The 144,179-nt window shown below is 41.5% G+C and overlaps 1 protein-coding gene across 4 annotated transcripts; it reads right to left on the minus strand.

The window, feature by feature from the left end:
* Positions 1-17,662: 17,662 nt before the first annotated feature.
* On the minus strand, positions 17,663-101,131 carry UBE2E3 (ubiquitin conjugating enzyme E2 E3). Of its 4 annotated transcripts, none has more exons than XM_054044216.1 (6): positions 101,041-101,131; positions 99,247-99,449; positions 96,333-96,383; positions 21,709-21,841; positions 19,975-20,122; positions 17,663-18,303 (listed from the first exon to the last, which is right to left on the minus strand). In XM_054044216.1, exons 2-6 carry the CDS (start codon positions 99,438-99,440, stop codon positions 18,206-18,208), a joined length of 624 nt encoding a protein of 207 aa, XP_053900191.1. In that variant the 5' UTR covers positions 99,441-99,449; positions 101,041-101,131; the 3' UTR covers positions 17,663-18,205. The 4 variants fall into 4 exon arrangements, with proteins under 4 accessions (XP_053900191.1, XP_053900190.1, XP_053900192.1 ...); XM_054044215.1 differs by lacking the exon at positions 101,041-101,131 and adding an exon at positions 100,540-100,816; XM_054044217.1 differs by lacking the exon at positions 101,041-101,131 and adding an exon at positions 100,235-100,417.
* Between the last annotated feature and the right edge of the window lie 43,048 nt (positions 101,132-144,179).

Raw genomic sequence — 144,179 nt, forward strand, 5'->3', positions numbered from 1 at the left:
AGTGGTGTATGTCAAAGAATGAAAGGCACAGAGCTGTATGTCCTGGTGCAAATGGAAAAATGTGAATAAAACAGCAAACAAAAGGTAGCCAAGACACAGAATATACTGACCTCCATTCATTGGAATCTGCTTTCCAGTTTCTGAAAGAGACTTGGGAACTCAATATTGAAAATACTGTGTACCCAAAGGCCAGGAACAGCTGGAAATAACATCTGTGCATGTGTTTCAGCTACAAATCCAAATACACTTTTGAACTATAGAGACCCAAAGTTGACATAGACCAGAGACAATGTAGAATGACTTGCAGCAGACCACAGAACAGGTATAACACAAAAGTATACAATGCTGTGGATGAAAACACAATTCATACTCTAAAGAAAAGAAATAGTTATTTCCACATAAATCCACTACCGCGCTGGAGGAAAAACACACATGCTTTGTACATCTATCAATAAGTGCTGTTAGTCATTCTGTGTCTGGATAGGAATAAACATAACAGTACAAATACAGCAGCAATAAAGCATAACGAGATGTGCATTAATTGCGGGGGGGTACAGGGGAGAGAATATATAAATATGTACCTTGAGTGCATTTATGAGTTGCATAGTTTAAAAGTTGAGAGATTTCAGCCACCAAGGACCATAATAAATTTAGCTCCAGAAATGCACAATCTGGCATGTGTTACTCTAATAAAAAGCAGAAATGATATTTAACACAGGGGGGAAATGACCAACATGGTGCATTGAAAGGAGATAGTAGACATAAGAGGAGGAGAAATAATTTGAGATTCTTGACAGCCAGTCAGGAGGCTCTACCTGTGTCCAGGGTTCTAAAGATAACTTGTAATTTAATTGCATACTATAAGGAAGCAATACAAATAGATAAGATACCTAATATAACTTATAAGGAAACCATTATTTGCTATTTATATAGCATCAACTGTATGCTAGATGCAGAGCAACATGACGTATGAAGACATGGGCATAGATCCCGAGATTTCAATGGGAATTAGGGGCCTAAATATCTTTGAAGATCTGGGCCAAGGTTCCTGTCCCAAAGAACTTGCAGACCCCAAATGCAGGAAAGTACGTAAGAATGTTCTTAAACTTTAGCGAGTATATAAGTGCTTTACTTAAGAGGGATGCTTAACTTTACATGTGAGTAGTCCCATTGAATTGATTACCATTTTTTTTAAAGTACCACCTTTGAACTTATTGTAACAGTGCAGGAAAACTAGTATATACTTTTTTGATTATTAGCACACATACTACCCTGTTTCCCCGAAAATAAGACATCCTCCGAAAATAAGGCCTACTTACAGTTTTGCCTCTCGTTGTAATATAAGGCATCCCCCCAATAATAAGACCTCCCCGATAATAAGGCATCCACCGATAATAAGGCATTTTTCATTTCTGAAAAATAAGACATCCCCTGAAAATAAGACCTAGCGCATCTTTGGGAGCAAAAATTAATATAAGACACTGTCTTATTTTCGGGGAAACAGGGTATGTAGTACTTCACACTACTTTGTTTATACAAACTGTGCCTTGACTAGCAACATAAATCTGGGGCATTCATTGCTTCCGGAGGTTGGTAGTGGGCCTATGTCATGTCATTTCAAATTCAGCCCAGGTTGGTAATGTCTCTTTACCATGTGAAGATGAAAGGAACCTATCAGCTGGTGTAGTAGTAGTCTCAGCACCTTTGGTGGCACTCCTAGCGCAGTGGAAAGAGTCAATAGGCATGGAGACTGATTGATCTCTCACTGCTACAGGAGACCCTTTGGGTCAGAGCCGAAGCACACTTGTGACACTGTGCGGGAAAGGAAGCTTGTGCTGTGCTTGTTCTGAAGTGAGCAAGAGGAATTCAGCCTCCAGGGTGGTCAATCAGCAGCTGTCAGCAGCACTAAGTTCAATGACATATTTTAAAGTGCTAGCATCAATCTTTTTTAATGAGTGAATTTAGTGCTCACTGAAAGAGCTATCGGACAGGCTAGACAACTGCAATCCTTGCTTTGTCCATAAGAAAACCTACAGCATGAATGCTACAATGCAAGGTGTCCCACATTACCCCTGCCAAACACACTTCCATAGCTAGCCGTAATTCACTCTCTCTGTCCATTCGGTCCTCTACATCTCTGCTCAAACTGCCTACTCAACAAGGCTCCTTGTTACTAGAACTGTGATGATAATGATAATACTTTGCACTGTTATAAATATAGTAGTGAGTCAAAGTCTTCACCTTCTGGCTCTTTGGGAACTGAAGCAAAATGAGTTGGTGATATTCATTCAGCTCTTAGGGGACAAGTTTCCATCCTTACTTCAAGACTGTGGTGTGTGCTTAGCAGTGCAGATGAGCAGGGCTGAGCGTGGGGGAAATCCCTACCATTCGGTCTGGGTTTTTAAAATCATGTGGTCATGTACATCTGTCTTTTCTGGTTGGACACTGATTTTATATTACACGTTTTAAATGAAATGCTGAGGGCCCCCAATTCTCCACTCTGTTACCTCAGCCTAGTGCCATTGATTTCAATGGAGCTCTGCTGGTGTGACAGAGACAAAGTAGGCCCATAAAGCATAATAGCTCTCCCTGGCAGAGAAGAGCCTGGTAATTTGTTTATGGACATAGAGGGTGGAATCCTTTTGTCGTCTTTTTCACTTCCTGCTTTTTTTGCTGAAAAGACAACATTCACCCAAAACACTATGTTCATGTCTTATCACAGGAAACATTTAGAAAATGTGCAGCAAGCAAAGCAATTGACTATAAATATTTTATTAACTCTGATTTATCAATAGCAGATCTCTGTCCTTATCTCTGAAAGTTAAAGGGCCAAATTCTGTGGTGGTAATGACTTAATCAGAACTCCCACTGAAGCTGATGGAAGTTTTGCTTGAGTAAAGGCTGGGGAATTTTACAAGCTAATAAAATCATAATATTATGAACAGAACAACTACCTTTGCTAATTTTTTAATGTTCTAAAATGTATTATTTTTCTGTTTAAGTTTTGTACAATTAGATTCATAGTACTGAGGCTGCCTGGCTATAAAGAGTATGAAAGTGACAAATTTAAAAACACTATAATATTTCAAAAATAGTTGATTTAAAAAAAAAGATCCTGATGCTATGGTTGTAAAGGGTTTATTTGCACTATTTGGGAATGGACAAAGTCACCAAAACTCGGGTGTCTTTATAGCGTACCACATTGCACCATACCACCATTTATATTAAATATAGCCATATGTCATCCCATTCCTTAAAACAGGTTTCTTCACTTTTCAAAAGCTATTGATCCATCCTAAGTATTTTCAGGGCACCTATCAGCATAATAGCAATTAGTGCCCTCTATAGTAATAAGATTTGCTATGAAGATCTCCATTGTGCATTCATTAATGGGATCTACTCTGTGCCTGTTTAAGACTCAATAGTTTTGGCTAACTGTTGGTTTTGACTGTTATGATTCCCTGTCTTCTGTCATTGCAGGGAGTCTTGCAATGTGCTCTGAAAATAATCAGACATCCGCTTTAGTTTTATCCCTTCTGGTAGGTTATTGCACAGTCAAGTGCCCTTTCCTGGGCTTCACGCTGGGCATTGTCGGCAGCATTGCCCAGAGGAGCAGAGCTGTCACAGTGCGTCATGAATGAATAGCTGATCTCTGAAGTAATTTGGTCCCAAACCATGTAGGGCCTGAAAGATTAATACCAGAGCCATAATTTAGCACCCAGAATGAAGTTGGGGCTAGTGAAGGGTAGAGAACTTGCATGATGTGTGTTTGTCACTTTCTTTCCTGCTAATGAGGCAGGCTGCTGCATCCAGCACAAGCTGCAGTTTCCATTGTCTCCCACATCTTTATCTGTAGGTACACTGAGTTACAATAGTCCACCCTGGAGGGGATAAGTGAAGGGATTGGTGTGGCTAGGTTCTCAGCCAAGAGAAAGGAGTAGGGTTCCTAGCAGGATGGAGATGAAAGAAGGTATTTCCATTCTTGTTCAATATTTGGTTCTGAATCTAGTAAACCCTAAAAGTGCAGTGGTAGAGGAAGATCAGTGTTTGCTGGCTTACGTTATACGCCTTCCCACCAGCAACACTTTTGAGCCAGCTCTTAAGTCATCGTGGTGTTAATCTCTTTCAGGCATTGTAACACAGCTGAGCACAACTGCAGGGCAGAAAATATACAGCTGCATGTCATCAGAGCTGTGTTGACAATAGAGCCTGATGTGTCTCAAATCTTTGACACTGAATTATAAGCAGAAGATGAGAATAAACACCTGAATTAAACATGCACTGAGGTTTATATAACACCATTGATCCACATACAGAATGCCCAATGGAATCAATAGGAAAATATTTTGGCCAAAATTTCCAGACTTAGGTGCCAAAAGTTAAGCATGTAAATATGTGGTCTCTTTTTCGAAGGGTTCTGAGCACACACATCTCCCATTACTGTCATCTTGCAGACTAAGGGCCACATTTTGCTCTCAGATACGTTGGTGTAAATCTGAACTGAATGGACTCCTGTTCCCTCTTGTATCTCTGCCCTCCCTTCTGTAGGAACTCAGGTAGGACACCGAACCCACAACCCAAATATTTAGTCTAAGAAAGTGTGTGACATGAAACTTAGGCCATGATTGTGATCCCACAGTGATTTAACTCCATTGATTGCAGTGGGGTTACTAGTGATTTAACGTTTTGTAAGTAAGAAGAGAAACAGCCCCACAGGTCCAAAAAATCTAGTGTTACATTGTCATAAATCAGGCTTTATTCCATTGGTTTCAGCCTCACAGCAATGTAACTAGGAAAAAAATTTTGCCCATGAGGCTGCAAGCTAAGACTAAAGGTTATATGCTCTCATCACTGCTCATAAACAACTCCTACTGATGTGATGTGGGAGCACGGGTGGAGTAAAGGCAGTAAATGGCCCATAATACTTATATGCTATATATTTGCATGATTATGAAGGCCTGATCCTGATCTCATTTAGACTTTTTTAACATCAGTGTAACCCTGTTGGCTCCTGAATTAGTCAGGTAGCAAAGCAGCAGAATTGGGCCATGAACCATGAATTCAACTCAACTTTCAGACTATGGGCCAGATCCTTTGGCTCCACTTCTACCTGCTTGGCACTGCTCAGGGCAGGGGATGATTCCCCTGGAAGAGGGGAATCCTCAGTGGCTTTGATTTAAGTGTTTCAGTGCCATCCACTACTGGTGTAGTGTGTGTGGGTAAGGGCAAGACTGACAGCATGAGGCACAGATGACCCATGCCTGCCAATAGTGAGGGGGACAGAGTGAGGGCAGCAGGCTTCAGCAGTGTTACTGAGCATGCTTAGTCCACGTACGCATGCTCAGTACAATCCAAGCAGCAAATTGGGGGGTGGGGAGAGGGGCGATGTTGCCCCTTGCATGAGGATGATGGAGGAGAAGGGGGCCAGCAGGAGTGCACTGGGCTCCAGCTGATGCTTGCCAGTATAATGCCCCCAACATAGGCACTGACTCCGTGCTTCAGGACTGGAGAGGGTGCTCAGCACCCACTGGCAGCCAGCTCCTCCCTCTCCCCTCCAGCGCCTCCCACCCGCTGTGAATTAGCTGTTCAGTGGCATGCAGGAGGCGCTGGGGACAGGAAGAGGTCTGGGGAAGAGGCGGAGCGGGGCAGGAACGGGTGAGAGCTTGGGGGAAGTGGTGAAGTGGGAGCGGGGCCTGGGACAGAGTGGGGGTCCAGAACCCTCTGGGATCTGAGTAAGTCAGCGCCTATAACATAATGGTCCTCACCGGTGTTGTGGCCCCTAGAGTGCTATTCAAGCCAGCATAACTTAGAGCCATCTTTGCTTCCCCCACCAATCAGATGTCCTGAGAGTTGGCACTAAGCTCACATCAGCTGAATATTGAGCTCAAACTTTCACATTAGTCAATTTCTCATAAAATCAGTTGGGGAAATATCTTCCTCTTTCAATTTCTTAGAAAAAGGAAGAGGTAGAAAAGCAAAGGCACTACAAGATGAGTAACTTTTATTTGTTGCTGTCTTCTGAGTCTGATCCATGCCAGCATTTAATACTTGTGCTAAAGAAAGTTAAGTGTGCGATATATGACGTATCAAGGGTACTGTCATCTGATGTTTGCAGAGAGCTTGGCAGCTGTAGTAGTAACTTGAGCACCCTTTTGAAGCAGCAGCAGTTCCAATAGCTTGTGCCTCACCACAATCCTAATAGTGTTGGAGAAGTATGAAAACTTCTGCTAGATTTAAGACACACAAACAAAAAAGAGGCAAGGCTTTAACCTGTCTAGTGACATTTGACTCCTACCCACCTGCCCAATAATAATAATAAAAAACCCTCAAGAAATCCCAAGCAACAAATAAGGTCCTTACAGCCAAAGTTAGTGCCAGGGACAAAGTGAGCTGCTGATAGAGCATTTGCTATGATGGGCCCTGAACTTCTGAATTCCCTCTTCTTCAAGGTCAGAATACCCCCAGCCTCGTGAAACTCTGAAAAGGTCATCTCTTTCCCAGGGTAAGTGGAATTTTTGTGCCAAGAACTGGGTCTTGGGGTCTGCAGTGGTTTTGGTTTTCCTTTCTGGCTTTGAGGAAGTTTCTAGGTTTATTTTTCTTTGCATTATCATGTGGCAAAGGTTCCCAGGGCTGAGAGTAGGCATGTATTTAGCTGGTTAGATTATCCATTAATGTAATGGAGTTGTGTAAATCCAAATAAACAAACAGTGCTAACAAACCTAGCATAGCAGCTTCCAAGGTGAGCAACTACTTTGATCTGCACAGTTTTGGTTTAACCCAGACTGTTATCATGATGTGCATCATTTGAAGGACAAAGAAAAAGTATCAACAGTGCCTTCTCAGACTGTTATTCTAAACCCAACCACACAGAGGAAGGGGAGAAAGAGGGAGGGAGGATGGATGGATACATATCTATGCATTTGCTCAAGGCAATGGAATACCTTTTTAGGTCTTCCAAGCTTGCCCAAAAAAGTAAAGTATAATCCTATTTAACCATCACGCTGCAATGTTTGAAGGTGAGTATTACTTTACTAGGATCAATACATTCAACGCAAAAGGAGTTAAGATCAAGGAAAAAATTGAAGCCAAAAGAAACTAGCAACATAATCATAGCTGCACAACTCCGTTACCATGAGATGATCATTTTAAGCCTGCATTTAATCTCATGTTTTTTTTCAAAGTTGTGGAGTGCATGTTCCCACTAAGTGTCAGGACATAACCAAGCCTGAGCCACAAGTGCCTGCTATATAATTCTGGCATTCGATAGCTCTAGACCTAGTATGCCCTGAGGCATGCTCTGATTTAAAATAATTCATCTCCAAACAGAAATAAGGAACATGATCAAGTTGTAGATTACATGGCTCACAGCCCACTGGATTTCTCCACAAATCCCTTGGTACGCTCTGTCTCAAGCAGGAGACTATATATGCCATAAGCTAGAAAGTCCCGGATCCCTGCAGTGCAATTTGTGGGACTTGGCAGTGATTCTGAAGAGATTCCAGCATTTTTGTAGAGCTATGTTGGCTCTTGAGTGTAAATTTGAACAATGTGCATAAATGTATAACCCTTTGCAGTTTGACTCTGTAATTGGCTTCAATAAAGACCCTACCACAGGCAACACCTTAAGCCGTCTGCAGTTTAATAGCTTCACTCCAGGTTCCTAATGTAAATTAATAGGGCAAAGAAAGCCTATACGTGTGCTGTGGTGATTACATAGGCCTCACTTTGAAGACTGTCTAAATCTGATGGTGCAAGACTTCCTTTATGAAGTGTGTGATTTACACTTTGAGGCCTGAAACATCAATGACCACTTTAATCACTCAGTTAAAGCCTTTGCAAACCATTTGCAATTTGGTGTGTTTAAAATATTTAACCTTGCATCATAAGTCAATTTATTAAACTCTGGAATGGCTACTGGAGAATAAGAAAACCATATTAGTCCCTGATAGCTAAATAAGCAAGTACACCTCTACCCCGATATAACGCGATTCGGATATAACACGGTAAAGCAGCGCTCCAGGGGGAGGGGCGGAGAGGGGGAGGTTAGCGGGACTGCGCACTCCGGCAGATCAAAGCAAGTTCAATATAACGCGGTTTCACCTATAACGTGGTAAGATTTTTTGGTTTCCGAGGACAGTGTTATATTGGGGTAGAGGTGTATATAGTCAAAGTGAAAAGCCTTAGAAACCTACAAGTCACCTATGTCAGCTTTACCTGATTTATAATGTTTAGCTGAGGTCACTCTTCTAGTAACAAAATATAAGTTAAGTGCCAAGAAAAATCCCTGATCAATTGCACAGTAATAGTTCACCATGACTTTCACTGATTAGAATAAACACTTCCAAGATTTGAGCATTGGAATAGAACATGGAGAGTAAGGCATAAAACAACTCCAATGAAAGACAAATTGTTATTTAAAGCACCTTAACAGGACTTTCCAGATGGCGCATATGCATGAATGTGTATTTAATCCAAGCAGTCTAATAGTTAATCTAGTAAAAAATAAAGGACTGAACACTCTTTCACTTCATGTGGATGATAGCTATTTGCTGGGATTCCTTCCAAGACCTTTTCCATTTGGCTTATCTAGAACACCTTGTCCAGTTCAGGGAGAACACTTCATCCAGTTCTCTGGAATCCAAAACACTCAGTTTGACTCTGGATTTCATCAGGTTCCTTTATTTGTCAGATAGCAAAGCTACGCTGAGTTGATCAGATTCAAACATAGGGCATGGGTATCGAGCATATCACACATCCAAAATTACAGAGACAACCTCTTTCTTTATATACATTTACACATTACATTGTATTTTCTATACATTAAAGTACAAAGTTTTGGATTGGATGGAGGTCATCTAGTCCAACCCCCGGCTCAAAGCAGGACCAATCCCCAACTAAATCATTCCAGCCAAGACTTTGTCAAGTCTAACCTTAAAACCCTCTAAGGAAGGAGATTCCACCACCTCCCTAGGTAACCCGTTACAGTGCTTCACCACCCTCCTAGTGAAATTTTTTTTCCTAATATCCAACCTAAACCTCCCCCACTGCAACTTGAGACCATTACTCCTTGTTCTGTCACCTGCTACCACTAGTCTAGATCCATCCTATTTGGATCCCCCTTTCAGGTAGTTGAAAGCAGCTATCAAATCCCCCCTCATTCCTCTCTTTTGCAGACTAAACAATCCCAATTCCTTCAGCCTCTCCTCATAAGTCATGTGCTCCAGCCCCCTAATAATTTTTGTTGCCATCCACGGGACTCTTCAATTTTTCCACATCCTTCTTGTAGTGTGGGGCTCAAAACTGGACACAGTACTCCAGATGAGGCCTCACCAATGCCGAATAGAGGGGAATGATCACGTCCCTCAATCTGCTGGCAATGCCCCTACTTATTCAGCCCCAAATGCTGTTAGCCTTCTTGGCAACAAGGACACACTGTTGACTCATCCAGCTTCTCATCCACTGTAACCCCTAGGTCCTTTTCTGCAGAACTGCTGCCTAGCCACTCAGGCCCTAGTCTGTAGCAGTGCATGGGATTCTTCTGTCCTAAGTGCAGGACTCTGCACTTGTCCTTGTTGAACCTCATCAGATTTCTTTTGGCCCAATCCTCTAATTTGTCTAGGTCCCTCTGTGTCCTATCCCTACCCTCCAGTGTATCTACCATGCCTCCCAGTTTAGTGTCATCTGCAAACTTGCAGAGGGTGCAATCCATGCCATCCTCCAGATCATTAATGAAGATATTGAACAAAACCGGCCCCAGGACCAACCCTTGGGGCACTCCGCTTGATACTGGCTGCCAACAAGACATGGAACCACTGATCACTACCCGTTGAGCCCGATGATCTAGCCAGCTTTCTCTCTACCTTATAGTTTAGCTTTAAGTGAAAGCACTCTTGTATTGTCCTGTTTGTGCCAGCCATCTATCGGTCGGACAGCCGTGTCTCCCCTGATTTATTTCCTGACACCTCCTCGCACAGAGTAAAGTTACCAAGAGCTTTGGGTTGAAAGAACCCCGGGTAGCACTGGTTGCTGGGACTCCATTAGGGCCAGGCCCTGAAGTAAGGGTGAAGACAATGCAGGGAAGTGGCCCAGCGAATTAGAGCACCGGTATGACATAAAGGGACACAGTAGATGGCTGCTACCTACAGGGTCCCTGGGCTGGGACCCAGAGTAGTGGGTAGGCCTGGGTCCCTCCTTGCCCCACCCATTAGCCACTGGGGGAAGTGATCTGGACATTGAGGTACCCCAGAGGGGAAACTGAACTGTAGTGGCCCATCTGGAGAGCTGTGACTAGAAAGGCCCCAACAGGCTGAAAACTTTGTTCCCAGGGAGGGAGCCCTCGGGTACCACACTATCCTGGAGCAGGAGCAAACTGAGAGAGAGGGCAGGCATACGCATTTGGCCAAGGGGATGCATGTGACAGGTGAGTGCACCCCGTTACAATTCCAAATATATCTTCTCTCTTTTCTGGGATAAAGATATACCCAAAGCAGATAGGTACAGTGTTAGGTGGGATGGTCATAGACTAGTACCCAAAATGTTTTATGTTTTTCCCATCCTCTTAGGTTGATAAGAATATTTTTACTGTTGTAGGTTTTAAACCTGTTTTATGAGAGTGGGCGAGAAATGAGTATTGTGCTGAACACCTCTATTTAACAAGACTGTAGCAGGGTCTTCCCATTTTGAACAAATTAAATACTTTTTAACTGAATTTAGTGCTTATGGAGGATGACAGATTGGCAGCAGTGAAGAATAAAACTGTCTGCTTACTATGAGGCCAGGTAATGCAAAGGCAAGAGGAGTGCAAGCTTCATCATACCACCTCATCAATAGGCCTCAACCCTGCTTTGGAGAGAGTCCCCCAGGAGGCATTCAGTCTCCACACCCATGCAGGGTTACCAGATAGCAACTGTGAAAAAACAGGACAGGGGGAGGGGTTATAGGTGCCTATATAAGAAAAAGTCCCCAAAAATGGGACTGTCCCTTTAAAAACAGGGCATCTGGTCATGCCCATGCCTCCTTTGGCCTGTCTGCTGGCCCTGACGGCAATTGTGCTCCTATCCATGCCCACTAGGAACTCCACAGATCCTGGCTGTCACACAGCCAACATATGGAAACAATTTCCAGGCTTACTAGGTATCATTGAACTGGTGACCTGGAGGTGAACCTTGCACTATCCCATTACAAATTACCTGAATCCCCAGCCTTCTACAGGCAGCTTTTCGTTCCAAAGTTATATTTTATATCCTATTTACAAAAAGGCATTGGGAAGGAAAGGCATGTAAGCTCAAGTACCTTGGCTTCTATAAAGCTCATTTCCAGGAGAGCCAGTGTGTTACATAACTTCAGGTGCTGTCAAGTATATGGCTGTAAACTGTGTTACGCTGACATCTAGTGGAGATTTATTTCATCTAACATGATAAAACTGCCAATTATTCTAAAAGAAAAGCTCTTACAACTTGATTAATCCCAACAATGGGGAATCTCCAGGGAAAGCCTATTCTGAGCAGAGACAAAACCTTCTAACCCTTTCCCCACCTCTGATAAATAACTAGGTAGCCAGAGATCTCTCTCTTTCTTCCTGACTCACAGAAACCAAAAGCAAATGGGAGGATTATCCCCCTCTCCCTCCTCCCACCTCTCCCCCATATTATATGGGGAGTTTCTGGATCTTCCCTTTCTCCCTTCATGTGCAGTGGGGCTGCAGGGCCTTCTTTCTCAGCCCTGCACCCCTAGCATATTTGAGGGGGAGAAGTGGACTTGGCCATTCAAATACTCCCTAAAACTGGGAATGTACAGACAAGTACTCTACCTATGACTGAAACACCACTGTCTATGGAGCCAGTACATGAAGCTCTCAGTGCCCTTATTAACTAACCCCCGCCTACTAACTGATCAGGATGTACCTGACATGCCCCAGCGTGTAATGCTATTGTAACCCTCACCCACATGCTCAAAAACTTCCAACCTGGTCTTTTAAAACAAAATGCTGTTTCATTTTAGATGGTAATTTATTTTTTACAATCCCCAGATCACTTCCTGGTGAAAGCCAGGAGATGCTTTGAAAGCTGATATCTACCTGGTAAAACAGTGGACAAAGAGCTGATGGGACATTGCCAGAGTGCCTCACAATTCCTCCCTCAAGGAACCAGGTGAGGTGGAGGTAACAGAACTTCTCTTTCCTTTTCACAACCATGTGGAAATGAGGGGTGTTGGCGGGGCAGGCGGCCATTTCTAAAGCACTTTACTAAAAGCGACAAGGGAAGAGCCTTCTCCCAAATGTGCCAGGAACAAGGTTCTTTCCCAGCCAGTAACAAGAAGCCAGACCCTCCAAAGATGTTTAGGATACTCCCATCACAGCACTGAGGAAATAGGCCAGTTTGCAATTGCTACAGGAGTGTCCTAAGTCAGTTAGAAATCACCCTTTCAGCTGATTAAACAACTGTTGTTGAGGGGCTCTGATGAGAAGTCTCTTTCAGTCCTCCTCACCTAGGCTGAAGCAGTGAAATTGGACTAGGTTGGGTTAAAGGAGAGAGCTTCTCAGGAGTGTAGAGGGTCCTTGTCAGAAAATGAACTAAGCCTAATGCCATTCAGAAAATCCAGCTTCAAGGCCAAAATGTTGAAATTGGGATGTGTAAAATTCTGAATGGATAGCCTTATTTACACACACCTCCCAATGAAGTTAGGTTTGAAACTTTGATATAAAATTCATTAAGGAGAAACTTACAAAATATTTCATTTAGTTGTGCAACTTCTATGAAGTTCAAGGGATTGACAACTATGAAGACCAATGTTTGGGACTAAGTGTTTGATTTGTCCTAGCTTTACTTTTTAATGCAAAGTTCAGTATTTTTTTATCATCATCATTTTTCACATAATGGCCAGCTTCAATTTTTTTTTTTTTTGGTCTCATGTCAGTGAAAACCCATAGCAAAGCTAACAACCTTTGGATTTTGCTAGCTATCTAGTCAGTGTATTTGGCTGCCTCTGACACCTTTCATGTTCAGGACTTCAAAGCAAGTAGTCTCCATATCTAAGTCAATCATATAGCTCAAGAAATATAGAAATCTGCCTAGTTTTGATCCCTCCAGGATCACTTAATACTACTTCCCTTAACACAACAACAATCCATTTTCTGGTTTAATTTTCCTGAGCTATTTTAGAAATGCTTAGATCAAATATTATACTGCAGGCAATACAAAACTGTGGTTATGTTCAGTGAAGGTAAATTAGTTGCTTATGTTTTATACCAAACTAGATAAACATCGTTGCAAAAGGTAACAAATAGCATAATCATCAAGGAAAACCACTATGTAATTTTGATTTGTGCTCTCTAACATAAGGGAAATAATTCAAGTCATATTCCATTAAAATACCTACTAAAACTATTTGTGCAATTTAAAAGGTAGATTATATGAATGTGTTTCTTACTGCCATTAAATCCATAGTTATTAAAACAGTTTAATTGGAAATCAACAATGGTATAACTGAATTAGAATGAAAAATGTTGTTGCATATTTGTAACAAATAATTTTGATAATGAACAATTAGCATACTAGCTCCAGCAAAAAACTCAAAAAGAAACAATAGCAAGTTGCAGTCTGATCCAAATTTTCATAAATATAAAAAACAGCTAAAGTACTGGAATATATAAGCACAAAGACAGGCTGCTACAATCACTGGCTGAAAGTAATCCCACCACACACAACTGTACTTCAGCAGTTTCATTTAGCTTCCATTTATTGTCCCTATATATCCTTTCCTACTGCTGTTGAGTGGTTCCTCAGGTAAATGTTAGATCGCTGATGTCTAACTCAGCGGTTTGCTTCAGGGATATGTCCAGTTGGTGCATACTGGAAAATGGTCTCCCACAGGACTGAGGCTCACCCCTATTAGCTACCTATATCAGATCCCAAAAATCTCATCTATGACAGCTCATTCAGTGGAGCCTGGAATGTTTGCCATCTGGAGCTCCTCTTGAAATGATGGCCTGCCAGTTATTCTGTAGAGAGAGACAAAGCCCAGATTGATGACATGAGCTGGCTGCTATTTTCACCTGGGCCATGCAGAAGCAGGTTGATAACTTGCCATCAGGGACCCCTTCTGTGCAATGAGACCTTCCCAATGTATGTTGCTATTAGTTTGTAAAGAACATATTACCCCTACAAACAGCCAGTACCAGAAAAATACAAAATCTCCCTTCCAGGTTTACTGGTGTTCCTTGGAGAGCTAATGCCCATTTGATAGACAACTGCCACTCAATGGTGGATTAGCCACTGAGGCAACTGGGCCCAGGCCCCAATTGGAATGTCCTGGTGCCCTGGCCCAGTCCGCCTGCCCACCCGCCCAGCGCTCCTGCACCCGCTCCCTAGCTAGAGGCAGAAGTAGCTGCTTCTTCCCCACACAAGTTGAGCCCAAGGGACTTTGGGGCCACAGGATTAATGTAAAGTGTAACTTCAGTTGCCAGCTCCTTGGCCCTCTCCCTTGCAGCTCTCTGTGGTGGCCTATGCAGGATCAGCAGGAAGCCCTTTGGAGCTGCAAAGATATGCAGGTAAATATGTTTAGATAAATCATAAATCCCTTGAAACACAAGTATGTTAATGCATCATTATAAGATGACTGTGAAGGGCAGGATTGTGACTTGTTCTGTACCCACCTCACAGGTCACAACATGGGGGATGGGGGAGAACCCCCTAGGGCTGCAGCTCCCCCCCACATGGACAGGCCGGCAAAGGGCAGAGCCTTGACTCTACCCTGCATGATGCTCTCTCAACACAGCTGAGCCAGTGCAGAATGAGAACAAATCTGCACCTGCTAACAGGCTGGCACAGACCTCTTCCTAGAGGTAGAGCTAACTCAGTTTCAGGCCTGCTTGTGGGGCAGTGCAACTCCGGGCCGATTACATTCTCACAATCTAGCCTCAAGTGATACCCTCCTCTTCCAGTGATGTATTTCTGATAATCACAGGGCATTATGGCCTACACTGTATTTGATCACATTCCTTTTAGCTAGCTGATGTTTTACAAGGATAGATATCATAGACCAGGAAACTGCTGTCTTATGAATAATTCAGGAGCTTCTGTAAATATACAAATAAGAATATTTTAGTATATCAACTGCCTTCTGTTCCTTTAAATTTATCATTTTTCATGGGAAACTGAATACTACAGTATTTCTGAAAATGCCCTGGGCATAATTTAGAACAGCTCCAAAGCTGCTCTAAGTTACATTGCCTGCAGGCAGTGGCTGTAGTGGACAAGAAGTTGGCAGAGTGTAAATCTCCATTTGCCCCAGCATGCACCTTTCTTTCCCTCCCTGCCCTCCAACAAGCTTATGCTGAAAAGGGTGGCACAAAACTGCCTGTACTAGTTCCCTGTGTGAGGATTTTCTGTGATGGGGAATCCCTGGCTGCCCCGTTAGGGTAGTTTTCCAAATGGTGCAAAAGAGCTGGAACCAGAGCGCTAGTTGAGCTCATTGTGTTTGACTTGCAAATCATGTAGATTCTGGAGAGGAAAAAGAAGGTCCAGAAAAGGAGGAGGGGGAATTTTGAAATTTTAAATGTTTTTCGCCAAAATGTCATTTATGTTGACATTTTCCAGGCAGCACTAGTAGTTGGGGCTAGGAAATCACAGAACTGGATTTTTAATAAAATAAAAGCATACACACTGATTTGCCAGGACAGATTATTCGCAGTAGGAGAGCTAAGAAAATGGATTGTTATACACTTCAACTTCTCTTTTGATTTAGCATTTCAAATTGGCTGTAGGATGCAGTCAGGACTGGAGGAGATTTCTCCCCAACCCCAGGGAAACAGACACACGTGCTCATTTAACAACTAATTGATTTATTTAACAATACAAATTTTCTTTCTACTGCTTGGTTTAGCAGAGAGAAGTTGAGAAACAAAATTAGCTTTTTTTTTTTTTTTTAAGTTTAAATGTTTACACAAAAACAACCTTTACTTCAGTAAATATAAAATTTACACACACAAACTACATTAAAAAGAACAGAATCATGACAAACCAACAAACGGATGGGAATTCAGAGTAAAGGACCAAATGTCTAGGAATAGATATGGGGCAGTGTTAAGAAGGCATCCCACTTGTACACCTAGGTATTTGAAGTCTGATGTGTGATATGAAACCAAGTACATTAAAATAAGAATTACATCTCTCTTATAGCATATCTTTTGTGATTATAAATATCTGAATTCTGTAGGTCACATATTTAATATGTGAAATATATATTTTGCACCTTATTGGAAATTCATTGGAGTGTTGGGCATGCATTCTTCTACGTACGATGATCATCAAGGTCTTTGAAGTCTCTCTCCAGACTTTAGTTATCTTTTGTATGTAGCATAGTTCCTTGGTTTTTAGAAGCATGTTTTTTGCCAATATGTATTATTTCTCACTACGTACAACTCTGTAGTGAGAAACTGAGGTTGCGTTTAGCAGTGGTTCCCAGTACTTTGTTCACTTGCACTAGTTTATTACCACACTAAGATCTCCACTGTATTGGCCAGTTCCCTAACTCTTATTCCCTTCACAGCCCAAGCTCCAAATCCACCTCACAGCTCCTAAATAGATCTAGTTTGGGATATATAGTCCTGTGAGCCACCTTGAGGAAACAGTACAAATATTTAGAGTAGAGCAAATGACACATGCTAAAGGCCACCTGACCCAAGAACAGGGATTTAACAGTGATAATTAACTTTAGATAATCTTTAAATTCTTCCGCTGCTTTGATATTAAAACCTTGAAATTCTGCTTTCTATACATTTAATGTACAGAACATCTTAATAATGGAAGAGCTATGTCTCCAAAAATACAAGGTCACACAGGAGAGAATTCCTTTTAAAAAAGGAGCCAATTATTTGTAAATTAGTTTTAAAGGGATCAATGAACATTTTAGCTGTACTCAATTACTCAAGGGTCATCACTACAGTGATCAACGCCCTAAAGAGAAAATTAGTGACTGTACTTTTCAAACTGTACAGAATATACACTTGCATTTTTGTTGCACACAAGATTTCCTGGTGAGAAGCCTAAAAGTCTCTTCTGATTTTTAGTTTCACTTGCAATAATGCACTTCCCCACAAGTGTTTCCAATCTCTTATCATTATAATAATCCCTGCCTAAATCTCCTCTAGTCCTTTCTTTCCCAGAGAGCTGACAAAGCATCCAATCGGGCTTTGGAAGACTCTTTCAAATGGACAATTGCAGTTCTCTGACTGGGCAAGCCACATTCTTGCCATTAAAATTAAGAAATGAAGCCTCAAGCTATCAAGAGCCTGGCCCTGCTCCAGCTGAACAAATTAATGGAAAACTCAGATTGACTATTATGGGAGCAGGATTTGGCCCATATAATTTATCCACAGTAACTGCCATATCAACCTCTCACTAACTGCTCTCATTTTAACTTAAATAACCTTCTTAGTTAAAAAATACAGGAAAATATTTCCTGTTTAAAAAAAAAATCCAGTGGAAATTTTTTACTTTTAAACAATCCAGAGGTATACATTAAGCATTTAATAGCAAGCCTTTGCTTGTGTATATTAATTTACCAGATGATCCATCGGGACCTGTGATACAATAGCTTTGCATCACTATTATATTTAAATTCACTCAAATGCTAATTTAAAGTAGGAAAACAAAGAAACTGCTCCTTGGGGAACATGTTTATTGTGTTTGAGATGATACACTGGGTGCTCTCTGAGCTACAAAGGGGAAAAGGAAATCCTTTCATTACAAACTGACAAAGGTAAAAGTTAAAACAGTTTTCACAACAGCATGTACCACATATTGGAAATAGATCTGAGTTTAATACAAATGACATAATTCCTAGTAATCTACAGCTACCTTTAATAACTTCATACAGATAATGAATTAGGCTAAAATGCACTATAATATTTGGTTGACTTCAGGAACAGTATCCTTAGTACATCACAAAATACATTTTGATATCCCAAAGAAGCAAGACTTGCAAGTAGGCTTTTTAAACATAACTAATCTACAGCTACAAAGTTCTACTCCTGATAGCATTTACCTTTTTTAGGGGGCAGAATCCCGGTCTTCAAAAGGATAAAAGCAGAGAGTAGAATCAGTATAACATATACACAGAAGTCCGTATTGTAAAGGCTATAAAGATTTGTTGCACACTGTAAAGTTGCCTCCTGCACCCTCACAGAGCACAAGTAGTTTGTCATTTATGTTGCATATCTCTTGGTCCACTGTCTGGCTATCCTGTCATGTTCTGCTCTGTTGGTCAGGTACTGAGTGGCTATGCTTCCGACCAGAGGATCAGCTGTAATGGTTTGGGGTAAAAGGAGAGGAAGATAGGGAAGAAAAACATCATCAGAAGTCGTTCTATTAAAAAAAGGAAACATTAAAAAAATTACTTGCTTCCCAATATACTCTCTTTGTTAGGCCAGAAAATGCTAGGCTTTGTAGCAGAGGGCTTGACACATAAGACATTTTCAAGAACAAACACCCAAAGCAGAATTAATAGGAAGGATTTTAATCTGTTTTGATTATCTGCAGGCTCCAACATTTAGTTTATTTAAAAGAGAGACAGACATCTGTGTTAAAATGTTATAGCTTTTCATTTTAGCTGACAGCTAGGAGTTGTGTAAAACTAGAAGCAACCCATGAGCCATTTGTGTCTGGAACTGCTTGATATTATGCAATGTATATAGAATATTTTCACACTTTTAAAATGTTAAACTTAAAAAAAAAAAAAAAAAAAAACTTCACAGGCCACAGGAGGCCAAACTGCTCCTGTGCAGATTAACACACCACCAGTCAGAGGTGACAAAAGCATGGTCTGAAAGATTTCCTCATGACACCCTTAAAAGAGCAGCTGGTTACTTCCAAGCTTATTAAATACCACAGAGTCCTCTACATTTTCATACAGTCCCACCAGACTCTACCGCCTCAACTGGAAGCCCATTCTCCTGACTGGTCCCTCATAGAGTATGTCTACACTGCAAAAAACAAACACATGCAGCGAGGCGCAGGTATCCAGGCCCCAGCACCAGGGGAAGCGCTCTCCCCCAGTCTCATTCAATTTGAGCTCTGGCTCCCTGGTCAACTCACTCCCAACTCAACCCCTTTAACAACTTGAAATAAACGAGAAGGAAAAGCAGGGGAGCTGAAATGTTGTTTGTTTACAGGGATAGGATACAGCATTAACATTTTACCTTCTTTGCTTTCCCCCTTCCTTTATTTGAAAACATCAGAGTGTAGCTTCGAATGAACAAACATGAAAAATTGGATATTTCATAGAGTAACTGTATGTGCTAATTTACAACATTTTTATGAATGCAAAGTGCTGGATGCATAGTGTTGTGTATATTAACAAATTCAAGGCTCTTTCATGATGAAACCCTTGACCAAATCCTGCTCCCATTTAACCTAGTGTAAATCCAGAATAAATCCATTGATTTAAAAGTATTGGCCCCTATTCCTTCCAGTTTGTATTCTCTTCCCCTCCCCTCCCCAAAAATATATTTAAGGAGGCTGAACAGGAAGGTGTCTTTCATATAATGGTCAAGTGGTTAAGGCAATGGACAGGGAGTCAGGAGATCTGGGTTCTGTTTCTGGATTGTCCACTAACCTGCCGTGTACGCTTGGGCAAGTCATGTCAACTCTCTGTATCCCCATTTCGTCCTTCTGCAAAACGGGATAATGCTATTTACCCTCTTTAAAGATGGATGAGTGAAGAGAGACATATGAGAGCTAAGGACTGATGTGCAGATCTTGGCACTGGCTATGCAAAGGCTAGAACATATATTACAGGGAGCAATCTTGCCACAGTACACGTTTAGATGGATTTAAATAAAACAAGGGGTTTTAATCTCTAATCTCAAACATCTATTTTGAGAATGACAGAATTATTCTGTAGAGAATCATCTACTGAATCATTTTTGCAGCAAATGAGCAAGAGTTCATGCTTGGTAAATTAGAATTTGCTTACCAGGATTGCAGTCTGTCAAGAGAGAACAAATAGACAGCAAAACTTTTGAAATAGTCAAAGCAGGGCTCCAGTTGTCTTTCAGAATATCCAGACAGATGACTCCCTGACTGTTGATGTTGCAGTGATAGATTCTGGTACGGAAAGTAACCTAAAGTTACAGACAAAAATCATTAAATGCTATCTATGAATAGCCTGTCCCTAGCTTTTGGTAGCAGAAGTTTTGAAGGATGCACTCTGAATGGAGCAGAACTTCTGCAAAGACCTTTCTCGTTCACTGCATATTTTGTAAAATGCACTTTATTAAAAAAGTGCACATTTTGCTTCATTCATTGTAACTCTGCAGGAGTCTTGGCCTCATTCGCTGCATATTTGGTAGGTAAATCACTTTTATACAGACTCTTTGGCATGCACACAGAGTCATACATAGTACTACAAATGCAGCGTGTATTCAGTATAAATATTATATTGTGTTTGAGTAACAGTATGATCATGAGCAAGACTATATTACAATTTATTGCAATGCATCCATATGAAAAAATAGATAGGGTTTGGCTTGCATGTGTAATCTTAGCTTTATCTTTTCCTTTACTTTTCTGTACAACCCTAGCATCCATTTAAATATTGTTTTTTAGGGAATGTATAGCTATTGTCATCTTCAAAGCATTTTACATACTAAATCATCATCACATCCCTGTTAGGCAGGAATTACTATACTTATAACACATTTCTACTGCAGTAAGTGCCATCATCCTTCTGTTTTAATTGATTTCAGATTAATATTTGTACAGTATGAAAATGGTTTCTGTGCATAAACAAAATGAGTGAGAAATATTTCAATGCATTAGTTGCAGAAGGCACAGTTTATGGCAGAGATGAGTAAAACATCCATTTTCATTTTACTGTACTTTGGGAGACATCTGAATGTTTGATGAAACTCACCCAACTCACATAATAGTATAATCTTGATGTGGAATTAGAAATATTCTGCAAAAACTCTTCATCATTCCATGAAAACAAACTTACATCAAAGAACATTATGGTTTGTGTTTTGTGCTTTTCGGGAAGCATTATTCTTTATGTTGTAATGCCCCAATGAACCAACATACATAAATAAATAAAAAAGACACTTCAATGTGCAGTGGCAGTCAAAAAGGTAGATCTAATCAGTTTCAGTTACACTGACATTTTATAATAATGGATACTATCATAGGATTCTTAGCGAACCGGAAATACAATGTAACATTTTTTAGTTGAATTTATTTAGTTCTAATATCCTTTCTTTTTGTTACTGATTGTTATGAAACTTATGTGTAAAGAGAAGATATCTTTTATTTTACTAGGGCTACCAGATAGCAACTGTGAAAAAAGGGGACAGGGGATGGGGAGTAATAGGTGCCTATATAAGAAAAAGTCCCCCAAAACGGGATCGTCCCTTTAAAAATGGGACATCTGGTCACCCTACCTATTACTCCTGACCAATTACTTCAGAATTATCACTCAATTGATTACTAGGAAAGTTGGAAAAAAACAGTATGAATTGTGAAGCAGACATATTTCTGGAAATTGTTTGCCAAGATTTTCAAAGGTGGTTTTTGGGGCATCTTTTAGGACATCTTAAAGGGGCCTGATTTTCAGAAAATGCTGAGCACTCATCTGAAAATCAAGGCCTTTCTCCAAAAATCACTAGTCATTTTAAAAAATCTTGGTTACTATAAATAAAAACCTTAAGCTTACCTTTGGTGGCTTGAATGGATAATCAGATGAAAATGTGATATCCAGGAAAAAAACACCTCCTTCATATACAGAACCAGGGGGTCCAAGTATAGTTGATCTCCATTCATAAATGTTATCTCCTTTAGGGCCAGCACTATTTAAAAAGAGAGAGAGAGAATCAATTGTACCTTTGTGAATAACATCTGTAGTGATTACCTTTTTACCAGTTATTATGTTTAATATCAATCATTTACATGACTTCAGTAGGTGCCAAGCTTCTCATTGACTTCAGTGGGGGATTATTGCTTAAAACTAGGCATTGTACATAGGTACCTAGCTGAATCAGGACCCTACTTCTTTTGAATGTTCTGGCAATGGACTGGATTAACCATTCCATGTTCTGGCAATGTAGTGGATTCATTGGTCTATCACTGTATTAAACACAATTCCCATCTTTGTGTTTTGGGGTATTTAGCTGCAGTAAACTTTTGTGTTCTGTCCTTCCAGCTACATGGAACATACATATAAAAAAGAAATTATACCTCACACCCACTCACTGGCTCTGGGGCATTAGAAAAAAATGGTCACAATTTATATTAAGGGCACATTTATGAATAGTTTATAAAGGGGTAATATAATAAACAATTAATAGATGTTTTGATAAGTGGTTAATTGATTTAGAGCTTGTTAGGCTCCAACAGGTGAACAGATTGTTTGTAACCATGGCTTATAGCCATCTATAAAAAACCTTCTATGGATGTGCTTATACCCAACTGTAAAATATACTACTCCAGTCTGTAATATCTATTAACCATTTATAAAATGAAATTATAAAAGTACCTTAAAGTGTGATTAACGAGTGTAGTAGTGTTGAGCTGTTACATGTTTACTGTCACTTGTTTAGGATAAGATAGAGTAAAATTTTGTACTCCCTACCCTGGAAAGCTTAAGGTTCTCTTATGGGGAAAAAAATAAGGAATTGAATCTATTGTAACATAGCACCCCCAAATTAATAGGAACCCCCATATTTCTATATTTGTGTTACTACATGCTGTATATTTTAAAAATGGTAATATTACAGACATTTTCCTCAGAAAGGAAAGTGCATGTTATACAAATTTTCTAGCAACTGAATTGATGTCAATGTTACAAAACTGTTTATGAAATAATGAGCTAACACTTTCCCAACTGTTGGGATGTTATAAAATGTGAGAGTCTGTCTAGATCCCTTCACAAATATCCAAAACAAAACTATTTCTCCATAAAGCAGGCACTGATTTAAAAAAACATAAGTAGGCCTCTACAAAACCATAATTTAAGGTAATGTTTTGATTTTACATTTGCAGATTCCTCTCTTGATGAGATCCACGCTGATGGCTGTGCAGAGTAACATAGCTTGAGAAAGTGGCAATATGAGCACTCATATCTTACTATAAACCAGTTTCTTTCCTGCTTTAATACGCAGAAGAGGAACTTCATCATCATCATGCATCCACACATCCTGTGTCATAAACAGGGAAGCATTTTTTAGCCTTAAGATGACATTCAAGAGACAGACAAATTCTGATTTTAATTATGAATTCTCTTCCAGTTATAATTCATAGCTTATTCATGTTTGTTAATCAGTGACTGTTTTATGTATTAAATAATTAGTCTGTTTGAGGCCTTTTCTTTATATTGCAAAAATAATCAGGAATTCTAGCTAGCATTTTTAAATAAATTTTAAAAATAATCTCTGGTGGTATTGTAGCTATTGTCCTTTTACCAAAAATAAAAGTAGACAGCTTCCAGGTTATAATTATTTTAATTTTGTTGAAAAGAAATACTATGGATAACATTTGGGCCTGTAAACCTTGACCCATGTCCTTTTGATTTGTATTGCATGTACGAAGGAGTTAACAAAAACTGCAGATAAATTTTAGAAGAAAAAGTGAAAACTGTGTAAGAGGATGCCAAGCAATAGTTCTTAAGGTTGCAGTAAATTGTTTGTACCTCACATGACTACTGTAGATTATTCCATTCATGCTTTCTAAAAAGCAATTAACCTAAGAACTAAAAATACTGGAGCAATAATGATAATATTTAAAACCCACATCAGCCACTGAAAAGTTTTAATTAATTCTTGATATTCATCAGGCTTTTAGCTAATTAATATTATGCTTGGAAACTAAATTTCTATGAAGCGATTCAATTTCAGCATTAGTTGTCCTAATGGTTATTTTATAGTCTAATGCAGAGGCTAGTGTTCTTGCCTCATGTGTCAGCTACCTTTCTCTCATACAACTCTAATGGCTGGATGGCATTCAATCAGATTAATGAAATAGCTGAATTACAATAGCGACATATTTCAGCCAAATGAATCAGTCACAATTAAGTACTGCTATGGCGTCTAGCTTTGAGCCAAACTATCTGGTAATCATTCACCATCTTGGAACAAGGCACCTATCTGTTAACAGCCCAGTATCTAAGTGCAATAACTCTCCATTTATTATTTAGTGTTATCTTCTATGCTACTATTAGTCCTATGTAAAAGGATAAGGTTACATGTAGGGAGGAGAATGCTATTTTGAAGGTTAGAATATTCTCACCTTTATAAGAAGGGAAGAAAGTGCCCTATTGGTACAATATTCAACATCCCTCTCACAGCTGAGAAAACACTGTCACAACTTCAGAAATAAGATAACACTGTAACAGTGTATTTACTCAAAGGAGAAAATTGTTAAATCAAAAGGTTAGTCATTGTATTACTTTTAACTGAGGTTTGGGAAATGTGTTACAACAGTTGGAAACAGTACCCCATGCTCCAATGGTGTGAGAGATACTTTAGCTTCATTAGTAACTGAAAACTTCAGCAATTGCGACATTATTGGTATGTGGAGACCATACTAAAGAGTGTAATACACAGCTAAGACAACACACCAGGCTATTTCCAATCAGTTTTTTTCTACAGCACATTCAAGCATTAAATACTGAACAGTCGCTGGCTAAATTTACCAAGCTACATTTTATTCTTTTCTCTACCTGTCGAACAGAGCAACACTCCCTCTCTCACAGTGCTGATGGAGTATGACGGACACGAGAATCAGCAAACCAGAGACTAGAACCACTCACAATAGGATCAGGGCACCAAAGATCCAGTGATTAGAGAGCATTGGAACCCAAAGGCCTAATTCAGCAAAGAGTTTAATCATGTGTCTACATGTAAAAATGCAAGTAGCCCCATGGCCCTGATTCTCCACTAGTCAATATGCAGCTTAGAGATAGCGGAGCACGGTGGCTGCAGGGAGCCAGATGCAGCTCGCGGACTCAGGCCTGGCAAAAGCTAAGGGGCAGCCCTCACCTAAGCCAGCAGAAGATTGGGAGTAGTGGAGATTTGCTCTGGCACACATATACATCTAAGTATTCTAGCTATGTAGCATATCGGTGCAGTTAATTGCTACTGTCTTGCTGCCCTACCATATTAGTTGCTGGCACATCCAAAATTCAGTTAACACACTTTAATAATGCAATTTTTTTTTTTTTTTTGCAAATAGGCTAAACAAATCAGACAAAGGAACAAAGCAATCACATTTTTTCAGTGATGAGAAATCTATGCTTTAAAATTTACAGAAAATTTTACTTTATAGGTTAAAAAAATTGATTAGTGCAATTAGAGATATATTGCTAAAATAAAGTTAACCAAAAACAGCTGCTCCTTAAATACCTGCTGCTTCACTGATGGGAAGGACTATGACTCAGGGTATGTCTACATAGAAGCTGGAAGGTGTAATTCCCAGCATGGGTACACATACATGTGCTAGCTCTGCTCAAGCTGCCTAAGGGCAGGTCTACACTACTGCTTAATTTGATCTAACTTTCACTGGGGTGTTTCCACACCCATGCACAGTGTGACAAATCTCCCCACTGGCGCTATGTTGGCAGGAGACACTCTCCCACTGACAGAGCTTATGCTTCTCACCGAGGTGATGTAATCACACTGACTCCCATCAGCATGGCATGCCTTCACCACAGCGGTGCAGCTGCGCCGAAGTAGACTTGCCCTGAGTACAATCTTGCCCAATCTCCAGGTACAAAAAAGGGTGGCCAGCCCGAGCTGCCAAAGCCACTTTGCTATTTTAAGGTGCTATCATGTGCAGGTTTACCTGTGCTGGGAATTACACCTCCCTGTAGACCAGTGGTTACCAAACTGGGGTTCACGAAATGTTACAGGGGGTTCTCGGGAAAAAATTCCCTAATGGCGGACACAGCAGTTCCTAGGGACCCTGGGCAGCATGGGGCCAGCAGCCTGGAGCCCCTGGACTTCCAAGAGCTAAGCAGATCAAAGCAAGCATATCTATCACACTGAGGAAATTTAAACTTCAAGACTCCTTATAAGAAATGGAAAGGGAGGTGGATATTTTTTGCTGTTTTTAAAATTAAATAGGCAGCTAGTATTGTTTTTAAAATTATTATGAAGAACACGTTTAAGCTTTGTTGTAACGTGCGTTGTTTGCCTGGACTACACAAGACCTGAATGCTTATGTAGGAGGAACTCTTTGAGTTGGCTTCTTAAATACCTTCATACTGTTTCACATCTGATACTCCTTGATGAAACATAGGAACCTTGTCTCATAACAGGCTTATTCAAAGTGATACAAGCTACGGAAGTGAGATCTTGGAAGAGTGTTGCCATTTTCATAATGTAATTATAAATAATATTTAATATTAATTAGTGTGCAATAAGCATGTCATAAAAATAAATTTTATATTTCCAAGATCACTGCTTTTATAATTTATACTCCGGTAAAGGAGAAAATCCCTGGAAATATTCATTTTTAGGAGGGGGTTTGTGAGACTTGACATTTTAGTGAAAGAGGTTCACAGATTGTTAAAGTTTGGGAACCACTGCTGTAGACATATCCCAAGACAAGACAAGGGACATATACATATCTTATCTGAATGACAAGCGGAAGCAATATACTGTGTAATCCTATGACTGTAACCATTGCTCTCCCATACTCCTTTCCCTGGCCATCCTTTTCTTGCAGGGCATCTAAAATTAGGCCTTGTCTATACCAGTCTTTTCTCCCTAAAACTTCCTGCCATTACTAAAACCAGTGCAGCTCTAGTGTAGAAAAAGTGCCAGCAGTTGTATTCTCATGTCTTCTACATCTGCTCTGGATGAGTTAAGTGATGAACAAAACTGCAGGAGCCTGGAGACCTGTCTACACCAGGACTTCCATCAGTGCTATGCTTGTGAAGTTGCCACATTGGTTGCAAAGGTGGAAAACTTTGGGAGAAAAATGTTAGTGTAGATACATCCCTTGGCCCTGATCCTGCAATGAGCTTTGTGTGGGTGCAGGGGACTGTCTGCACAGAGATCAGGGTTTTAGTGCTTGGTCCTGTACCACTGATGTCAATGGAAGCAGGAGCAGGTTATTAGCTTGTAAGTTCTTTGGGACAAGGACTTTGTCTTTTTATACGATTCTGTAAAGTGCCTAGGATACTCTGGGGCAATTTGAAAATAAACACAAATATAATTTCTATTATGAATTTGATCTGAGATTTGTAGCACTACAAGACCAGTGAAACAAAAACATCTCTCGTCAGAATGCACCTGTCCTTCCTTATAAAGTGTGAGTTTGTACAAACACTTGTCCAGAAGGTGGACTGATCCTGAGATTTCAATGGGAGCTTCCCATGACTGTACCGGTTTTGGACAAAAAACTGAAAACAAACAAAACTTGTAATTTAATCCACTCTTTTTAGGATTCTCCCAGTACAAAAGAGAGAATCCTAGGAAGCTTTCTGCCATCAAAGCCCCAATTTATTTAGCCAAAGATTGGCCAAGGATTGTTCATCAATATTGAGGTGCGCTTTGTTTCATAGGTACCTTCAGTGCCATATTTTTATAGACACCACCATTTTGTCTTGACTAGTCATGATAATGGATGTATATTTTTTCATGAAATACAGTTTGTATGTACTGGTCTTATATTAATTTGGTGCAAGAGTAGTTGGTCAAATTTACCAGTCTATTATGCACATCAGTGCAATGTAGGGAAAATTATTTTTATTCATGTACTTTTTATTAAATGTTAGAATTACAACATGAATGATCTAATGTGCTACACTTCCTCTCTGAGCCTAATGATCAGGATTCCTTGTTACAGTTCATTAAATGCATTCAAATCGCCCACCTGGGGGCAGGAACCAGTTGCAGGAACCTGGCCTAAGACAATAATTTCTAACTTAACTGGTGCAAGTGACAGTAAAATACCATATATTAAGTATTCTTCCACTGACAATACTTCTCATTTTAAATAATTAGACCTAAAATTTAGGCACGATTCATAATTTCATAATGGTGGGGTTGGGTAAATAAAAAGGAAGGAGGAGAGAAAGGTAATTTACAGCCACTTGCGCAAAGTCAACTCTATGCTGACCTTAGTTATGGGAGGTAATGGAGGACTGTAATATGTAAAGGTAATAATGAGATGTAATAAAGGGAAAAAAGATTGGCTGAATACCAGGAAAACGTCCAAACAATGGGATCTGTCAGACTGTACAACAGCCTCCTAAGACAAGCTCTTACAACTGCAATGGACACGGGGTGACTGAAAAGACCTTTCTAGTCTCTGATTGGAATTCCTTCCCAACCAGGGCACTGAAAAGTTAAAAAATAAAATAAAACAAAAGATACTAGTCTATAGCCCCATTATGGCTGCCAGAGTGGGGCAACAGCCATAATGCTGATGTCAGTGGAGGCTTCCCCCAGCATGTGAGAATCACTGAATGGCATAAAGCTGCCATAGCCATTCCTATGCCACTCACCTTTTCAGGCATGACTCTGTATAAAGTGGCAGGGTTGGAACAGCTCTAATTCGGGGATCCCCACATGTCAGAATGGCCCCTTAGGATGCTGAGTGAATCTAAGACATTCTGATTTATGGTGGGGAGTGGCCTTGTCCCCAGGCAGCTTCAGGCATCCAATTAAGCCGCAAATAGGGCATATTTAGGCTAACCAGTGCAGAGTGGTATTGCTGGGGCAGTGAATGGGAAGACTGCCTGAGTCACTGTGGGAGTGATGTAGTTAGGACAGCAGGCGTGAGAACTGAATGATGCTGCTTGTGCAGAGACACTTTGAAAGAGTCCCCTAGAAGCAGGGCCGGCTCTGGCTTTCTGGCCGCCCCAAGCAAAAAAAAAAAAAAACCTGCGGCGTGGTCGGAGCCAGGGGGCAGGTTTTTTTTTTTCAGGGATAGGGGGACTCCCTGCCCTGCAGATGTGCCCCGGCTAGCAGGGGGAGGGGGAGGGAGCAGGGAGAGAGAGAGAAGGGGGGCGGCCAGGGCTTCAGCAGGGCGCTGCCATGTGGCCCCTCCCGCCGTGCCGGCTTCACACCGCTTCGGTCGGCTGGGAGGGAAAGACGCAGGCTGCCCTGCCGGGCTTGCTGCAGGGCGCTCCCGTCCTCCACGCCGCTGCCCCCTACAGGGCGACCGGAGCGGAACAAAAAAAAAAAAAAGCGGCCGTGCCGCCCTAGGATTGGGCGGAATGCCGCCTCCTACAAGCTGCCGCCCCAAGCACCAGCTTGCTCGGCTGGTGCCTGGAGCCGGCCCTGCCTAGAAGGTAGAACCAGGATGTGACCTGACCTGGCTGGAGGCTGAGTCATGAAGCAGCTGTACAGCGATTCCATAAGTGACAGGAGAGCGGCAATGGTGGAAGGGGCACTGACTAGGGCGGAGCTAATACCCAGAATTGCCAGAAGCCACTGAGCGGTGAGTAGAGTACCCGTTTTGCGGTGACAAAGCCCTTTTTGCAACCTTTGCTATGTTCCATAAGTGATGACATTGAAATGCGTCAGAGTAAAACTTTTGTGAATTTCAACCCTGAGACACTTAACAGGGACCCAGCAGGAATGGAAGTGAAGACAGTGTGAAATGCATTCGTTATTTACATTTATGGGGATTTCTAGAGTACTTAGCACCACAGTATCTGAGTGCATATGTGTAGAGCCCTGCATGGATATAAAACTTGTATCTGCATCCAATCTGCAAACACGGTCCACAGCTATAAAGGGGGTATCTGCAGATTTGTGGGGCTCTACTTATGTCCTCCATACACAGAATGCTATATGGCTTTTATTGGCAAGGCCCTCAGATGCCATTTTATCTCTACAGCAGCCTAATTTTGAACGACCGATATTTTTTTTGCTGACATAGGACACATTTTTAGAAAAGCAGGATATATACAGTAGAACCACAGAGTTACGAACTAACCAGTCAACCACACACCTCATTTGGAACCAGAAGTATGCAATCAGGTAGCAGCAGAGAGAGGGGGAAAAAAACAAGTACAGTACTGTGTTGAATGTAAACTACTAAAAAAAAAGGCAAGTTAAACAATTTGACAAAGTAAGGGAACTGTTTGTGTGCTTGTTTCATTTAAATTAAGATGGTTAAAAACAGCATTTCTGAGCTGCATAGTAAAGTTTCAAAGTTGTATTAAGTCAATGTTCAGTTGTAAATTTCTGAAAGAACCACCATAATGTTTTTGTTCAGAGTTATAAACAACCTCCACTCCCCCGGTGTTCATCATTATACAGTAGGACCTCAGAGTAATGGATCTAATCAAAGTGCCTTTTTTGATAATGTTTATTTAGGAAACTAGATTTGAAGTAGCCTCATCAGTTTCTGGTTTATGTTCAAAAGTTCTAGTCCGCTGTGCACTTTATATAGCTGTAACTGTCATTATTTTATAGCTGATAGTTCAGTGGCAAATGCCTTTTGCCTAAACAAGAAAGATTGTTTACTGCTCTAAAACATCCATAAAGGGAGCATGTAACTGAAGATACATGGAGTCTAGTTCACTGCACAAACCCTTGCTTCTGTCACTCCTTAAGTATATCACGCCCTTAAGCCTAAAGTCTGGAAATCCCTATTTCTTTGTCTTATGGATCCCCTGCTAATTCAGGCTTGATTGTGAAGTAACATAGAACTTGTTCCTGAGTATTTTAGCACTGCTGACAGAAAAACTCCAGTTTTTTAGACAATTAAAACTGCTAACCCTAAACTTCTCTTCAGTTAAAGAACACAGCATTGTAATAAACACAGCTGGGTAATTTGTTAATCATTTGATACTGCTGTCAAAGCTACACTATGGAGCTACCAAGTAATGTATTTTGGAAGGCTGATAGTTTTTCTCTGCCAGAAGACATAGGACAAAGAACCATTCAATTAATTTCTTGCTACTGTAGCTCAGCCTTATTTTCACATTTGTATTTGAGCTAGTTTTTAATCCCATTACTTGCTAATGTTAATCGTAACCAGATTCAATCTTTTTTCCAAAACACACTGAAGAAATCCATAAAGTTCGAGTTCTTGCCATTTTTCTGTTGGGCAACAGAATCCTGAAAAAGTTAATTTGGTACAATACAAAATATTGAGTTTAAGCCAGTCAGTGTGTTGCTTCATTGTCACTAACAAGGGATACAAAAGTCATTTTAGTCTACCCTCCAACAATAGACTTGTAATAGGATTACCATATTTTAAGTGTCCAAAAAGAGGACACTCCGTGGGGCCCCGCCCCTGCCCCCACTCCGCCCCCGCCCCACCCCTTTCCCACCCCCCCACACTGCTCCTTCACGGCCCCGCCCCAACTCCGCTGCTTCCCACGAACATTTGATTCGTGGGAAGCCTGAAACAGGCAGGTACGCTGGGGCTGGGGGGGGGCGCGAGGAGGCGCGGCGAGCGGCTCCCTCTGGCGGCCAGCCGGCCGGCCCAGGCCAAGAGGCTCTGGCCCCGGCGTCTCTCGCCCGGCTTGGCTCAGGCCCTGGGGCGCCGGCCCCCAGCCGAGCACCACTGGCCCCGGCCCGGCTGAGCACCGCCGGCCCCAGCCCGGCCCCCGGCCAAGCACCGCCAGCCCCCGACCCCGCATCGCCAGCCCCAGCGGCTCCGGCCCCCAGCCGAGCACCGCCGGCCCCTCTCTCCCTCCCTATTTTCCCAGACATGTCCGGCTTTTGGGGATTTCCTCTCGGACGGGGATTTGAGGCCCAAAAAGCCGGACATGTCCGGGAAAATCCGGACGTATTGTAACCCTACTTGTAATTAAACATACTCTACCCAAACAGTACATACAGTTTTATAATTCTGACAGCGCACTTATTTTTTTGAATGTCACAGAAGAGAAATCCAAATAACGGGATCTGTGGTCATTAAAAGACCTACACCAAATCTGAACTTTGACAATTTAAAAAAATAACTTGAAATCAACATAAAACTCCATTAATGCTACAGGCACATTTATAGTAAATTTCTTAAAGAATAATTTCCCCTCAAAAATTTAGTTTAAAAAGCAAAGGAAAATATTTCCTGCTATTTCAAAACATTTTGTAATGGGTCAGTAGCTGACTTTGCTAAGAAGACAATAAAATGCCAGTTCTCGTGTCTCCTTACTATCAACACCGAACTACTCTGAAATCTTTCTTTGTCTGAGCCTGTGAAAGCCTTACTCTCAACTCAATGGCATTTTTGTGTGTGCAATAATTTTTGAATGCAGCATCCGATCAATTCCAAAGCATGTTCTAGGACAGAGGTGGGCAAACTACAGCCCGCGGAACCCTCCTGCCCAGCCCCTGGGCCCCTCCCCTGCTGTTCCCCCTCCCCCGCAGCATCAGCTCACTGTGCCGCCAGTGCAATGCTCTGGGCGGCGGGGCTGCGAGCTCCTGGGGCAGCGCAGTTGCAGAGCCGCGGTCTGACCCAGTGCTCTGTGCTGCGCGGTGGTGTGGTTGGCTCCAGCCGGGCAGCACGGCTGCCTGTCCTGGTGCTCTGGGCCGTGTGGCTGTAGCGCCGCCAGCCACCGGTGCTCCAGGCAGCACGGTAAGGGGTCAGGGGAGTTCGGGGTGGTGGTGGTCAGGGGGCGGGGGTGTGGATAGGGGTCAGGGTGGTCAGAAGGTGGGGAACATGGGGGTAGGGGTCCTGGGGGGGCAGTCAGGAAGGAGAAGGGGTGGTTGGAGGGGGCAGAGGTCCCGGGGGGGGGTGGAGAGTCAGAAATGAGAGGAGGGGTTGGATGGGGCGGTCAGGGGACAGGGAGCAGAGTGGGGGGCAGGTGGATAAGGCAGAAGTCCTGGGGGGGGGGCGACAGGGAACAGGGGTGGTTGGATGGGGCAGGAGTCCCAGGGGGGCAATCAGGGGGCGAGAAGCAGGAGGAAGGTCGGATAGGAGGCGTTGGCCGGGCCACGCCTGGCTGTTTGGGAAGGCACAGCCTCCCCTAACTGGCCCTCCATACAATTTTGGAAACCCAATGTTGCCCTCAGGCCAAAAAGTTTTCCAGCCCCTGTTCAAGGCATTAATGGTCAGCGCCCTATTGATCTGGGGGAAACTGGAAAAATGGGGGACAAATAAAGTCCCTGTCAGCTCTTCAGCATAGCCACAAGCCTACAGATCAAACAGCTTGATGGCACCCATGCCTTCCAACATAATACCCCTACCTCATCTTTTCCTATTCTCACAATAAAGTTGATACCCTGAATAACTCACCTCTCAGAGAAAAATAATGGTTGGGGATAGCGGTGTGCACAAATCTCCTGGCAAAGAGGGAGGGGAGCACACAAAGCCCCTGGTGGTGGTGGGGAGAAATTGGGGGAACAGCAGCATACAAAAAAGTCCTGGCATGGGGAAGGAGGGAATGGGGGGCACACAGAACCCCCGCCATGGGGGGGAAGCTGCTGGTATGGCGGGGAGGGGAGAATGGGGGACTTTGGTATGGGAAGAGGGAGAAATGGGGGACACAGAGAACCTCTGGCAGCGGGAAGACTGGGGGAGTCCCTGAAAAAGAGAGATGGGTATCAGAGAACTTGTGTGTGGGGTAATGGAGGGATGCAAGGAGCTCCAGGTTTGTGCAGTAAGCTCATCCTACACATGGTAGGAAGTGTGGGATTCCCTATTCTAGTCAAATGGGACAATCACCTACTCTAGCAAGAAATAAAAATAAGAAAACAAGATGCTCAGGGTTTTTTTTGTGCCACTAAAATACTGACCGCTGCAAAATAGTTGCACCAGTGGAGGCATATTTTCATATTTTTCCTTCTTCAAATATGAACCCCATTTGCAAATAGTTCTGTAATTCACTTCATCAGCCAGAGAAATTTTTCTCTGATGGTCGAATGGAGGAGAACCTTTTTCCTCTCTTTCTCTCTTCCCTCCCTTCCCTCCCCCTATTATTTGCTGCGGTAACTACATCTACCGAACGTACAGAGTTCTATACTTCCCTCACTAAGTGTCTCAAAATCTTTAATGTATTTATCCTTAACACCCCCAGGAAGTAATGAAATATTATCCCCATTTTGTAGATGGGGAAGTGAGGCACTGAAAGACTAAATGACTTTCCCCAACGTCCCACAAGAAGGCTGTGGTGCACAGGAAACTGAACCTAAGTCTCTGATGTCCCAAGCTAGCACTGTAGAATGAGAGAACCTTGCTGGGGTCTGAATCAATTCAATGGAGTTCAGGTATTTCAGACACCTCTACCATGCAATGGGAAACACCCATCTTGAAAGTTTAAGTGTCAGAAAGCCTGTTTGGAATTGCCTACCTGTATGTTATATGCCATCTTCATTATTATTTGTATTACCATAGCTTCTAGGAACCCTAGTCATAGACCAGGCCCTTACTGTGCTAGGCCCTGTGCAAACAGAACAAAGAAGCCGTCCCTGCCCCAAAGAGCTTCCAAACAAAGTATAAGACAAAAGACAACAAATGGATCCACACAGATTGTTGGAATATGAAAAAACGGAGACAATATTGGTCTGCTTGACAGGCAGTGGTCTCAATATTCCTGCAACCTAACAATTGTCTAATTTCTGCTGGGCATCATAGCAACTTTACATCAGCAAATAACATTCTCCCCACCCCCACACACACACTCCAAGCCATTATTCCTAGAGAAATAATCCAAATTTCAAATAAACATGTGATGGGTTGGATCCCTTAGGAAGCCACCTGATGTGCTGAGATATCACTGATTCTACCTGTTCTGCCAGCATGGTCTCCCTTTAACCTGTCTTGCTGAGCCAGGCTCTCAAAACCTCCTCTAATACACACACAGGCAGGGCCACACCCAGCTGCAGATCCACTCTGGGAAGACTCAGCTTAAGTGACTTGCTCCAGCACTCAGATGTCCACCTCCCTTGGAGTGCAGACCCAAAGATATAGTATATAATTTGCCCCCTCCCTTAATGTGGAGAAAGGTGTGCACACTTCTTACCCCCACAATTAGAAATTACAGAAACTGGATTTAATAATAAACAAAAACACATTTTATTAACTATAAAAGGCTGATTAAGTGATAAAAGGGGTAACAAACAGAACAAAGCAGATTACTAAGCAAATGAAATCAAACACGCAAACTAAGCTATTTCACTAACAAAATTGGTTATAAATAGTCTCTCTCACCCTAGATATTGCTGCAGGCAGTTCGCAAAACTTCTGTGGTTCAGAGTTCCAGTAATATTCCTTTTCCGACTAGACCCCTGTCTCAGTTGGGACTAGGGTTACCATACATCCGGATTTTCCCAGACATGTCCGGCTTTTTGGCCCTCAAATCCCCGTCCGGGAGGAAATCCCAAAAAGCCGGCCATGTCCACGAAAATAGGGAGGGAGGGGGTCATGGGGCTTAGGTCCGGGCCAGAGCCGCTGTGGCCGGCGGTGCTCGGCCAGGACTGGTGTCGGGCCGGAGCCGCTCGGCTGGAACCGGGGCCCGAGCCGAGCTGGGCCAGAGCCACTGGGACCAGAGCTGGGGGTGCCCGAGCCGCTGGGGCCGGTGGTGCTCGGCCGGAGTCGCTTGGTCGGAACCGGGGCCTGAGCCGAGCTGGGCCGGAGCTGCTGGGGCCGGGAGTGCCCGGGCCGCCGGTGCTCAGCCGGAGCCGCTTGGCCGGAACCGGGGCCGGGAGTGTCCGGGCTGCTGGTGCCAGGCCGAAGCCGCCGGTGCTCGGCCGCCGGCTGGCGGTGCTCGGCCAAGGCCGGTGCCGGGCTGGTGCCGGGCTGGTGCTTGGCCAGGACCGAGGCCGGGCCCAAGCCGAGCTGGGCCGGAGCCGCTCGGCCGGAACCAGGGCCGGCGCCCCAGGACCCGAGCCAAGCCAGGCGGGAGACGCCGGGGCCAGAGCCTCTTGGCTAGGGCTGGCCGGCCGCTGGAGGGAGACGCTCGGCCAGGGGGGCCAGACTGGGCCGCACCTCCTTGCGCCCTGCCACCGCCCCAGCCCCAGCTTACCTACTGCCTCCCCGTTTCAGGCTTCCCGAGAACATTTGATTCGCAGGAAGCAGGGGAGGGGGAGGAGCAGGGGGCGGAGCGTTCAGGGGAGAGGGCGGAGTTGGGGGCAGGGTGGGGAAGGGGCGGAATTGGGGCGGGGCCTGGGCCCTGTGGAGTGTCCTCCTTTTTGTAAATTAAAATATGGTAACCCTAGTCTGGACTCCCCCCTTGCCTTCCCTTTTGCAGTCTTTCTTCTTGGGCAGACAGGCCATGGAGAGGAGGAGTCCTGTTTGCCTTCCTCCTCGCCCTTAAATAGGATTTACTAAGGCAGGAATTGTTTGTTTCCCAAAGTTCCGCCCCACCCCCTTCCCTTACAGTGGAAAGTTACCAGAAGTCCCAGCTAATGTTTTAGTGTCAGGTGACAAGACCACCTGACCCTGTAGTATCAGTGTCCATGAGTCAATGGCAGTATGGAGCGTCCATAGGAAGGCCAAGCTTTTCACAGCTCATTTCCCGCCCTGAGGGCCATCCACCCTGTCTGGCTTTTCCATTGTTGTACCTGAAGCAGTAGCAGTGGGTGTCACCCAAAGTAACATAGTTGAAATACAGATACACAGTCAATATTCCTAACTTCAAATTCAGAAATGATACAGGCATACAAATTGGATAATCACATTCAGTAAATCATAACCTTTCCAATGATCTCACATGAGCCATCTGGCATAAAGTATATCTCAGTTATGTAACTCATATCATAATAGGGTGACCAGATCACCCAAGTCAAATATTGGGACGCAGGGGCATGGCGCAGGGGGGGGGGCAGCAGGGCAACCCCCCCCCCCACACACACACACACCCTTCCTCCACAAGCGCTGGAGGGAGGCCCGGGAGACGCAGGGGAAGCGCGGGGCCAGGGTGAGCGTGAGTCCGGCCTGGCCCCAAACGCAGGCAGTACTCAGTCGGGCGGTAGGGAGAGTAAGGGGGCGGCCCATGGGGCCAGGTGGCAGCTGTTCTCCCGCCTGGGCAGCGGGACTCGGGAGCAGCCACTGCTGCAGCTCCCACTGCTGCGGGGGGGAGGAAGCAGCCGATGGCCAAGCTCGGCGGCTGCGGCTCTGGCACCCAGGCTCGAACCCCCAGAGCCTGGGCCTGTTGCGGGGACCCAGCAGCGCGCCCGCTGCGCCCAGCCCCTGGCCAGTCACATCTGGGCTGCGGCGGCCCCGGAGTGGGGGCAGCAGGCCCCAGCCCCCCCCGTCCCGCTTGGGTCCCGCAGGGGAACGAACGGGGCTGGGCTGCCGATGCCTCCGCCCCGCGGCTGCCGCAGGATAGCACCAGCTGGGCAGCCAGCCCAGACGCGACTGGCCAGGGGCTGGGCGCAGCGTGCGCGCTGCTGGGTCCCCACAACAGGCCCAGGCTCGGGGGTGCCAGAGCCGCAGCCGCCGAGCTTGGCCATCGGCCACTTCCTCCGCCCGCGGCTGTGGGAGCTGCAGCAGCAGCTGCTCCCAAGTTCCGCTGCCCGGGGGGGGGGAGAACAGCCGCCGCCTGGCCCCACGGGCCACCCCCCTACTCTCCCTACCGTCTGACTGAGTCCGGCCTGTGCTCAGGGCCAGGCCGGACTCTCACTCACCCCGGCCCTGCGCTCCCCCTGCGTCTCCTGGGCCTCCCTCCACAAGCGCCGGAGGAAGGAGGAATGGCGAGCCTGGGAAAGAGGGGGAGATTTGGGGAGGGAGCCAATGGGGGAGTGAGGGGACAGAATAGGGGCGGGGGAGGGGAGGGCGCGAGCACTTCCGGGCTCCGGAGTATTTGCTTGTTTGTTCAGTGTCCCGACCTAACATTGGTCGGGACGTGGGACAAACAAGGAAATATCGGGACAGTCCCGATAAAATCTGGACATCTGGTCACCCTATATCATAAGTATATTTTCATAAAGAATATGGAATGACATCACAAAGCAGTCTCACTGAGAATGTCCTTTATAATTTTAAAAAAATAGCTTTGAACATTTAGTCCATTTACAAAGTTTGGTGTCTAATCTATCAGTCTGGTAACATGAGTAGCCTGATTTTCAGGGGGACGAATCTCTGAAATCACTGGAAGCTGTCAAAACAAGCCACTCATGCATGTACCTAAATGTGGATTTAGATGCCTAACTTTTAGACACCCAACACTGAAAATTTTTGGCCTAAATATTTAATAAAATATTCTACACATTCCCTTCTGCTGATCACATTAACAACTGTAATTAAAAAAAAAAAAACCCTACACATACACCAGAATATTTTAAACTCCCTTTCCAGACAGCAATGCAAAACAACTCCACCGATGAACAGAGTGTTTTCAACACAAGACCCACAGAGCTCATTACACAATCACTCTAGATTATAGTTCAGGTCCAAAGGCTGATTCCAGGAATAAATAATTGAAAGCTGTTACTATTGTGGAAATATATCCCTGCATCCTGACAAGGAAAAAAAAATGCAATGCAGTGAACAGAATTTATTTTGGGACTTTGTGAGAAATCAAGAAAGAGACAGTCGCCATGAAGTCACTCTTACTGATATTTATCTGTATCCACCTATCAGAAAATCAACACCCTAGATTTTTGTTAGTACTGGGAAAGGATTGTGCGACTTTGCTTTTGTTGCAATGTCATGTGGATACAATTACTTCATTCTCTAACAACCTCTCTCTACAATAAAACATCTTGATTTTTTTTACCTCAAAATCAAACTGTTGGCGTAACCTAAGGCCTTGCCTACACTGCCCGCAGTTTGGACTATGGGAGTATGAACAGCAGCGGGCACCAAAATGCTGCACTGTAACTCCCCCATGAGGACACTGTGGTCATGAACTATACATTAATGTAATCTTTGTCAAACAGGATCATGTTAATGCAAACTAGGAACCTTTTAATTAGCGCCTGAAATGTCCATGTGGGGGAGTTACAGAGCAGCACTTTGGTGCATGCCGCTATTCACACCCCTGTAATCCAAACTGCAGGGCAGAGTAGGCATAGCTTTAGTCAATTAGTGGTTTAGTCGTTGGTCATGTAGGGCACACTTGCAAGTTTAACTCTATTCTTCTGAAAATTCTCCCTCCCCCTCCCCCAATTCATTTCTACATCAAAGACTAAGCATGGATAAAGTTAACGAAAAAGAATAGGGAGAATCTCAATTTTTGGATAAGTCCCTTGAGGCCGTAAGAATCTGACAAGCATCTCTCTGAGTAGCAATAAAAGGCTGGACTCGTCAAAAATAAAACGGTCACTCCAAACAAAGAGGGCCAAACGGCCTTTTACCATTAGTTCTAAGAGCTATTTTTCCCCCACCTCCACCAGCCACCTATGCCTCAGTGAAGCAGCATTAGTTCAATCTTTACAAGGGTTAACACAGGCTGGATAAAATCGTTTTTGTGAAATCATTTTCCTGGTAGAGCTCTTCCTTGTTCAATACAACCCTCAACAACCGATTAAAGTAGGCAATTGTGTAGGAATTCTGAAGTACAAGTCTTCTACCCCTTTTGAATCCACTTAGTGCTCAACTATTTGAGGTGAAAAGCAAGGAGGTATGAATTTCTTCACATGCTTGACCTTTTTCTATCCTCTCCAGAAGCTTCCTGTTATAGTCCTTCTGCTTCTCCTATTTACAAATCACATATTTTATTCCATGAACAAATATGTTGTTTAAGTCTTGCTAGTTACTGATTCAGTAATTTATCATCAACGTATACATTTTTTGAAGTAGGAACAAGTTAGTTTTCCTGCTCCAAATCCTAATCATTGCAGCCTATATCACTAATCACTCAAGAAAAATAGAATAAATATTAAATAGAATCTTGCCACTGCAGACATCACCTGCTTTCACAGGTGAATTTACACCACCTTCACAGTTTGATCAAAGCCTGACTGACTAAGCGCAGCTATCTAATTTGTTAGGGGTCTATGGACGGAGGAATTGAATATCAGCCTAATCTTTTGGGCCGGGCCAGTTTTATTTACCTGCTTATTTGGGTTACATAATTTGATTGTACATTTAAATGATGAAAGTCTTAATCGGGGTAGAATTTTGAAAGGAGACATTCAGCATGATTTATTCTTAGACAAGAGTAAGCTTAATGAATTACCACTGTTGTAAAATTCATCAAGTTATGTACAAATTAGATATGATTACTCATTCAACATGTCTTAATATCGTATACTGATATATAACTCTGTTTTCATAATATTTTTCAGTCACATAATTTAATACCCTTGCTAATTTAGACAAACATTTAGTTAATAATCCAGTGCAACTAGTGTCCATTTTGACAAGCAGTCCAACTAAAGAGTGGTGTGTGTCTGTCATATATAAAATACACACACACACACACTTGCTGCCATTCTAACTTAAAACTTGGACAGTATTGCATTTAAGAAGAAATGGCATTTAAGAAAAAGCTTTGTGCAGCTCTCATTCTACACACTCATTGCACTTTACAGAAACAGAGCTGTTGAGATCAAACTGCACTACTAGTTAAACCATCAAGATCTCCTCTCAATAGTTACATGATTATATAAAACCCAAACTTTATTATAGAAAAAGGCTAATACCAACTCAGTGAAATCTGTCTAGCTAACTCAAGGAAATCCTTCTAGAATCTCAGTGTTATAACTTCTGTAATCCATTTGTGACCTTTGTCGGTTGGCCCACTGAGCCACTAGGGGACAGTGGGAGCTACTGCCTCACTGGCCAACCTGAGTCACGCCGTCTGTCACTAGAGAATTAGCGGAGGGAGGGGCGCTGGCGAGGGTCTAGAGCGCGCCCCTCAGGCACGGGGAGCGGCAGGCGAGGGTCTAGAGCATTGTCGGGATTCTGCTACCCAAGGCAGGTTGGTCGGGGTAGGGGAACACAGGCCCATCCAACTCCACTGTGTTCCAGCCCAGGGCTCTGACAGTGGCAGGGCGAGAGTCCCGCTATTGCGTCAGTGGGGTCCTTCCGCAACACACTGACCAAATAGACTCAGTGCACTGTGCAGTTCTGTTCCTGGGCTACTTCCTACCCAGTCACTCGAGCAAGTCCCTCCAGCTCATCCGGGTACTCAGCTGCTGGCAGCGTCAGCTTCCTCCGGGTACTTGGCGGCGGGCAGGCCTGGTAGCCCCAGTCCTTCCTCCAGGTCAGGTTTCTCCTGGTCCAGGGCCTCCCCTGGCACGGCAGCAGGTCTGAAGGGAACAGCCAGTGGTCTGCATCTGCCTCCCTCCCTGGTGCTGCCCTGACTGAGCTAAGGACCCCCTCTTTTGTACTTCTTGTTCCACCCCTCCCCTTCCGGGGGGTGGAGTAAGCTTGGCCTGACCCAGCCCACTCAGGCTGAGAAAGCGGCTCTTTACCCTCAGGTTCGGAGGGAAGCCACCCTGGCTCCCTACACCATGGTACTACTACAGTACTCATCGCCTACCGTTCACGAAACTCTCCTCCCGCACACACACAAATTTCCTATAGAAGTACCAGGGAAGGATGGTCCTAACTGACAGATTTAATTAGTAAGAATTGAAAAACAAAAGGTTTATTTCTTGACTTAATCTTAATTTTAGGAAATGAACAAGTAGTTCCTGAAAAATATAACAGATCAAATTCTCTTGCCTGACTCTGCTACCCTTTGTGCCACTCCTGTAGCCAAAAGGGAGCAGAAAGTCCCAATACATCCCCAGCTAATACTTACCAGCTTTAGAGCTGGTGTAACTGCCTCCAACACTAGTCCTAAGTCACAGAAGGCATGCTGCAGTGGAAAAGGGTTGTGACCACAGCAAAGTGCACTCCAGTTATTCCTAGTTGGTATATGGTCTCTTTGGGATGTTAAAAGGTTGGTATAAATTAGAGCAACTGATTCTCACTGAATGGGAAAGTCAGAAGCAGTTCCCTGACTATCTGACTTCCTTAGTGCAATGTACTAAGTGGATCTCTGCTCAGGAGAAAAGCTACAACAAATTTTTGAAAGTAGGAAAAGGTTAGGGAATTACTTAAACTTTTTGAGGAAAGGCAGTTTTCCAAAAAAATGTTCAAATAATTTTCAATATCCCACTGATTATTTGTGAAAACAAGACTCCTGGTCTCCAATGCTAAGTTTCAACTTTTTTTTTTTTTCTGTTCATGAAGCAGAAGTAGCTGTTGTAGATTGAGGCTCCATTTGAGTTGGAAGTTAATTACCAGATGTCTTGGAAATCTCTCCAATCTGCACAACTTAATCCAGTTTGCAATGCTTAACGTCAATGCTTTGGAGCCTATTCATTTTCATTTGTGTGCGACAAATTTTCAATAAACCAGGGCTTCTATGTTCTCCTCAAATGTTAAACACTTTGACATTAAAATAGTGAATTAAATTTAGTTTTCTGTACTCTTTGCTCAAATCCCAAGGAGTTTCCGGTTTATGTGAAAATGTATTAATACTTGAAAAAAATCCCAGGATAGTTTCTTTAAATAACTGTTATCTAAATGGAACTGTAAAAATGAATACCAATAATGCTTGTAAATTGTATACATGACTTGCCAAACTTATGATCACTAATATATATATATTGAAGGCAACTTAAATGGAACATCTTGAAGGGGTTTAAAAAGAGAACTGAGTAGAGTTAGATGTCTATTTCAATGAGGCTGTGCTTGATTAAAGTGTGGTCTACAATGTTTTATTCAAAAGATCTAACTAATTACTGAATTTGATCCAAGAGACGAGCTATCGACTCTTCACTGGGACATTCCAACTCCTTCAAGAAAGTCTAAAGTTTTTACCCAACGGAAGCATAGAATCATAGAAGATTAGGGTTGGAAGAGACCTCAGGAGGTCATCTAGTCCAACCCCGTGCTCAAAGCAGGACTAACCCCAACTAAATCATCCCAGGCAGGGCTTTGTCAAGCTCGGCCTTAAAAAGATTCCACCACCTCCTTAGGTAACCCATTCCAGTGCTTCACCACCCTCCTAGTGAAATAGTTTTTCCTAATATCCAACCTAGACCTCCCCCACTGCAACGTGAGACCATTGCTCCTTGTTCTGTCATCTGCCTAACATCTAAGATAAATAAAAATTTGTTTTTATCTTTTTTCCTGATGAATTACCAGTTTTATACACCAATTTCTAGAAATTGCTTATATCTTGTAAACCACCTAGAATAATTCTCAACTTTTTCCACACAATGATTCTATGTGACAAAAGGAAACTTTTTCAGGAAGGTGGTAAAGAACTCTCTAAACATGTTTCTGACCTAGGGTTATGATCACTATACTGAAAAACCTTGTAATAAATCTTTCAGCAACCAGAAGAATTAGCGTTATTAGTCTCAAATCATAACATACAAATGGACCTTTTCAAAGTCTGCTGTAAAAGTAATGAGAGGGGATATGAGGGACTAACCAACTGAGCTCTTGTCCGCCCGTGGTAGAGGATTACCCAAGTTTCCTTTCTCTTCTGAAGAACTACTGGGATTGTAAACCACAAAGGAAAACCATACGACTCCTACACCTTCCTTTTCATCTGCATGTCCCACTGCGACCCATTATTTGACCTTATTCATTGAATTTCTAATTGTGTTGGTTTGGAAAAATTTAGTAAGGCGCTCTCTCCATAACACTTATTTTTAACCACCCCTCAAAACTATGTAGTCTTCGACTTGGAATTTAGAAGAAAGGTCTTCTTTCAAACAGATGGGCATCTTATCAGGGTCTACTAGAACTAAATGTTGTCTGGTAGGATTGCCCAGTGTGACTTGCAAAACTGCTCACAGGGGTTGTGCACAGATGTTCTGCAGAACACAGTGGAACATTTAGATAAGTTGTGGGCATGCATCCTCTGTTTTCCCCAAAAGATAATGCAGCAGGAAAACATGGAAGATTAAGGGATGAAGAGTTACTGGGTGTTGCTAAATTTAGGTATCAGTGTTGCTGAGGAAGCAAAGGTGGCTCTAAGCCACCTATTTGCATCTCCTTTTCCTGGGAGCAGACAGGAGCCAAATGGATTCCAGGCATAAGTTAGGACAGCCACAGGTCTCCTGTACTTTAAACAGGTGGGTTCTGCCTACTCAGAATCACATTGTTCCCTGGCTCTGCCCCCTCCTTGCTCTGGAATATCCCATGTGCTAAGGAATGGAAGGAACTCCCTGGTAGGTGGTGAATCGTTAACTGCCTAATTAGAGCAGCTTTTTATCTCAGGCAAATGATCTAGCCCACTGTTTTTTATACCCTGTGTAGATATGTCATCCTAAGCAGCTTTGGAAGAAAAACTTTAGTTTTTAACTACTATGCTATGGGATGCTGTTGCATAGAAGTACATGCCTCAAGTATTCAAAAACTATACTGGATTTAGATACATTGGCATTGACTATTCCTGAATTTCCTACTGTAGCACATAATAATCTGACATGAGAGGTCTTTTTCAAGTTAGTACTAGCCTAAGTGCTTAAAATACTGTTATCAGCAGATTACACTCCAGAGAATATTCAGAATAAATCAATCATATAGGCCCTGCCATACTAGGATGAATGGTTAGCACAAAAAATAGAAGCACTTAGATTACAATCTTGATTTGAGCTGCCATTGCTAATAGACGGTAAACTGAAAGAATAAAGCAATATTAAGCACAAGCCTTCTACTGCTGAAAGTGTCATGTTCTGAGAAAATACCATTACAGAAGGAGAAAAGTCCCACTGGAAAACTGACTGCTTATGAGTGGCCCCCTAAAGAGTGGCACAAATTTGCTAATAAAAAAGCATTTAAAAATTCTAAATTCTTCTAAGTGCTCACTTTGGTTTAAAAAAACCCAACAAAACAATGTAACATCATATTTCCTCAATCAATAAAGTATGCAAAGAAATGTAAGGATAAGCCACAGGTCTAGTATTCTCTCTGAGGAGAGATTTTTGCTGTTTTGCATCTTCAAAATAAAAGGTCAAAATCAGAGCTGGTGACAAATTATTTAACAATTTTTCTAAAAAAGGAATGAAGTGTTTTTCATTGTTTTTTTTTCCTTGATAAATTCAATTTTTTTTTTAATTTTTGTAAGAGCCTGTTTTCACTTTTTTCCTCATGATTTCCCTCCTTTTTTTCCACTGGAAAAGGAGGGACAATTTTTTTAAAAAAGTGTTTGAAAGAGTGCAGGAATAAGTTTTCACTTTAATACTATTTCCTCTGCTGGTTTTTACATGGTAAAAAAAATATGGGAAGAAGTTTTTTTTTTTTTTCTTTAAAAAGAGAATGAAGTTTCCCTCCAAAATTTGAAAAATCTTTCTTCAAAAATGTATGGGGGAGAGAAGAGGGAAATCTGAAGAAAATGAAGTCTCTTAAAGCTTCCATTTAGTCAAAAAAACAAATTCTCTCCAGTAACTGCCACAGAGCAGGAACATTCCAGCCTGTATACAGCTCAAGCCACTTTCGTTACAACCAGTTTAGATGACACTGTCACTTTTCTGTCTAACCCATCTCTGAAATGCTCCATGATTAAGGCCAGGTAACAGGTGAGTTTCTAGTTCTCTGTGCTTGCATGAATAGAAAACATTTTCCCCCAGACACGAACATAAACTGAACATTTTCTTCAGATTCCACTGTTCCATGACTTACTGAAACTCCAAAATAACTATCACTTCAGTTCAAAATGTCTAAGTCTAAACTTCTCGTGATTCTGTACCCCAGGTATCTTTCTTGCACAGCTCAGTTGGTATCTTAAAATAAAAAGTGTAATGAGTACCTATAAAAAAGGGGATTTCTGTTTTCCTCTACATGCCAATGAAAGATTTCAGTGTCTTTTTTTTTTTAAATAAGCATGGTTGTGTGACAGAAGGTACAGCTATATATTTTATGTATATTGCATTGTCACTAATTACTTTCTAAAGCCTCTTAATTACATTTATTTCGTCTCTGGAGAAAGTGATCCAATATTGCTAAGTGTAACCTGTATTATTTGCCTTTTGACCAATTAGCTTAACTGCTTTCATTTAACCTTGCCAGATAAAGGCAACTCCATTTAAAAATATCACTCCTCTTTCATAAAATATTTTTCATGGTAATTCCAAATGTCTCAAGAGAATACCACACCAATGTAAACCAGTTCTCTGAAATCAGAAGTTAACAGTCCACATCAGACGTTTTAAGATGTCCATTATAAAGCATTTAAAATATCACTGAACTGATCTACTATGGCTGATACATGGAATATCAATACAGATGTTATTAATGGTCAGTAAACTATCATCCTTATAAAGTGTTCATTAATGACCCTATACTGAATTTCAATCTTCAACTATGTTAGATTCAATATGGTAGTTGCTCAAAAACTATCAGAAGTGAGACAACATTAACTGAGGCGTGGTCTACATTTAAAAATTAGACTGACCTAGCAACATCCCCCAGGGCTGTGAAAAAGTTTGTGCCGTGAATGCTGTGTTGACCCAGCTAGATCAACAGAAGAATTCTTCTGTCAAACTAGCTACTGCCTCTTGGAGAGATGGATTAATTACACAGACGGAAAAATCCCTTGAACACATTGTGGTACTGTTGACGCTGGAAGCGTCTGCAGTACAGAAGCCCAATCTTCCATGAACATAGCTGCATCTACAGTGGGGATTATGTCAGCCTAGTTGTGTTGGCCAGGGGGTCTAGTTTTTCCCCATCTGGGCTATTACAAAGGAGCTTTTTAACATTAACAACTATGGAAACTTATGTGACTGGCTCTATAGTATGGGCCTTATCCAAAATCCACTGAAGTAAATGAGTATTTCTCCATTAACTTCAGTAGGCTTTAAATCAGGCCCTACTGGTAAAACTTGCAAAATCACCTGAGAGCCACTGACTTCCAATTGGACTTAGGCTTCTAAATGACTCAGGTGTTTTTCAAGATTGGACTTAGGAGCCTAAGAGTCTTAGATGCTTTGGCTCAATTTTTCAAATCTGCTTACAGGTAATTTGTGTCACCACTGTCAATAACAAAGGTTTAAATTAGGAATCAGGTCTTTCAAAGGGCAAAGTTCAACAAGAGAAGATTGGACACCTCTGCCTTCTACATTCTATTCCTCATGCCTTCAGAAGTAGAGTGAAAGGTCACGTCTGCTATTTCAGCATAAAGAACAGTGTAGAACACTTACCCTTTTTTCATAGAAATAAAATTACAGCATGTGAAAAAAAGGACCATTCCAGCACTATAAAAATGTGAACCTGTCTTATATGGGAACATCATATGAGCCAAAAATGTAATTCTCAGACAGCAGCAGCAGGGTTTTTTTCCAAATCTGAAGAAAACATTATGCTGTTTATATTTTCAGAAGAGGGACACTGCTAAATCTGGTGTCCTTCCTTAAGTCAGAACCAAAGTTGAGGCAATGACACTGTTTCCATTTCACTCTTTTGCTCTCCACAATCAATGAGAATGTGACCTGTCATTTCTAAGTTTCATTTCTGTAGTGTCCCCTTATAAGGCCAATCATGGTACTAAAGGCGTTCCCTCCCTCCATCCACCAGTTGTGGCCATAAGCTTGGCATCAACCTATACCCAGCTCAATAACAGTAAAAACAAAAAACCCTCAACCTTTGGCAGCCTGCACCTTTAAATAAATCAACAAACAACACAACAGAACTCAAAGGCCAATGAAGTGTTTGAGGGCAAGACCCCGGTCTGGAAGAGAGGCTGGAAGAGAGCTCCTCCTCTCTTCCAGCCTCACCCTGCACTGTTCTGAGAGGAAGCAGGCAAGCCGCCCTAACTGGCCTATTGGCCCTTGACTGGCCAATATTTCCTTCTGGCTCTTCTAGCCCCCTGGACTACTGCCTTGTTGGTAACCCCATGGAGTGGTTTTTCCCTGAACGGGGGTGTCAGGGCACTGACACCTCCCACGGGGCGCTGAGAAGGCCTTATGGCCCCCGTCACAGGCCCATCCCCACAGTCTGTAGGCAGACTAAAGACAAAATTAAGAATTCCATTGTTTGTCTGCACCGGACTCTGTTCTCAGTAGGGTGACCAGATGTCCCAATTTTATAGGGACAGTCCCGATATTTGGGGCTTTGTCTTGTATAGGCTCCTGTTACCTCCCATCCCAGTCCCGATTTTTCACACTTGCTGTCTGGTCACCCTAGTTCTCAGTCCTTCCTAGAACCAGCCAAGTGCTCATTTGGGAGTAGACAGGTGTTAAACCACTACAATGTCAGGTAATGCACTGTTCAGCCACTGTTATTGGTTGGAGGCTTTGGGTAAGATGAGTGTGGCACCATACTCTAAAAATGGTCAAGTTTGGACTTATCCACCTGAAAGTAAAGAGCTGCAAAGCAGAGAACCTCCCATCCAGAAGGCCCTGCCCCAGTTCTTGAAATTCTTACCAAGTGATCCCTCCTCAGTCTTTGTTCTTGTTCCCAGGCAAACATGGTCACCCGGCCATCTTTCTTAGTCCTTTGTTCTCCAACTGGTCATAACCAGCTGACATAGGCTCCCCCCGGTCGTTAGTTGCTAGGTACTAGATGTCCAGGCAATTGTCTGGGCCCAAGCCCCAGGCAGCTAGGCCTCAGCTACACCTGGATTGCTGGGTCTCTGCAAAGAATAAACAACCTTTTCCTCCCACCTAGTTAACCATGCAGCTATAGGGGAAACTGAGGTACACAATAGTCATCCAAAATATTATCAAAAATTCCCAGTCCATCACAACCTATTTATATTGCATATTTGAAAAAATAATCCTACTCAAAACACCCATCCCAAACTCTAGGCATCCCTTCCACTATTTAGCTCTTAATAATCAATAACTGCACTGGTCACTTAAAATCAACTGCTATTCTTCCTATATAATCATAATCTAATCCCACTTCAGATCAATTATACTGTATTTACAAATAACCCTGCCTGCTCACCAAGGAGGAAAGGGAAGAATTTTGCAGTAAGTCTGGGAGGCTCTGGCAAACCAAAGGAAGGGACGCCCTCCTGGAGAATGCTATATATTAAGGAAACCAGAGTAATCTCGACTAACTGCTGCTGAAGTATTATCAAACAAGGAGAGAGGCAGTCTCTCCGGTAACCACATCCTAAAACCTTTAAGACTTTAAAGGTCAAACATACCACACTGAAATCCATCTGGAAGCCCAGAGGCAGTTTGTGGAGCACCAGAGTTATGAAAAGTTTAGTTTAACAGCCATATGCTGGATTTCAGCTTCTGAATGGCCTCCAGGCGTAGTTCTGAGAAAATTATATAACAGAATCTAATCTCAAGGTGACTAAGGTATAGATAAGTGTAGCAGGGTCCTCAACACAGAAGGTCCCCATCCAAAACAAAAAGGTTGCACTCACTGCACCAAGAGCAAATGAATATAGTTCTTCAGCACTGCTGTCACTTGCACAGCTCTAGAAGACCCCTGAATAGATAACCTGATTTACAAATAATGGTTCCTCAACACCAATCACTAGCTGCAGTTTATCGAGTTTTGATAAATTCCTCCAGGCTAGCTCCTCAGTACCACTACACAATCACACCCCTCCTCCTGGACCCAGCTTCTGGAGCTCTCCCCTCCCACGCTCTCCCAAACATTGACTCCATTCGTTGCCATCCCTTTAAAAACACAATGCAAGTGGGTATCTTTTTTTTAAAACCTCAGGCTTGCTCTGCCTCCCAGATATCCTAGTTCTCCCATGGCTCCTCAGACATTGCTCTGCCTCTCTTGCATTCCCTGTCCCAGGTCAGTGGTCTTTCATATAGCCCTCTACTCAGCTTCAGGTGTACTCTTCCTTTTCACGTGAACATGTGCCCCTGAAATGCTTCCAAGTTGCTACTGTTCTTCCAACAAGTGTCCTGAACTGCCTGTGAAAACAATCTAACTTAGAGATGACCTAGATGTCTGCTAATATCTTCACAACCATTAAAAACAGTAATTAGACAGGCTGAAGTATTTGATCTGTCGCTATCATTTATTCCAGTGGTTCTCAAACCGGGGCCGCTGCTTGTGTAGGGAAAGCCCCTGGTGGGCCGGGCTGGTTTGTTTACTTGCCGGGTCCACAGGTGCGGCCGATCGTGGCTCCCATTGGCCGCGGTCCACCGCTCCAGGCCAATGGGAGCTGCAGGAAGTGGCGCGGGACAAGGGATTTGCTGGCTGCCGCTTCCCGCAGCCCGCATTGGCCTGGAGCGGCAAACCATGGCCAGTGGGAGCCGTGATTGGCTGAACCTGCGGACCCGGCTGGTAAACAAACCGGCCCAGCCCACCAGGGGTTTTCCCTACACAAGCGGCAGCCCCAGTTTGAGAACCACTTATTTATTCGATCAAAGAAAAAGTAATCTCTTGTTGGCAATTTAATCTTTTCATATTCGTACTGGCAAGATTTGGTATAATGAGCCCTTTCTTTAAAACACAAAGTATACCATATGTATGTGACACTTCCCAGGGGTATCCAGGGCTGTAACGTACCTCACCACTTGCCCTCCGCATGAGGAAGTCTTGTCCTTGTCTGTGTCTGCTGTGCGTCAGCGCCCTGATTACATCAGCCTCTGGCAACATAAGCATGGTCCTCCAGCCCTCCACAGGCCTCACTCTCTCTGTCCAGGCTAGCGATAGGCATGCCTCAATCTCTGAGTCCTCTGAGCATTCCCTGTAGGGTTCAGGCCCTTATTCGCTGGACACTCAGAATTACCAGGCCTGCTCTTCCCAAAGAAAAAGTACACTGCAGCGTATTACCTATACCTTAGCACTCAGCCTCACTGAACTCACTGTACTTAGATATGTTTATAGTGAAAACAAGAATAAGTTTATTCTGTTGAATAAGAATACTGGAAACAAATGGTTACATTGAAACAAATCATAACACGCTTTCTAGGGACTGAATTTAACTACAGGCTCCCTTCCTATCTAAAGAAGTTTCTCACCCAAAGTTCTCTTTAGTGTTTTCAACCAAGCCTGGCTGAGATTCCTGTTTTTATGAAGCAAACTTGCTGTCAGTTTACTTCCTAGGTGAAGGATGCCAGGGGGTCTACTTGAACCCCTAAGTATACCAGCACAGACCTCTGATGTGTACCTCAAGCTCGGGTCCTACCCTTCCTCCCCCCACACACCCATTGTTTACCTCTTCCTGTTACATTTCTCTCTCTGAAGATTTCATAATCCTTAACATTCAGTTCAGATTTGTGAGTGGATGCTCACCGTGAACCATACAATAGTGAATTGACATGTAAACAGGCAGATGGTTAAACATTTCTTGCCTGAAAGAAAACTCTTTTTCACTTTTGCTGGTGATCAGCCCCTAGACACAATGCTAAGAACATAATTTTCTGTGTCTATATGTAACTCCTTACACAAAATCTGTACATGCGTATTGCAATGATATTGATGCCCAGTGACACGGGGTTTCAGTAGAATCCACACGTGACATTCTCTGGGGAGCTAGAATGTAAATACCAGAGGGCTGTAACCCTTATGCACTTATGCCCTCTGCCAGTTAGCATCAAGAGGTCCTTAAGTCACTCCAAAGTTAAATAGGTCAATTTAAATAATTAAAACTAAAAATATTGCTATTCATGTATTCCTGATCAAGAACTAAAGGAGGCCTTTCTTTGTCTCTGGTAAGGTACTTCCCAGTGAGCGTTAAGCAGTTTACAATATAATATAGTCATAATCTGTAATGTTTTCGCTATCAAATAAGTTTAAAAAGGATCAAGCACTGCCTGTGACTGTATTTCTGTTGTTAACCTCAAGAGGCTATGTTTATGTAAATCTGATATAGTTACCTGAAATAGTTTGTTCTGTTACAGTACTTGCATTTTTACTGACAAAATTTATTTCCTCTAAAAGTCCTTCCTTTTGATATAGAAATCCTTCAGTTCCAGAGCTGGGGAGGGACTGCTAAGGGAACATTAAGATGTAATGGGGTTTACAAACCCCACATGGAGCACAGGCAGAAGGAAGAGGAGAGTCTCCCCTGCTTACAGGTGACTAGGCTGACCACACCCCAGCACACCTGTCAGAACTGCCAATCACGGAGGCATGTGCCGGCAGCTGGGACCAATAAGGAAAACAAGCCCAGCTATAAGGGAAGGAAAACAGTAAACAATGGGGAGGCAGAAAGGCCTGGCATAGTGGAGGGATAACAGTTTTATGCTAGGCTACCTCCAAGAAACAAACAAGGAGATAAACTCTAGGGCTTGCAGCCTTCCTTTAGGGGCTGATAAACTCATTTTAGGTTAAGTTGATGGACTGGGCTAATGGGAGATGAATAGAAGGAGACTGGTTAGGACAAAGCTAGGACCTCTAGAGAGAGTTCCCCAAGAGTAGCTGACCTACTGTTATATGATAAGTCTTCAGAAACCAGAAAATGTTAAAACTGCATATGCAACCGTACTTCTAATTCCTCCTGCATATGCATTATAATGCTTTAATTATATTATCACATATTGTCTAGCCAACATTTTCTGATATAAAATCTTGTCATACCATCTTCTACAGTTTACTCCAGAATCCGTGACAGCTATTTATATGAAGACCATGTAGTAAATAGTTTTTACACAACTTCCTACAGATTAAGTGCACCAAGTAAGAGTGAAAAACTGATGGCTTGTACAGATGACTTAAATTTGCAGTTAAATTAGTAATCTAGTTAACTGACTATCCCCAGAAATGTGCATTGGGAAGATTGAGCTGTTATTGAAACGAATTATATAATTCTAACAACACTCGACGAAATATACCTTGGAGAAGAACACAGGGGAAAAAAGCCCTCTAAATCAAAGATAATTTATGACATGAAAATAGTGTAAGCATACAAGAAGGAAAATATTACAAAGATGTTACATCTGTATGTCATGTTGGGGAAAAACAGTAGGATCTATTTGAGAAATAATATGTAATGAAAGGTACTGTGATGCATATGCATCCAATAGACTAAGATTGTACATGCGACCTTGTTTTAATCATTTCCTTAATATTCTCTTAAGTTTACTACAGAACACATGTCCTTATCCCCTAGGACTATGAATCTTTAGTTCATCACATATAAGATAACAGAGATCTTAATGCACAGCAGTTTTAAAAAAAATATTAATAACTTATGTCATTTATGGTCAGATTATTCACATGAATAGCCCATTACAAGGATTGTTTAGAAAAGCTATGGTATTTATTTGTAATTGAAACACCTTTGAGTTATATTTGTGCAGAAAAACATCATGTAGACTTGTACAATAACTAAAAATGACTAACCTGTTTAAGTGTTTGCTTAAAGCACAGTTTTACATCAGTATTAGCAACAGAGAATAGGTTTTTTAAATGGAAATACTACAACAATTTTAAAACATTGCTGGAAATGTGTATATTATAGTGCTAAACCTGAATGTATACATTCACATGAATATTAATCATTTTATACTCATTTGTTAAGTGACCCACCGAGGTTCAACTTTTTTCTAAATATAAATCCGTCTACTCCTTTGCAATAAAACTGAACAGTGCCACACCATTTAAAGTCCGGTTTCCACCACCGTTCACACTGAATTCACAGCCAAATAACATGCACAATACTGACTTGCTCTTATTCCCCTAGTCATTATATATCATATAGCTGATAAGAGTAAGAAATTCTTCCTTCCTTTCAGCACATACACACAGCCAAATTCTGCTCTGGCCCTGGGAGTGGTTTAAAAAAAGAAAGCTTAAGAAAGGTTTAAAGACGAATGAAGCCAGGGAGCTGGTATGAGACATAAAGGGGTGGAAAGACTTTGTTCAGCCCTCTCGGCGCTGCTGAGCTGACAGATGGGAATCAAGGAAGAAGACTACTTGGTATGGCTACTCTGGTGTAATCAGAAGCAGAATTTTAGTGCACAGTTTGTTAAAACATCTTAAATCAATGATGATCAACACCAAAATAAATTATCTGCAATGAAAACAGTTGATCTACTAAATTTAGCCTGCAGAGATGCAAGTGTGAGGCTGATAGCTGATTCTGTAAATAACTAGTCTCACCTTCCCTCTAATTCAAAAAGGAAAACTGCTTACCCATTTCCTTTTCAAAATTTTCCCTATTTATTATCTTCAGGAACAAATGGTAAGGGTATTACCTGATCATCGTTCTCCTACATCATCCCACCAGGCAAAAAATGGAAAATGGAGAAAAATGAGCACTGACAATCATAGAATGGTAGGACTGGAAGGGACCTTCAGAGGTCATCTACTCCAGTCCCTCGCACTCAAGGCAGGACTAAGTATTATCTAGACAAGGGGTTCTCAAACTTAATTGCACCGTGACCCCCTTCTGACAACAAAACTTACTTCACGACCCCAGGATGGGGGACTGAAGCCTGAGTCCACCCGAGCCCCACCGCCGCAGGGAGAGAGGGAGCCAAAGCCTAAGGGTGTCAGTCTCGCCACCCAGGGCTGAAGCTGAAGTCTGAGCCCTGCTGCCCAGGGTGGGGGACTCGGGCTTCATCCCTAGGCCCCAAAAAGTCTAATGCCAGCCCTGGCGACCCCATTAAAACGGGGTCCCGACCCACTTTGGGGTCCCGAACCACAGTTTGAGAACGGCTGATCTAGATCATCTCTGACAGGTGTATGTCTCACTTGCTCTTAGAAATCTCCAATGACTGAGATCCCCTCCCCGGCCCCCCCATCCACAATTTATTCCAGTGTTTAACTACCCTGACAGGAAGTTTTTCCTAAGGTCCAGCCTGAATCACCCTTGCTGCAATTTTAAAGCCATTGCTTCTTGTCCTATCCTCAGAGGTTAACAAGAACCATTTTCCTCCTTCCTCCTTGTAACAACCTTTTATGTACTTGAAAACTGTTATGCCCCCCTCAGTCTTCTCTTCTCCAGACTAAACAAACCCACTTTTTCCAATTTTCCCTCATAGGTCATGTTTTCTAGACCTTTAATCATTTTTGTTGCTCTTCTCTGGACTTTTCTCTTATCACTTATTTTATTTCTTACAACTTATAATTTGCTATTATCATTGTACAGGGAGCAGAGCAGACTGCAAGTGGTAGTGAACTCTTAAAGCCTTGGGCCACACCCTCACTGTAACCGAGAGCCAAATTTTGCCTTCACATTTCAATATGGTTACATGCATGTAACAGAAAAGAATTTGGACTTTAGCTTCGTATCACACTTCACTTTGGAATGGAGAAAATAAACCCTATTGGGTATGTGAAGGGAGTAATTTGTCTATAGGCAGAAGGTATGTCAGACTGTGTTGGTAGACCTTTGATGCTGAAGGGCATCGAATGAAATAGGATGTTCACAGAGCAGTTTCAAAAATTAGGCTGCAAAAAGGGGATCTGAAACTATGCAGTGAAATCTGTCCCTGTCTTTCTGAGTCTTCATTTTACCACTTCCAGCTATAGCTTAAGTGGTGGCCTGAGAAGTTTTTGGTAATAGGGTCTTCTAACTACAGCAGAGCAGTATTGCCTGCAGATGTTCTCCGCATGGAGTTCATACCAGAAAACATCCTCCTCTTCAATCTGGATGCATACCTTTGTCCAGTAGTCTGGACAAAAAAAGATGTGCATCCAGATACAAATTCTGTTTCTGGGATAGGAGGACTGTTTAGCATTAAGTTTTTGCTCTTTCTGTTTGCAATGAATCCAATTCCAAAAGTTTTAGCAAAGAAATACAGGCAAATTCAGTAGTGTTAACTGAATATAGTTCATTCCATCTGTTACTTAGGTCCAGTTTCCAGTGATGTGAGTCATCGATGTTGCAGCTTCCTTCTTGTCCCACTCGAAGAGCCTCTGCCCACCATGCCCTGACAGTGAAACTGCCCCCTAAATTTTAACGTATGGCATTTAGAAGCATATGCAATTTTGATATTTGTTTTGTTTCTGCAATACTAGGGTTACCATACGTCCGGTTTTTCCCGGACATGTCCGGCTTTTCGGCAATCAAACCCCCGTCTGGGGGGAATTGCCAAAAAGCTGAAAATGTCCGAGAAAAATACTGGCCATGCACTTCCTCTCCCGCAGCTGCTCTGCTCTTCCCCGGACTCAGACTTCAGCTCTGTTTAAGAGCCAAGCTGCCCGAGCCAGCGCTACCGGCTTCAGGCAGCCCCCGAGCTGCCGGACCCTGTGCCGCCGGAGCAGAGCAGCTGGAGCCGAGGAGGAGAAGTGCCCAGCCGGCGGCTGGGGTCCGGAGGCATGGGGGCTGCCTGAAGCCGGTAGCGCTGGCTCGGGCAGCTTGGCTCTTAAATGGAGCAGAAGTCTGAGTCCAGGGAGGAGCACAGCAGCTGGAGCCGAGGAGGAGAAGTGCCCGGCCAGGGGCGCAGGGTCCGGAGGCATAGGGGCTGCCCAAAGCCCGAGTGCTACCGGCTTCATGGTTTGCCGGGCAGCCTCCAGACCCTGCGCCCCCGGCTGGGCGCTTCCCCTCCCAGGCTCCAGCTGCGCTGGGGAAGCGCCGGCTGGGGGCACAGGGTCTGGAGGCTGCCCGGCAAACCATAAAGCCGGTAGCGCTCGGGCAGCCCTTTTCGCGTGGCTGGGAGGGAGGAGGGGGAATTAGGGCGGGGACTTTGGGGAAGAGGCTGGGAAAGGGCGGAGTTGGGGTGGGGGGTGGGAAAGGGGCGGGGTTGGGGTGGGGGGAAAGGGGCGGGGCTAGGGCCCGTGGAGTGTCATCTTTTTTTATTTTTTAAATATGGTAACCCTATGCAATACAGGGTTCCATAAAGCCGCTACATCTGTACAGTTAATCTAGTGGATTTAAAATAAAGAAATCAGTAAACAAGTATTTTATCATGGGCGAGGGGCAGGGGGCATTGCCCTGCCCAAACTGCAAGCCTTGGGCAGGAACAGAATTCCCCCACCACCAACACACATGGCCCTGTTGGCCTGACTGGAGCTGCCCACCCCAAATATAGAAGTCAAACTGCATCTATGATTTTTATGTATTTTCATCTAATGCCTCCTAATCACAAATTCATCAAATTTCCATTTTCCAGAATCTATTACACTTTTGTTTTAACACAGACATCTCTACCACTTTAGGCTACAAATGGAGCCATGATGACAAGCTCATGACATCCTGAGATGAGCATAAAGTCAGACATTTAGAGTCTGAAACAGCAGCTCCAAGAGACTAGTGAACTTCTGTTTACCTCAGTAGGGTAGGAACTTTGAAGTCTAATTATGGTCAATTACATTTCAATAAAACTGCTTCACTGTTGAATAACGTATCAAAAACACATCTAGAAAATGGGTTTGCTCAATGCAGCCAAGAATACACTTGGCATTGCCTGATGTTCTGTTCATTTGAATGGTTCCAGAACAAACACACATTCAGAAACATTTAAATAATCTGGAACAGCTGGCTCCAATCTTGGTTTTGACTTAGAAGAGCAAATGTTAAAAACACCAGCCAAAAAACCAAAAACCACATATTAGGGCCCTACTTACACTTAGAAATTCATCCATTGCTGATTAAGTTGGAACCAAAGGGTTCCAAATGGGTAGCAAATGGTTTAACTCCTTTTGCAGACAGCCACTTTCAGCACAGTTACAGAAAGTAAGATTGAGGCTTGGTTCTAGTGTAGATAGGGGAGCCATGAAGTTATTAGTACCAGCTCAGTGGACTAAACATAATAGCTGTCAAAAGCTATCGTTGATTAAGGTGAAGTACTTAAGCGGATGTATGTTTTAGCCAGCATAAAAATGAAAACAATACCTTTCATAAAATGTCTATAGAGCTACATCTCTACTCCGATATAACGCTGTCGTCGGGAGCCAAAAAATCTTACCACGTTATACGTGAAACCATGTTATATCGAACTTGCTTTGATCCACCAGAGCGCGCAGCCCCGCCCCCCTGGAGCACTGTTTTACCATGTTATTTCCGAATTGGTGTTATATCGGGTCACGTTATATCGGGGTAGAGGTGTATTTGAAAAGTTTTCTACCCCTCTTCTTCCTGAATATTTACACTGTCTGTACTTAATGGTGCCATGTAAACAGGACCAAAGTTCTAAAACCTTAGCTATGCTTGGAAATTTCATAAAGAATTTCCATTGCTGCTGATGCCACAAAAGTCACGATTCCCAGGGATGGTTTAACTTTTCAGTACGTTTAGTTAACTTGGTGGTAATAAAACACTCGAAGTCACTAGAGCCGTCTGTGCTGCAGTTCTGACTGGTTATAGTCCTGGTCAAGCTAAACCAGTGGAAACTTTTCTGTGAAATTCAATAGTGTGGCCATAGCCTAGCATAGTGACAAATCCCTTGCTGTGCTATCAGGAATGTTGTAGTCAGAAGTTACATAAAAACATTTCAACATATTATACCATGATATGAAATGACAACTAAATTAGATGGCCACTTAGTCATTTAAAGTGCGACAAATTCTAATATGAAAAGTTAGTCGATATGCACAGGAATTAAAAAAAAAAAAAGTAGGGTTTGATTCTGCACTTGCCTGGGTAAGCTGCCTGCTTTTCATTGGTGAGTGGAATTTTCAAAGTAAGTGTATAGCCATTCTGGCTGTAAAGATAACCTGTCAAAGTTGGCATAAGCCAAAGCAGTGTGGTCTTACTGTCTCTGCACACAACCAGTCTCCTATGCTTTCACTGCGGTTATTCAGAGCATCTTAAACAGCAGCAAAATTGACAAATTTGATCCATTTTGCTCTGAAGCTCATTGGAAAGCTATGAGCAACATAATGGAGGAGGCAAGCAATAGGATTATTCATTGGGGGAGAGTGACTCAATAGAGGCTGCAGGAGGGGGAGAGAAACAGAAACATGAACTTTGCAGCAGCCAGAAAGCTGCGGGAAGGCTAGAGTAATGGAAATGCCACTCTCAATACTGCAGCAGACAGGAGGCTTTGGGCTGAATGAGGAGGGATTGAGAGGTAGGCTTCACATTTATTAGATGTCTGATAGTTGAATGCTGATATGAAAGATAAGCCCACAAGTAGGGCCTAGGGAAAGCATCTGGTAGGAATCCCAGCAGGGAGAGTTGGCCTCTCACCTGATCACTCTTGCCTTGGCCGTGGTATCCCTTCATCTTTTGAATCAATCTTTGACTAGTGGGTTTATTTCTCTGGTTATTCGTTCTCTGAGAAAGTTTCCAAGCCCTATGAGGGTGAGGCAAAGGGAGTAACTGATGGATTAAAATGGCACAAAAGTAAAGCTCAGAGAGATTTTATATATAGATTTTTTTGTAAAAGAACAAAAGAGATAATATAATGGAGGAAAAGAATATAGGTATTTAAAAATGACAGCACAAAGTAAAATAGTAGACAGCTGTTCCATTCAATTAAATTGCATGGAGTGTGCCAGATACTAATTTTTTGCCCTGGTTAGTACATTTACCAGGGCTAAGAGGTATTAGAAACATTTTTTTTAGCTTTGAATATGCAGAGAATTATTAAGACTTAATCATACTATTCCCATTTAGCTAAATTCTGCTTTCATCTACACTGGTGTGAATCCTGGGTAATAGCACTAAGTTAATGAAGTTTCTCTGGATTCACACAAGTGTAATAATATATTTCCCCCCACACACACACCCTTGACAACACTTAAGTTAGACAGTTCAAAATAATCCAATACAGCATTCTCTACAACAAACGTGCTTCATCTTATAGCTAGTAAACTAACTGGCAGTGTAAAAATCAGATGACAAAAAATTAAAATTAAAATAAACGGTAAAACCTGATAATATGGTCTAATAGCCCTTTAGGTTTAATATTAGTTTTAAAGTGAAAGGTAGTTTTACATCTCTTAGAAAAAGATGATATAAAATATGTTCAGGTTAATTTGCTGTTCTTTTGAGCAAAAGCAAAACTGCAATCTTATCATTTGGGTTTTTCAGTCAACAGATTACATCCACAGATGCAGCTACTGTGTTATATATACATTTCACACAATTGCTGGCATATTGCTCTAGGAGAGATCACGCACACATTTCTGTACCAGTTAAATAATCTTTCCTGAAATAAACATATCTTTTCAGCTATTGCAAGCTATAAAACTGTTCAAGAGCCCTGCAATAATCTTTTCATTAGTCTGCGATGCTTAAACATTCAAATATTGAAACATTCCATATAAGCCTTATGAGATGGGAAGAATATAAATCCTACTCCCCCATTTCCTTAATGAGATCACCTAATAAAATTTTAAACCAATTCTCTCAGCTGCCAATATAATACGGCACTGAATGAGATCTTCCTTTTCACATTCACATATTTATTTAACTTTAAAGCTATATCTGTTGAAACCTTTTTTTAAAAAATTTCTTCACACACTTTCCTTTTTATTTTAAACCAGACTATCACCCTGCCTTGTTAGCAATCCAGTCACTTGACTATGTTGGTATTCTAAGGCTATATCTATACTACAGTGCCATAGTGCAGATGTTTCCTACAGCGATGGAAAGAGCTTTTCTGTTGCTGTAGTTAATCCATCTCTCAGAATACTTCCATTGACTTAGCCGTGTCTACACTGGGGTTAAGGCAGATTTAGCAATATCTTTTTCACACCCCCTGAGCAAGGTAGCTAAGTTGATCTAAATTTTAAGTGTAGATCTGGCCTAATAGTCCCACAATAGTTCATCTTGTATCCAGTTTGCATTTACAAAGCAGAGTTTTCGCCTGCCTCAGATTTGAAAAAAAAACAACAACCAAACAAAAAATCCAATAATACCAAACTTGACAGAGCAGCAGATTCCCATAAAGGAGAATGTCCTTTTTAAGGCTGACACTTAAGCAGTTGTAAGTGCCCCCATCTGGATAAGGTAAGGATCAAGTATCGGCCTTCCTCTGAGGGTTTTCACAATAGAAATTGAAAAACTTAGCAAAAGGTCTGGATCATATGTGTTTTGTAGGCTACTACTGGTTAATTGTTTACTTAGCACCCTCCCCCTTACAAATGTTGCTAATTTCAGTCCCTGCTCTAAACAGTTGATGCCAAGGAGAAAGAAGAAATGAACCAAATGTGTTTAGTACATGTAATATAAGCAGTCCTGGTGGCATGATACCTTCCAGTCTCTAAGGGAAAATACCAGCTGGCTTGCTACTTCAGAACGCTGCTAATGGCTGATCCATGCAGAGTGTAAAAAGAGATATACTCCAGGCTGCCCCTGTAGCGGGACATAAGCTGCAGAACCATCTCACATAAACTTTATATAAGACAGCAGCATTTTAGCTCTCACCTTTCTCCCTTCCTCTACCCACAACAATTACAATTATGTTTTTACATATGTTAGTTTTATTATTTATGGGAAAGGTGTTTTAATATACCATTTCTGTTTTGCAGTGCCTTTTTTGAGGGTGGGGTGGGGGAAGCAGACGGTGGTTAGCTCAGGATGTGTCCATCATGTAATTGTACAATTGTAAGGAAAAATCCAGGAAAGAGTCATTTCTTGCTTGTAAAGAAAGTATGCTTTTGACAACTGTTGCGGACAGCGCAACAAAATGAAGACAGACACACGCATGGATTTAAGCAGCAGGCTGCAACTTTTATTAAACTTTAACACCGGAGGGGCACTACCCACCCATCACCCATACTCTCCTATACCCGGGATTTAATTGGCTCCAATGCAAGGCTTACAAGGCTCCTTATCATATAAACTCCGGTTAGGCTCTCTTATACCCCCCGTCTCCCCGGACTCAGTTCTCCCGGAGTCCTAGCACCCTCGTCCTGCAAGGGCACAGAGCGTGCAGCAGGGTGGGGACTTTGGCCTGAGAAGGCCACAAGGTCTGACCATATCATGTGAGCCCAAGGCCCATTAACAAATCCCAGGTCTTTTACCTCTGGGAACTGTTTATTTTGTTCTCTTAACTACATTGGAAAACGGCCGCAAGTTGCAACAAATAAAAAGCTCTACCCCAGAAACTCAGTTAGGTACTAAGCACATTCCTACTCAACCCATTGTGGCTTGAAGGTGCTATGAGGAAGGCAAAAAACTCCCTGGTCCTCTGTCAATTGGCCCACGGGAGGAAAAAATTCCTTCCTGACCCCCGAAACAGGGATCAGCTAGACCCAAGGCATCTGTCCGACTGGGTTCCCCCTTTCCAAGTTCGGGTGGGTAGCACGGGCTGCTGAAACAGAGCCAAAAGGGGCTTCACATGGCCCCTGCGTGGGTGGGTAGAGGTGGCCAATCAGAGCTAGACACTCCCTGTGGGAGGAGCTACCTATTGTTCCTTGGCAAGTGTCCCCCTCTCTTGCTACTGGGACTGTCCCCCTTTCACTGCTGGCCCCATCAAGTTCCCCCGCCCACTGAAGCAGGTGGGTGGCATTTCTTCCTATGCCAGCCCCGTCAAGTTAGTTTTGTGCTCTCTTGCAGAAAGGGGGATAGGGTGGGTGAGACAGTTGTCAAAATCCCACTTCCAGGCTTGCTGACTGTCTTGCCTCATTTGTATGTGGTCTCCAGCACATAAGCGTGACTCCTCTTTTACACTCCAATGATCTTTCTGTAAATGAGTCGGTAGCCTTCTGAGTACAGTTAGGTCAGCTGGTTAATTTTTATCTTATTCACTTTGCTGTAAAGTCTTCTACCTTTTGACAGTTCCTGCAGCATGTTTAATCAGCATTAGCAGCTTGCCTGCAAATGTGGCCACTGTGGCCGCATGCAGCCACCTGGGGTTTCCCTGTGGCCACGGCAGTTTCCCGGGCAGTGGGGGGAGGGGAGGGAGGAAGCATCAGCCCCTTCCCTTCCTCCCGGTTGCTCCTGCATGTGCCGCCTCTCTGGAGACACGCATAAGGAGCAAGGTGAGGAGGCAAGCGGCAAGGCAAGCATTGGGGTGAGGAGGCGAGCCAGGGGGCGGGGAGGGCGAGAAGGCGAGCGGCGAGATGAATGGTTGGGGGGGCGGATCTGGAGGGGGAATAAGGAGGCGAGTGGGAGCCAACAGCAGGGTGAGGAGGCGGGCGGGGGGGGGTCTGGCTGCGAGTGGGGGAGTGAGGAGGTGAGCAGCGGGTGGGAGGGGTAAGAGGAGGCAAACGGCAGGTTGGGGACTGAGGAGGGATGCAGGAGGCAAGCTGTGGGCGCATAGGCAGCGGGTTGATCACCCCTTTGGGGAGGCTAGCCCCTGACTGCACCCCTTCTGCCTGCGCGTGCGCTCCCCCTCCCCCCCACAGCTGGAGTCCTGAGACCCTCTGTCTCCCCCTGCCCGGAGAAGCCCTGAGTGCCCCCACCTCAGCCAGAGGAGCTCTGGGCCGGCCGAAGCCCCAAGTCTCCCCTTCCCCCCCGCCCTGCCCAGAGGAGCCCCGGGCCAACCGCAGCTGCGCCTCTCCTCTCCTCCCCTCCCCAGACCCAAGCCACCCAGATATGTTTTTAATTATTATTTGGACTTCTATTATGTCAAAGCATTTTTAAATTTACTTCGGCATTGTTGTACAGATAACCACTTTTACCTAAAAAGCAAAAGAAACAATAATAAAAAAGACAAGAACGTGCAAAGCACCTTATTTGTGTTTCTATTCTGTTAGACCCAGTAAAGAACAGAGAAGACTGTGCATTATTTTTATTGTTGAGTCTGCAAAAAAACCTCAAACCCTAACATAAATAAATTACAATGATTTGGATGTCTATATGTGCATATTACTTTATTAACTATAGGAAAAATCAATAATTTTAGGAAAAAGCGTCAGTGCAGCCACCAGCAAGAGTTGGTGGCCGCACTCTGAGGCCACCAAAACATTTGTTGCAAGAACCTGTCCTCGATCCTCTTCACAACACAACGTGGTGAGCAGTAAAGGAGCTCAGCCGCAAGTCACCCACTCTTAGACCCGCCTTAGCCTGGTGGTTTAGCTTCATTGCTGGTAGTCAGATTCCAGCTTCTACCAGCGAGTGACTCAGCCAGGAAGGACACTGATTCAAAGGCAATTTCAGAAAAGTAGTTTCTGGTACTAGGGACAAACTGAAGTTTACCTCTTGATAGAGGTCCAAGAGAGAGAGTCACATGCCTGGCATCAAGGTTTGAACTCAGTAACATTTTATACGCTATCCTGACAGCCCAACACTTTCCAGAGTAGTTGAATTACATGTGGCAGAACAGGATTCTTGTACTGACTTAAAAAGAGCTTTGACCTTCAGCTTTGGTCTCCACATACCCACTAAAAATCTGACTGCCACCATCAGATATCTTCCCTACCCACACAAAAATAGTCAGTTAAATGAACCCCCAAGCCTGTCTCAAAGCCGGGATTTTTAAAAATGTTTTAAAATGAAAAACTGTTCCTGCTTTCATTGATCAGATAAAATCTGGAGAAGATGCATCAGTCCAGCGCCCAGGGAAGAGAGACTGGCAGAGTCTCAGCAGCAGAGACTAAATCTGGGAACTAGGCACTTAAAGTCTGGGGTATAGGGCACTTAAATACCTCTGTGGATCCCACCCCTAATCATTAGTACAAATTTGCAAAGCTCCACAATTTAAGAAATATTATTTTGCATATACAAGTGTTACACTTACAGCAGTGCATTTGGTCTATACCTAATTTGTGGCTTGTTTTACCAGAAGTTAATCAATTGACATTAACCAGCACTAAGGTTTAAATTAAAAAACAAAACAAATCAAATCACACCAGCTCCCCCCACCCCAATTCTAGAATATGTAACATGCTTAAAGGGATATTAGCAACTTCAATTGTTTGAGGATTCAAGTTTTGAACTGAATACCCTTTAAATAAAGAACATATTTGTAAATGGTTTCAGAGTACCAGCCGTGTTAGTCTGTATCCGCAAAAAGAACAGCAGTATTTGTGGCACCTTAGAGACTAACACATTTATTAGAGCATAAGCTTTCATGGGCTACAGCCCACTTCTTCGGATGCATATAGAGTGGAACATATGTTGAGGAGATATGCATCCGAAGAAGTGGGCTGTAGCCCACGAAAGCTTATGCTCTAAGGTGCCACAAGTACTCCTATATTTTTAAATAATTCCTTTAAAAAATTAAGGGATTTTCTGCATCTCTGATGATGTTTAGAAGTGTCTTTGTAGTACAGTGGAAAATGTGTGGGCCAGACAGCAACATCATCCAACATGCTTGGGTCTCTGGCCCTTTACTTTCCCCTCTGTACACACACATCTGCCTGATGTCTCTTCACTTTCAGCTTTTACTGCTGAAGTTGCTGGCAAGCACCCTCCTGCAGCATCTGGAGAAGGAAACACTAGTGAGCATGTATCTGGCATGAGCGCAATGTTGACATGCCAGTGCATGAGACAGGAAGTGCAATTATCCATTAACAAAACAATGAAACTGACCATACACAGAGTGCTGCCTAACATCCAAGGTCAACAATTGGAAAAAATATTGTCACTAAACTGACATTGTCTGTAACTGTAGGCACAAACATTTTATACAAATGTGATTTCCAAGTTTATAGTGTACCTTTAAGGAACATAAATATAATTTTTAAAATCTAGTATCCTTTATATAACCATTTCTCTAGTATTTAGCTATAGGATTAAAAGAAACTACAGTTATTTGCATAAAAAGATCAAAGCATGAAATGATAATATAGGCTTAGTTTCCTCAAAGATACTATAGTAATGTTTTGTACAAATTGCTTCTGGAATCTGAATAGGCACTCTGAGTTTATATATTTTGGTTTAGGAACGCTTCCTCCCATAAGGGCTTGTCTACACAGGAACTTTACAGCACTGCAACTTTCGTGCTCAGGGTTGTGAAAAAACACCCCCTGAGTGCAGCACTGTAAAGCACCAGTGTAGACAGTGCACCGGAGCTGGAAGCCGCGCTCCCAGCGCTGGTAGCTATGCCCCTCATGGAGGTGGGGTTTTTAGAGCGCCGGGAGAGCTTTGTAGTAGCCAAGATGCTCAATTATAGGAGATGGTCTCTCTGTCTAGAGCAGTGATTCTCAAACTTTAACAACCTGTAAACCCCTTTCATTAAAATGTCAAGTCTCGCGAACCCCCTCCTAAAAATGAATATTTCCAGGGATTTTCCCCTTTACCTGAGTATAAGTTATAAAAGCAGTGATCTTGGAAATCTAAAATTTGTTTTTATGACATGCTTATTACACACTATTATTATTATTTATCATTACAGTATTTTTATAACATTATGAAAACGGCAACACTCTTCCAAGATCTCACTTTCATAGCTTGTATCACTTTGAATAAGCCTCTTATAAGACAAGGCTCCTATGTTTCATCAAGGAGTATCAGATGTGAAACAGCATGAAGGTATTTAAGAAGCCAACTCAAAGAGTTCCTCCTACACAAGCATTCAGGTCTTGAGCAGTCCAGGCAAACAACGCACGTTACAACAAAGCTTAAACTTGTTCTTCATAATAATTTTAAAAACAATATTAGTTGCCTATTTAATTTTAAAAACAGCAAAAAATATCCACCTCCCTTTCCATTTCTTATAAGGAGTCTTGAAATTTAAATCTCCTCAGTGTGATAGATATGCTTGCTTTGAACTGCTTAGCTCTTGGAAGTCTAGGGGCTCCAGGCTGCTGGCCCCGTGCTGTCCAGGGTCCCTAAGGACCCCTCTGTCTGCCAGTAGGGAATTTTTTCCAAGAACCCCCGTAACATTTCACGAACCCCACTTTGGGAACCACTGGTCTAGAGAGACAGGGAAGGTAACAGGTTGTTTAGTAAGAAAAAACAAACCCCACACATTAAGGTTACAAATTTTTGAAAATGTTTTATTGGTTTCAATTACATTATGACAATAGTTAATAATACAATTGTTACACTAATATACAATGCCACCTAGTGAACAGAGTACAAAAATTCACACCTCAGGCTTTATTAAAAGATTAATTATTGTAGGAAAACTAGTGTTAGTGGAGCTGTTGTTTAGGGTTACCATATTTTAATGCTCCAAAAAGAGGACACTCCACGGGGCCCCAGCCCCGCCCCAACTCTGCCCCTTCCCCGCTCCCAGCCCCGCCCTCTCCCCTGAATGCTCCGACCCCCTCCCCTGCTTCCCGCGAATCAAACGTTCGCGGGAAGCCTGAAACAGGCAGGCAGGCAGGCAGGCAGCAAGCTGTGGCGGCGGGCGCGAGGAGGCCCCTCCAGTGGCCGGCCCCGGCCAAGAGGCTCTGGCCCCGGCGTCTCCGGCCCGGCTCTGGCCCCGGCGTCTCCGGCTCGGCTCTGGCCCTGGGGCGCCAGCCGTGGCCCCGGTCGAGCACCCCCAGCCCCGGTCCCAGTGGCTCCAACCCGGCTTGGCTCGGGCCCCGGTTCTGGCCGAGTGGCTCCAGCTCTGGCCCGGCCCCGGCCCTGGGGAGCAGCGCCAGCTGGCGGCCGAGCACCCGCAGCCCCGGTTCCAGCAGCTCAGGCCCCGGCCCTGGCCGAGCGGCGGCAGCCAAGCACCGCCGGCCCCAGCAGCTCCGGCTCTGGACCCAAGCCCCACGACCCTTCCCTATTTTCCCGGACGTGTCTGGCTTTTTGGAATTTCCTCCCGGACAGGGATTTGAGGACCAAAAAGCCGGACATGTCCGGGAAAATCCAGATGTATGGTAACCCTACTGTTGTTACATGTAGTATAAAATCCAGGCCTGTAAACATTTTAAAAAGTTAAAATCCACATCTTCATTTGGTCAGAGGAACGGAGCCATTTCAGGTTTAAGGTAAACTAATATAGGAAACTTACAATATAGAGGGACCAGGGATGTAAAATGTTAACCCCCCCCCAGTGGCCCCATGCTGGCCGGAGCAGCCCCAGCCCCAGCTGACCCCAGTCAACCCTTTAATTAGTTAACTGTTTAAATGAAATCTTTTTAATCGTTTAAATCGTTTACTTTTTAAACGATATTTACATCCCTAAGATATGGTTATTCATATCAGCGTTTGAATGCACATAGTAAGGAGACACATTCCATTTTCACATTCACATTTGAATGCACACAGTAAGGAGACACAAGGCCAAACTCACCAACGCCTTTTCAAAGAAAGAACAGCTGCAAAAAATCTATATTACATAGCAAAAGAATTTCCATGCTTTTTGAGGTATTTTTTGTGAAGACACATATTATTTGGAGAATTTATATGCAGCTTTATCTGGCCCTAATGTTCCCCAAAAAAAAAAAAAAAGCAGCACTGGAAAGTTGCTTGCTTTGAAAGGTGGGACAAACACCGGTGCCACCAACTAGCTGTAATTAGCTGCTGATGGAAATTACCAACAGACACACTAGAAGTTTAAATCAATTGGTTCTGCTTCCTTCTTATGAGAAAATTGGAGTTTCAGGCCTGCATTCCACAATGGTGAATCTACGAGCCAATTTGACAAGTAGGGAAAATGTCCTTTTCTGTTGTCTATTTTAACTATGAATGTGCTCAATATATTTTTATACACTGTTCAGGTTCTCTTTCCCATTAAACCATAAGGCAAATAATTGGAACAAATAATTAAAAGATGGGGATAGCTTTCCGTCCTAGTGATTTTCTTTTCACAGGTGTGGAGATGGGAGGATGGATAGGACAGGTTGCAAGGTGAGGAGATGTGAATAAGGATAATAAGGGTCACAGGACTTGCATCAGGAAAAGGAGTTTGAACAGAGGGGAGCAAAACAAAACCCCAAACTACGTATAGCTCATTTGTTTCAGGCTTCACCCAAAATTCCCCAGATTCTCTGAACCTTTGCATTTTGGCTACAGTCCTGCCCCTCTCAAGTAAAATTTCAGCAATTGCTATATAAACATTCAATTGTCCCCTGCTCTGCTTTATGGTCTAGGAAATATATTCAACTAGACATTGTTTTTGATCAGTGTTTGATTATCCCGATATTCAGAGTGACATTGCCCTGTGCTGTCAGAGACCGTGCATCCCTGATCTCTTCTGACAGTGTCCTCTTTCACCCAAGCTGTATCAAGCTGACACTAGTTTTTGAGCTGTGAAAAATAACGGACATGACTCCTTGGCCAATGCTGGTTTGTGTGCGATAAGCAAACTCTGGACTCATTAGTCCTGCTCTAATTGAACTTTGTCTCTAGCATCTAGGGATACTTGCAGACCTGGCATGGTCAATGTGTTTCCACTGCACTTTAGTTTCCCAAGACTATCCTTAAGTTGCAGTGAAAATATCTTGCATGTTATCGATCTTCCTTTAGATGACCATATACATACCTTAGTGGTCTATTTACCTTTTTGAAATGGCAATTTCTCTACAAGCGAGATTTTTTTAAATATAAAACTGGGGCCTGCCTAAACTCTCTCCAATTCACTAACCTATCAAACAAGTCCATATGGATATAAACAGAAACAAGTTTCTGTTCAGCTACCCTTCAGCATCAGCACCATCTGTCTATTATGAAACTCAGGCAATGATAACTTCAGACTTACCCAAGAACTAACTGATTTGGAGGATGTAACACACAACACCAAGGACAATGTTTACGTGAAAGCTTACTGGAAGAGGGCAGAGCTTAGTCAAGCGGAAACACAGGCATGGGAAAGTAACCTTTTCTGACATTAGATGGACTGGTCACATTGTAAAACTCATAGAATTTATGTAGATCCTTCTACAATAAAGTGTTGCTAGCTATTATTTTGCTGCACTTCCCGACCAGCAGCACAGTGACAGCACAGCAGAACTGCCATAATCGCTCACACTCCAGATGTCCCATTTACCCACAGCTCCCCTCTCCCAAATGCTCTTTTAGCATCCGCTTCTTTTTCTTACTAATGTTGTTAATTTTTGAAAAGATATTAGCGGGAGAGAGGGAATTGTTTCAGAATTCTTCCATCTCCAAGGGAAAAAAATAGACCATTTGAAACAAATATTAAGATATTTTCCCAAAAATAACTCTTGTAAAGGCCATTTTTCCAAGATTCTTTTCTTTGAAAGAACCATCTTAATATGTGAATTAGTATGGGATGTTGGCTTTTTAGACGGGGTATGATTTTCCCCCCTTCTGTTACAGGAACAGAAAAAAGTCTGTCAAGACAATCCTGTCTGTCTATGTACTAACTTCTATATTTTTAAGACACCACTTAATACTTAAAACTATCAGTATGGGGATTTGTACAAAAATGGGATCTTCGTTTAAGATCTCATTTGCTCCTGTTGCTTATTTGGCACCTGAAATTTTAATGCTATGTTTCGTTTCTCTCCTTGTAATATAATCATTACTCCTACTAAACAGATGAAAGAGCGTGTTTTGGCCTATTATTTAAAAACGTGGAAGAGGAAAGACTCTGCTGGAAACGACATGGACCAGATCCTTAGTTGATGTGCACTGCCACAGCTCCCAGAGCTAAGCTGATTTACACCAGCTGATGATTTTGCCCATGAATTGAGATCCTTCCAGACAAATGCTCCTTTTAGAGATTAGCAGCCACATGAAGGAGAACAGGGAAAATGGCCTCAGATTCTAGCTTAGTCCAAAGAGCCAAAGGAAATTTAAGCTACATGTTGGGGGCATTCATTTGGGGGCCTGGTCCTCTGACATATTCTGGCCTCACCCTGTTTGCCCTGAGTAACATGGCTGGCTTTGTGGGGCTATGAGCCACAAATCAGAAGTCAAATGCTGCTATGAGTAGCATGAGCCCCAGGACTTTCCCAAAACAAAATACATGCCTTGCCAAGTACGTACGGCATACTGCCTAGAGAGATTATGCCATGGCTTTGCCTTCTTAAGGCTCACTGCATTCAAAATGCCATTCAACCCCCAATGTGCAGCTTTCTCCCACTGGATCGGTCAGGGATGAGTATCCCTCGTTAGGCTTTGCTGTTCTCCTTTCTGACTTTTCAGTTGATGTATGTTTGCTGCCTTCTAAAGGGCAGAACAAAAGGAAATATTTGACCAATAGTTTGAAATGCATTCCTCAAATGAGAAATTACATGGAAAGCGTATAGCTTTAATGAATCCAGCCCAGGAGGAAAAAGGTGTCAGAATCACAGTTTAGTATTTTATCTTGAAAGCAAATGTTATGACGACTGAGGTCTGCATGCCCACCTCTACAGGAGAAAACTAAAATAATTACCAACACTTCCAACTCAATAGATCATCTCAAAGGAGAACATAAATTCTTACTCACAGCACTAGTTTACATTTGAAATATTTTCAAAATATTGTTTTAGCTGGGTATAATAGACCCCCATAAGATTTGACACACAGCAAATAAAGGGCTCCAATTAAACAGCTGGTAAAAGGCCAGAAAGAGATAAGGGCCCAGGCTGTCACTTGCTAGACAATATATATGGTTATTTTGGCAGCCAAAACAGAATGTGATCATTGAGCCATGACACATTTAAAAAGGCACATAATTTTAAAAGGAAAAGGTTCCTGAGCGCTAAAAAACAGAAAACATTTGTAGTGTGCCTATACCAAACCCAGATGCAGAAGTAATGATGGGATCCGACTGATTGCATATCAGTGGTTCATAAAGTCACAGATTCCAAGGCCATAGAACTTCCCCAAAATAATTCCTAGAGCAGATCTTCAAGAAAAACATCCAGTCTTAATTTAAAATTATCAGTGATGGAGAATCCACCATGATCCTTGGTAAATGGTTCCAATGGTTAATTACCCTCACTGTCAAATATTTATACCTTATTTCCAGTCTGAAATGGTCTAGCTTTAACTTTCAGCCACTGGATCACGTTATGCCTTTCTCGCTAGACTGAAGAGACTATGAAGGGGTTAAGGAGAAACTCTGGTCCCAGCCAGCTGAATCTGCAGAGCATGCTCCAGCTGGAGGTGGAGCCAGTCAGCTCAGAAGGGGCCTGACAGGGTAGGGAGAGAGGCCTACTCTGAGGGCTCCTGGAGATGGGTGCTGCAGAAACCTCCTTCCGGAGAGAAAGCACCTGTCTGCTGAGCCCGGAGGGGATGACAGCTCAATTATTATCTTTTCTTTTACTACTTTAGGGCAAACTGTAAGACTTTGGGAAGACAGTGGGTGGTAGGAAGAAGCCCGGGAAGGCAGCCTTAAGGCACTCCTGGGTACTGAACATTGGTACTTCTTACAGGGCCCTGGGCTGCAGCCCAGTGGAGTGGGAGAGCCTGGACTCTCCTACCAACCCCCCTTGTTAAGGGCCCAAAAAGCTCATTTCTAGACATCCTTTAGGGCAAGAAGAAAAGGGTAAAGACTGTCTGGGACTGGACATTCATGGGGGTCTATAGATGGACCCTATATCTTCCCTGAAATCCTGACGAGAGAAGACTGATTGATGACCTGATTGGAGGGTGGTCAACCCCCATCAAAAGGCAGATGGCCACAGGGCATGATGGCCCAGGGGAAAGATTAGAGTTGTGGTAAGCAGAGACCTAAACCCGTACCCCTAGGTGACACCACCAAACACTGCCCATCACAAGTCCATTATTAAATATTTGTTCCCCATGTAGATACCTATAGACCATAATCAAATCACTCCTTAACCTTCTCTTTGTTAGTTAAATGGATTGAACTCTGCCGGTAAGGCAGGTTTTCTAATCCTTTAATCATTCTCGTGGCTCTTCTCTGAAACCTCTCCAATTTATCAACATCCTAGATATTGAACATCTTGAATTTTGGGCACCAGAAGTGGACACAGCTTTCCAGTAGCAGTTCCACCACTGCCAAATGCAGAAATAAAATAACCTTTTAAACTCCTACTTGAGATTCCCCTGTTCATGCATTCCAGGATCGTATTAACGCTTTTGTCTACAACCTCATACTGAGATCTCATGTTCAGCTGATTATCCACCACAACTCCCAAATCTTTTTCAGAGTTACTGCTTCCCAGGATAGAATCCTCCATCCTGTAAGTAGGGCCTACATTCTTTGTTCTTAGATGTATACATTTACATTTAGCTGTATTAAAACGCATATTGTTTGCTTGCGCCCAGTTTACCAAACGATCCATTGATGACTACAAACTTTACTCCGTGATGACTTTATGTTTTCTTCCAGGTCATTTATAAAAATGTTAAATAGTGTAGGTCAAGAACCAATCCTGGCAGACTCTTCCCTCTCCCCCGGAACACACCTGCTTGAAACAATTCTCTATTTAGAGTTCCATTTTGAGACCTATCTGTTAGGCAATTTTTAATCCATTTATTGTGTGCTATGTTAATTTAACATCATTCTAGTTTTATAATCAAAATGTCTTGTGGGGATTTAATCATCTACATACAATCAAACAAAAATGTAGGTATAAAAGTCACAATGCTTTAACCTTCAAAACAAGATAAACCTACAAAACTGTGCTGTATGATTTTTTTTTTGTTTTTTAGTGCATTCTAATGTTAACTCAAAGACCAAGCTTTTACATAGCTGAATGTTTACTTCCAAAATTATAATGCACGTTAACTTGATTTCAAACTAAAAAAAACAAAACAAAAACTCCACAATTTTCCTACATACTCTGAGTATTAAAAAAAAAATTATGAACAGAATATATACATCTCCTAAATCACCTTTCTGCTACAAGGAAAAATGACTGCATAATGAAGTATATTATGATGCTTTGATAGCAATAGCGGTTTGGAAAACCAAGCCCATGAGCTTTATATTTTGTATGCAACATTCAGAAATTGCACTGTCTCACTGGTTTTATTAAAAAGAAGAACAGGAGTACTTGTGGCACCTTAGAGACTATTTGTTAGTCTCTAAGGTGCCACAAGTACTCCTGTTCTTCTTTTTGCAGATACAGACTAACACGGCTGCTACTCTGAAACCTGGTTTTATTAAATAATTCAAGGACATAACAATGAACAAATGTATTGAATAAAGACATGATCTTACATTAACCCCAAACACTCATGTAAAGCCTCCCTATAACTGAGCTGAAGTTTACATGCTGATACTGCTGCATTTCTTTCTGTAATAAAGTACTCAAAAATCTAATCCATCCTCAACCCCACTCCAAAAAAACCCTCAGAATTTAAGGTAGTCCATGAGCTACAACTATAAACATATGGCATGACAGCTAAATTAAGCTACAAAGAGCTTACTTCCTAATCTTACTCTAAACTTAATACTGCACTAAAAATGTATTTAAATAAACAGTCAAAATTCATCATGTGCATTCTGTAACAGTAGGGCATTGTCTACACTAGAGAAATTTAACACTCCCCCTGCCCCCCCCCACACACACACTCACTATCTATTTTTTCAGTTTCAGTCCCACCAGGGTTAGCAACAGTGGGACACAGGTTCAGATGGACTCTGAAGTCTCCCTACAATGCTAACACCAATGGAGCTGAACTGCTGCAGGTAATGGTGAGAAATCTTCAAAAAAATTCCCTGGCACAGACTAGAACAAGCACTAAAAAAATAATTAAAATAAAAAATAAAGCAAATTATCAGTTAAGATATTGACATTCAGACCTTCATTTCTCACATACTGCTTCTCAATTGTCATTATGCCCAAAGCTGTGCAGACTTGCTCCAGAACACTCCCTTCCAGTTCCAAACATTCAACCATCAGTAACATACCTCATCTCTAACAATCAGAGAAGCCTAAAACTGCACATTTATAGTGAGGCCAAAATAAAGACTCCAGGCTGATAGCTGGCTTTACACGACTTAAAGTCTAAGCACAGCACAAAATTATAAAAATTCTATAATTATCATTTGCAGTATGATAAAGAAGTATCCTTAACGACAGTGATACTAACTTAAATGTCAACAACAAAGGAAGTGGAAAAGCTCAGGCATGAAAGCAGAATATATATTTTTGGCTGTTGCTCTAGGAGATGCATCAGACAAATTTTACTCTTGAAATATAATGGACTATTGAGAGTTTCCAATGCATATCAACAAAAGAGTAAAAAATAATGCTAGTCCCACGATTTTCCCCCCCAAAGAACTTCCTTTTAAGAACACCATTCTGAAATATCACAATTCCTGCAGAATATTTTGGATCCACCAGGGTAGAATCCATGAGACTTTATCAAAAACTGAGCTAAAGGCTTCTTTTCTATATATATATACACACACATACACACACACAGAGAGAGAGAGAAATAAGAATCAGGGGGAAAAAAAAATCTAACTTTTGAGGTCAAGCTTTATAAATATAGCACAATAGGTCAGCCCAAGTAACTTAGGACACTGTCTCATTTTCAAAAGACTTAGGCGAGTACTAGGGTTGTCAGGTGTCCAGTTTTCAACCAAACACCTGGTTGAAAAGGGACCCTTCCCAGCCCTCCTCATCCTGGTGAAAATGAGCGAGAGAGTGAGGGTGGAGGAGAGCGCGCAACAGAGAGAGGGGGAAAGATGGAGTGAGCAGGGCAGGGCCTCAGAGAAGGTGCAGAGCAAGGATGTTCGGTTTTGTTTGGTCAGAAAGTTGACAACCCTAGCGAGTAGGAACTTAAGCTCCAGTCACTTTCACTTAGGTATATTTCAAAATTTTTCCAGGTTGACCTGAAATAATCAGTTTAATTCAGGGACTACAGTTAATCCATCTGTTCCTTTAATATACCATTTTGTTATAAATATGAAACGTTTTGATAAGAGCAGTGTATGTATCCAAAACATTTAAGGTTGTTACTAAAAATAAATTTATATGCTGTTGTGTTTAATTAAATTCCAGTTATCATCCTATTGCAGCTTGACCCAAATCATGTGCAAAAATTATCTAGTAAATAAACACTATATCATTCATTTTCTAACATACTAAAATGTACAATTAATAAAAATCTGAAAGTATTAAGCTACATAATTGCTTAAATAAATGTATTTAGGTACCATGTACCCTCCTAGGTAGCAAAAAAATGTACCAAATCTGGTGAAAAGGCTCCATTTAGCTGTAAATCAGCATGTTTTAATGGTTATATCACCCAATCAGACTGCACCTTTCTTAAGAAAATAACTGCAGTACAAATGGAAAAGCTGATTAAAATCAAGACTTTGCACTGGGTGATTTAAACCACCTTGATTTATATCAATCCACCCTGGTATCCATTATTGTTTCTAACAACACCTAATATTATTATCACAAAGATTCAAGAAACATATTTTGTTTGTTTACTTTGCATAATTGAACCACTTTATACATAATCAATTTCACTACTTTGAGGATGGCCATTTGCACTTCTTGTCGCACGTATTGCTAAGTAAAACTGTCTACCGTCAGCTGAAACAAGACCAGATTCAGGAAAGCACTGAAGCACATGCTTAATATTTATTTACATGCTTAAATGTTTTCCTGAATACGGATGGGTGAGATATATACTTCAGGACTTTCCTGAAGCAGTGATACAAACTGGAGAAGTAACAGGTAGGTGTATGAATGGAGACGCAGAGGAGGGTGGAAGAGGAGTGAGCCAGAGCTAGATACTGTTGCTCATAGATCTGCCCAAACAATCCTGCTAAATCTCAGCAAGGGAGGAGAAAAGCGTTTTTTCCCCCCAAGAATTAAAAAACATATTGGCTGCTCTATTTGAAAATTAATGCATTTAACAAAAATTAATCATTTTAAAAAAATCAAGTTGACAGTGACCTTTTAGCATCAGGAACCCGCAATCATGATTGCATCACAAGGGAAGTGGCAGACAGTAACTAAACTGATGTTTGTGATACTACAAAAGATGAATATCACATTGAATTCACTAAATTAAATTCAAACAGCTTTCAACTACAAGTGCAGAACAGTCATCCAGAAACCATGGAGCAGCAATTTACTGAGTTGGCGCACATGCCCAAGCCAGCCAGTGAAACAGATCAACCAACACAGTAAGCTCTACACCAGCAGTTCTCAAACTTCATTGCACCACAACCCCCTTCTGACCACATGACCCCATGAGGGTGGACTGAAGCCTGAGCCTGCCCGAGCCCCACACAGTGGGGCCAAAGCTGAAGCCCAAGGGTTTCAGCCCCGCCACCCAGGACTGAAGCTGAAGCCCAAGGGCTTCAGCTCCAGGCGGGAGAAGGGAAGGCAAAGCCAAAGTCCAAGGACTTCAGCCCAGGTGCGGGACCCGTAACCTGAGTCCCACCATCCGGGGCTTCAGCCCTGGGCCCCAGCAAGTCTAATGCCAACACTGGCAATGCTATTAAAACGGAGTCACGACCCACTTTGGGGTCCTGACCCACAGTTTGAGAACCACTGCTCTGCTCTCTCTTACAGTGTAGAGCAGTTAAACTATTGTATTGACATAAATAAATTTAATCTGTGTACTCTTGGCCTCCCTAAGGAAGAAGAGATATCCGAGCTGCTATTTTAAGCAATGGCTGGGGGGGAAAAAAATCTAAATCTAGATATGGAAAATGAGCCAGGGTACACAGAATTAATGGGAAAGGCCCTTTACTAATAAGGAGGATGCAAAAACTGAGATTATTAAAGAAGTTTAGTAGCTGACAGGAAAAACAAGCGTTTGCAGAGCAAAGATTTTGTTCTTCCTGGATTTTGGACTCTACTCTTACTAAGAAGAGAAGCTATCTAGCTGTGAAGAGTCCCTTCATGGAATTAAATGTGATGATTCACTTTTGTAGTTAAGAAGTCTTTAGAGAAAGCACAAAGGAAAACAGTTTTGGGACATGAAGGGGGAAAAAAAAAACACATACCAGCCTTACTGAGCAAGACAGTACGTGAGGAATGTGGATAAAGCTGTGCTGGGAACAGTCAAAGGGATAATTGATATATAATGTAACTGAAGAAGAATGTGAATTTTAAAGATGTTAATTTCTTAACATCTATCTAGTGGATCAGAGAGCTGTTTCTTGTTGTGGCCATGTTAATTCAATATTACATTTGGGCTTTTCTTCTTGGCTGTAATTGCTATACAGACTTGGTCTTAAAAATACAAGAAACTATAGCATGCAATAAAGCAAAGCAATTTTACCTGCTCAGCACTGTGTTCAACAATGTTTGTAAAACATATGTATCGGTATCCTTCCCTCCCCACAAACTGGAATACACCATAGGAAATGACAACACATTCAGCACTGTAAAGCCTCTCTTCAGTATTCATATTCTGGCTGGGCATCCTGGTGTTTTAAATTTATCTAACAGAACACCAATAATAATCATAAAAACTTTAGACTTCTTTTTTTTTTTTTTTAATATTTCACATTTAAAAAAGAAGACCCATGCAAAAAGCTTGGAGCACCATGATAATAGTTAAATTTACAATCCACCTAGCAGCATTAATTTATTTGTATATTAGAATTAACTCTACAAACCAGAAGCATTAAATAATTAGTGGTAACAATTTATAGCAGATAGTAAAAATGAAAATAGAAAACCTCTTGTAAAGCTTTTCTCTACCAATCATACCCAGGAACAATCATACCAAGGAACATCCTTCTTCCAAAACCCTCTTTTAAGGCCTTCATCTCAATTACCACAACACCATGTCCACTGTATTATTAGAACTTCTACAGGAAATTGGACCATTATCACACTTTCACTTCTTAGCCCTTTCAATTTCAGCTCTTGGGTGCAATGTAGTGCAGCCACTTTGCATTACCTCACTGGCAGAATTTGGCCACACAGCTAGCATAGCTGGGTCACAAGGATCAATTCTGAGTGAGATACAGGTTCATAACAGACCCTACTCTGTTCTCCCAGTGTTAGAACATGGTTATGGGACCCCTAGATAGCACTAGTTCCTGACTGAGGTTTCGGACCCTGAGGATTATTAACAGCCAGTATAATTTAGACCAGCCCCTCTAGCTGCTGTAACTTTACACTAGTGGCCCCAGAATCAGAGTGCAAACGTGAGCTTTCCTGCCCTTTTCTGACCTGCTCTTCATTGCAGTTTGACTAGGCCTCAGGGTCTGGTCTTTCAGATGGCTCAAACAATATTTCTGTAGTGCCATAATGACTGATACCGTTTTACACTTTTCTAGCATTCTACACAACTAGCAATCCCTATTGCACAGATTTTACATATTGAAGGTATGAGTGGGTACAATACAAGACATATTCTAAACACAGCTTGTCAAATTATTCATTGCAAATAACATCTGTTGCAAATCTAGTCCTATTTAACCTCTTGTTTCTCTGAATGGTGAACACTTAGAAAAAAACAAACACAGTTTACACAAACAATGGTCTATGGACTATGGACACTACTTATTTATTAAATATGCTGTATGATTGTGTTTGCTTTATAATTGGACAACCGAAGGTTTCTAAATTAAGAAACTTCTAGAACACATTTTTGGATGAACATTGGTTTGTGCTAAGATTTGTGGAAACTTGTTATTCACAAATATGTCCATAAATACCTCGTAGACTCCAAACAGTAACATTCATGGGCCTAGCAAATTACAGAAAACCAGTCTCAGCATTTATATTTGTGAATCAGTTTTAAAAACAACATTTTACCACCTCAAGTTCTAAATCTAGCGCAATGTAGGTAATCACAGAAGTGGGTGGGTGACCATTGTAGCTGGAAGGTTTCCCAGATTAGTTGGCTTTTCAGGAGGATTTTAAATGGGAGCTAGCCAGCTTATTTCATGTATAGAAGAAGTAGGAACACTTTTACTGTCACCCTTCCTTCACCAATACCAAAACAAGAAGGCAGAGCCCAATTCTGACAACTCAGATCATGGATTCTATTATTCGGTACCTGCATCAGAAAATGCTTAGTCTTCCATGTGAAAAATCTGAAAATGCCTGTTGTAGCAGTAAAGTTAAAGAAAAAATTAACTATAGCAAATACTGATGTAAGGCTACTAATGCAGTTGCAAGTTTGTGTAACAGCTAAGGAAACAAAACAGGGAGTTACCCTAACCCTGCATTACAATTCTGCTCAGTAAGTGGTAGTCCTTTAAAACTTAGATTTAAAAATTTTATTAAAGCTAATGTTAAAAAATTATATAATACATAGATTGGGAAAAGAGTGTCTGTACATCTGGGTATAGTGCTTAGATTATCCACAAATATAAAGTTAGTTTTTAAAAGTCATCTGATACATAGAGTAAATAATCAGCAATAACCTAAATTTAGGTGAATAGATTTAACAATACAGTTTAGATATTAGAATCCAAATACTCAGGTACATCACTCATGAAAAGTTGTACAGAGATTTGGTTGTGGAAAGCAAAGTATATCAATGAGTGGAGATTGTCCCTCAGTAATTGAGAATTAGGTTGGTTGTCCATTTAGAAAATACAATCCATTAGAAAAGGATTTGTTACTTTCCTGACTGCGCTTCTCACTGGCACTCCAGCTCCATTCTTCCCTTAACAACACAGAAGATATACAAAAAAGTAACCCAGGATAGACAGGGATAGAAGAGCCTTGTTCATGCTCTAAGTCAGGGATAGGCAACCTTTCAGAAGTGGTGTGCCGAGTCTTCTTTATTCACTTTAATTTAAGGTTTCACATGCCGGTAATACATTTTAACGTTTTTTAGAAGGTGTCTCTCTCTAAGTCTATATTATATAACTAAACTATTGTTGTATGTAAAGTAAACAAGGTTTTCAAAATGTTTAAGAAACTTCATTTAAAATTAAATTAAAATGCTGATCTTATGCTGCCAGCCTGCTCAGCCCGCTGCCAGCCTGGGGTTCTGTTCACCTAGGCCAGCAGCAGGCTGAGCGGGGCCTACGGCCGGGACGCCAGCTAGCAAGGGGCTGGCAGCCGGGACCCCAGACCTGGGGGGAGGGTTCAGGGGTCAGGGCAGAGGGCTGGGGGTGTGTGGGGGGATTCAGGGGTCAGGGCAGAGGGCTGAAGGTGTGTGGGGGGTGCAGGGCAGAAGGCTGGGGGCGTGCGGAGGTTCAGGGGTCAGGGCAGAGGGATGGGGTGTGTGGGGGTGCAGGGCAGAAGGCTGGGTGTGTGGGGGGGCTCAGGGCAGAGGACTGGGGGTGTGTTGGGGTACAGGGCAGAAGGCTGGGGGTGTGAGGAGGTGCAGGGCAGAAGGCTGGGGATGTGGGGGGGGTTAGGGCAGGGGGGGTGCAAGGCAGAAGGCTGGGGTGCTCAGCTCATGGGGGTGCTCCCAGCCCCCTGCCCTGAGCAGCTCAGGGCAGGGGGCTGGAAGGGATATGCCCTGTCCCACTCCCTTCACCCAGGCCCTACCTCTTTTCTGCCTCCTCTACAGAGCAGTGAGCATGCTGCCACTTATCCCCTTCCCCCTCACAAAGGCCATCAGCTGATTGGCCAGGGAAGGAGAGGAGGCGGGGCAGGAAAGCACCATGCTGGGGGAAGAAGCTGGGGAGAGGGGAAGCTTGGCTGCCGCAGGACCAAGCTTCTGCCTCCTGCCCCCGCAGGGGAAAGCGGTGGGCGGGGGGGCTGAGTGGTGCTGGGGGCTGGGACCGCGGCAGGCAGCAGTGTGCCACTCAAAATCGGCTTGTGTGCCGTGTTTGGCACGCGTGCCGTAGGTTGCCGACCCCTGCTCTAAGTGATGTCCGATGGTGTGGGAGGGATTCAAACTCCTCCATTGATTGAAACACCCCTAATTTAAAACAATTTCTGAAGTATGGATAATCTGCTATTCAATAACTGATTTGCCAGCATAGAGATGTATCCTGTTGTCCTTTTTTATTTTCCAGCCTCAATGTATTTCAATGGTCAGTTCTGCACATAGGTGTTCAATGACAGGTATCACTACCTTCCCAAGAATTCAGCAGCCAAAGAATCTGGCACAACATCCACACTCTGCCTCAGAACTGTGTTCCAGATTGAAAGATTTAATTTGTGTTTGTAGGCTTCTAGCCCACATATTTGTGAAGACAGCCTAGGAAACATGAGCCAAGTACAAACTGATGCACTGGTGTCTCCATGAGTCTGCAGAAAGTCTGAAAAAAATCGCAGATGTGAATTGCTAACACCTTCACTTCAATGTGTTAAATTGGAAACCACAAAGTGGCAGTTTAAATGTCAATTTCACTTGCTTACCATTTAATTGAAACATCCAGGTAAGATGCCTGTCCCGCCCCCACTTCTCTGTCCCCAACTGCTTGCCATGCTTCCCCATGTACCAAAACTTAAACCGTACAAGAGCCTCTGCTTCCCCAAACAACTTCTCTAGGTAGTTATGATAGTTTGTCAGTACAAAATCTCCTGCAGAATGTGGGTATGGCATAGAGTAAATCAAATCTAATACCAAGCCATATAAAGTATACAGATTGCATTAATCATTTACATATTGAAGTAATAAATTTAAAAAACATTTAAATGAAACTTCAGCAGATCTTCCCATCAGCCTCCCTGCAGTGCTATTGTAACTCACACACCTTCTGGGTGTGGTATTCTGTCCCACCTAGTGGCATTGACACCACTTAGGCCTGGGCTACAATAGTGGGGGGGTTCAAACTAAGATACGCAACTTCAGCTATGCTATTCGCATAGCTGAAGTTGAAGTATCTTAATTCGACTTATCTGGCCATCCTATGGCGGCGAGTTGACCGCCGCGGCTACCCCGTAGACTCCACTTACTCCTCCTGTGGAGGTGGAGTACAGGCATCGATTCGGGGATCGATTTATCGCATCTAGACGAGACGCAATAAATCGATCCCCGATACATCGAATACTACCCGCCGATCCGGTGGGTAGTATACACGTACCCTTAGAGAGAGAGAGAGATAAAATGAGTCTGCTCTACAGCCTTAGCTAACAGCTGGTTGGCTTTTAGCTGATGTGCTAGAGACTCATGCACTAAGATCCAGAGCTCCCAGGTTCGATCCAGCCCGCTGACGACCAGGATCTGTCAGCATTACACTATACCAGGGGTCGGGAACGTTCGGCACGCGGCTCGCCAGGGTAAGCACTCTAGCGGGCCGGGCCAGTTTTATTCACCTGCTGACGCGGCAGGTTCGGCCGATCGCAGCCCCCACTGGCCACGGTTTGCCGTCCCGGGCCAATAGGGGCGGCGGGAAGCGGCGCGGGTGAGCGATGTGCTGGCCGCGGCTTCTCACCTCACAGCCGCGTGCCAAACGTTGCCGACCCTTGCACTATAACATGCAGGGACATGGCTGCAGAATTCAGGTCCAACTTATTGCAGAGTACCAGGGACCCACAGACATCACAGGGGGGCTCCTCAAATACAGAGAGTGAAATTAAATATACAAATGTACTTCTCATGAAGGCCTGTACCCAGACATCTAGCAGCAGACCTTGCGTGCATCACACTGTATGCCACTACCACTTTTATCCACAGGTAAAGACTCACAACAGCATAAAGGAAATGGGTGGTAGGGGATTTTGAAAATATTAGGCTTCTAAAATAAAAGCTAGTTTATATGGGATCTACATAACATTCCCCAAAGATTAAAGAACTGACAGAAATGCTGATCCCTCTGTGAAGCCCCTGCATGTAGCTTCTTTATTGCAACATAAATGCAGCAGGAGAAGACTAAAATGTATTTAAAATGTTTTAATTGAAACTGCTACAAAAAGGGCAAGATAGATGTATTTTGTATGTTAAAAAGAGTCAGAAAAGTAAATTCTAGTGGTTTATATGTTTTAATACATTTAAAGAACTCTTAATATTGGGAATAGTCTTATATGTGGTAGATAAAAAGTAACTAAGGCCTCAATCCTGCAAACTCATACACATGGTTTCATCTTTACACCCTCCAGGAGGTTCACACTTTGTGCAGGCATCCACCCATACATATAGGCTTGCAGGATCAAGGTCTAGTTTTACATGTTCCCAGACACAGAAGGTGCAACATGAAAAGAGCCACCCCCACAAAGTTTAGGTCCCAGATTTAATCTATTTTACAACAGTTAGAATCTACTGGGGAATGAATGACCTATTAAAAAACCCTCAATTTTTATTCTTTTGCAAACTTAGAACAATAATTCACTGAGAGCCCAACTTAACTAAGAGATATTGTGATACATCATTAGTATAAAGAGTCTTTTGCCATACTACACTGCCTTCAAAGAAAAATAATTTTGCAATATAAGAACTCTAACACACACCAGAATGCCCCCTTTTTTTTAATTACTTGACTCCTACCACAGCAGGTTTGAGGTCTTATAGGGATTTTTTCCCAGCATGCTTTGTGGGAGGCTGGCCCTTTATATCTGGCAGAACCAGCCAGCTGCAGGCCTAACGTGGCCATTTACAACTAGCAATTGCACCTTCCTCTCTGGAGTGGGTAAGACCTTAATTCCTATTATATTTTCTTTTTTTATTGCTAAGGAGGGCACAGTGTTTGTCAAATGGCAAAAATGACTAGAACTGATAATTATGCTAATCTGGAAAAATTACAAACAATGAAGCATAAACAGACATTTAAAACATTTTAAAGAGAACAACTTCCTTAAAGAATTTTATTCTAAAATTTACTTTTTCCAGAGACTACTTGCTTTATTTGAATTTTGACATATTTTGTGTTAGCAGTAATACTTTATATGACATTTTTGCTTCTGTATTTCTCATGTGTGTAAATGAATCCGTGCTATTTTTTTGCTTTGCTCCCTTTCAGCAATCTGCCTCTTAGATGCAAAATTCAATTACCACACTTGGGGCCAAACCAACAGCTGGTGTTGTTGGATGCAATTCCACTGAGAAACTCTTATGCCAGCAGTGAATTTGGACTCTGGCTTTAAATATTAACCAAATCAGACAGACTATTAGCTAGCGTTTTCTGTAGCTGAAATTCACTCTAAAAAAAATCAGTCATGTTACCATTTTATACCCTCAATACTATAAATGCCACATTAAAGACTTGGAGAGAGGAGAGGAGGGTGACACTGGCTACTACAATAACTACCATATATTTCTAAGTACATACTTGGAAGAAAACTAAAGAGAATTGTTTGTAGTCATGTACTATGTTTGTACTTTAATGTTAAGCTTTCCCTGTAACGTTTACTGCCCAAGAGCTGTTGCCTGCATAGTCTTAGATACTACAGTATTTTTCCTTTCATGTGAGAAATTGTGTGCCCACTCACAAACTGCATTTGGCATATAGCAGGTTGAATTCACCTAAGTTCCGTTTCATGGGAATATAGCATTGGTTACATTTTTCATTGTAGATGGATTCTATTCTACTAACAAAGACCTCATCTTCACTTTTCCTTTAGAAGGAAAATAAAGCTGGAAATCACTCAAGCAAGCCCTCTGTGCACAGAGCTCCAACCACAGAAATCAAAGTGGGTTTTGTGTACAGAGGGTTTGTTGGATTGTGTAATTTGGTATACATATTTTAGCCGCCTCCTGTATACTGCAACCTGTATGAAAGTCTGCATGGAGATGAAGAGAAAAACACTAGCTGATCACCCTTTGCTTTAATAGAAGCTATGCTAATAGTTGCTTCCCAATGAGAAATGTCAGCAGACAGAAATGTATCTATATCTCCTTTCATATTGCTACTAATTATAATATACTTGTTCAGATTCATTTTTTCTCAAAGCATTTCAAGTCCAAATTCTGTTTAAAATGCAAACAAAAGTAAACATTTTTCCATTTATTATTGTAGATTATAGAGAGGAAAATATCAAACCTATGCTATAGGTCACCATACAGGAAAGCAGAAAATGAATGAGAAAACTGTTGTATAAACACAATGGCAGATTAAGTTGTTGCTGGCTTTTTGTTTTAAATCTATCAACATTTTCACCTGGTGAGGAACCTTCTCTGAATTCTTCTGCTTCTCTCCTGTGGGATGATTCTCCATGGGATTCTCCTCACTGAAATTGGAGCTACAGTCTCCCCTCTAAGAGATCATTCAGAAACCTGAATAAGGCCCCCATCCTGCAATCTGATAAGGATGGGTGGCCCTTGTGTCCATGCAGAATCTCACTGATGTCTCAGGGCTTGTCATCTTCACTGCAGGGTGAGCTCAAGATACACCTTGAGTGTTGCCCCTAACTCAGCTCCGGTCCCAAATCTTTAGCTCAAGTTCAGTGGCACTGTAAACTTGAGGTGGCTGGCCCATTAGGAGGTTTGAAGCTCAAGTGCTGCTGGCATTCAAGCTAGTGATGCAGTGGAGACGTATCTACTCCGTGATGCTATCCAATCAATTTTGTGCATGCAAGGAATGTAGGACTGGACCCCGTCCTTCCCCGCAGCAAAAAAAAAAAAAAGGAGGGGGGGGGGGGCAAAAAAGGAACAGAGGTCAAGATTCCCCAGAAGCAACCTATTTGATATCTTAAGCTCTTAAAGGGGAACGCAGGAATTATTCTGGGGAAGTTCTTTGGCCTGTATTATACAGGAAGTCAGACTAGATGATCACAGTGGTCTCTCCCGGCCTTGGAATCTGTGAAAAGAGATTTGCTGCATGCTGTTCCATTGTGTGATGTAAGGACTAGAAACATGTATTTGAATAATTTTTGAGGTGTTTTTAAAATACAGGACTTAGTATCGTTGCTGAATGATTATGCTACAGATGTGATAATAAATATTATTATAGGAAGGTTCAGAGAGTAACACTTTGTTCCTTTGATGTGCTAATTTAAATCCTAAACTATTATTAAACTAATATTCTTCACTGTCTCTATTTAGAAGATCCTTAAAGAAGGTTTGGTCAGTCTCTACAAGACATAGTATATAATCAAAGAATTGTTTCAGCTCAGGCCTGAATCAGAAAATAAACTGGGTGCTTGTCTACATGGGGATACTCAGGCAAATTAATCCAAATTAACTAAATGTGTGAATTTAAAGTTGTTTAGTTAAACTGCATTAAACACCTGTGTGGAGGCTTTCATGGGGAGGGATAGCTCAGTGGTTTGAGCATTGGCCTGCTAAACCCAGGGTTGTGAGTTCAATCCTTGAGCGGGCCATTTGGGGATTTAGTTAGGGTTGGACTAGATGACTTCCTGAAATCCTTTCCTACCCTGATATTCTATGAATTGAAGTGGCCTTAAAATAAAGTGAATTATGGCCACTTTTTATTCTGAATAGGAGTGTCTACACAGGGGTTCAATGAAGTTTAACTCAGGCACTTCAAATTCACACCTTCAGTTAATTCAGATTAATTTTCCTAAATGTTCCCATGTACAGAAAGCTTGAAATGACAGGAAGTGGCAATTCCAACTCTCTGAACTGAGATTCACAGGCAAAACAATCTGATGGAGATGCATGCAGTGTGCTCAGACCTGAGCATATACACTGTTTATTAAACAATAAGTGTGAAAGACTGCTGATGTTGATTAATACACAGCTTGGGTGTAAAGTATACAGGATTAATCAGCATTATCATAGTGTCTGAAGGGCCTTTATGTAAACTATTGAATGAGTATTTGAAAAGCTGATTTTTTTAAAGCTGAGAACACAATTCTTTAAATTTTACAAATCTTATCAAACAAAATAAAATTAGATAGTTTTAACAGATATATTTTTTATCTGGGACTTTTCTTAGGGTTTCCAGACAGACAGAAGGAGGTCAGTTTTCTTAAACCAGTCCTTGGGGAAGAAGTGTGTGAAATGATTTACGCAGCTCCAGAGTAGATACAAGTTTATCATAAAGAGGATTTTTTTTTATTTCTTCAGTTTCGATGCTAATACCTATGAAGATTGGCACCAGCTTTATGAAGCCTTTGACTAAACTATAGCTATATTTCAGAGCATATATAAAAGGGAAACTGGATGCTGCTTACATAATAAGGGCCCAATCCTGCAAACACTTATGCATCTATTTATCTTAACAAAGAGAGAGACTGACTTGATTACAGTTAATAAGTACCTACATGAAGAACAAATATTTAATGAGGGGTAATCAAGCAGAAAATGATATAAAATGATCCAATGGCTGAAAGTTGAAGCTAGGCAAATTCAGACTGGCAATAAGATGTAAATTTTTAACTGAAAGTAATTAACCATTGGACCAATTTACCAATGGGCATGGTGGATTCTCCATCACTGACAACTTTTAAATCAAGGATGGATGTTCTTCTAAAAGATCTGCTGTAGGAATTATTTTGGGGGAAGTTCTATGGCCTGTGTTATACAGGTCAGATTAGATCATAATGCTCCCTTCTGGTCTTGGAATCTCTAAACTATGAAGCTTTACTTCCATAACTAGTCCTGCTGGCTTTTATATTTTTTCAGTCTATCTTAATTCACGATTTCACTGGGACTACTCATATGAGTGACGTTAATCATGTACAAAACTCTTTGCAGGATCTTGTTCTATACCTTGCAAGGTGCTAAACTAAACACAAAAGTACAGGGGAAAGAACAACTGCTCAGAAAAAGATTTTGGAAAATAGTTGTAGTTACCAAACCTCTGCACAGAAGAAAGTTTAAGTGGAAAAGGACTAGGAAGTTTTTATACTTAATACATACATTCAAGAGAATAATGAATAATTCCTTAACAAAAAACTGTATTGCTGAGAACATGATGTCAGTGGTTCTTACTGCTATATTTTGGAGCCATCTTCCACTCTCCAGTTTATCAAAAATCCATTAAGTAATAGCACACTTTTTCTATAGATTACATATTTACTGGTACTCCTTCCTCAGATCCTGATTGTGTTTTACACCTTACTGCTTAAGTACTCCCCCATTGACTACTCACAAAGTAAGGTAACAGCTGCTCTGCATGAGAAAAGGTAACAGAACCAGGCGGTTAGTACAAATGGGCAAACATATTTGATTTGTGATTGCTGCACTAAATTATATCACTCTTCACTGGTTTAGTCTAATCCTCCAAAATTGCATCCTTGTTATAAGAAAAAAGAACTAAACACAAGAAATTCCTTGATAGAAGTCGTTATTAGAGCTGAATTAAGGTTATCATTAGATAACTATAGCTTTAAATGGTTGCAACCCATTGATTTACCTTCTGAAGAGATTAATGATGAAGCAAGTATCTCAGATAGAACTGATAGTCTATCATTAGAGCTGAACCAATGCTACAAGTATTTAAACATTTGTTTGAATAAGAACCGTGTGTGCTTTGTGGAATGTGACCCTTTTCCTTAAACGATCACATTTACAGGAGCAAAATGTTATTGGTAAGAATGTATCCAGAAATATAGTGTTGGAAATAACGTGCAAATATATATTCACAGGCCATATTGAAAGCTTTGCTTCATATCTTTGTTTTTCTAGTGCCCAATTGGTAGAGTAATTACACAAAGGGTGTCTTTTTTGTTTGTTTTTGTTTTTAAAAACAGTGGTAAGGAAGTCTTCCTTTTGGATGAAAGGCATTGTATAACTGATACCGTATTCATTTTTGGCTGCTATTTCTTTGCTTTTGTTCTCCCACCACAAAGGATCCCTAACCCCAGCATAGGCATTTTTGTGGACCTTCCCATTACGCATTCTTACATGTCCTAATCAACTCCTCTCTCTACTGGGAGCTGTTTAATGTTCTGGTTCAGATTTTCAGTGCCAAGTGATATCAAACAATATAATACATACAAACGTGAAGGCTTTTGCCAATCAGAGGAAATAAACAATATAAATGTAAAATTAAAGGACAGCTACTGTATCTAGAAAGCAGCACGTCTGAGAAGGATGATGAAGGATAATGGGTAATAACTAAATTAGCTTGTCGTGTGAAATCCCCATCAAAAGCCAGTGCTATTGACTCCCTTCTATATTCATACACTCGTATACCTAGGGAAGTACTGGTGCTGCTTTATAGAGTCTTGATGTGCTTGCACCTAGAATATTCGCTCTGCTCTCACCATGATATGTAGGTAAACTAAAGAAAAGACAAAGTAGAAAAACAAAAATGATACTGGAGGATAAAACACCGGAGGAGAGATGGCGGGAATTAGATTTATTGAGAAACAAGATGACTTGGGGGATCAGATCACAGTCGATAAACAGCTTCAAGATAATACACATGAAGGAAAGGATTTATTCATAGCCTGTGAAGATGGTAGGACAAGCAGGTGAAGTTTTAAGATAAATATCAGGAACATTTTTAGCATGTAGAACCCTACTTGTTTTAGTCAAGGCACCATCACTACTGGTATTTAAGGCTGGTACAGAAGATATTAGTGGAAATGATATAGGGCCTGACCTGAGGTTGAGCAGAAAGGTGGCTTGTAGCCACCTCTGCCCACACCCCCCAGTCCTAGGAGACTACCAACAGCTCTAAGGGGCCACTACAGCTGCCAACCATCAGCAGGGGTAAGGGGACCCTGGCAATGTCCCCCTAAGCCAAAAGTCAGAAGGAGGGCTGGTGGTGGTAGCATTGTGCTAACAGATCAGGAATGGATTCTACTGAAAAATGCACTGAGGGGATCAAACCCAAACAGTGTATTGCCCTACTGTGGGCGGATCTTACTTTTCACAGAAACCTTTTGTACTTTGACAACACTTGTATAACCTGTAATACCAGTAAGGTCCCATTGAACTGAGTGGCATAGAGCCACAATGGCACACAAGAAGCATTCCTCTGTAAAGCTCCATAAGAATTTCTGGTAGATCTCAGTCTCTCCCAGAGCTGAGCCCTCTGATAAGGGCAGAACAGAATTACCCTGGGGCCAGCACGCTGCTCCCTTCTGATCACACAATTCAGGATGGGATGCACTCATTGGCTCACCAAATGGACTCGTTAGTAGTAAACTGGCAAGTTTTAAAGCCCTAACAGAGGGACAAAGGGTGCCTGAGAACTAAGCAGTGGTACTGAAATATTGAAAGTACCTACTAGCCAAAAGCTGAAATACTTGGAAAAACCAGAGTCCTGCTGCACTGTACTGCAATGCATGCTACAGTACGACCATAGTAGTAAACTGGCAAGTTTTAAAGCCCTAACAGAGGGACAAAGGGTGCCTGAGAACTAAGCAGTGGTACTGAAATATTGAAAGTACCTACTAGCCAAAAGCTGAAATACTTGGAAAAACCAGAGTCCTGCTGCACTGTACTGCAATGCATGCTACAGTACGACCATTACATAAGGTAATATAACAAAACCCAAGTCTCTCGTTACTAATTGTATAGTATGGGCCAAAGGCAGTCTTTGGCATGCAGCTCCCCTGTTTATAGACACATGATAAACTGTAAACTGAATAGGCTGCCGTTATTTTAATGTACCGATGTTCACAGGTACAAATTACATATCACTCAAATCAACCAGATGAAGGCAGAGACCATATGTAAATTTCCTTCGCAAAAATCCTTCATGTTTTAAAATATGACGTTTATAAACTAATTTAAAGCTAATTATACAAGCAACATAACTGAAAATCTGCGTGGAAGAGCTTATTTCAAGGGACGTATGAGTAATGAAGTAATCATAAAATGAAGGTAACTAAGGAAAAGCTTTATTTAAAAACAAAGCTTGGGAAAACCTCAAAGCAATTCTGTACACTAATAATTTAAAATAAACGGCTCACAAATGATGAATTTTGTTGCAAGTTTAAGCAGGGCTAAGGGCAGCTTTTGTGGCAGTCTATCACCGTTCTTGTATCAAGAAACTGTTATTGGAAAAATCTATTTGTATCTATGATGAGTAGAAATTTTCCCTGGGATGTCCAACAGCTTTTACAAACTCAGACCTTTTATTTAAATTTCTAGACCGACCTATTGTTGCAAAGGAAATCCTCCAAATCTGAAGTGGGTTAACCATTGCTGTGCTGTCTTCCCAAGCTTGCAGAAAGACAACTCCAGTGCTGCTGCTGCTACTTAGAGCTTTCCCAAGCTGCTGAGTGAAAACTGTTGGCACTCAGAAAAATGTGGACATCAGTGAAACAGAAAAATTTTATTCTGCTACTGCTTGGGAAACCTATAACATGGACACCAGAGCTATTCACTGAGGTGGAAAATCGAGGTTACAGATGATAGCAGACCCACTATCCATCTTCCTCGGGCTCAGACAACACATTTAGGGAAATGTACAGGGGCAGAGCTCCCCCCATCTCACACCCACTTTTGCAGCAGCACTGTGAGAACAGATACAGAAGGAAAATGTTCCTACTCCTTTTCAGCAGCCTGAGAGTTGAGGTTTCAGATTTAATTTGTTGTCTAATAGCCAGAGGCCGATACAAAAGATGGAGCCTTCGGCAGATTACAAGGATAGCATCTTGGTGAGACTTCTCCAACAACTGGGAAGGGAGGAGTTGACTGTCTGATTTGGGCATTGTTCTTGGACACTTCCATTTGCAGTCTTTGCCTAGTACGTTTAGGCCTATAGCTATCAGGTGTCTGATAACATTTGTAAGCATTGGGTGTGAGCACTATGCTAGAAAAGCAGTGCAGAGTTCTGAGACTATGGCTTGGTCTACCTGTTTAAGTTGCACCTGTTTAAATTCCAGCTGTTTTTAAACCCAATTAGTTACACTAGGGCAAGCCCTGTGGTGGACAGTCTTGTTTTCTGTTCCCAGTCAACTGAAGCTAAACCAAAAAAATAAAACCCTACTGTTAAACTGAAATAAATGTGGCAACATAGGCCTTGTGTAACGCCAACAGACCCCAGTAGCTAGCAGGCGGGATCAAACCTGGGACCTCTGAAGCTGAGTGCATGAGATTCTACCGTTAGCTAATGCTGTAGCAGACTCAATCTCTAGCTGGGCTAGGTGCCACTAAAGGAGGACAGGCATGGGTTACACTTGCACCGGTATAACTAAATCTGTTTAAATTCAGATGTATTCTGGTGCAACTTTCTTCCATAGACAAGCCCTGATTAATTTTGGAATGTAAAGCAGGAGAAGAAAAGAAACAGGAAAATGTGCACTCCAGCTATTCTGGACCAGCAGAGCAGCTCATCAGCAATCATGGGAAGTTGCTGAAATTTATAGCATCAGAGGAACTGCTCTAAGTTGTGCTAATGAACAGCAAGAATCCAGAAACTACAACGATGACACAAAGCCAGCCTTCCCCCATTCCCTGCACATCTCAGAATTGCAGGCCCAGGTGCAGCCTCCATTAAGGAGTGGTGACTTCCATTCCAGAATAGCTTTGTGCTACGCACTAAAAGGTTATTCCAGACATGCGTCAAACCTATAAGAAAATCTCAGCAGCATGGATTTACAATGCATTATGTGATAAAGAGCCTTGTAATACTATTCTGAAAATGTATAAAGGTGAGATTTGGCACACTTCCATACCTTGAAGCATGTTTGAGCATTTGGCCATGGTTTGAAATAGAGCTGCCTAGATGCAATGAGGTAAGAAGGGCCTTTTTCAGCCTTGCTTTATAGTGTGAAATACACAAAAGCCATTAAATACTACACACTACATCAAACAGTTAAGCCAACAAAAGCAAGAAAAATTTGGCATTAAGGTTTTCGGTCTTCAATCTATCTCTGTGTCCTAGGATTACAGTATATCTTGGAATCACTCATCTAAGACTCCTGTCTTTAGACACAAGAGCGGTCTTAAGGATGAAGTGGCACTTAATTTCCTTGTGTTCGTTGTTTAAATCTTTATTTTACCATAGATTTCTGGGGCCCTATCATGCCATCATTGCACTTGGGGAAATCTTACTGAAGTCACAGAAGTTTAGAGTGTGACATGATTTAGCAGGCTACAGCCTTTACCAAGTACACCTCTACCTCGATATAACACTGTCCTCGGGAGCCAAAAAAATCTTACCACGTTATAGGTGAAACCGCGTTATATTGAACTTGCTTTGATCCACCGGAGTGCACAGCCCCGCCCCCCTGGAGCACTGCTTTACCGTGTTATATCCGAATTCGTGTTATATCGGGTTGCGTTATATCGAGGTAGCGGTGCACCTTAAAGAGAAACCAAAGGGCAACCCTGAGCACTCAAGCAATGTGGATCTCACGTAGGACTTTAGCATGTTTACAAAACAGATGCTGTAGATGTGGCTGTGGGAAGGTTTAATCAGCCAGGGGAAATCCACACTTTTCTTGTTTGTGAATTGAGGTCTATCCACCAGTCAGACATGAGTCTAGCTACAAAGGGTTAGTTTTCTTTAAGCTTTTTCTTTTAATTTGTAATTTTCGTGCATTTCATATTTTGTACTTAAGTAACTTTTTTACCCAATGCTACAAATGGAACAAAAGTGTATTCTGGTTTGTGTTAGATCAGACAGACGTATGCACGTCAGTGGCTGATGTGCTAATACCTAAAGCCATCATCCTGTCTGTAACCCTGTACTGCTGACAGAGCTGTAACAAATGGATGAATTTAGGCCAGGTAAACGCAGACCAGATTTACTTGCTGAGACCCTCAAGTGTCTGCTGAACATTGAATATTCATCAGCTAATACAATTACACTTAACACGAGTTACATGTTTTAAATGGCATAGAAAGCAGTTTGTACAGTACCATGCTCATAGTTATTGAGCAGCAATTAAACATTATTCCATGATGTATTATCCCCAACAGTTTTTTACCAAAATTGTTAATACATTATGCAAAATACGTTACACAATGGATAAATATCAATCAACCCTTGTACTGCATCCTGTTAAACACTAATACTTTTTTCTTTCATGCAGTACTATCACCTTATTAGAACTAAGGAATTTTAGAAATCTAATTTATTTTTACCATTTCTGCTTGTACAGTGAGTCATTTTTGTTACCATTCAATTTTGTATTATGTACTGCCATAATCCTGCAACAGTATGGTTGCAAATAAGACTGGCACATTTATAGTCAAATTGAAAAAAACACTCTTCATTAACATTAAGAAACACCTTCTGGACATTTGTAATGAATAGCAAAGCTCTCTAACTTTTTAAACACACATACAATCTATATTATGAGCCTAAAATTAACTGACATTCCCTCCCCCCCCCCCCCCCCATCTCCAAGAAATTATATTTCCCTCAAATATGCAAGGGGTGATGTAGCATTTTGTTGCTTATTGCACGCAGAGCAATTAAGGTATATCATGCACATGCTGTGTCAGTTTGTGCTGACAAATCTGTGCTATAAGAAGGTATATGATGTCTTCCGCTTCACTGTTCTACATGCAACAAAATGCTGCATTCATTTCCTAATAGAAAAGCTTTTTGTGAGGGGGGGGGGGGGGAGAGACTGTTTTAAGTTCCAATCCATGGTACTCCTGGAGTCAATGGAATTCTCTCTCCAAATTGTTCATCCCAAAAATCTGACTGGTCTCCAGAGGGATGTCAAGGTCTTTTTCACATTTATTGCTGATCTTACACAAGGTGGAAGGTACATGCCAAACAGTTGCACTGAGGAAAATGGTGCAATTTCTCTTTAAATATAATATGTATGAGACACATAGGAACAGAATTATAGATTTCTTCACTGGCCAAAAATATTTTTTCGTGCACTCTCAGAGAAATTCAAATAATTTTAGACTTTTTTGTTTATTTTTTCCCTAGTTCTTAACAATAGTCCCCGTGCTTTGGTTGGTCATGTCTACCCTGAAGACTTTATCTATGTATGTAGATATACTTAAACTGATACCAGAGGAGCAAATTTTCCCAGAGGCTAAATATGCTCGTATCAGATGTTACAGCAGAGGGTAACTATCTCCTTCTGAAAGTCAGTTGTAACATAATGTGCCCAAAATGGGTAAAGAGCAACACACGCTTTGAAATTAAAAGGTGAAGTACCTCTGGCTTATTTCCTTGTAATACCCTTTCTCCCATACCATGCCACCTTTTGGTCTCTGATAGCACTAACATGAAGGGTATGTAGAACTGGAGACCCATACTGCTTTGATCAGGGAAGATAGTGACCATACACACATATACATCAGACTATTACAGGACGTCCATGGCATGGACCTCTCCAGATAAGATACCCTGACGGTAAGAGTCAAATAAAAGAACAAAGTTGTGATAAATCCCAGTCATCCAGATAAAAATATGAAAAAATACATCTTTACTGAGTTGTAAAAACTCCTTTTACCAAAGTCTTCCAACTACTCAATATTCCAAAAAAGCGAAGTAAAACTCCAGAACATTTTCAGTATTCTCACATATGAATAATGCTAGTATTGCACAGTATCTGTTAAACTAAGTACACTTTATGCACAGACAGCCTGCTGAAATATGTATAATAGAAAGGTAACATTAAATTAGGTATCTTATTTAAACCTAAGAAGATTTATTATAGATTTCAACATTGGATGCTTACAGTCAACATGAAATCTTTTCTTAAAATAAATATGCATCACAGCTGATAATTTTTCAGCAAGTTTTAAAGATAAAAAGTTAGTTTAGTCAATTGTTACCGTTTAAGTTTCTTACGGATTGTGCACCACACTAGTCTTAATTTTCTTTAAGACTGCATATGTCACTTATCTCTTATACACTCTAATTTCATTTTCTAAAACGACCAACAATCTCCCACTCCACTGGGAAATTTCCTTAAAATACCATGTATCAAGACAATACAATCTCTGGCTAACAGACAGAAACTTTAAATGTAATACTTCAGCTTTACTCTAAACCACTTCACTGTAATAAGATGAAAACTGTAAAAAATAAATCTCACACAGTTATTTATCTAAATTTTAGAGCATCATAGCATCACTTTCCTATATCTCAGCACGCAAAAGGTAAGTTAAAATTGTGTACAAGCACTAACTTCAAAGCTTCAGTACATTTGGAAGTTTATATAACACTTACTTTAAAATACACAATGAACCTCTACAGAAAAATCTACTGAACAAACTCTACCATTCATATCAATCTCAATGAGACAACTACTACATGTACTTGAAAATCCAAACTTTGTGATACATTATCAAATGTTCCCAGACAATTGTTCAATTTACCTTACACAATGTTTATATTATAGTTGTCCACTTACAAACATTGAAGAACTGCTTGTCTGTTCTGCTGAGCAAACATCTCTACCCATTTTAATTTCCTATCACTGTCCACAATTTAAAAAGTTGTTACATACCTGCAGTTAGGAGGAGGATCAAGGGTTATTTCAGCTAGCTCCTTCTGAATTCTGTGGGTGAAATGAGAACAGACACAAAGCATTTGAGATAGTCTATAGAATAAATCAGGAATTACACTGCCCTCTACCACCATGCAGTTAAATGCAAGATTGGCTGTGCCTTCAGTAATGCTAACATGGCTGCTTCCTCTTTGTTCTCAGAGGCATAACCCAAATCCCATAACAGAGAAACTTTGCAGCTTTTTTCTTACTTGATACAGTAAATGAACAGAACATTTTCACCTCATATAGGTAGAAATATCCCACAAGTACTCATAAAAGTAACTATTATCCATATCTAAATGCTTTTTACCAGAGAGATTTTCTTTTCAAGCTTATATGCAAATGAGGGAAGGGGGGGGGACTATACAAGCATATTTGACAATGACTTTAAACCAGTGTAACAGAGCTGTAACTGAGACTGAATTAACAAGCTATATTGTGAATACATGTTTTTGACAATATTTTACATGCTACTTCATACAGTATTTAAATAGTGACTCTAAAAATTTCCCAAGCTGCTTTTATTACTTGAATAATTCTTGGAGAATCAACTTTGCTTCTGTACACACCTTTTGGTACATCTCCTCCCCCGAGACAATACAGTATTTTTGCTGTTTTTATATAATATTAGTAAAATAAATCATTATCTTAATCAGAAACAATCCATGATAGTTTCACTGTCTCCTTTGATAGTACACCTCTACCCCGATATAACGCTACCTGATATAACACAAATTCAGATATAACACGGTAAAGCAGCGTTCCAGGGAGGGGGGGGGTGGGGCTGCGCACACTGGTGGATCAAAGCAAGTTCGATATAACGCGGTTTCACCTATAACGCGGTAAGATTTTTTTGCCTTCTGAGGACAGCGTTATATTGGGGTAGAGGTGTAGTTATAGAAGTGTTAATAATATCCAGAATATTTTCTAAACTTTTTGCCAATTAAACAAGTTATCCAGAAAAATACGCCTGGTTTAAAAGGTGTGTATTAAATTACTTCTAAGACTAAAGAAATTTTGTTTCTTGCTGCTAATTGTCTGTAAACAAGAGATACTAACTTTTTAGAAAAGAAGGCCCATAAAATAAGATTGAACAGCTGTCAGTATGCTAATGTTTCCAATTTAAATGAGATCAACAGAACCTGATCCTGAAAGACCTTTCAGGAATAGTCCCATTAAGTTCAATTAGATGACTCAGAACTACTCAAGATATGTGGAATCAGACCCCATCATGATTAAGGAAAGTAAAGTTGCACGGAAAAATTCAGTGGTGAGATTTTCTGTACAATACACCTCAAGCTTTTCAAACGGACTGGCAAAAGCATTATCTTAAACATATTCTACTACAAGTTATAAAAACAATCAAATACATTAGCTTCTTTACTGAGAGTATGTTCACATGACAAATGGTACAGCTGTAGTGTGTCAAGCAACGTTGCTGTAGTAGTGTACATACTTACTACAGCGACAAAAGGGGGTTTTCTGTCACTTATAGTAAATCCATCCCTTCAAGAGGGGATAGCTAGGTCGATGGATTTCTCCCACTTACCTACCTGCATCTACAGTGGGGGTTAGGTCCATCTAATTATGTCACATGGTACGAAATTTTTCACAGTCTGGCCCCTGAGCAATGTAGCTAGGTTGACCTTGGTTTCAAGTGTAGACCAGGCCTGATTTAAAGTATCTACCTTAGCTATTACTATTTTAGACCTCTATTTCTTTACAAGTACAAAAATCAGTGGAAAATACAGGTAGTATTCTACTTCTGGCTAACACTTTAACATTTCAAGGAGTATTAACTAAAGTGGAATATAAAACTCCTGAGGTCTTTATGAAAGGTTGATCTATAGTGTCCATGCTGAATAAGCAAAGCACAAAGTTGTTCACTAGAGAACTGACTCTAAAATTAAAAAATCATTTTCCCACTGTTACTCTTCAGATCTATTTGCTATTGGCCATCATATAATATGTATTCCTAAGGAAAAGTGAATTTAAGGGAAAGGATTAATAAATTGTGTCTTATCTCAAAAGACCACAGCAAATCAAGGGATTTAAAGTCTGCCTGTTTCACATGGTTGAAGTTAAAGAAAATGATCAGTGTGCACTTACTGAAAGCCAGTCTGACAGAAATTTTATATGTAAATACAGATATTTATCAAATAGACTACAAGAGGTTTGTGAAGTTTTTTACACTTAAAGGCAGAGGCTATATATTAATCTCCAGAGTCTGATTCTGCAGGCCCTATTAAGACAAATGTCCTACTGAAGTTGGTAGTTTTTCCAAAGGAAGAACTACAGAATAACACATTATATTAGGTTGCTGTGTATAAAGGATATACTGTATGTTGGCATGAAAAGGAGGTTATAAGTACAATCCTAAAACCATCTATTTTTGTGCCAGTTAAGTTATTGTAAATATTTTTGTATTCAATAGCACTGATTGTCAACAGTACACACAATCTATTGAAATACACCAGAAGGATGGTATTCTACACAAATAAAGGAAGAAAGGCTAAGCCTTTGAACTCAGGTGAAAAAGATGTTTATAGTTCTCATACTTCTTGCAAGGATAAAATTCATGTTAGCGAATAAAAGCTTTTAGAAGCTAGTATTTTAATTTTTAAAGTTATAAAGTTCTTAAGTGTCTCTTCCAAAGAAATGTGACAAGTTTATTTAACGGTTAGCTTACTAACCGTCGCATTATTGAAGCTATTGATTGACAGCCACCTAACTCAAAAAAGTTTGTAATTCAGTAAATGACTCCCTAATACAGCTTTGCAAGAATCCGTCTGTCTTAAAAATGCCGTGAAAATATTATAGCTTAAAAAATACAGTGATAGAATGTTTAACAATCACTTCTTATAGTCATTACCTTTTAGCACTAGTGGATAGCTTAGCAGTAGTTTTGCTGGATAGTTTGGTATTTTTCTTCTGTTGGGTTGCAGAAGGTTTTCTTTCTTCTTGCTCTTCAGGTTCGGGTGCTGGTGGGTCCCTCTGATCTGCATCTGAACTACCACTGCTGGTACTTGGACTTTCATCATCTGACCTTTGCCTGTCACTGGACATCGTGGTGAACTTTTGGGGGAGGAAAAGAGAGGGGAGGGGAAAAAAGCAGAGTTCACTTTAGGTTGCAGTTTGACAGTTACAAAGTAATATTTACACTTTTTTTTTAATATAGACATCTCCAGTTTTTTTAAAGCCCACTCACATTTTTTTTTCATACTTTAGACAACATATCAATTGCCTACTTTGTTCAAAGTCATGAGACAGGAATTTTAGCAGGGTCCTTCAGGCAATGAGCATTAATAACTTATGACACATTGTAAGTAACAGACCTCGCTGACAATGTTTTTTAAAAAGTCATTAATACCCTGTAAATATTTACACTGGAGTAGAGTATTTTATTGGGTCCAAGCAGCCAGATTACCCCCTCTCTCTTAGACAGTATATTGCCAATAACACTCCGGCCGATTTCAGATTGAAATTTACACTCACTCTGTCTCTTTGTATTTAAAGGGCAGTGAGGAGGAGGAGTGATTTTTTTTTTAAACACTATACATTTAAAACAACTCAGAAAGCAGAAGCCTCGGTTATTTACATGGCCAGCAGCAAGAATTGCATTTGGCCACCACAAAGCTCCTGGAGGGGGAAGAAGCTTAATTAAAACTGCACCTTCTGCAAAGCTTTTAACGCCACCGATTCTTGATCAGTTTCTACAAAACAGACCGACATTTTTAGGGGGGGAAATTATATAGATACACGCGGGAGGCACCCAAATTGGAGGGGGGGGGGTGCTGAAAAAGAAAATGAAGCTCCTAGTAGGAAATTGCAGCAGGGTTGAAATGCAGCTTTGCACACACACTCGCCCTCTTCTCTCCCCCCCTCCCCGGCTTTGTGGGGAGAGATCGAGCTCCCAGCGAGGAGGGTACGGAGGGGTTGTTATGGTAGGAGGCTCTCCAGGATCAGCATGGTGTGTGTGCACCAAGTGAGGCGTGAACTCAGTCCCGGCTCCTCTCTCTCCCGGCCACCGACAGGCAGCAAGCGCTGAAAACAAGAACAAAGCTCCCTCTACCAACCTCCCCCCCCGCGCCTCCTCCTTCTCCTCCTCCCCCCACCAAGCTCGCCCAGGCTCCTGCTGCAGCCACCTAACCCGCTTCTCCTTTACCTTCGCAGGCGTCCTGTCCCGGTGTTAGGTCGGAGGGGAGGGATGGAGGGGGGGAGGGAAGGGGATACAGTATCGGTGGAGGGGCTGGAGGAAGCCGGGGGGATATAAAGCAGCAGAGGAGGCTCTGTGGCCGGGCAGTGTGGAACATTGAGAGTCGGAGCAGGGGGGAGAGACGGGGGGAGGGTGCAGTGCGGCTTGGTGGCCGGAGGGTGGCGCTGGCGTGCCCCCTTTTTGCAAAGCGGGCTCCCGCGGCGGGGCAGGGGGTAAGAGGGGAGAGAGAGAACGCGATCTTCCCCTCGGGGGAAGGAGGCCGGATGGAACGGGGAAGAGCCGAGCGTTCTATCGCCTCCGCCCCCTTGTGTCGCTACGTTCGGATTCAGAATGTTGCAGTCAGCAAAGTTCCAAACGACATGGGGGCGGGGGAGGGGGCGCTCGCTCCCTGGCTGGTAGAGCGCGCCCCCCTCTGGGCTGGGGCACGCGCACGCTCTCTCGCTCCTCTACCTTTGCAGGGTGCGTGCGTTCTCCCGGCCTGGCCAAGGACAAAGAGTTGGTCCCTGTGTAGCCCCCAAGTTGGCATTGACAGCCTGGACCTTGCTTGTGTGTCTTACTGGTGGCTGGTCCCGTCTCCCCTCCCCCCGTACAAATACCTTTCTCGCAAGCTTGCAACTCCCGAGCAGCCACTACCGGAGGGAGAGCCTGAGATCCTGAAATTACTTCAGTGCCATGCACAAGTGTGCAAAATCCTGCTGGGGCCTCGCCAGAGCAAGGAAACTGACTTGCTCTGCTTTTGCCGGTTCCCCCTCTCTTACTCACTGCTGTTTATAGGGATGGTCACTGAACCTGCGGTGTAAAGAGGCAGGTCACTCAGGAGTAAATGTATGTATGTGGGCACTGGGATTGGTTGGGTTTGACTAATATAGTCCTTTAACATACGGCATGTCGAGTCTGAGTGAAAACTAAATCCAGCCAGGTTTTGTCCCCAGCACCAATTCCTACTGCCTCAAATGTTCAGTCTTTCTTGCTGCACCAGCAAAAGCCGGGCCCCAATGTGCCCCAGCACAGGAGTGCCTCAGAAATCCAGGGCCTTCTGGATCCAGCCAATTTTTGGGCCCCCAGCCCTGAAATTAAAAATGTGTAAATAGAGAAGATGGTTTACTGCTCTTACTGCCCCTTAAAATTCCAGACCTTGCTGTCCCCTAGCAGCACAGCCCCACAAAAACTCTGATTCGGCATTTGGATCAGTCTGGATTTTGACAAATAATGGCCACAAAGCCAGAAACTGTACCATCGAAATAGGCAAGAAGTGCTGCTGCTACCTTTCCACAAACAAAAACAAACAAACAAAAAATCTAAACACCCTAGTACAAGAAAGTTGTAAAAACTCTTATTTGGCACCTGTGTCCTAGAGCATCCAGCCAACTTTTGGCTCCATGCCCCCTTTCTTTACATCTAATTTACACAGCTTCTCTTAGTGCACTAGAATAATCCAGGCCTTAAGGTATTATTGTGCAACAGTGCTGCAAAAAGAGGCGAGATATGCATTTCACAACTATATAAAACAAACAGCAACAAAGTTAGCAATATGTATTCAAAATCCTGTTTATTCTGAAGTACTGGCAACAGCATGGTGATCTGAGATACTCTATAAATGACCAGCCATACAAGCTGTAAAATCTATTTTTTAGGGGGGAGAGGTGTCAAGACTAATGATCACAATATATGCCAGCTGGAGGATCGTTTTACAGAGAAGCTGGTTTAGGAGGGAGAGTCATTTCCTTCCCCTGTCTAGTCATGCATAGAGTAATTTCTGGTGGTTACTAGTCCACTATATGATGTAAATAACTAAGCGCAATCAACAGCTAGAGTATTTGTACATGGCAAAAGTGGGGACAGTATGAATCTAGCACAAGAAGGATGAAAAACTGAATATTTCAACCTTGTGCAAGAGATGATCATATTGAAAATTAAATCATCTTGTATTGGAAAATTGATCATAGCCCAACAATATTTGTAGAGTAGATAGTAGCTGATGTGGGTGGATGAGAATGGGTTGGGAAATGACTGTTTAAAATAATGTATTACTTGAAATATTTGTGCAAAGACCAAATACAGTGATTAACAAGAAATCTTTTTTGAAAAGTGTTGCCCACAAAACAGTGCACACCTTTAGCCAAATGACTTAAAACTACTTTATTTTTTTAGGCTTAATGGGAACAAGGAGCCAGATTGTGTACTCTGTGGTCTAAAAGGAATAAACAATTGGATGTGTCGGAGTTGACAGTCCTCTGGGTAACTGAAGTTAGTACAAATGAAAAGTATGCTAAAGGTTTGGTGGAAGAGTGTAGTGATGTGATGTGGAGAAATAGTGGAGGTTTGTTTGTTAAAGTACGCTATGGAGAATTCCCTGCTCACCACTACAGGCAATTTGCCCCTGAGGTATGCTGTAGAAAATTCCTAGCATAAACAGTATCTAGTATGATGAGCAATCTGGGCATAATTAGTAAAAGAGAGACATGGCAATATCAAAATCTAACAGTCAGCACTACAAGGCTTTTGTTAAGATGTGGATGATGCTACAATATGGTGCTTAGTAGATTCAGAGAACTTTGAAAGTCAGGATTAAGTATTTTAAATAATATTTTATTATAGGTGAAAATGAATACTACATCCCAGCTATCCAGAGAAGGATAATTATGAAATGATAATGCAGGTTGAGTATAATTAGACTGGTCAAAGGTTGCTCACCATATCAGCTACCACATACTGGTTCCTGTTTGGCTTTTAGGATGTAAAATGAAAATAAAAAGAGAGCCCATTTAACAGGGATTAAGTGAAAAGACAAACTAGATGTGATTTTTCAGCTGTTTGTGTCTTCATCTTCAAACAGATTTATTACAGCAACTTGCTGATGTAACAGATGTTTATTTGAATGAATATTCATTCCTTTGACATCAAGTCCCAAGGGATGACACTTCCCTCTTAAGAAGCTGTGTTTTCCTTTCGTATGTTGTTTATTATTTCTATGTTGTCAGCTGACTTTTAAAAAGGGATTACATAAAAAAGGTATATAAAGTAGGTTATTGAAGAGGTATGGTACAATCTGAGCCAGAGGGGAAAATGCGAATTTTGTTGACAGTAATACGAAACCAACATACCGTGAACTTGGTGACTAATCTTATTCTTCATAATTTGACATCAGCCGGATCACTACTGATGTACCTATTACATATGTTCTTTTCCATCAACTCATTACAACTATGAGAAAAGAGCTAGCATTGTGAGGTGCAATGAGTGTAAAGCTCAACTAAGGACAGTTCAGATTGATCTGAAAAGTTCAGGACACTTGCCTGTGCGGGATACCTGCATTTCCTTTCCACAAACATTGAATATGTGCATTGGATGCTGTTTCTTTTGACCCTACCATCAAAAGCACTGTTCCTGGGCAAAATGGAGAGGCATCAGGTATGCTCTCATCAACTCCTGTGGATATCCTTTTCAGAAGCTCAGCTTCCTGGACATGGCTCAGTGGCTATTGTGACAGAACACAGATGTGTAGTTGTTATTGGTGCATGCTTTGGGCTACACGCATGTGGGCATCCCTTGTAGGATTAGGAACTCATGACTTAGTCCCCCATCACCTCAATTTGGCAGATGGTGCAGTAGTAGAAAGTAACTAATTGCCTGACACTTTTGTCCCATTCTGACAGCAGAATCAGCAGGGAAAGCAAGTTTCCCCTTCTAGCAGCAGAACTGGGAAGAGAAGGATAACTCATTGCTTGACTCCCCTACCTCTAATCGCATAAGGCCCCACCAATGATAACAGAATGCCAGGGTTGTGGCAGTTCATCTTGACGAACAGCTTGACTGACACGGTCAGTTGTCTGCTCCATCTTCATCAAATGCTCTCATTTCTGGCTGTAAATGACTCTCTGAATAGCAATAAGTATTTCTGTTCTATGTATGTTTCCATACCGCAGTATGGAATCTGAATACCTGTTGAAATTCTATTGCAGTGCCAGCGCTACAAACGCAATAGTTGCAAAGTCAAAGGAATGAATAAAGTATTTTTAGGACAGTGGTTACTATGAGATAAAAATGGATTGCACTTATATTATTATTTGATATTTGTATTATGGTAGCAACTGAGGCACCAACCTAGAAGCGGTTGAGTACACAATAATTATAGGATAAGGCCCATAAAATATTTGTATTTATTGTCAGGTCCTCTGCACTGGTGAAAAAGTCAGCATGGCCTACTCACCTAGTCTACAGTGGAGAAGAAGTATCTGCCTCAAAGAATCATGATCAGCTGACTTACCTGAGAAGCACAGGATGCCTGCAAAAGTTGGAGGAAGCTATAAGGAATGGATTTGAGGGTTAAATTCACCAAAATTAGTCAAAAGTTTGGAAACAGTAAAATGGTGCTGTAGATGGCAACATGGGTCATCATTAATATTAAGCACATTCTTTGTCACACCACCTGTGCGATGTGAGAATGAAGCTGTCTTTAAATAACTGGCTTAGTACTGTTTGTCAGCTTTCTGAGAAAGACTTCATTCAAAAGTGGTTATGATCTGAAGGTGTGAGGTAGCTCTTCTTACATATCCTGTATTTTCAAAGGGAAATTTCCATTTCCCTTTGTCTTTCAGATCATGATATAATGAAGTTCTCTATTTCACACTTATTTTGGCCACCATACTCTTTCCAGGCAAGGCATGAACAGGTCTTCCTTTGGAGTCTTTCATAGCACTCTTTAACGGGCTGGATAATTGTCTATTGAGAGACATGAGGCCAATCCAGCCTGTTCAGTGTGGCGTCACCCCAGCACTCTCAGCTAAGTAAATGAGAGAAAACGAGTCTCCCAAATGACAGTGCAAAGTACTATGATCTGCAGCTAAACTTGTCTCTGTCCCTGTAATGGCGTGTGTACCCCACATAGGCCCCGAATGGGCTAATGTGGGCCTGAGAGGCCAATTAATGTACCAGGCTGCACCTGGAGTGGGAGCCAGGCTTAATTGACATGAAGCCCACTTGGGCAGGAACAGGCTGGTTACTATAAAGAGAGGAAGTTTATAGTACAATAGGCTCATAGGGAGCAGGGCCGGCGCAACCCATTAGGCAACCTAGGTGGTCGCCTAAGGCGCTACAATTTGGGGGGCGGCGACCGCGGCGGTATTTCGGCGGCGGGACCTTCCGCCACCTCTTTGGGGGCGGCATTTCAGAGTGGGACCTTCCGCCGCCTAGGGCGGCAGAAAAGCTGGCGGTGCTCCTGATAGGGAGAGAGTCTGCAGTCACTTTCTGGGAATAGAGAGGAAGTAAAAAGGAAGCCCTTGGGGGGAAGGGGACAGGGCAGGGTGCGTGGGGGGGGAGAGTAAGCCCTGGTATCCGAACTAGGCTAGGAGAAGGCTGGGTTGAAAAGCTGTGCTGCAGGAAAAAGGACACCCCTGGCAGTGGGCTCTGAGAGAAAGGCAGGACTGGGTGAGGGCTTTGAAAAGGCTCTGAAAGAGAGGCAAGGCTAGGAGAGTTGGATGATGGAAGAAGGTCCAGACTAGAGTGGAAAGAAAAAACAGAGGAGCTTGTACCCTGAGACTGACTGAAGGGAGAGGGCAGCTGGGGAGAAGAGAAGCTCCAGAGAAGGAACCCTGATGGTCATTTGCATGGGAGGAGCCAGGCCTCTGGGAAGGGTGAGGAGGAACTCTGCAGAGCCCAGGAGCGGGGCGAAGAGTGTGCAGAGGATTGAGTGTGGAAAGAGAGAAGGGTTTTGTCCCTTTCAGTTGGGACTTTATTACACTGGAAGGGGAGTGACTTATGTGACTTGGGTGAGATGCCGAGCCGTGGAAGACATAGTGAGAGGCAGACAGCCTGCAGGAGGTGCTTGAGCCGAGAATACTGGTGACAATATGCATGGATGGAAGCCGAGGGGGAGCTTCAAGGGTGAGTGTGCCCCATCTTAGTCCACAGAGTCTAATCTGTGTCGTCTATTGTTTCATTCGCTTTTATGTTTGCAATTAAAATGTGATAAGCTTTCAATAAAGTGATCCTGGCTGCTGCTGGGGCCCCCAGTAAATGAGATGTGGCACCGCAATGTGTGCATCTTTTTATAATATTTAATAAATATGTAACTCAACCTGCTGTATCTTTTCAGGCGGGAGAGTTGTGTGACACTGCTTCCCTATGTATGTTATAGTCCTCTTGAGGTTAAAGTTGCAACTATAACAGAAAAATTAATGTAGTGAGTGGCTGTCAAATGCTCAAGTACAACTTTAAAATGCTTTAGTATGCGCATCGGTTAGCTGAAAAGATGTTCTCATATCCTGTAAACAGCAGTGGTTCAGAACACTAGACAGTAACAAACTTAACTGAAGCCACCCTTATTTGCTTATTTTCTTTGTCTAATCCTGCCTCATCAAATTTGAATTTCGGATGGTTGCCTTTTACTTTTTCTTGTAGTATTTCTGCTAATGTCTATAGTGAATATTATGCAGTGTTGTTGTTTTTTAAAAAAGGATTAGTTGGTTAAATAAAAATAAAGAGCACTATTTTAGAGTAGAATAAATAAGAACATGGTGCTACTTTCAAAATAGTGGGAAAAATATGCTGATGAAGCTGCTTCCAGACATCTTCCATCAAAGGATTATTTCACTTTGTACTATATCCCTGATTTTGAAAGCCATAAATAACTTCTCTTGTGGTTATTCTTATCCCTAAATTACTATAAGTTGTTTAGTTTTTTTTTTAATGCATATCATGATTCCTGAGTTCTGCTTATTTTAGTTTCTATTTCAGCCCTGGGTAAGACTGGTCTCTTGGCCTTTGATGATAGCATGAACAGGACTTTGAGTAGTTATTTCCCTGTGACTAGTTCGTATTGATCCAAGTGCAAAAAGAAAATAATTAACTGAGCAATTTCTTGGACAGTGGAGTTGCTCTCATGTGAATGGGGATTGAACTGGGACAATATGTGGAGGCCAAGATTTTTAAAAATAGGTGCCTAAAGTTAGGTTCCTAAATCCACTTGGGTGCCTAAGCAGATGGCCTGATTTTCAAAAGTGCCAAGCACCTAACAGCTCCCAGTGAGGTCAGTGTTTTATACACAGTATCTCCATCTCAGCATCAGTCCAAAGATAAAATAATTTTGGAACCCATGAGAAGTCAATTTAAATTGTCAAATCATGTTCACTTTGATGACAATTTTAATAGACTTCAATGTATGATTTTTCTACTATTTGCCTAGTCTTTCCTCTCAAACATACTCTGAAGTGGTGTAATATCTAGATAGGACATAGCTCTAGCAAAAATGCTTGTGTGATATTTACCTTATTTTTATAAAGAAAAATTAGCAAATCTTTCATGGAGATACACATGGCCAAATTCGTAGTGATAAGCCTAGAGAGATGTGGCAAAGTATAGTTCCCATTGGTGAAAAATGTCTCATGACTCAATGTGTGAAATTCTGCAAAAACAAACAAAACAACAACAACAAAACCTGTTTAGTTTCCTGCACTGAGGAAACTGCTGACTCTGTCTTTGAAATTCCTACACTGTGCATTTTTAGAATCCTATCCAACAAATAAATGAGTATGTGAAAGAACGGTTTACAAAGCTCCAAATCTACTCATTTTCTTTGTATTATTCCTTATCAGTTAAAACATTATTGACAAACTCAAAAGGCACAACACAGATGAGTAATATATAGTATATAAAATATAAGGCACAGGGTTGAAAGTTAGTAGGCTAAGGTTATATTCCCAGAAGAAAAAGAAAAAAAATAAAGGGAACTGGGTGGAAGAATAGCACGTTTTCCTCCACCGCTCCTCAGTACTCAGGAATAGATCTCCACTAGCTGTGTCCTTTACTACAATGTGGTAAAGAGTACCCACAGAAGTAGAGCAATGATTTCATTCCCTCAAAAGCTCTTACATGAAGTAACTGTATGTGTTTCTATGTTTGTACAATGCTTACATTAACAGAGCTCAAACTCATGCTGCTTCATGCCTGATCAAAAAAACTGTTTAGTCTCTGACCCTCACAGCTGGTTGAGAAATCCACTCTGACTTGCCTTATTAAAATCAGGTTAGATGACACCACAGTTCCAGGCTAACCAAACTCATCCCAAGTTGCCACGCACAATATCACCAGGATGCTCAAAACCAAGGATATGGTAGCTGTGCTATGCCATCCAGTCATGCAAAAGAGGCGAGGAAAAAGAATCATTTGAATACATCCATATCATCTGAAAATTGATGAATAAAAAGCCTGTCTAGGAATCCTGCTAATCTGTAGATCTCCCAGCAGGAAAGGGTTCCCAGGAGGGATGTTGACTAATATGATGTTGGGGTCTCTAGGGCTCATCTTTCTAGGAGATTTCAGCATCCATGCAGATTATGCCCAAATCTGCTGTCCATCACAGATCTCATAAAGGTGATCTTAAGTTCAACACATAGTTTTGTCACATTCTTAAATTAACTCTTTGGCTTATAAGTGGGCTTGAGGAATATAATAAGTACACCTCTGCCTTGGTCGGACTATTCTACCTTCTTTGAGCAGACACCAACACTCATAAACAAGAAGGTTCAGCCATCGTAGTCCATTCTTTAAGTTTCATGCACACAAGTACCTTAACCAACCCATGAACCGAGAAGCCAAGGAATTGGGAGACACATGGCTATAGAGTGGCCACTAGCACTGACACTCTCACATCCTTATCCCTGTCAACCGGGTCTGCAAATTGCCTTCAGTCTCTAATGGTTTTCAGGAGCTGAAGTAGAAAGAAAGGAAATTGGAGCATGAAACACAATCATGAAATTTGCAGAAACACAATCATTATAGATAAATCTACTGCAAAAGTTTCCTAAATTCTACATTGCAGCCAAGGTAAAAGTTAAGAGATCCTTTCCCCTCCTCTGTCAAAGCAGCTGAATCGTGCTCTGTAAAACTTTCCTTTGCTCTGTCAACCTAGACTGAATCCATTGCGCTCCAGAAGCTAGCTCAGTACAATGTAAGGAACTGACAATATACTTTTCAGAGAGGATCAACTGCATATGGCAAGTCCTCTCCAGATGGCAGTAATCATACACCAACCCCATGACAGAATACACCTCTCTTCCCGTCACACAGATTTCAGCATGTTCCTGGGGTAAGGCAGTGCTGAAAGAAATCAGTTATCACCTGTGATTTGGACTCATGGCCATTTTGGCTGGTAAAAGATGCTCAGAAGCACCTGGCAATGCTGCTAAACAACTGTCTACACCAACTGTGAAGAGGGGAACCTACCATCTACCTAAACTATGCTATAGTTCTCCTAGTTGTCTCAAAACCATTTTGAGATCCAGCAGACCATGCAAATTACATCCTAATGTCAAACCTCACATTTTGGGATAACATAACACAGAAGCTAATGAAGAACTACCTCCAAGCACACTTATCCACTAACAATATTTTCATTACCTGGCTGAATTGGGGCCTAAGAGAACTTCTAGCCAGTATTCTACTTACTATGCTGGCTCCCCCACAGGATTCTGGGTCAGTTTCAGAAAGCATTGTTAATTTTCAAAGTTCTCCATGGAACATTCCCCATGCCGTTGGCTGGAGTGCCTCTCATTCTCGGGCCGTGTTCTTGTCTGCCATCCACTTTCTTCAGGAACAATGAAGCTCTTAGCTTTATGGGGAAAGCTCATCAGATTTCTCAGGAACCGGGTTAAAACTTTCAAATGCCTTACTGGAGCAGGTAAGAATGACTACACAACTCACTGTCTGCAGAGCAAAGAGTAACAATGACCTTTTTAGATTTATTATGCTCCTTCATGGCTTGAAGTAGCATTGAAGAGAAAAGGAAAGAGGCAGCACTGTAATTAGGGTTGGCAGAATTTGACTTTTTTCTAATTTTGATGGATAATATGTGTTCATGAGCAGTTTTTCCATTTAAACTTTCAGTTGTGGGAAAATATGGGGGATCAGATACTGGTGGAGGGAATTAGGATAATAATTATTTAATGACAGTGGACATTGAGATTCAAAAGGTAAAGCTTTATAACCTTTAAAATACAACCTGTCAACATTACATGTTAAAATCTACAAAACAAATGTCCTTAAATCAAACTCTAATAAGTTCTCAAGCATCAGTTCTCTTACTTTGCTTATCTGTAAATTTCGAGTACTATAGATGGAAATATTTTCTCATCAGTTTGTGTATGTACGGTGAAATCAACGTTTGTCGATTTAAAAAAAGAATCCTTCCAAGGCCTAGTTACAAGAATCTAGACAGATAGCCAATAGCTGGCATTGCCACATTGTGACCTAGGGGAAGCCACTGAACTGGTCTGTGCTTGAGTTTCCACACCTGTAGAATGAGGAGGATAATCCTTACCTGCTTCACAAAGGTGCTGTGAGGCTAAAGTCATTGCTTTTTGTGCTTTGTGTTCCCCAGCTGAAAGGTGCTAAAGAAGTACAGAGTATTACTCTGACACCTAAGCTATCTATAACACCTGAAGGTGGGGTTGACCAAATTCTAACCAAACTCATTGAAGAGCCATGTGTAAAATGTAAGAGTGTGCAAATGAAATTATTACAGTCTCATCAGATAAGAACAGTCAAAAATAAAAGGGGGAAGGTTTGTTATAAAACAATTAGTATAATTTTAAAATAGGAAAAGACTTGAGTTAACACTTTCCTAGCAGCTTGTTTGCAGCGATGGCTGCTTACCCATCACATCACATCAAGCACCAGGGGGCATCAGAGACTACTAAGGGTCTCTGTCAGAACAATCTCTGGAAACAGAACTATGTGGACTCTAAACATATACTCACCTCCACTGCTAAGAAGAAGTAGGTCCCTGGAGGGAGTTGCTGGAATTCACTGTGGAAAGCTGAGGGCAGGAGACCATCAGAGGGGCAAACCTGCTGACAGCCTTCAGTTAGACAGCCAGGTATGGAAGGCTGAAGAGGCCTGAGGGCTAGAAGACCAGCAGAGTGGCTAGCTTGCTTACCTTTCCCAGGCAAAGGCTTGCAAGGTGGCTGTTCTGATGAAAGAACCCAGGGTGGTTGTTCCAATAAAAGAATAGGTAGGACTTAATGGAAAGCCCATGTACGGCAGAAGCTTCTGGAACTGGGTTTATGGGGACTGTGCACTGTACATGGGATAAATGGAGTGTGTTTTGGAACTTGTAAGGACTATTTGCACTCTGTGGAATAATACATTAGCCCTTGGTAGGTGTAATATTGGGTCCAAGAGAACTTGTGGTGGAGTCTTGAAGGAGCTTGAGAGTGGAAACTGAGGTGGTGACCATAGTCATTATTGCACCCAGCTGCAAGAGGGTGCTCAGAGGTGAGGGGGATTATGACACTAAGTTATTTACTGGTAGATAGGTAAATGAAAGTTATAACTTCACAGGGACCTAGCAATGGTAGGGTGAATGAAAGGCAGGATAGCAAATGAAATTGTTTTGACAAATACAAACTGATACATCAAGAGGAGATACAGTGATGCATGATGAGAGATGTAATCCAGGATTGGAACTTTTTAGTTTTGAATGGAGACAAGATAGAGAAATAAACAATGAATGGTGTGAGGGAGCTACATTTGGCATTCCTATACAAGAATGAGATATTGAAAAGCAACAAATTTAAACCTAATTAAAGGAAACAATTTTTTAGCAGTGAATAAATATGCTGTGGAACTCACTGCCATACAATGCAAGAGCTTAGTAGAGTTCAAAAAACGGTTTGACATTTTAGATGAATATGGGGAACATCCTCAGTTGCATTAGGGAGGATTAATTTTTATGATGGCATATAAACGCTTGTGCTTTATGGTATAAATCAGCCACAAACTGATAAGGGTCAGGAAGAAACTTCACCTATGAATAGTTTAGTCCATAATTGTCCACTATGGGGTTCCTTGCATTTGCTCTGAAGTATGACACTATGACATGGTACTGGACTATATGGACCTTTGTTCTAAACTGGAAAGGCTATTCTATGTCTTATTCTCTTAATTAGGAGAAATATTGATACTAAAATGCTTGTTTAGGCACAGACAAATACCCATGTCGCTAGAATCTATGGTGCATTGTTGGCTCCTCAGCTGGTTAAATCACTGTTCAATTTGCAGATATCATAGCTGTATGGACCTGTGACCAATGAATTGCCACCCCCTCAACCAGTACTAATTCGTCAGGTATTCAGCAATACATTTTTATTTTCCAGTCAAGTACACCGCCCCACTGTAAAGTTAGACATAGCGTTTTATGATGACTTTGCCATATATTGTGGGGGGGGGGGAGGGTTTCACCATTAGGCAAGCTACACATGAGTAACTGTACAATTTTATATATTGGCAGCGGCTGCTATCACAGCTAAGATGAGGTTGTAGCTGTGTGTGTGTATATATATATAAATATATAAATCAGCTCTTTGGCATTGCTCAAAGGATACATCCAACTGTACATTAATTGAGCCTCCTTTTCCTTATTGACCTCTAAATAAGATCTATATTTCAAATAGAGCTGATTCAAAATGAACAATTTTTTCACAAAAATATTAATGGAAAAATTATTCCTATTTTTTCCATATGAAAAATGTCAGATTTTTCAGCCAGCTCTAATTTCAATGGCTACTCCAATGTACCCAATTTTCAGGATGCTGAGTAGCTTCATTGCCACAGACCCACGCTATCATCACATTATAACTGGCTCTCAAAGCAGTCTTTGAGCATGGGCTTTCTTTTGCTAAAGTTCATTTCCAGGTATCTCTGTAATATCCAGTGCTGAACATCTCTCAGCTCTTGAACGTTCCATGTGGTACCTTACATGTTCCCTTCTCCTCCTCCGCTCTCCCTGCAATGCTGGCTCCAAGAAGATCACTGACATCCACAGCCTCTGCAGTTCTCGCTTCCGCCATCTCTTGGCACTCACTGAGACCTGTATTCAACCCCTCACTGACACTTCCGCCGCAGCTGCCATCTTTTACATCCACCTCTTCTCTCACACACCTTGCCCCTTAATATTCCCCAGAAAAGCAAGTTGGGGGTGTATGGCTTGTCTCTCAACCAAGCCATTACCAATCCTCCCTCCTTTCCATTCAAGTTCCTTCTCCTCTCCCCCTCAATCATCTGCTCCCCTACTTTCCCAACCACCTGATTTTTGACTCCCAATTCTCTCACCTCAGTCTCTCACTCCTCCTTAGCAACTTCCACAATTAAATCTCATTTGACCCTTGGGTTCTGGCCCTCTCGTCCTCACTACCTTGTTTGACCTCCAATTGGATTAACTCTCTCACTCATCATAATGACTGCTGCTTGTCACCAGCCAGCTCAGGTAAATACATGGTCCTTGTTACTGTTTCCCTCATCCTGAATTCTCTGATTATTTCTTATTTTCGTTTTCTGTGCATTGTCTCTTTAGATTGGAAGCTCTTTAGGAGTAGATACCATCTCCTGCCTGTTTTTGGCCTCTAGATAATACTGCTATACAAATAATAAGTAATCATAATAATAATATTGGTTGAACTGATTTTTTTCAGACAGTTGTGTACACTTTATTTTGTTTTTCCTCAGATAAATGAAAATGGAATAGTCTCTTGTTTTCCTGTTATGATATTTTAGCTTCAGTGTTTTCATAGAATTGTAAATTAAAGTCTCATTTCACCATGTTTTCCAGTATATTAATGCTAACTTGCTCCACAGAATTCTTAATACATTCTCTCCCTAGAAAGAGGAAATTTGAGTGTAGAACATACAGTAAAAAATAATGGGGCATATAGAAGTAATAGCATCCTAGTGTAATCGGTGCAGAAAATACTAAAAGGAGATAAATTACATTAAAGTGAAACATGTATTGACAAGGACTGACAGTATACTCGAAGGGAATGGCAGTCACCTAGTTCCATATGACCACAGGTCTAAAGGGATGGCACAGAATGATACTCATGGTCAGAAGCATGTGAACAGAAAACAACAGGGTCCTTTCTGGATGGTTATTTTCTTCAGATGTTACCTGTGCACAACGAAATGACAGTGTACTTCTGAAGAACGACAGCCTCTCACGCTATTATGTTTATCCTGACTTTTATAGGCAAACTCTGATGCAATCCAGGCATAAATCTTTAGGGAAGTGGAGGTATTCACATAAAAGAAATGAACATATTTAAAACTGATTAAACTATATCAAACAGTTGGATTAGAGAAGGTTACAAAACAAATCTCTGTAAGAACGGAACATTCTTGCACCTGATTCACTTTGCTGTGCACTTTGTACTATTTACACCAATGCTACATTTCTGATTTGATAGCATTTTGCACTGGTGAAAATTACACAGATGCAGAGCAATGGTAAATCAGGTCCTTCTAATTTTTTTTTATCAAAGAGATCTCCTACCTGCTCAACTATGTTGGACACACAATTCAGAGACTTGAGTTTATGGCAAGTGCAAATGTGCTAGGTAGCAGATATTTTACCTCAAGATGCAAATAAAAGGTAACAGCAAATGTTTTAATCCAAGCACACAACTTCCATGCACTTCTGTTCCCTAGCTGATGTATCATTCAGTGATTAAGTGAGTAGGATTAATAAATGTATTTATATTTTAATAATTTTTAATAATAAGTCATCTGTTAGCAAATGTAACTGCTAACCAGGCTTTGTCAGCACTTACCCAGGTCTGATTTTGTATCTAAAACCACAGAATCACAAGGCACCTAGATAACTGCAGCACTTTGGTTGTTAAACAGCTTTAGGTAAGTGATTTAATATAGTTGATGGAAATGCAGTCAGCATGGAATATACTATCTCCACAGATTTCGGCATCCTTGATTTTCAGAATTTCATTTCTGTGGAATAGCTTTGTGAAATGATCCATGTGGGAAAATAAACTGGAACTCTTTTGGGAGCTTCTCCATGGACTTCAGGGGGAGTTGGGTTTAGCCCTTTTTCAGTTTAACCAGAAAGCAAAAAGTAATGATGCACCTGCCACCAGTTCAGCACCTTTGTAAACAAAACCAAAATGCATAGGTCACATCAAACAGGAATTGGGAAGAGTCCTGGGGTGATGTAAGTAGGGTGATGCAACTTTACTGATTTCCATGGAGTTGCAGTTACATTGCCCCAGGTCTTGATCTGGGCCAAATACTGTTAACAAAACAAACAAACTTGGTGTAAAGCAGTGAAAGCTGGCCGCTTGAGTCTAGCCATTCTGTCTGGTATTGAGAGGAATCATTCATTTGGCAGGAGAACTGGATGAAGAGAATTTGATGGGTTGCATACAAGACTGGAAAAAAAACAAAAATGAAAGGAAATATAAACAATACAGTAGTGGGGTGAGGGAAAAGGAGGAAGAGGAAACCAAGCCAGGGAAAAGTTTTGTACAGTTTTTAAAACAGCATCAATAAAGTCCCTCAAAATATTTGATTTAAGAAAAGAGGTAAAAGCAGAGGTGGATGCTGCTATCATTCATGATTGTGGCAAAAGCAGTAGTAATTGTCTGGGTCACATTCTGTAATTGCATTACAAGCAGGGCCACCTTGTGCCCCCCACCCCTAGCCCTGCAGTGGTGCCCCTCCCCCACAGCAGCTCCCCCCCTGCCCTGAGGCACCCGCCCCCCCCGCGGCAACTCCCCCCCTCCGGGGAGCCATGCAGCAGCTCCCCACCCCAGCTCACCTCTGCTCTGCCTCCTCCCCAAGCACGCCGCCCCCGCTCTAATTCTCCTCCCCTCCCAGGCTTGCGGCGCCAAATAGCTGATTGGTGCTGCAAGCGTGGGAGGCGGGAGAAGTGGAGCGGAGACCACGCGCTTGGGGAGGGGGCGTAGGAACGCTGTAAAAAAAATTGGGGGACCGCTTTTTGGTGCCCCCAAATCTTGGCGCCCTAGGCAACCGCCTGGTTTGCCTAAATGGTAGCACCAGCCCTGATTACAAGCAATAGCAGAAGAGAGAAGAAAATGCAGCCATCTGGGCAAAAGCAGCAGTGGTACAAGACAGGCAAGACCAGCAGCAATAGTCGAAGCAGAAGTTGTGGCAGCTAGTGAATCTATAGATAGAATGTATAGATCTAAACTCCCTTGTCCATTTATTTTAGGTTCTGTGTTAGATGCTGAGATTTCTGGCACTGTCCCTGTTAAATAACATTCTTTGCCAGAAGCTTTGGTATTTCCTTCAGAATTTTCTGAAGCACTATATGTCTTCCTGCTTTGTCAGCTTTTAATGCTTCTAAACTGCCAAATAGCCTCCAAACAGAAATGTGTCTCAGTCTTTGGGATGTTCTAGTTGCTTTTTTTTCTTAACTATATTAATACCGTTGCATGCTGTTATTGTCTCTTTTGACTCTGGGACAAAGAATGAAGTTAAACCTTCAGTGATAGCAACTTCAATCCCTTTATCAAATAAGATTATGATCACTGCTTCCCATGTCTTTCCTACGTTTGTGCCCTTGATCACATCTTCTGTTACTCCCAACCGAAACTAGTATTATTTCTTTTCTAGATGACTGATGTGTATATTGAGTTAAAAGGCCACTATAAGTGATCCAATAACTAACTGCAGCCTTATTTCCTCTCCAGCCCTTCATTTAACATTCTCTATAGTCCATGCCTGAGCAGTTAGGTCTTCCATTACTACCACAGTGGCATGTGTGTATATTTCTATGCGTTCTCTTGTTCACTGTTCATCATGCTTAATCAGTACTTGATGGTACGAAATGCATCTATGAAAAAGGAAAGCATTTGTCCCATTAAATAGTCAGCTGTTCCTAGAATAAAACAACCATTTAACATAGATGAACACTAACCTTTCAGTCAAAGAAGGATATATTTTCCATATGTATTTTCTTCTCAGATTACACTGGAAACAACTGTGGGTCTTTTACCCTAGGGAAGGTCAAATTTCTTCTTTCCTAAAAGGAAGTCATCATTTTCTGCCAATCCTGGCTAAACAGATGTCATCGTCTTGAGGTGTGTTCTGCATGGATCTGGGTAATTTTTGCATGATTTTTTTTCAATCAAACAATCTTTCACAACATTTTCAGGGATCTTTCTTTTCTTTTGCTCCTGTTAGTACATGTTTGTGACTGCAATTTCCATTGGAAGATTCTATTCATTTTTTCTATAGCTCATTCAGTTCATGACAGAGAGGTGATTTATTGCTGACAACACAGAATTACCTTTTGTGATACTTCCTTCCCTTTAGAGATGTAATTTATTGTAGATGACTGTTTTGTGCAAGCAGACATATTTCATGAAGAAAACTCCTGTGAGCCACGTTGTGCCCAGAGTCAAGCTGATAAAAAAAAAAATTGATGGAAAAGTTTTCTGTCTGAAAATATAGTTTCATCAAAATTGAAACATTTCACAGGAATGTCTTGATTTCAACCAAATTTCTGGGGGAAAGGGAGAGGCTTAACAAATTGTTTTTATTTTTCTCATTTCATTTCAATAATGTCAGTGTTTTGTTTTTATTTTATCATTTAGATTGATTTCATTTTGACTTAACTTCTAAATATAAAATATTATATATTAATATAATGATTAATAGTTTATATTGGTTTCAACATTATCAAAACCATTTGATGGAATTTTGTGTTTTTTGAGAAATGTTGATATTTTTGGCTTTTCGTTCCAGTTCGGAATAACAAATTTCACAATGTCAGAATTTCCTGCACAATAGAAACTATGTTTTTCCTACCAGCTGTAGTCCTGAGGGATATGTCCTTTCCACACATGGATCTCCCCTTCTATATGGTAGCATCAGATTGCCTCCACAGCAACATTTCTCTCTGCTCCTGAGTCTCTGAGAACTCTCAGTAGTTCTGTGGATTTCCAAGTTGAGGGAGTGAATTAGAAGTGACAGAGATGGGCGGGGATGTACTTTGTCCCCTCTGCACACAGCACATGGGGCTCGATCCAAAGCCCACTGGAGTCAGAGGATCTTTTCATTGGCTTAAGTGGCTTTTGGAATAGCTCCTTATAGAGGGGAAAAGCCAGAAGCCGTGTTAAAGGACTCCATAACAGCAGAGTCCATTTTATGCTGGGGAACAAGAGCAAGCACCAGCTAGGCAGTTCCCAGCAATCTAGGTCTGATATACCAGGGAGTAAGGGCAGACATGCAAGTTGGCCAGAGCAGCAGAGGCACAGGGCATGTTAATGGCTCCATGGGCTGAGCAGATCCCCATCAATCTTCACTCTTGTGTTTATGGAGTGAAACTATGGTTACTTTTGAGTGGGAGGAAACTCCACAAAGGCAATCTCCTAGAGCTTCTTGGCTTCTACTTGAGGCAGACTCAGGTCTTTTGTTAACATAATGTTTTGTAAACATAAGTCAAGAAATTCTGTTTCTCAAAGTAACCTAAACTTGATTCTCGTCTGCTTTCATAATGTTTTGAATTACTGTGTGTGCCGTTACTTTAATGACTCGATGTGCACTGCTTAATCTGTTACCCTATTTGCACAGTGGCAGTGTTACAAGTGCAGTGGGTACCATAATTTTAAATTTTCTGATTTTGGTATGCATCAGTACAGTTTTCTGCATTTAGTTTCTTTTTCACTGAGCATGGTTATTTGAGTGGGCTGAGCTTCTGAACTTGTTTTTAATTCAAAATCATATTTTTTCACTCAAAATCATATTTTTTTCCACGCAGATAATTCAAATATGCGGGCTTTTTACCCCAAAAGTATTGGGTTGACAACAAGCCTGAAACACTTTAAATCGGGCAGTGTGTGTTTTTTAAAATTTAAAGTTTTCAAAAGTTTGTCTTCTGAACCATAACGATCATGATATCATAGCAATACTATAATAGTGCCTTATTCTACAAAGATACCTAAATATGCATTGCAAAAGTTGTGCAATAATTTAATATGATGTAGTGTCTGGTGCCAAGCTTAAGAGCTGAAAACCTGAGAAAAATTAATCAGTTTTATGAGCAATCTTTTAACTAGTCACTTTGTCTTGGTGTGCTTTAGTACACTGTGAAATGAAGTAATATAATGGTGACAGTTTTTCTAGGTTCCACAAAAGGACAGTTTTCTCTGCAGCTCGTCAGGACTGCTACCTGTATTTTGTGCAAAATATATTCCTTTTTTGCACACATTTTCTTATGATACATGCCCAAATAGTTTAATTACTTTGACTGTTGCTTGGATACATCTGCCTAGAATGTCAATTACAAGGCGATTTCTGTTATCTTTACTCCTTGTTCTGCCTCTTCTCTTAAAACACGGAGGGCCAAATTCTTCTCCTAATGCAGGGTTTTCAACCTTGTTTCATTTGTGGACCCCTAAAATTTTTTTGAAGGGAGGTGTGGACCCCTTTGGAAATCTTAGACATAGTCTGTGGACCCCAGATTGAAAACCATTGTCCTAGTGCATTGGAGCCGACCACATTGAAGTCTTCAACCCGCTGATTGTATATGCTGGCATTCCACTGACATAATATATTTCTTTCTCCCTTATGTTTCCTGTTCACATCAGAAAATGTAAGCATACATGGCGTATCTGTTGATACGTTATTGTAGGAGCTGCTGGTATATTTTTTCCTACTTACCACTGAAACACTGTGAATATCCATTGTTACTATGAAGTCACCATCCTTAAGGGGGTCAGACTAGATAATCATAATGGTCCCTTCTGACCTTAAAGTCTATGAAAAACAGCTGCTGTCACCAGGACACCATCTAGCCCTTACCTTTCTCACAAGTGTTTCTATCCATAGCACCCAAGGTTTTCAGTGTCTTGGAGCCATTGGTTTTATTTTGCAGTTATATAATTTAATAATTAATGAGTGTCCAGAGTTTGGTGACCAAAAACATTTTTTTTCTGGATTCTTACTGTCACCACTCAGACACACACAAGGCAATGATTTGTCTGAGATAAAGGTTTATTAAAGCAAAAGTATAAGAATAAAGGGAGAATAGTTCATCCAATCATGACTCATTCATTTATTCAGATTCACAGAGCTTACTGTTACTGGCAAATACTGGTTTCTCTTTCTGTGCTGAAGGCAGGCAGAGTAAGAATGCAGGTTCATGACACTCATTACATCCATGTAATATAAACAAAAGATAAGAACTGCTGTATAAGCCAGATGTGTTTTTAATTCTGTTCTGCAAGATTATTCACACTAAGCAGAAGATTTTAAGATGCATTCTTTGGCACAGATCACTTTTTCAAGAACATGTCCTTTTATCTGATTAAATTTCTTTAACAAAATGTTTCTTTAATTTTAAGAATCACCTTCAGCCTTTGTTTAATGCTTTAGTCAAAGTTAGACTAGTATTCTTTTCCCCTTCTTATGAGGAATTTTTTCATTCAATATTTGTTAGGGTCCCTCAGGTTGTTCACAGATGTTACAGGAAAAAGTAGGTTCATTATTTAGAAACATTGCTTTCATTAGCAGGGCTTTCCCTTTTAATTCTAATCTTGCTTTATGAAGGTTTAGCACATAGGTTGAGTATCGTTGTGATGGAAGATAGTGGGAAAGAGAGAGCGAGATTTGTTCTGATAGACATTAAACCTCTTTGATGGGAGCTTTCATCACTTGTTCACGTTTGTATTTAACATTTTCCCCAAATTAAATGCTTCTGGACTATCAGTTGATTCTAGTTCAGATAAGATTCGTATGGCCCAAGGAATTGCTTTTGCATTCTCTCAGATAATTGTCCATCTGTTTCTTTTCATCCTTCTTCTATAATCTCTCTACCAGCAGTTTCAGATATGATGCCCTTTTCCCTAAAAGAAGTTAGTTATGCGCCACTTTCTTTGAGGTAGTTTGTGCATTTTTTAAAAGCTTCTATCATTGTTTTTTATTCTTTCTTTTGAAGTGTAGGATTTTAGCTTGAGATTAAGTTGTTTGTCTCACAACTTATGCAAGTTATATTTTGCTGTCTTTTCAGCTTTATTTTTCATTGTCTTAGATCCTCCTATGATAGCTAATTTCTGCACTGAACTAGACAATTGTCCATGTATTGGATAATATCAAGATTATAAAACAAACTCAATTTTATTTGTTCTCTATTTTCGGGAATTTCCTGTCCTTTTCATTTTACGATCCTCCTCCTTTTTTTATTTCCAAGACTAGAGCTGATCAAACACAAAGTTATTCACAAGTATATTTATGAATCGAGGCAGTGAGTTCAGTTTGCTATTACTTTTTTGAAGCATGTTCACTGTTCATGAGTATTTGTACAGCTGCCACATATTTTAAAGTCTCTCAAATTTTAGAAGATATGATTATTCATCCAAAAATCCATACCAGAAATGTATTTATTCTTCAGTATTTGCCAATTGTTAGTTTCTTCTTTGAAAAGTTTCTAACATCCAGTCAGGAAAATAGAAACGGTACCATATGAATTAAGTCACCAATTGCACACCATGAAGAGTCTGTGATCTGTTCACAAACAACACAGAAAGTTGGGATTTTCCAAAATATGCTATTTGGTGAATACTTATGAGCAATGAAGACATTCATAGAAATCAGGTTCTGATCACAAATGATTCTTCAGCAGGAAAAAAGGCTACATTTGCAACATAAGAACAGCTATACTGGGTCAGACCAAAGGTTCATTAAGCCCAGTATCCTGTCCTCTGACAGTGGCCAATGGCAGGTGCCCCAAAGGGAATGAACAGATAGGTTATCATCAAGTGATCCATGCCCTGTCACCCAATCCCAGCTTCTGGCAAACAGAGGCTAGGGACACCATCCCTGCCCATCCTGACTAATAGCCATTGATGGACCTATCTTCCATGAATCTATCTACCTCCCTTTTGAACCCTGCTATAGTATTGGCCTTCAGAACACCCTCTGGCAAGGAGTTCCAGAGGTTGACAGTGCGTTGCGTGAAAAAATACTTTCTTGTGTTTGTTTTAAACCCGATACCTATTAATTTCATTTGGTGTCCCCTTGTTCTTGGAGTAAATAACACTTCCTTATTTACTTTCTCTATACCACTCATGATTTTCATAAAATATCAGGATTGGAAGGGACCTCAGGAGGTCATCTACTCCAACGCCCTGCTCAAAGCAGGACCAATCCCCAAAAAGATTTTTGCCCCAGATCCCTAAATGACCCCCTCAAGGATTGAACTCACAACCCTGGGTTTAGCAGGCATAGACCTCTATCATATCCCCCCCTTAGTCGCTTCTTTTCCAAGCTGAAAAGTCCCAGTCTTATTAATCTTTCCTCATACGGAAGCCTATACCCCTAATCATTTTTGTTGCCCTTTTCTGAACCTTTTCCAATTCCAATATATCTTTTTTGAGATGGGACAACCAGATCTGCACGCAGTATTCAAGCTATGGGCGTACCATGGATTTATATAGAGGCAATATGATATTTTCTGTCTTTTTATCTATCCCTTTCTTGATGATTCCCAACATTCTGTTTGCTTTTTTGACTGCCACTGCACATTGAGTGGATAATTTCAGAGAACTATCCACAATGACTCCAAGATCTCTTTCTTGAGCGGTAACAGCTAATTTAGACCCCATCACTGTATTTGTACAGTTAGGATTATGTTTTCCAGTGTGCATTACTTTGCATTTATCAACATTAAATTTCATCTGCCATTTTGTTGCCCAGTCACCCAGTTTTGTGAGATCCTTTTGTAGTTCTTCGCAGTCTGCCTGGGACTTAACTATCTTGAGTAGTTTTGTATCATCTCCAAATTTTGCCACCTCACTGTTTACCACTTTTTCCAGATCGCTTATGAATATGTTAAATAGGACTGGGCCCAGTACAGATCCCTGGGGGACACCACTATTTACCTCTCTCCATTCTGAAAACTGACCATTTATTCCTACCCTTTGTTTCCTATCTTTTAACCAGTTACCAATCCATGAGAGAACCTTCCCTCTTAACCCATGACTGCTTATTTTGCTTAAGAGCCTTTGGTGAGGGAGCTTGTCAAAGGCTTTCTGAAAATCTAAATACACTATATGCACTGGATCTCCTTTGTCCGCATGCTTGTTCACCCCCTCAAAGAATTCTAGTAGATTGATGAGGCATGATTTCCCATTACAAAAACCATGTTGACTGTTTCCAAAAAATTATGTTAATCTATGTGTCTGACAATTTTGTTCTTTACAATAATTTCAACCTATTTGCCCAGTACTGAAGTGAGGCTTACTGACCAGTAGCTGCCAGGGTCACCTCTGGAGCCCTTTTTAAAAATTGGCGTCACATTAGCTATCCTCCAATCATTTGGTACAGAAGCTGATTTAAATGATAGGTTACAGATGACAGTTAGTAGTCCTGCAATTTCACATTTGAGTTCCTTCAGAACTCTTGGGTGAACACCATCAGGTCCTGGAGACATATTACTGTTTAGTTTATCAATTTGTTCCAAAACCTTCTCTAATGACACCTCAATTTGGGACAGTTCCTCTGATCTGTCACCCAGAAAGAATGGCTCAGGTTTGGGAATCTCCCTCACATTCTCAACAGTGAAGACCGATGCAAAGAATTCATTTAGTTTTTCCGTAATGGCCTTATCGTCTTTGAGTGCTCCTTCAGCATCTCAATCCTCCAGTGGCCCTACTGGTTGTTTAGCAGGCTTTCTGCTTCTGATGTATTAAAAAAAAATTGCTATTACTTTTTGAGTCTTTGGCTAGCTGTTCTTCAAATTCCTTTTTGGTCTTTCTAATTATATTTTTTACACTTCATTTGCCAGAGTTTATACTCTTTTCTATTTTCCTCACTAGGATTTATCTTCTACGTTTTAAAGGATGCCTTTTGGCCTCTCACTGCTTCTTTTACTTTGTTGTTTAACCATGGTGGCTCTTTTTTGGATCTCTTAGTATGTTTTTTTAATTGGGGTATACATTTCAGTTGAGCCTATATTATGGTGTCTTTAACAAGTTTCCACGCAGCTTGCAGGGATTTTACTTTTGGTACTGTATCTTTTACTTTCTGTTTCACTAACCTCCTCATTTTTGTGTAGTTCCCCTTTCTGAAATACAGTGCTACAGTGTTGGGCCGCTGTGGAGTTTTTCCTGCCACAGGGATGTTAAATTTAATTATATTATGGTCATTATTACCAAGTGGTCCAGCTATAGTCACCTCTTGGACCTGATCCTGTGCTTCACTTAGGACTAAATCAAGAATTGCCTCTCCTCTTGTGGGTTCCAGGACTAGCTGCTCCAAGAAGCAGTCATTTAAGGTGTCAAGAAACGTATCTCTGCATCCCGTCCTGGGGTGATATGTACCCAGTCAATATGGGGATAGTTGAAATCCCCCATTATTATTATTGAGTTTTTTATTTTAATAGCCTCTCTAATCTCCCTGAGCATTTCAGAGTCACTAACACCATCCTGGTCTGTAATATAGCCCTACTGCTATATTCTTATTTTTCAAGCATGGAATTACTATCCATAGAGATTCTATAGTACAATTTAGTTCATTTAAGATTTTTACTTCATTTGATTCTACGCTTTCTTTCACATATAGTGCCACTCTTCCAGCAGCACAACCTGTTCTGTCCTTCCAATATATTTTGTACCCTGGTATTACTGACAGGTTTCAGAGTAGCAGCCGTGTTAGTCTGTATCCGCAAAAAGAAGAACAGGAGTACTTGTGGCACCTTAGAGACTAACAAATTTATTAGAGCATAAGCTTTCGTGGACTACAGCCCGCTTCTTATGCATCCGAAGAAGTGGGCTGTAGTCCACGAAAGCTTATGCTCTAATAAATTTGTTAGTCTCTAAGGTGCCACAAGTACTCCTGTTCTTCTTTTTTCCTGGTATTACTGTGTCCCATTGATTATCCTCATTCCACCAGGATTCTGTGATGCCTATTATATCAATATCCTCATTTAATACTCAGCACTCTAGTTGGGTATCTTATTATTTAGGTTTCTAGCATTGGTATATAAGCATTTAAAAAACTTGTCATTTTTTGGCTGTCCCCTATTGCATGACATAATTAAATGGGACTTTTTTTCATTTGACTGTTTCTCATCAGATCCTCCCTGTATTTTATCATTTTCCATCCTCTCCTCCTTATTAGGGCATAGGGAATCTCCATTTATAGATCCTCCCCTAAGGGATGTCCGAACCACATGCTCCACCGCACCTGTCGGCTTTCCCCCAGCCCTTAGTTTAAAAACTGTTCTACGACCTTTTTAATTTTAAGCGCCAGCAATCTGGTTCCATTTTGGTTTAGGTGGAGCCCATCCTTCCTGTATAGGCTCCCCCTCTCCCAAAAGCTTCCCCACTTCCTAATAAATCTAAACCCCTCCTCCCTACACCATCATCTCATCCACACATTGAGACCTGCAGTTCTGCTTGTCTAACTGGCCCTGTGCGTGGAACTGGAAGCATTTCAGAGAATGCTACCATGGAGGTCCTGAACTTCAATCTCTTACCTAGCAGCCTAAATTTGGCCTCCAGGACCTCTCTCCATATCATATTTTCATGTAATGAATAATGTGACCAGTTCTATAAACCCTCTTATCAGTTGTCTTTTGCCTCCTAGCCTTTTTCAGTCAGCTTTCCCACAATGACAGAAAAATTGATTGTATTTCAGAGCTAAACCTTCATAATCGACTTCCATTTTAACTGAATGACTGTTCCAGCCAACAGTATCCTACATGTTCTTTCCTCATGGTACATATAATTCCCATCTTTAATATAATTAACTCCTAATTCACGCTTGAATCCAGTGACGTGAACATCTTCTACTTACCCATTTACAGCCCTTTGCACTGTACCAGGGACAACAGAGCAGTGTGGAACATTAAGTCTGCCTGCCATTGATGTGACAAGCATAGCCACACTCCATATAAGACAGGTAGTGGATGTATTGCTCGGAAATGTAATTGTGGTCATTGGATCTACATAAATATTGTTGGTCAGAAGATCACACTAGAGTGTTGTAGGCTACTCTTTTGCTCCCTGTACTATAGTGCATTGGAACATGTTGGGTCTTTCCCTCAACGCAGCTGTGCTGTAGTGCATTTTCATGTGGGCTAAGCCCTTGCTTGCTTTTTCAGACTAGGTTTAATAATAAAGAAAAAAACAGGAAGCTGACAAGTACAGACCACCTGTCAGATGGTCTATCTAACCTGCAACTTAGCATTTCGCTTAGCGTGGCAACTGACTCCTTTAAAAATGCATGCAAAGATATGTCTGCAATTGGTAGACTGAACTGCAGGGAGCTAGTGCTACATCAAAGAAATTGAATTTTTTTAACAGTCCCAAAATAATAATATACACTGGAAAATAACTGAATTTATTATGCCACGCAGTCTTAAGAAAGAGTATGTGTGTATGTATATTAGTTACTGTATACAATTTACATACTCATGTTTGTTCATTGTAAAGAAAGTACAATGTAGCAGTTACTATGTTTATTTTATTCTTTTTAGAGTTAGAACAATTTACCTAGGTGAACAAAAATCCTTTAAAACTGCAAACCTTTGGCTAAATCTTATTTTATATAAGACACTAGTGAGTTTCTGGCTAGAACAATATTCCCTTATGTGGGATAATACTACTAACATGTTTCATTTGCCAATAGTTGGCTTTTTCAAGATTTTTGAAATCACACTTGACAAAAATAGTTGGCAAGGGCATTTCTGACTTTCAGCTCTTTAAATATTGGCAAACAGATAACATTTACAGTTGTCTTGGAGTGTTCATAAAATTTTGTACTTAAGCAGAAACACTGGCATTACAGTATATAACAGCTGCTTTGTTTAACACTGGCATGATGATCAAGTGGTCTGAAGCATTAGGCTTATTCTGTGTGCATGAGTAAAAAAACCTTTATACCTTTGTACCAGGTGTTTTGATTCTAACTGATGACAGTAAAAGGAATATAGAGAGTTCAGAGGGAAGGGACAGACTCCTTAGCACTGACTCTGTGTTTGGGTGTACTGTAAGGAGTGGTGTGGAGAGGATAGGAAGATTCTCCTTTACTCCTCATGCAAGCGTTTGACGAGAACCCTCTGTAGAACTTAAAAGTGCTCATAGCAACGTCCAGCTCCTTCATCAGCCTGGGTAGGGACTGCTGTCCCTAAGGGGAGCATGGTCTGACAGCTGGGGTGATCCTGCAGCTGCCTACTACATACGCGGTGGTGTGTACAAGTGGTACACTAGTTTCCCTTCACCTTGACCACTCAGAATTTTATCACTAGTTGGATCTGAGGAACAGAGGACAGTTAAGCTAGCTGGAACACCCACAGAAAAACCCACCGGCAGCCCCCTGATCAGTTCCTCCCCGTTCCCCCCCAGCGCCTCCCACCTCTTGCAGATGAGCTGTTCAGTGGCATGCATGAGGCATTTAGGGGGAGAGGGAGGAGCGTGGATGGGGTGCGCTCGGAGGAGGGGACAGGGTAGGAGCAGGAAGAGGTGGGCGGGGCGGGAACAGGCAGGGTGGAATGGGGTGGGTGGGGAAAGGGGTGGAGTGGGGGCAGGGCCCGGGGCGGAGCAGGGGTTAAGCAACCCTAGGCAACTCATAAAGATGGCGCCTATGAAGCTAGCAGCACTATTCCCTCTAAAAGGGACTGGCCACTACGGGAATTCTAGAAACACAGTTATATGAGGAATCATGAGGGTGCTGTATCCCTAGTATTAGGGCATGATTTGGGTCTGTCTTTACAGAATCCAGGCCAGAATATACAATAAGGCTAAATTAAGAATTTGGCCTAACATCACTTATTGAAGAAAGACTGTGCACGGTAGGTCTCAGACATACTTATCAATATCCAACTCAAATTGCAGTGGAATATTACAGATTAAAAATAACAATAATCAGTATCCTTGTATCTTTTAAAGTATTACTAATTTCTTAAATTCTGGAAGAGAACAGCCCTTGATATAATCAGCTGAAGGTATATCAGGATAATTTAATACACTATTAGTAGCAGGGCAATTGAGACTCCAAAAATTCTTTGGCTTGATTATAGATCTGTAAAATATTTTTATTTCTGGCTACACTAATTGGTAATTTATCAGAAAAATTATATTAAATTAAACTCTAATCAGTGACTAATCATCCTTTGCTAAAATTAATTCCTGTCTTTTAATTTCAGTATGAAGTGACAGATTGGGAAATAGATGTACATTTTTAAATGCTTTGGACTAATCCTGGCCCCCTGCTGCAGCTGCTTTACACTAGTCAAGCTGTGCAAAGCGGCCATAGATGCAGTTGTTTGAAAATTTCCCCAACAGGGGAATCCACAGGTGGCACAGGATTGGCACGATAGCTCCAGCATGGCCTTCCATCCTGTGCCCTGGAACGAGAGAGGGAAGATGGACCAGTGGTTATAGTACTAGCCTGGAGCTTGGAAGACCTATGTTCAATTCCTTGCTCTGCCATATGCTTCCTGATTGACCAGAACAAGTCATCAAAGGCCTGGTTCACAAAGATATTGAAGCACTTAAACATGAAGGTAGGCTCCTCATGAGACTTGCAAAGTGCTTAAGCATGTTAGGTGTCTAAGGGTTTGTCTACATATCCCCACAGCACAGGCTAGGGGTGTGTGAGTTGCAGTGTTGCATTGTAACTTCCCTCTGTAGATCCTACTAGCACAAACTAAATGGTACCTAATTCACATTAGCATACTCCAGTTTAATATAGACCTTGCGATAGCTGTGAGGAATATGTTTCACTTCTGCTTTGGTAAGAAGGTGAACAAAGCAGGCATCATTCTCTGGGATTGACTTGGTACAATTTATCCCATATTCAGCTTCGGAGGTATATGCAATCCAGTTAACTTTGTGGAAATTCCAGCACTATTTCAGCATTGTTTCAATCAGCAGAACTCCAAAGCAAACCTGCAGAATAGTGGGATGCTGATGGCTACAGGACAGTGTCCAAAGACTGCTTGTGAAGCTTGCAAAGGAACACCACTACAGTCTTTAATCAGAAAGTAAAGTTCCAGGTTCAGGGTTCCATCTGGCCATGCAAAAAGTCCCTTGTTGTTTAAGTTCAAAAAGAAGGTGGACATCTGTGAACAAGGCCCAGTCTGTGAGTTGCTCACCAGCTGCATCATTTCTGCTATATCCCATTGGAAATGGTGGCTATGAGAGACACCTAGGTACGTGGCTGGGTGGATAAAAGATGGTAATGTGGGCTTTGGCCATTTGAGATTTGGAGGTTTGAAGACGTTCGTTATGGGCAGTTATACAGTGTTTACCACAACAACAGAGATTCCCATAGTCTTGGATTCCTCCGGGACTGAGATATCTTTAACACTGTGCCTGATGCTCATGGAGGCAATTAGTTCATAGCTATGAATTTTGTGTCTTGTAGCTTGCTCATAGTCTGCAGCGTGAGTTTCTTGAGAGCAGCAACGTTAGTGTTGTTCACCTTGCCATTAGTAGCATGTGACAGGCCTCCCCTATTGAGTTGGTACACACAAAGAGTTGGTCCGGTGGTTCTTTGGTGATATCCCAGACACAGACTCTAAACAAATTTTGCGTTGCTAATCTTACTGGGAGATTAACAAATCGATGTCCATTAGCCTGTTGAGGACATTAATTACAAGCGTACCACGCAAAGATTGTCATCTTGCCCCCTTAGCTCACAATCTAAGATTTAGGCAAAATATAACAGATGAATAAACAGACAAACAAAAATGGGGAAGGAAGGACAAAGTTGTAGAAGAGGAAAAAAATGTGTAGGCAAAAATTAATCATAACACTGTTCTCAGTAGCCACAACTGGTTGTCAGGCTATACAAATAATGTAAAAATAACCAACTTCTCTTGGACTCAAAATATTGGGACTGTCGCTATAAAATCGGGACATCTGGTCACTCTACCATTGGGGTATATTGAAGTATGCTTGGTGGACAATCGAAGATACACACAATTGCCAAAATTCACTCAAGTAAGGTGACCTTCTCCACCATTTAAGCCCCACATAAAGGATTGAGCATGGGGTCTTATGGAAAGCGTTGGGCTGGAATCAGAAGGGATGCTGTATCTGTCCTGGACATACAGTTCCCATGTTCAAAGAGCAGAAAGAACAACCAATTTTGTATTCATCAGTTTATTTTGTTTTAATTTTCCTATCCTTGCTTAGTCCAAGTCAACTCCGTGTAGCACATGTAAGTTCATAACAGCTCTATAATCTCTGAATTCCCCCTAGTACTTAAGGTTATGTCTGTTTTGGTATTTGAAACTCACCTTCCTCATTTGCAACACTTTATGTATAGATTTTCTTCAGTTATGCATATTGCTTAAATTGTCATGTAACAAATTTGTTTCCCTGGATTTTATGGTGTTTGTGTGCACAATTTGAATAACCCAAATAAGTTTTTAGCAGCAGGTAATAATGGTGAGGAAACATTTTAGCAGTACACACTATATTCTCAGCCACAGGAGTATCAAAATCATAAGCACAGGCATTCAGATGTTATGTCACAAGCTTCTTGAAGAGAATTGGGTAAATAATTATTTTCTATCTCTAATTTTCTATGAACAGCTTTAATATGTTCATTATCTGAAATATTTGACTAATTTCTGCAAATAGTACAAATTTGATCTGTATGTTCAATGTTCAAAATTGAGATTCTGTTGATTAGTTCTTATTAGAATCATATAGGAGACATGGTATGATTCTGTTCCCTAAGTAGATGAGCATACCTTTCAGAATAAAGTTATTGGTGTAAATACAACTTCACTTGCTCTGTGAATATTCATTGTTCATCATTTCATAGAGCATTTGCAGGAAGCAGGCACATGAGTCATGAGCAGTAAGAATATTTACTTTAAAAATTTAAATGCCTATTCCCCCCAAAAAGTCTGTAGTGTTTATATTAGTCTACTAAGTAGAGCTACAGCAGGAAAAACACTTCTGTACTACAGTGATTGGCACTAAATAAATACCTCATTGTAAAAGAGAGCTGAAATAGACAGAAAGAAGTTCCCAACAGTAACAAAGACTTTAACAAAAACACACATACCATGGCAGTGGAAAACAAATTGCCAGCTATTGTAAATCCTATTATTTTCTCAATGCGTCTAAATACTGTACTGCCAGGACTCCCACTGACATTACCAGGGTGGAAATAGAATATTATTGTGAACATATTTTCAAAATACTACAGAAGCCAATGGAGTCAAAGTAATTTTCCATGGCATATGTAACATAAACCTAGGAAGCTTTCACCATACTTTTGATGTCAAAAGATATAACTTTACTTGACCTCTGAAGTCTGTGTATAGTGCCTAGCATAATGTGGGCCTGATTCTTCACTGGGGCATCTATGTGTTGCCACAATACCAATGAATAAATAATAAAAAGTAACTATGACTAATACATTCTCTGCTTTAGCTAGCATTTTTACAGTCCCCATGCTGAGTTTCATTTGGCGCACACAGGCAGCTACAGTTTTGACATGTCTTAATTTCTTCTTTATTATGAGATTTTTACATAAGACATGCTGTGAGGAGATGTGACGAGTCACAGTTGATCATCATGTCATGCTTTTCATATCTGGGATTCAAATCAGGCAGTCCTTGGCAAGGCAATCAATGGAAGCAATATTTGTCAGGAAGGCCCATAGAGAGAAAGGGTTGTGCCCAAATTAGGAGTTTTTATTAAAATACTTTACTTTTTTTAACTAAAGATACTGTTTTATGTATATTCACTATCACTCAGAGGTGAGGTCCTCATGTATTTCACTCTTTTGCTCTGTAGTTACGCTGCAGAAGGTTTGATCATAGTGTATAAGAGATCTGATACAGGCAGGAAAAACAAGAGGTAGCTTTTTGCTATTTATAGTTGTTATGAGAAATTCACCTTCACCATTATTCCAGTGCTTCACTTTCAGCTCTAGCACTCCATGGAAAACAGTCTCTTGCCAATACACCAGCCGTAACATCTCCAACTTGTCAGTAGAACTTTCACATTTCTTCAGGTTGTTTAAGTTCCACATTGAGGTTAATTTTTAAATTTGTCACCATGAACTAGATTTTCAAACCATCAGAAACTGCTCACAAAAATGCACATACAATCTTTTTGGGAAATGGCGGCAGTTCATTTGCAGTTTGAATATTTTCACATGTAAATGATCAGTAAGCTGTGTAACTGGCAATTTATACTACCTTTCAAGTAGAATTATATTACATGCATATGAAGATTGGAGGTAAAATCCTGGACCTACTGAAGGATGATAGGAGTTCTATAGGGCCAAGATTTTATCCTAGTTGTGTAGTGTGCATACTTTTGTTTTTCATGCAGCCTTATGCTTCTGAGCTTTAATAAAATCTGATTTCCTATGTATAATACAAATTCTGTCACATACTCACATCATGAAACAGTGCTAGTTTCACAGTGGTCACAATGCAAATTTCTCAATGTATATCTCAAATTTCACAACATGTATATATAATTTCCACAGTGTTTAATGCAGCTCCCCCAACACACTTGAGTAAAATGCAGATTTTAAGATATGCATGCTCCATAAATAACAGAGCATTGAATGCAAACTTCATAGCATACAAGATTTAAAAAAAACCCACACTGTGCAATACTTTTTAACCTGTGACACACAGCCCATTCCATATGGAACACAAATTTTGCAGTGTAAATTCCATGCTGCATGCAATATGAATTACAGACTATACAAATGATTCAACTGTTAAGCATATGTCTAGTTTTCTAATGTTATTGTGGCTACAATGAACATGGGTGAAACATAAATTCCATATCACGCGTTACATATTTCACAATGTACAGATTATGTAGCTTCCAGAAAACTGGCATAGAAAACGAATATCAGAGCTTGTAATATTAAATTTCTAGCTTCAATGTGAATTTCAGAGTGAGTAAGACAAAATGGACCATACATTTGTATGTGGGATGTAAATTGCACAATACAGATTCTGAAACACACAGTGCATCTTTTGAATAAAATTTTTACAAGATATGTTTTTAAATAACAAGTCAACAAAAATACCAGAGTCACTACTAGGCCGATAAACAATCAGTTCATAGATGATTCTCAAATGTTGTTTGGAATATCGAGTAAAAAACCAATGTTGTACATTTAAAGACAGCTAATGTATCAAGCAAATTTCAGCAGGTTGGTAATATTGGGAACAAACAGTGCAAATTAAACAGCACACATGATGAATGATTCAAAGCATATATTCAATGCAAGTTTCCCCACACAATTTTCCAGCATGACTGTAATATAAACTTTACAGTGTATACAACACATTTAACTCAAATTCAGAACGCAAATATCACATTGTTTTGAAGTTTTTCATATGTATGTATGTATGTGCAAAATACTTTCCAATATGTACGTAAGGACTGCCCAAACATGGGTCATGGATAGAACTGGGTGAAGTTTTTCGAACAAAACTTTTCACTGAAGAATGCAGATTTGGGTTGACTGAAAGATTTTGCAAACTTGTGTCAAATTCATCAGATTGTTTTTGTTGAAGGAAAAATGCAAAAAACCCCAAGCATTTTGTCTCAGTGTTTTCAAAATGGAACATTTTGATTTGAAACAACTTTAATTTGTGTTTTACATCAATTTTATTTTTACAAAAAAACAAAAAAGTTAATCTCCCAAACAAAACATTTTATTTTGGTCAAACAAAACATTATGTTCGACCCAAAATGATTTTTTTCAGCTTTGTTTTTTGAAAAATTCAAAATAAATTTGTTTTTAGGTTGATCCAAAATTTTTTTTTTTTTAATTCAACCAGTAAAGCAAAAAATCACTTTGCATGCACAGGTCTGGTCATCAGCAGAATTCGAACCTTGGATTTTCAGCCCCAGAGCACAGACCTCTACTACTTGGGCTAAAAGTAATCTGTTACCTGGTAGTGGTTACATACCACACACACATTGGCTAATTTGTTATACGTACACATTTCTCTACTTACAGTGCTAATGCTACTGCACTAGTGTAGTGTAAATTTCAAAAAACACTCGGCAAATATGCTGTGCAATCTGTGTTGTGCACAATTTTTTACAACTTAATGTTGATGCCATCACAAGAAACATTGTGGGCCAGGGCTGGTTGAAAAAGAGAATTCCATTTTCACAAAAAACAAAAATGGTTTGTCTTTGAATATTTTCTAGGTACTTTTTTTGTTTTTCAATGAAAAAATCTGAAAAAAATGAAAATTTTAGTTTTGTTTTGGATTTAAAATTTTAAAATTTAGGTTTTTCAGGTTATTTTACAAATCGTTGTTGATTTTGGGGAGACTTTTTCCTCATTTTAACTTTTTAAAATTCCTTCCGCCCTCCCTTCTCCTGTGGGGGCAGGGGGAATCGAAAGAAATGGGAAGAACCCTACCCAACAAACCAAATACCTTACAAAGAATTACATTTAAAAAATTAATTTTCTTGGTTCAACAAATTTTGTTTAGAAATTATTTTGCTGAAAAAAGTGAAATTGTGACCAAAACAAAAAAAGAGTGGAAATATTAATAAGTTCATTGATGTTTAGGCCACAAGGGACCTTTATGATCATCTAGTCTGTTTAGATTTACCACACAGTCTTACAAAAGACTAGACATTTGAAATTTACCTTGGAGCTATGACAAGACAGCTCTTCCATTTCATGTGGTTCTACTCAGAATCCCTTACTTTTCTTATAGCTGTACCGAAATATCCAAGGGCAAAATTTGACCTACTATATTTTGGACAGGAATAGGTTTTCCTACTAGTTACAGCCTTCACCCTCGCACCCTTATCTCGGAGTTTATTCCGTGTAAATTCTAATATTTTAGGACTGACTAGAATACTTTTTCTTCCTATCAGCCCTTTATAATATCTGAGCTGAATCAGATATTCATTAACCAACATCAACGTCAACTAAGTATATATTTTTGGTTACAATTTGGATTTGATAATGACAAAAGCAACTCCCAATGGGTGTGACAATCATGAGATAATCAGCTTTAGAGGATTAGAGGACCCCAGGGGTGTGATTAGCTCAGGTTTGCCAAACCCACCGTCATGCATTAATTTGGAGATGAGCATTTGCATTCCAACAACGTATTTTACTGGATCAGTTTGAAGACTATGAAATGTTTCACTTTACTTATGAAAGACTATTCACATTTCGAAAGACAATTAGCAGCTGTTGCTAATGAAATGTGAGACAATTAAGCATGATTTGTATGGTTTACTGAAGGAGATCATTGACAGAAGTAAGGGTATATGCTAATTGTTGTTTTTAGAATTGTATTTTTCCTCACTTTTGTCAAATGTTTGACACGGTATTTTCAAGTCATTTGATTCCATACTTGACAATCTGATAACTTTTCCTTTGGTAATTAGCAATTGACAATTGTACAAGAATACTGGAACATGATCAATCTTGCATAATAAACAGAAGGGAGAAGTGAGAATAGCAACTTTTGATTAACTGAAAACATAGCTGTTGAATGCAGGCACAATTGACACACAAGCTATCTGATAGGAATTTGAAATAGTGTTACATATGTATGCACTGGTGGAATAAACTGGACATTTGATAATTATAATCTATCCAATCTGATACATTTTTCTTAAATGCGAAATTACAATATTGCATAGACTTAGCCTAGCAGATGTCAAAATAACCCAGGACAATGTAAGACCTGGCCATGCAATGATAATTTAAATCTGTGTCTACAGAATAAAAGGAAACCAATTCTCTATAATGATGATGTAAACAACAAAATGTATATAATTTGTTCTTGCTGTAAGATAGTTCATAATACATACGTAGTAGTTATGGACAGTAGAGACAAAAATAACCTCTTGGGGCATCCACCCCTTTTGCACAATTACTCCCTCCTTCGTGCCCATTAGTATCTCTTACACAACATGTTCTTGAATATCTCTCATGCCTTGAGCACCTTGATTGTAATCTGTCTCATCATTTTTAATTTGTGCCTCGGTCTCCCTGTCTGTAAAATGGGGGTGATAATGTTTACCCATCTGGAGCTGCTATCAACACTGATTTTACCTGTAATGGTGAAGGTACTCTGAGAAAGTGTCAAGACTGGCAAAATTTGGACCTATAATTTTCCACTGGTAGGAGCTATGTTGAAAGCTGTAGTGTTGCAGGAGTTTTTACCACCATTTTCTAAGCTGTCTACTGCTTTCAGAATTGCTACTGTTAGGGGAGCTACACTGATGCTGGATTATTAGTCTGATTTCTCCTGACGTACATGGGACTAAGAAGAGATGAGTCAGAAATGCAGCTGCATTGCGTAGCCAGTGCTTGAGCTGAAAAATCCGGCTAGACATATCCAGTGCTGGATGGATTTTGGAGAAGGTACAGCATGATGGGGAGGAATAGGAGTGGTCTGTTTTCTGAAGGATTGGTTGAACTGTGACACATAATAACCCAATATCGTGAAGTTACATATTTTGTTTATGTAATTTGCATCTGTAGTATTGTTTTACATGGCAGTTAGAGCTTTTAATTTCCCTCATTATTAACTAACATGTAAAAAGGACATTTTTATGTGGTGTCTACTATGCTGTTTCCCTGCCTATGTTCACTTCCTTTAAATCTCTACTCAATTCCCTTCTGTCTCCTTTCCTCTGCTAATCTCTCCTTGGGTGTTCCCCAGTGCCAGTCATAAATTTGTCCATGGCTTGGACTGCATGCGGTCTCTCAGCATGTAATAAAAAGCAGCCAGCAATGAAGACAGGTCCAATTATCTAACCACAATACCCCAAGTTCAACCAGCAATGTTAAATGGATGTGTGCAGAACAGCTAGCATACAAAGAGGAAACAATACCAACAATGTATTGCCTTACCCTCATCTTTTGCTATCTGGGATCTGGAGCCTTGTTAAATTAGCAGTTCCCAATCTGCTGGCACTCATGGTGACAGACTCGAAGAGGGTAATGCACCTTCCATCTTGACTGCTACCAAAGCAAACGGGCAGCAATCCCTCACCCATTTACATCCCCTATTTCCCCATGCAATGACAATCGCTAAAACATGCATGGCCACCTTGTGTCCGGTAGTGAGCAACTTCTCTCATCAGGCGTTGGTAGCTTCCCACTCCTACAGCATTACTAAACTAGACACGTTCCATGCAGTTGGCCGCCTACTCTTGTGATCGTGAGCTTTGATATTTCAGAGCTTCAGGTCCGCATTGCCACTAAGACAATCTACACTACGAAATTAGGTTGATTTTATAGAAGTCGATTTTTAGAAATCGATTTTATAGTCAATTGTGTATGACCACACTAAGCGCATTAAGTCAACTGAGTGCGTCCTCACTACCGTGGCTAGCATTGACTTACAGAGCGGTGCACTGTGGGTAGTTGTCCCACAGTTCCCAGTCTCCACCACCCATTGGAATTCTGGGTTAAGCTTCCAATGCCTGATGGGGCAAAAACATTGTCGCAGGTGGTTTTGGGTACATGTTGTCAGTCGCCCCTCCCTCTGTGAAAGCAACGGCAGACAATCGTTTCGCGCCAGACACCAGGGCAATTAGAAGAGCACAGCAAGGCGCACTGCGCATCAGAGAGGCTTTGAAAACCAGTTTCATGACTGGCCAGGCTTCAGTGTGACAGTTGTGTGTGTTTCTCCTAGATGCATACCCGCCCCCTTTGTTGATTTTAATTCCCTGTAAGCCAAACCACACTCCCCCCTTTGAAATAAAGTAACTATTGTTTTGAAACCATGCATTCTTTCTTTATTAATTAAAAAAAAAAGAGATAATGGACAAGGTAGCCTGGGCGGAGTGGGGGAGGAGGGAAGGACAAGGCCACATTGCTTATTGTAGCCACACTAAAAATCAACTGTTTGAATGACAGCCTTCTGTTGCTTGGGCCATCCTCTGGAGTGGAGTGGCTGGGTGTCCGAAGCTTTCTCCCCGCCCACATTCTTGGGCATCTGGGTGAGGCGGATATGGAACTTGGGGAGGAGGGCATGCAGTTATACAGTGGATGCAGCGGGGGGTCTGTGCTCTTGTTGGCTTTCCTGCAGCTCCAACAGACACTTCATCATGTCCGTCTGCATCGCCTCAGCATCGCGTCCTGCCTCTGCTCTTCATGCTCACTTAATTCTTTCCTGGTCTCTGCCACTGAATGCCTCCACGCATTAAGCAGTGCCCTATCAGTGCAGGAGGACTGCATGAGCTTGGAAAACATGTCATCGTGAGTGCGTTTTTTTTGCCTTCTAATCTGCGATAACCTCAGGGACAGAGATGATAGGGGGAGCATAGAAACATTCTATGCTCTATGATTCTGGGGGGACTGCATGGTCATCTGTGCTGCTGAGTTCACCACGCTGACCAAACAGGAAATGAAATTCAAAAGTTCCCGGGGCTTTTCCTGTGTACCTGGCTAGTGCATTGGAGTTCAAAGTGCTGTCCAGAGTGGTCACAATGGAACACTCTAGGATAGCTTCCGGAGGTCAATACCATCGATTTGCATCTGCACTACCCTAAATTCGACCCTGCAAAGTTGATTTTAGCACTACTCCCCTTGCCGGGGAGGAGTACAGAAGTCGATTTTAAGAGCCCTTTAGGTCGATGGAATGGGGTTGTTTGTGTGGACGCATTCATTTTTAAATTGCCCTAACGCAATTCGACCTAACCCTGTAGTGTAGACCAGGCCTAAGGGTCCAATCCTGCCACTGTTACTCGCACTAAGTAGCACCTTACTACATGAGCAGTTCCATTCAAGTAAATATTACTGCTCGGTTGAATAAGATGTTACTCAATGTAGAAGCAGCAGAATCTGGCCACAAGAGCAAAAGGACAGAATGGTTTGAGAGGCAGGTGGATCAGAAAGTTTTGCCATTGGTGTGCTGGTAAGGTTTAGGCATGTGAGAGCAATAGCCCAAGCTCTTGGTAGCAAGCAGGAAGTTGAGTTTCTGCTCTAGCCACAGTGGAGAATCTGAAGAGTTTGAGAAAGGAGAAGTTTGGCAGCCAGACTGCAGGATTAGAATTCCTTTTGTTTGGGGGATGAGTTGTTAACTTGTAATGGGGCCATTTTACCCTGCTCCAGGAGGTAGGTTTCAGCAAAAGTTTGGGTGGTCTATAGGCTGACCACATAGTGAACTAGGCAAGTGAATACGGCGTAGCTGTGTCTCATCCGTGCCTCTCTTCTGTTCCCATGCTTCAGGATATGGGCTTCTCTCACTTGGGCACAGAATTGTGAATTGGATGCTATAGTGGTTTCTGTGGGAAGGATCCAGAATTGTCAGTGGTTAAACTGAGCTGAGATGATTTCCAAATTGTTAATTAACCAAATACAGTTATCTAACATTTACAATGATGGCCAAGCAGCACTTGACCCTGGAGTCCAGCCAGACCCTTTGGATGGGTGTGTTCCCAAAACAGCATTCACTTAAGCTGTTGGCTTGGCTAAGCAAGATTTCAAAATCTATAGACAAAACCATTTACAAAAACTCTCAAAGCCTTATCTGTCGCACTAGATTTAAAATGATATTGTTCACCACTTCTGCAATTTGTATCATGATAAGTAGAGGTGGGAATTGAACAGTGACCACTGTCCCGAGTAGACATTTAGGGACACTTTCTTAAAGGTATTTAGAAGCCTTGAAATGCAGATAGGCATTGAGGTGCCTAATGATGTAGAGAGGCAACTAAATACTTTTAAAAATCTGACCCTTACTCTCTGCATCTCAGATGTTAGAGCCTACATAGAATCTTAGCATTTTATAATTCTGATTTTGAAATACTGGTCTGCTTTATAAGAGAACAGATGCATTCCTCTCAGTTCTTTCTGATCCATTCATAGTGTTCTGCCACTTCTAGGGTGACAAATAATGATGCTAAAATACATCTTTAATAGTTTCTTAAATGGATAAAAAAGAAAGGGGGAGAGAGAAATGTGAGCTTAAATGTGTTTTTAAGTTGACTTTTACTCAAATGAAAAAAGTGCTGGGTACGTATAATCAAACAGTGTGGATTATAGGTCATTGAACTGAATAGGCTCTTTTCAGTCTCCTAATGCTGTGAAAAGAATGAATGTGAAATTTCTGCCTCACATATTACAGATAATGGATTTTCAACAGTCACTAGGAGAACTGCATTTTCAGACATTGCGTCTCTTATTTACAACAACAAAAACCTTTTAATCTTCCATTAGAATACAGTTAATGCCATTGTTTTATTGTTTTGCTAAACCTCTTTCCCAAATTTTACTGTAGATAATTGTCTTCCTGGAATGAAAAGCAATAGGAATACAAAAAATACGTAGGGGGCTGAATTCCTAAAGCAAAATCTGTTGTGTCTGAATGAGAATCAGGGATATTACCATCATAGCTTGCATTTAAAATAAATATAAAAAGCATGTCCAGCTTTCCTGCTCTAGAATAACTGCAAGGCTACAGGAACCATGAAAAATCCATTTTAGGGGCTTATAGAGAAATATGTAATCTAAATTTCTGCAACTCAGGCTGGGTCTACACTACCCGCCTGAATCGGCGGGTAGAAATCGACCTCTCGGGGATCGATTTATCGCGTCCCGTTGGGACGCGACAATCGATCCCCGAATCGACGCTCTTACTCCACCAGCGGAGGTGGGAGTAAGTGCCGTCGACGGGAAGCCGCAGAGGTCGATTTTGCCGCCGTCCCTACAGCGGGGTAAGTCGGCTGCGATACGTCGAATTCAGCTACGCTATTCGCGTAGCTGAATTTGCGTATCTTAAATCGACCCCCCCCGTAGTGTAGATGTAGCCTCAGATCAGCAGAACGCCCCGTTACAGCCTGTGACCCCAAAGGAGTCCATGTTGATGGAAGGGGAGGCAGCTGGGCTGCAAATACTATAGTATAAGAGCCACTACAGCATGTTGCTGAAGATACCTTAAGATGGGCTTAATTGTGGATCTGTGGGCTACATGTAGATACCAGGCTAAGTTCCATGACAATCTGGCACCATTGCTGAACCCAGCTGGAGGAGGGAAACTTGCACTGGCCTTCTGAGCATATTTTTATAGTGAAGGCCTCCCATTTCATGACTTTTCTGGGGGAGGTAAGGAAGAGGGATGAGGATATATCGTATATGCTCATTCATAAGCCAAATTTTTTTAGTAAGAAAGGGAAGCGCCAGAGAAGGGGGTTGGCTTATGAACGGGTATAGAGAGGGAGAGAGGTGAGACACAGCCCCTCCCCCCAACAGAGGGAGCAAGGAGAGGCAGCACAGCCAGAAGGGAAGAGGCGGGGCCAGAGTCTCTCCACTTCTGGCCATGCTGCTGTCCCCCCAGCCTCCGAAGCAGTTGCAGCTCCGGGGCTGGCAGGCTGCAGCCGTGCCACTCGGCCCCGCCCCCCAGAGCAGGCTGTTGCTGCGCCACCCAGTCTGGCCCGCTGGAGCAGGCTGTGGCCGCACTGCCCAGCCTGCCGGAACAGCTCCAGCCAGGCCAGAGACGCCCTCCCCAGATAAGGTGGGAAGGGATGGGATGAGGAGAGCGTGGGAGTCCCGGGCTAGGGGTGGGGTCATGTGGGGGGTGGTCATGGGGTTACTCCCCTCACCCCCAGCTTCTCCCTCCCCCCAAAATTTCCCCACCAGTTGCTGTCCCGGCCCCTCAGGGTAAGCAGCTGTTTACTTAGGTTTAGCTTCGTGTCTGCGGACACTTGAGGTAAACAAACCATCTCGGCCCACCAGCGGCTTATCCTAATGGCCCGGGAACCAAAGTTTGCTGACCCCTGAATTATAGGGTTGGCTTATGAACAGGTCATAAAAAATTTCCATTTTTACTTGTCCATCTTGGGGGGTCGGCTTATAAACGAACCAGCTTATGGTCGAGTATATACAGTAAGCTGAATAACTGATGCTGCAGGATGAACAAATATACTTGATACTAGGGGTACTTTGTCTTAAAGCCCTTTTTAACAGCCTGATTCTGCAAGGTGAGATCTCTTGATGGCTATTGGCCACAGTGGGCATTGAAGGCACCCAATATCTTACAGGAAAAGGTTCTTAGTCCTTAACAAGACAACTCCCATTGTGCTCAGGATGAGTTTTGCTTTACTTGGGACTGATTAAGGAAGGCAGGATTTGGCCTAGTACTTTCCTTTCTGCCACAACAACACATAATACGACACAGCTCATTCAAGATCCTGTATCTCACTAAGGAGGATGCAAGACCATGAAGAAAGCTCTCTAATTTAAGATCAAGGCCAACCCCTGCCTCTTATAGTTTCAACTGTGTCCCCCCCCCCCCCAGTGAATCAATAGGAAAATCATTCTGTTCAAAGAGTACATCTTAACTGGAAAAAGAAATGTTGCCAGCTTTGCATTTTGGGCATAGCTCTCTTGTTCCTAGGGTGACCAGATGTCCCGATTTTATAGGGACAGTCCCGATTTTTGGGTCTTTTTCTTATATAGGCTCCTATTACCCCCCACCTCCTGTCCCAATTTTTCACATTTGCTGTCTGGTCACGCTACCTGTTCCTCACTTTAAAATAAAAAAGCAACACCCAACAAATGCCTATGAACAACCCAGTAATTCAAAGGAATCAAAATGCCTATTCCCCAGCTATTTGTGGAGTTTACATCTGAGGCGGAAGGGTACTTCCTGATCCATTGTGTCACACTACCAAGAGGCTTTGCCCAACTAAATACAAGACACCCAGCTATTCTTTATGTAAAACCCAAAGCAATACATTAAAACTCTTGATAGATCATCTATTTCAATAAGGCACACCGCATATGAATTTACATGTCTGACATGTTATATATGAATGTTCCCACAAATATGTACTTGCTTACATTTTATAAGAGTGAAAACATGTCCATATTGAGGTTTAGTCTGCAATGTGCAGTGCTGACGTGGAATTATGAAACATTGTAGAAGGTAGCTGCAGCAGCTATTTCCCAGGTATAAATATCCAGTCCTTCTCACTGCACCAAAAGTTATTAGTGTGATTTAAGGAATAACTGCTTGCAAAATTCTGTTTTTACAGAATTAGAAGTTCTGGTTTGAAGACCTAAAAAGACCTTGTCATCCATTCAATTTCTTGATTTCCACCCCCACCCCAAAAAAAAAGGTTATGAAAGGTTCACCTTTGAGCCAAAAGGCTGTTCACCCAATTTTAGCTTTTTTGACAAATAAATTGAACAGGGTTAATTATGGGCAAAGTCTAATGTTCTAGTCCTGCAAACACATACACGTGCTTAATTTCAAGCATGTACATAGTACAGATCATTTCAATAGGACTACTTATATTGTTAAAATTGAGTATGAGTGTAGATCTTTGCATGATCAGAGCTTAAACTATTACATTGCTATTGCGTGACACAGTAACACTCATTTAATCAGAACTGGCTGATTCAGATAATTGGGGTAGAGGTTAAAATAGTGAAATCAAGATACAGATCTAAGTCCTTTGTCTCTTCTCCTCTGGAAATCCTTTGAAGTCTATGGATTAAAAGTACACATGAGCCCAACCCTGCTCCAGAGGTAAAATCCAGGCTTCACTGAAGTCAATGGGAGTTTTGCCATTGACTTTAATGGGGCCAGGATTTCATCCAAAGCTTTAATGGGAATTGAATCAGGCCCTATATAAGTACCAAGAATAATTAGTAGCACTATGCAATATGCACAGGAGAATGATTTGTGACTGTGGAATTTTTACTTCCTGTAAATGAATAGAGGAAACAGATTTCATTTCAGCCAAACAGAGGAGCTGCCAATGCAATGAATTACTTGACTACACTTTAAATTAATGATGAGAGAGAGAGAGAGTGAAAGAGAGAAGGGAAAACACACA

The sequence above is a fragment of the Malaclemys terrapin genome, chromosome 11 (genome assembly GCF_027887155.1).
Source record: "Malaclemys terrapin pileata isolate rMalTer1 chromosome 11, rMalTer1.hap1, whole genome shotgun sequence".
Lineage (NCBI taxonomy): Eukaryota > Metazoa > Chordata > Testudines > Emydidae > Malaclemys > Malaclemys terrapin.

Coding starts and splice junctions, on each gene's coding strand:
- UBE2E3 (XM_054044214.1), bottom strand. CDS start 100,106: ATGTCGGTCTGTTTTGTAGAAACTGATCAAGAATCGGTGGCGTTAAAA. Junction 99,450..100,046: donor CGTTAAAAGCTTTGCAGAAG/GTGCAGTTTTAA, acceptor CTCCCCCAAAAG/TTCACCACGATGTCCAGTGA. Junction 96,384..99,246: donor CTATCCACTAGTGCTAAAAG/GTAATGACTATA, acceptor TTTCACCCACAG/AATTCAGAAGGAGCTAGCTG.